This window comes from Pogoniulus pusillus, chromosome 17, assembly GCF_015220805.1.
Source record: "Pogoniulus pusillus isolate bPogPus1 chromosome 17, bPogPus1.pri, whole genome shotgun sequence".
Classification (NCBI taxonomy): domain Eukaryota; kingdom Metazoa; phylum Chordata; class Aves; order Piciformes; family Lybiidae; genus Pogoniulus; species Pogoniulus pusillus.
In genome coordinates this window covers 5,002,843-5,143,492 of record NC_087280.1, presented here as the reverse complement: position 1 = coordinate 5,143,492, position 140,650 = coordinate 5,002,843, and the positions used below count along the sequence as shown (strand labels likewise).

Sequence of the window (140,650 nt, the reverse complement as noted above, 5' to 3'; positions counted from 1 at the left end):
ATTTAGCTTCCTCTGGATGATATGCTAGAATCAAACCATGTTAAGTTTGCTAAATCTTTGTGTCCATTGCTGCCTGTGAAAGCCTGTGCTGCAGTGGTGGTTCAACAAACCGTCCGATGGACTTTGCTAAGTCCTGAGCACATGTTCAAGTGTCTACTGAATTGTTTCCATAAATACCTCATAGAACAGGCTGGACACTTTCCCTGCTATTGTGAGTTCCCAGCGTTAAGTACTTCATTCACATTTGACACTGCCCCAATGATGGGTATTTCATGTAATGGAAACATTCCTGGCTTCTAATGAGATGATTGTTTGACTGTTTTGGTCTGCCTGTGTTTAGTGATGTGTTACTGACATGAGCAGAAGCATGACATGAGCAAATAATAGATTTAGTTTGTCACCATCTAGGGCTCAGGCTTGTTAAGATAGACAACAAAACAGGGAGGGGTGGGGGTAAGAAAGAGAAAATAAGAGGAAAAACTACTCCAAATTTCAGTGAATTTCAGATGTGTTGCTGTGACTGGAGATTGTTCCAAAGAGCACAGAACACTGTATGGGAATTTGGACACTGTGATCCCAAGCCACAGGGATAAATTTTCATGCTAGAAACAGAATCTTAGCAGCTATAATATTCTTTTCTCAGTCTTGATGATTTGAATTGCTCTATCCAGAATAATTTTGCTATAACCCTTCTGACTGACCTGTGCAGACTCATTTGTTCTTGTATCTTTACCACTCTTAAGTATAAGGTCCTTGTCTGCACTCTCAGGCCAATTCATAGCTACAAACTCTGTCTTTTTTGTTCTCTGTCACTCAGTGTAATAGGTTCTGCACAGTAATGACCGTTGTGGGCAGGAGCCTTCCTCTCTTTGTTTTGTATGCAACAGTATATTACTCCTGGAGTAGCCTCTGTCAATGGGCATACTTGAGAGATTGCATACAAGCCATTCTGAGTAGGGGTAGGAAAATCTGCTCTGAATTATTATTGTATAATAAATAATCTCCAGATGAAATCTGTATCCTTTGAGATTGTGAAGTAACAAGAATGGATATATCATCATGTTAACATGCATTACAAATTAAGTAAATAGATGCCAATGCATGAGTGCCCTGGTTGCTCTAACATCCATCAGCTCATGTATACCTATGGTGAGAAAACTGTGAGCTGCTAGCATCATGAGCAATGTAACAGTGGACCATTAGTCTAGAGACTGATAAAGCTAGATTGAAAATTGCATCGTGGAACCAGTAAGCTGATTTCTTAATCTTTGATCCTTGTCCTTGGGGCTACCTTCTTTGCAGTTTGTAGTTGTCATTCTTGGTAATGATTAAACTGTTTAAAAATTAACGTTAATGGAGATTTAATTAAGTATCACTAAATAAACTAGAAGCTGATTTTGCAGCCACGGAGTATCATGCAATCATTGAGAGATGTTTGCACTTAATGGTTTCACTGAATAAAACAGCTCCTTTCAAGTCCAAGATGTAGACTTTCCTAGAACAGCAGTTGAAATTCATTGTCATGGTGAAGAATAGTACAACTCTGTTATTTGGACAGTGGGAAAAGATCTGTTTCTGTATCTATTGCCCTTTATCAGAAAGTTACCAGTAACTATTTTGCAGTAGATAATAACTGAAACATTGATAATTATCAAAGTTTATATTTTAAGTGGTGTAGGGTGGTTTATGTAGACTCCAAGATGTAAAAAAACACATCTGCAAGTGACACAAATAAGCAATTAACTGCATTTCCCTATCTTGTCTGTTTCAGTACAACCTCCATTTCCAATTGCAATAAGAGTTCATTCACTGAAGACTTCTTTTCAAAGTTGATAGGAAAATATTATTTGGGTATGAATGTGACATTCATGTAATGAAAGTGACAGCAAATTGCTCAGTTTTCACAGTGGTCCAGATAAAACACTGCCTTTTCAGAAAAGCTTTCTTAACAGGAAATCAGTCTCATAGATAAAGTATCATTATTGTAGCCCTAGGATTGTACCACTCTGTGTATTAAGGAAAGATGGTGAGTAGATGCTGAGTATGAAAGAGTATCTATGTGAAAAACATCAGTCTAGGGGTTTGGCAGGTAATGTTCTTAGATAGCAGTACAGTGACATCTGTTCTGGTAGGAGTTAATTTTTCCAGAACTGATCCAAGTGACAGAGAACTAATGATTTTCTCAAGCAGCAGACCACATTAGCATCTGCACTGGAAGTTTGTGTTTCTGCCACATCACCCCTGCAGTGCTTTGTGCCACAGAGGTTTCTCTAGAAGCATACAAGTGCAATAGACTCTTCTTTATTTTCTGTTCTTGTCTGACCCAGAGGCTTATTCTGTCAAAGTGCTTTCCTCTGAGGATGGGAATATACAAGGGATTTTTAAAATTTTATTATTTCAATTTTTCCCCTCTTCCTAAATTCCAGTTCTTGCATCTCACTTCAAAGTGTGAGTTTGCTTTCATGCTGTTGCTGTCAATATGCACCCTGGTGAGATACAGCTGGCAGAAAACCAAATAAATTTAAAGCAGTGCATTGAAAATTGAAGTAGGTGTTGCAGAGTCCTCCTGCAAGTCTGTGGCTTTGCTACCACTTTGGGGGGTTTTGCTTGGTTGTTTGGCGTGGGTGTTTGGTTGGGTTTTGGTTGGGGTAGTTTTGAGTTTTTGTTTGATTGGTTGCTCATGTTTTTTTAGCATGCTTTGCTTGATACTATTTCATTGTTGAAGATATAGAAGGGGATTTGGAACAACTAAATGCCATGACCCTGACCCTCAGGGATGTCCTGGTTAAGATTCACCGAATTTCCACACCCCCCTCCATCTCCAAACTGAAACTAATCCCTTAAGGCAGAGCTGACTTGGAAGAGAATTTGAAGAAAAAAACAGAATTTACTGAACCCTACATTTTACAGAGTAAAGACATTGAAATGGCTATCAAAAAAAAAAATAAAACTCTTCAGTTCTTTACAGGAGTTTGTAGGGAAATCACAGACGTATATACATTTTTCTAAATCTTATCAGTATTATGTAAACATAGTATTCAGGTAGCTAGTATTAAACCGTCAGATTCCTGTAGTACTGTTCCTTTTCAGCTGCAAGCTAAGGGAAGTGATTTTTCTTAATATGCTTCTGATAAAATTCCAAATACCAATTATTTCTTTTTGTCCCACAAGTGAAACAGTTAGCCCCGGGGGAGATGCCAGGCTCTTAAAAACTGTTCCAGTGTGTTGGCTTGTACGCCTGGTGATTTTGTAAAGAAAATGTTTCTAATACTCCTGTCGTCTTTCTACACATTGCACACAGTTCTATCCTAATATTCTCATCTGCTCATTGGTGTCTAGAGATCACAAAGAGGCAGTCAAGCAGAGCTACTCCAGAACATGCAGTGATATCATGAGTAAATGACCTCTTGTTTTCTATTGCTGTCAGTGCCTAAGGCCAGGAAATGAAGAGTTTTAATCTATTCTGAAAAGAGAGTGCTGATGTGCTGCTGTTGGGTTGTGAGAAGCAGCATATAGCACTTAATTAGTGCTAGATGAGCTCTATCTGGCCTTACATACTATTTACACTGCACTGTAGTATACATTTAGAAGTGGGACATCGTAGTGCAGATCTCTTTTTCCAGCTTTCCAGTGGGTTTATTGGGAAGAGCTGAGTCTGTGCCAAACCCCCTCAGGTCACAGGAAGCATACCACTGGTACTTTGGTTGAAGCCCCAGACAGGTAGGCAGCTGTCTGTCGTTTCAGTCTGTCAGTACTTCTATTTTGCTGTTCATTGCCATTGTGAGTCTGTTTCATATTTAGCATGGTGACTCACCTGCTTTTCTTGTCAGATGTAATTAATGTCACACCATCCATAGGAAGAAATAACATTTGATAGGTGACTGCACACACTGGTTCCTTCAGCAGGATCATACAGTGTGACAAGTCAAACACTTCACCTATTTTTTTGCCTAGCCTCTTCCAAAGTTGGGAACTCTATCTGAAGTGAGTGCCAGCTGAACTGGCTGTGTGACTCATTTCAGATGTGATTGGTAATGGCCTAAGCCAGTAATACATTACATATATTTATGGAATTTCTTCCTACCAAAATGACTGGTGGTGTGGCACACTCTGTATAGTCCATGTCATGCCACTCACTGTATGATACAACTAAGCCTTTAGGACTGTCTGATGAAACAGAATTTGAAGCTTCTAGCCAGGAGCAAACTGCACTGTCACAGTCATTAGACTGAAAAACATGGGAAATGCATTAGACCCTGTTGTGCAAGTATATCCTGGCTGCTCATAGCTACAGGCTGTGTGTTTCTGAAGCAAGAAAAAAGTCATCAGAATGACGGTCTGATTTAATAATACAAAGTCAGGAGGAGTTTATATGTTGTTTACCTGAAAAGACATGGTGGATTTTGGGGTTTGTGTCTGTAATTGTTCTAATGAGTTGATGTAAATGTTTCCCTTTTAAGTCTGTAATACTTAGCCCATTTCCAAAAGGTAAATACTGTTTCTAGAACTAGGGTATCTCAAAATCATAAATAGCAAAGTGGTGGGTTTGGGGTTTTTTGGTTTTTTTTTTTTTTTTTTTTTTTTTTTTTTTTTTTTTTTTTTGCAGAGCTTTGCTTGTGTTACTTGAGAAGATTAGCAAACACTCATGGAAGTAACAGTGGACAAAGATCCTTGCAGCTCATGTTATGGTCTGTCCTGGTGCACCTTGCCAGGAGAGCACTGATTCTAGTGACTGAAACAAAGTGCTGAATCCTGTCCAGTCCTTAGTTCCTTCCACTGATCAGTGCTCCTACCCCTCAGCTTCTCACTTCTCAGATCCCGTATCTGGCACCTGGATTGGCAGACAGCCACACCTGTGCTACACCTATACCATAGTCTACTGAAATCCATAGTGTATCAAATCCTTAATAGACAGTGAGCTGAGATTCCTGTATTACAACAAGCTTCTGAATACAGTTTAGTTGCCTTTCTGTTTTGTTTTAGATCATAGACAATTCTCCCAGTACTCTTGCTTCTGGTAGTGGCACATCTCTGTGTTCCAAAAAGCTGCCTCCACTAGTGAACTCTCTTTAAGTTGCTCAGTCTAAGTTCTTTCTTTTTGTTACTAATACTCTGGCAGTAGATCAGGGAGCTTCAGAAACAAAACATGCATCACAAAGAGTCCATACAAAGTCAGTGGTATTATGGGCAGAACCCCTCTGGTTCCAGAAAGGAAGATGCACCCAACTTAGTGGCTTTCTGTCATAGCTCATTAAGCAAAAACAAAATTAATCAATATACTTTAACTTCTTAGTTTCCAGATGGGAGAATCTGAAGTTGTGCCTTTGACATGTGGGCTCCATTTCTGTTCAGGCTTGTAGCCTTCGTTTTAGCACAGATTCAACAGCTGGGTCCTAGATACATACAATGAATTGTTTGTGCCAAGAAAATATAATTCACAGTTATTCATGAATTAAAAAATACAGAGACTTTTATCTTGGGAGGGCCTTCTTAATGTAATGCTAAAAACCATTGCATAGCTGGAAGAGACCCATGCTGCCTGTGTTCATAGGCCCTTTCATGCATGAGATCTGGCTGTTTACGTGGAACTATTAGATTTTTCTTTTGGGTGTAGACTTAGTGTTGCTTTTAAAGTGTTCACATAATGGCATTTCAGCTTTTATAAACTCTCTGCCCAGACACAAACACTCTAAATGCTAGAACAAACAATTCCATTCTTTTTCCTTTTCTCTTATAAAGAGAGAATTTATTGTATGGGTGGGAAAGAAATAGCTGTCTGACACTCTGGTAAAGAAATTGAGTTCAGATGGAAAGAGTGCTCTTTATTTAGTGATTCACACTAATCACTGGTAAATAGGAATTGTTTAGCTTCTTGCTCTAAACTCTGTGGTTTGGGATTGCTGTTTAGGTCTCTGAAATGGAAAGATGTTGGTGCTCTTCCCAAAATAAACCACTATCACATAAAAGAAACATTTAAATATCCCTTCAGCTCCACTGTGGCCTCTTTTTGTGATCTAAAAAGAAGAGACATTACATCAGCACAACCCAGTTTTAAACAATTCCCCTTTAATAGTGTGCCTATATAATAAACATTCTATTGTTTGTATGTCAGTACATAGCCTCCTGAAATTCAGTTGTAGTATTTGATGTAGCTTTACTTTGAGAGTTGATATCTTGAAATGACTTGACATTATATCCTGTCCTTCTCCCATGTTTTTCCTGTTAACATTATTGATGGAAGATGTTAGTAAGAAACTGCTCAAGGCTGAATGCATCTGGGATACAGATGGAAGAGCTACGTGTGGGTGCAGTGACATGAAGCATGCTCTGCACTAGGTGGTGCTGATGGGAGAAACTACAGCCTCAGTGCTACAGTAAATTTACTGCTATTATCTTTAAATGGAGAGATCAAAGATATTTTGAGACCTACAGGACGGATTCCTTAGATTCTTGCATTTGGATTGGGCCCTTTTGGGAAAGAGGCTCTTGATAAAAATGACACAAATTTTGTAGAAAATTACTTACTTGTAGTAATGAGTTGCTTGAATGTAGAAATATGTGTGTTGTTCCTAAGGGGCTGAAACCCCTAGCAGTATGCCCCTGTAGCTTGGCCCAAAATCCTGCTTTTCTAGGGCATATTATACAAAGATCCCTCAACCTCTACAGTCGTTCAGAATCTCAGACTTTTTGTCTTACCTAAAGAAAAGGGAAATATTTTTTTTAAAAGTAGGTACTTCTTTCATAAGCACTTTTAAAAACCCTGTGGATCCTAAACTGTAAATTTAGAAGCTTAAGTACAGCATCTACTTTTGAGCATTTTCTTCACACTTTCTACATTTGGTTGCTATTCATCTAAGTCCATAGTGAGGTACATAAGTAAAATTATTGCACTTCATAGAGTGCTAAGTACCCTATCCTTGATCTACTGACATCACTGGGAGTTCAAGTTATTATTAATTCTGAGGGCTGAGGTTCTTTTCTTTAGAAACCTCATCAAATAGTTTGCTATGAACTTAGGCATCCAAGATTGAACACTGTGGTCACAATCACTTAGATCTCTAGAGATGACCCCTCTGATCTTAATTGACAAGGAAGTGGCTTGAGTTATGTTGATGCTTTCCAGGTAATGCTTAGACAAAGAATGTCTGCATTATTCTTTTCAGTCTGAAATTTGCAGATCTAGTACTAGGGAGGAAGCCTGGAAAACAATGACCTCCTTGTCAGAGACTCTGGTTTCAGTTGGGAACGGTCACTTGGCCTGTTTAGTTAATAAGCCCCAGAAACCTTCTGAATTAGAAAGAGCAAAGGATGTTAGTTTAGAAGGTCAGAGGGTTAAGAGTGGAAGGAGCAGTTGTACTCAAGGTCATTTTCTGAGCAAAGTTTAGCAGAACCAAATCAAGGTAGGAAGTAGACTGAGAGGAGTTAAACATCTATGGCTTATGTATTTCTAGACCTCACCTTTTCACAGTATAAATTGTCACACAACTAATAGAAATATAGTTGTTTATGTTGGTAAGGACTAACTCAAAACCCTTAGATGACCTTTGAAATCTGCTTATGAAGAATCTTTCAAAACATTTTCAATTTTAAATTGAATTAATGGATGAGATTCTTATTTCCTGTTTCTAATTTATGTGGAATGCTAAATACTCTGTTTAGCTAGGGAAGGAAAAATGAATTTTCTTCATCTTCTTTTTGCATTCCAGATGTAGTGGAAAGCTTTTGAATTTAGTATATATACACAAAGGTCAGGGCACCAGAATAAAACGTTAAGATTGTGCCAATGACATGGCCTCTATAGCTTCAGGACATGGCTCTGTTGGGGGTTCAGTTCAAACCTAAATGAGAATATATTCTTTTGAATTCACTAATTCTTCTTCTGGACATTTGGGGAACTCTGTCCCCAGAGACGAAGATCCTTTAAGTCTTCAATGACCATGCATCAGCTTGGTCCATCTGCCTAAGTACATCAGTCTTAATGGGCCTATGTTGTCTTCAGAGAAGAGCTGACACACTTTGATTGCTTTTATATCGACAGCTCCAGCTTCATTAATGCCTTTTGTTCAAGCAAATGAGAACTGCACAGTTCCTGAAAGTCTTTATGGAAACCACTGATTTCTAATGTCATGATAACCCCTTCATGAAAAAAACAAACAACAACCAACTTTTCTGCATTAGTGCTTATGCAGGGTGTTTCTAATTCCACAACCAAACCTCATCAGTGTCTCAGCCTGACAGATCAAATCGAGGCTGCATATCACACAGAGCACTGCTAACCTCTCTCTAGTGTTGTTCAGTTATTTATTGTGACCACACAGGAAAACTGCCAGGCATAGCTCAGTGGAACTGTTGGGGTTTAAGAGCTGCTTTATCAACATCTCTGCTCCTTGCCTGCTCAAGTGCACACTTGGAGACATCAATTAATACATCCTATCAAGTATTTATTTGAAAGTCTCTGCTTGGGGAACAATAACTTCCTTCCTGACTCTTGGTCTGTGAAAGAAATGCTATGATAGCCTATTTGTTTTGGAGATGACTTGATTTTATTTCCTAGAGATATATGAAGACCAGTGTGTCCCAACTCCTGCCTCAGACCTTCTACTCTCCTGACTTACATTGGCATGAGCAATTATAGGTGACTTCACTGTGTAAAGAGATGTTCATTATCTTGCTTGAAATGAAGATACTGGGATGAAGGGAAACATCCCCAAAATTAGCTGAACCAATCTGAATAGAGCATTTTGTTTACCTTCCTTCAGTAAAGGATAAGCTGGGGAACAAGAAAACAAAGCTAGAATTTTATTTGCCAATTTGCCAAAAATTTATTTGGATTCTCCAGGATCTTCTTGGTTCAGAAGCTCAGTTTTGATTGACAAATGCACAAAATACCAGTTAAAACACATAAGGTTTCTCATAGAGGATGACTTTTCTCCAAGGCCATTCTCAACTGTCACAGATGTTGAAATTCAATGAACTCACTCTTTCTGAAGTACATTATTTTACTTAGTAAAATATAAAGCTCTGTTCAATTGTATGAACAGATCTTTTTCCTATTCATACAGGACTGTATTTTCAACTTGACAAATTATTAATGTTGCTTCAAAACTGTTAGTTTCTGCCATGTTGCTTTATCTAAAGCAAAGGGACTTGGAGACTGAGAACTCTGTTTCAGCTGCCAAGCCACATAGAGAATCTGACTTTTGGGACACTGGAACTGTTCAAGGCAGCTGGTGATAGCTGGATAGTTTGGACAGAAGGCAATGTCACTTATGTTCCTGACACTCTCAGTCAATGCTCAAATTCTGTGCATGTGGATTCAAAGGTCCAGCCTCTAAAAATCTCTATGGGGTGTTGGTTAGGAGTGATCTAAACTAATTTATATTACAGACAGAATATTAGTATGAAACCAAGTGATCTTAATTTTCCTCTCCACTGGTGTTTGTGGGTTTAATCTGGTACCAGCCCAAGAAAATACACTCAAGAGCACCCTTCAAAACAGGGTTCACAGTTATTATGTTACTAGCATTGCTACTACACATTGCTGGATCAGGATCAAATTGCTCAGCAGTCTGCAGAATTAATGCCCTAGTGAAAAGGCTCAAGCTCCCTTTGTTTTCAGAGTAAGAGCAGCACATTTTATTTTGATTAAGAAAACTATTCTCAATGTTATTGTATTCTTGTAGCAACTAAGAAAAGGTGATAGAAAGAGCAGGTGTCCGGCTATAAGCCTGACTGTGGGGGAAATATGTCCAATTCATTCCCCTTGGAATGGAATATTATAGGGAAGGAGCTGCAATGATAACATTTATTTTTCTTAATGAGCATGAAACTGGCAAACACATTATTATCCACCTTGAACAATGCAAGGATTCATTTGCTTTCCTAAGGATAGCTTGGGACTGGAAATCCCTCTAGCATTTTAGTGTGAGAAGAATGGGGATTTTTTTCAGCTTAATGAAAGTCCAGTAGCAGATACAAGGCAACACAACAGAAATGCTCTTTACTCTTTGCATACATTCATATTACATTTCACTTATTGTCATGCTGGAGGCCCAGGGTAAATTAATTTGGCAGATGAATTCACAATGGCAGTTTGCCTTCCAGTTGTATAATTTATTCATCTCGGAAATAAGTTATTATATTCTCTCTTAAACTTCTTTTTTCTTTCTTTCTTTTCTTCTTTTTTTTTTTTTTTTTCCCTGGGATACTACCTCAGTAAATAAAATTTATTGTTTATGCTGAGCTTGTGTGACTTCAAAGTGGTCAGTCAATAACCTCAAGGGGATAGTTTTGGTCATATTACTGGTCACTTATTTGGGTGGATGATGGAGTGCCCTAGTCCCATCTGTACATTTATTACTTTCTTTTGTCTTAAGGGCACTGTTGGAAAGATTAATTAGGTCCATCTGCAGGGAAGGATCAACCCTAGGGGATTCAGGTAAATAAAATAAATGCCAAGGGGAAAAAGTGCTGAGGGGAATGTTTTGAAAATCAGACTGTTTTTCATAACATTAATCGGGAAATTACATACAGAAGGAGATTGAAAGAAAAGTAAAACTCCCTTTTAGTCTGGGTTATTTCAGAAGGACCTGATAAACATCTTCCATCACTGCTGTGCTAGGATAAGAATCTGTAAAGATGTTTAAAGTCCATGGGCAACATTCTCAGCTAATATAAATCAGTGTAGCTTTATGATCTCAGTGCAGCTACCTTCACTTTTTAACAGCATAGATTTGAGTTATATCTGCTCTGGTGGTACTGTTTCTGTCATTCATCTGAGTGACCTAAGACATGCAGGAAACTAATGCTAATTCACATTCTTTTTTAAATATTATTTTTATTTGTAATACAGTGCTGTATTCTTTATAGGTTTTACTTTCTTTCCTTTAAACTTCTTCCTGTATTTTCTTCCTTATCTTTTCCTTCCCATTCCTCCAAAAGGTTCACTATGCAAATGAATCTAGTAGCATTGAGCTCATTGCTATGATCACAGCTTGTAAAATAGAAATTACTGACTTATACATCATTGGTGTACACAAGTCAGGTGAAATCTTTTGCCATTTAAATTAAATCCCACTCTGTTGCCTTATTAGTGTAAGTGGGGATTTGTATTTCACAATGCAATGGGATTACAATTCACAGTATTGTCAAAATGGAACACCAAATAGACTGTTTTTCTCAACGAACATTAGGTGTCTTAAGGGACTGGAATATAAGAGTTGTTTTGCTTTTAAACTTTTGATGGAGTGGTTAGGTTCCTTGTGAGTTTGGAGTTCAACTCCTGCTGACTTTTAAATTAATTAATAAACCCAGAGAAATATGAAGGCATGCTTTTGAGATAAAAAGGGAGAACATGAATGATTTAAAAGGAAAGGGAAGAAGCAAGACTATAAAGAAAAATGTAATTCAAGTGGCAAGGGAGAGGAATAGTTTTTGGCAATTGGTTCAGCCAGTGTCTATACTTGAAGAGCTACTGGTGAAAGTGAAGATGTTGGTTCTGGAAATGCTGATGCCTGTTCCCAGCCACTGCTGGCAGCAGTGGCCCTCAGCCTCAAAGAGGGACAATTCCTTTTGTAGTCAAACCTTGAGGTCTAATTGTAAACAGTTAGTGAGCCCACAGTATGCCATGCTTGAAGGAAACTGCCTGTATAACATATGTGTAAGGTGTGAACACATATGCACTGCCAGACAGAGCTAGTTAGACATTCTAGAGTGTACCACTGATTTTGCTTTAAAAACTGTACTGTGCAGCTGGATTGGAATCTCACCATCTTTAGATAAGATTGTCATGTAAACAAAAAATTATCTTGATATCTATGTATTTAGGATCAATAGCTCAATGTACTGCCATTGTGGGGCACAGCCTTTCTTGCCTGAAGGCACTTGCTCCTTCTAACTTGGTCACATTTTCTAGGTGAAGGGTATTCTGAAGGCTCTCTCCTGGTCATCATGAAATAGGTCAATGGGCACAGTCCAGCACCTAGAAAACAAACCCTCTCTGGTTTGTCCTGCACATACCTATAACATGAGAGTTAAGGACTTTGTCCTGCAAAGAGTGAGCTGTATCACTTCCATTGGGCTCCATGTATCCATATTCTGCAGGGTTCTGGAAGCAACCTGGATCGTGGTAGGATGTCTTTGGTTGTGCAGTTGGAAGTTGAAACTGAGAAACTGAGCAAAGGTTTACTTCACTCTTTCATGGCAATAGATAAACCTGGTATGGGTTCCTTGGGCCTGCAGCCTTTTATTTTTAAGACTTGAAGATATTTGCAAGAAAGAAATTATTTGTGTATCTTTTTGGTTTTCCCCTGGTGGCTTGTTTATTTCTTTTGAAAGTTTGTTTGTTTGTTTGTTTTAAAGTGATTGGAAATCTTTAAACAAAGTATTTGCAATGGAGATTAATTCTTTTGTCATTTACTGGAAACTGAAAAATGTTTCATACTCTGTGATTTTGTTTGGGGTTTGTTTGGTTTGATTTTTTTTTTTAGTTAAATATTCTTATTGAAAACAGCTATTCCTGACTGAAATTTTCATTTCCTGAGAAAAATCACATTTTCCATCAAAATACTTGAATGAAAGAACTATGCCAGGTCTCCAGGGTGTCCTTCTGAAAAGACAGAGGCAAAAAATCAATAGAAAAAGAATGACTATCAACAGACTAGTATTTGGTTCTGTTCTGCATTTCTTAGGTAAATTTCTTCCTAGGGTAAAAAAAATGAAAACAAATTTCAGAATATAGGAAGTAAAGAATCTTGGCTAGCATATAGCTAAAGTAATTCCCAGATATATATGTTTTATACATACCTCAGGTAACCAGCCTGTCTGTTTTACAAAGTGAGTCTAACAAGTGAAGTATGGTTGTGAATGTACCATGAAGCTGGCTCAGCAAAGGGCTTTCTACAATTAAAATACATCTGGCTCTGTTTGGATTGTGAAATCACAGACTCTGAATGTTCAGAGTATTTCCTTATGCACAACAGCAGCAGAAAAACTCCATATGCCTTAACCCGTCAAATTCTGTTCCCCGTAATCTTGTGGATAAACCATCTGCAACAAAGAACCTGAATCCAGCACCTTTGAACTGAAAGTGGGATATTCAAAGCAAAGACAGTGGAATTTGTCATGGCAGGTCTGAGCAGTGTGAAATAACTTCATGTGAATCTCCATAAGAGTTTGTGACCACCATGAGTCACAATCCTCTGGTTCTGCAGCTATGTCCTTCAAATGCCAAAAGCATCACAGAGCAGGGAGGGGGTGTGTGGCTGTGTCTAGGAAATGGTGTAGACATTCTGTATGGCTTTGTCCTTCATCCTTCTCAAAGGGGCAGCTTCTGATCGGGGAGCAGTGGCATATTCCTTAAAATACTCTTGCCCTGGAAGGGGCTGCACTCCCTGGCATCTCTTTGGCCTGGTGGTTACCCAGATCAGCGGTGCTGGGGATAAGTTCGTTGGTGTGCAGGCTGCCAGTTAGGGATACCTGTGTGTGGGGAGCTTGGGGTGAGGGGTATGATGTCTTACTATGCCTTGGCATGGGAGGGCTGGTCTGATTTGGATCACCCTCTTCCTTCCCTGCCTACTTCGAGGCCCTTTCAGTAAGTCCTTAAGGTCCACCTCATCTATGGGACAAGTGACAGTCGGGCTGTCCTTGCTGGGAAGCCCGAGGAGGCAGCTGGCGGGCTGCAAGGCAGGCAGGGAGTGATGGATGGAAGGATGCATGGATGGATGGGGGGTGGCCTCCTGTTTGGCGGCATAGTGCTAGCCCCGGGCAAAGGGGTGGGGGGCCGGGTGGGTGTGACCCGCTCTCCCAGCCGCCGCCGCGGTCCGCCCCGCTCACAAGGTGCCTGAGCTGGAGACAGAGCAGCAGCGCCGCGTCCCCGTCGCCGTCCGCCGCGTCTGCCCCGCCATGCCCAACTTCGCCGGCACTTGGAAGATGAGGAGCAGCGAGAATTTCGACGAGCTCCTCAAGGCGCTGGGTGAGGGCCGGAGAACCCGGCTGCAGGCAGCCCGAGGCTGTATTCTGCGGGAAGGGGACAAGGGGATGGGGCTGCAGCCGGAGCCACGCTGTGGTGCCCGGGGCCTCCGAGGCCAGGCACCCGGGATGGCTCCGTCCGCGGGCGGGAGAGCCTCCTGCTGGGGTAGGGGCAAGCTGTGAGCCGTGCCCGCGGCGCTGCCAGCACCTCACCTGCGAGCGCCCGGTAGCCCTGCCACTGGAGTATCCGGGCTGCCGCTATCCCGGCGGCTCCTGCCGCGCTCTGCCACGGCAATCCTGGCAGCAGCCGCAGCTGCCGCCCGCGCAGAGCCCGCCGGGGCCGCAGCTCCCTTACGGCTGCCCCGAGCTCTGTCAGTGAGCCACTCACGGTGCCCCGAGCTCTGTCAGTGAGCTACTCACGGTGCCCCGGTTCACGCCGCCGCTGCCGTCGCCGCCGGCCCCTCGCCCCGCCGCGATCTGCGCGGTGCTGGGAGAGCTCAGCCCGGAGGCAGGGCTGGCGACCTTAGGCTCTGCTTTCCCCCCGACTTTGCACAGGTGTCAATGCCATGCTCAGGAAGGTGGCTGTAGCTGCCGCCTCCAAACCCCACGTGGAGATCCGCCAGGACGGGGACCAGTTCTACATCAAAACTTCCACCACTGTCCGCACCACTGAGATCAACTTCAAAATCGGAGAGAGCTTTGAGGAGGAGACTGTGGATGGACGAAAGTGCAGGGTAGGATGAGAGATGGGGGTGTATGTGGTACCAAGCTTTTTTTACACTGGAGAAATACATCTGCTGCTGCTGTGTCCAGTTAGTGCCCTTACTGCCCTTCACCCTCATCCTTCTGGACACACTCTTTGAGGGGATATTAGTGGCAGACACTTGTCCTTCACTTGTCGTTATCTCCCCTGCAGGGTAAAACTGAAATCTGAAGGCAACAGAGCATAGCAGGTCCAAAAAGGCAGAGTTCAAGTACCTGCCTGCCAGCTCCTTGGCTGGCAAGGATTTGCCCAGTGCTTTTTTCTTCCCTCTTGTCTGGAGACCTCTGCTCCAGTGAAAGCTCTCCCCAGCCTCTGTCTCTCATGGAGAATGGTGGAGCAAGGGAGACCTCAAGAGTTAGGATTTAGTGCACAAACCTGACATAACTTTTGTTCTTAACTGAATCAGCTGAGTTCTCAAGCAGGACCTCAGACTGTTGGTAGTAGTCTGGGGATGAAATCCTCTTTCATTTCCTTGCAGGTGAATGTCTCCAGTTTGCTGATCTTGAGTCTTTAACAGCCTAAATTAAATGTTCGTCTAGTCTAACAGCCGTAATTACACCATTTCCTTGTGCTGAAGTGCATCAGAGAATGTTTGCTGAAGTGCTAGGGGCTTGATTCCATGTGTGAGCCCCTGCTCCTCTGCCTTTTTTACCACTTAGTTGGCCATTGAAATTGGCAACGTCTGATGCCAGCTTCTTGCAGGTGTAGATACTTCTGTAGGTACTGCAGAACTGGGCTGTGATCACAGCTGTCTTTTGATAAAAATCATCAAAAGCTTTTCCTCTGACACTTCACTCTTCCACTTACAAGAGAACTATGTATAAAGAGTATCAGAATATAGTCCCAAATGAGGATACAGTTTTAAAAGTACACTATGATGGTGAAATAAATTACTTGCCAAAATGTAATCTCTGCCAGTTCTTGGGCCAGCTTCTGAGATCATTTGCATGGCTACAGATTCAGAACTTATGATCTCGTGTGCAACTGCTCTGAATTTAAATTTGTGAAAAGAGGAAGCAGATTCTGGGAGCCAGTGACCATTTAGAACACCCACTTGTTCTGTTGGATGAGTTATCGTGCATTTAATACTTTGTTGAGGAAATATTGCTGGCTTTGTTAATTTATCTTGTTTGGCAAAAGTAGTAATTTAGTGTCTTCATGCATAATGCATACACAATAAATGTGACCCACTTTCTAGAGAAGGATTTATTGCTGCAGATGGAAAAACAATAATTACAGCTGTGAGCTATGAAAGTTGGAAAAATCTGAAAGAAATGTGTTTTGTGAAGTAGTAAATTTTTTCCATGTGCTGTGAAATTATTTATAGTCCACTCTCAGGAATAAGTTGTACTGCTGTGTGTACATAAGCAAGATGTGGCCACAGAGCAGAAACTGACAGATAATAAAAATAATACTTCAGAATGTAATTTGAAATACCTGGCAAAATTGCTGACTGGTGATAGATTTTGATACACTTTATGGAGTGCAGGTTTTCTTTCTGCCAAATAACTTGATCCATTGTTCATACAGACAAAGAGCGGGTTGTGTAGTTGTAGTGCAAGCTTCTGTAACTGCCTTTTGAGATGGCTTCTTGGCTTCAAAACCTGTTGTTTAGGAAAATACATATAAGATAAACAGTTCATTTAAAATCCAAGTAAAGTTGTTTTTTTTTGCTGTGGAAAGTCCGGCAAGTGTTGACTTTCTGTGTTTATGCACATGTGTATGTGTATATGTATTTGTATATGTATATGATCACAGACTAATGAATGTCTCCCATGATCTAGTTATAAAGCCATTACTTGCACATTCATCACAGGGCATCCTTCTGCACAGCCATTCCACTGCAATGTAGAATAGGAGTTCAGTGCTAGAATGAAAAGCAGCAGAGCCAGGGCTTGCCTGTTTGTGAAAACCTAATACAATCCTATGGGATTTTATTTTATTTTATGATGCTTTTATAGTGATTACTGAAATGCTTTGAAAAATGCCCAAGGGTATTTCAATCTCCAGACCACAACCCTGAAAAAGCAGTGTTGCAAATACTAGAACTCTAACAAAGTTTCTTTAATTTAGTTGTGATTGATTGTAGTTTGTTAGTGCAATAAGTGTTGAACAGACAGTTAACTTGGCACAGTGCCATGTAGCATGAAAGGCTGTAAGTGAGAAATACTGCATTATTTATGACCACAACATGATACATAGCATTCTTGGTGATTTTACACTGAGAGGACTCTAGTGATAAATAGCATGTCAGGCCAAACCACATGCTTAGAAAGATGCTTGTGAAAGTAGACACTATATTAGCACATTTCTAAATTATAGTTTTCAACATCAAACATTTTATGAAAACTGGGAGGCTTTTTAATTTGGAACCAGATGTGGATTTACACTGGAAAGACACTTCTACACTTAGCTTGTTGTTAGTATATATCTATTTCTAAAATGCACTCTCACACTTTAATCTTGATCCCACCACTTCTACACTGATGTCTTTTTCCCTTTGCCTTTATCAGTCTGTGTGTTGCTCCTTTACTGCAGCAATCATTCTCACTACTGCTCATTGCTGTCTCTCTGTCTCATGCTATTGGGGAATATAATTAATGTTATTCCTAATGATTTTCTTGCCTGCAGAGTTTGGCCACTTGGGAGAACGAAAACAAAATCTATTGCAAACAAACTCTTGTTGAGGGAGATGGCCCCAAAACATACTGGACTCGAGAATTAGCTAATGATGAGCTGATCTTGGTAAGAACCTTGAACCTACTCAATACATGGCGTATTTACAGGTCTTTGTTACCAAGTAGTATGACTTACTGTTTTCCTTTACTTAAATCCATGTGCAAAACTTTCAAAATCCTCTACAGTATAATTCATACATCACACTTCCCCCTTCCTTTTTAAATGTCCTTGTTTGTTTGTTTGTTTTTTAAGAACAAGTGAAGATGTATGCAGGTTCTCATTTGCATTGTGATGCTATAACTTCTGCTGTACTTTTCCTGGTAGAATAATCACCAATGGGCCCTTTCTGCTGTGTAAGTTCATATCACCACCAAAGAACTTGCAGATTTTCTCTGGAGAAAGTTGGATGAAGGCATTTGACCTAATTTCTGGAGAACCTTCTTTTTTTAGACATGTGCATAATATGTTGCTTCTTATCCACAATCACATGGCGTATAGCAGGAAAAATGTGGCATGTTGTTAGTATGCTCTAATTTAATTTTATGGAGAACACACAATTCCTCCCCCAACTCTACCACCTTCCCCAATTCCTTGATCATTTCTGAACCCATTTCAGAATTGCCTTCATGTGTTTCTCAGAAACACATGGATTTGCACATTTGCTGTCAGCCAATATCCCCCTACTCTGTGCTGTGTGACTTTCCATATGGCAGTAGGGTTACTGCAGACATTCCTAGCAGCACCTCTGTGACTGCCTCACCATTTACACCATGAATCATGTGCAGTTTATTTATTTATATTGTACTTAGTTCTGTTAGGGTTGAGTTCTATTCACAGGGTCTTTCCTCAGCAGTCCCTCTACATTAATGAAACAATATCCAGAACTGGATAGACATAGTTCCTCTGAGTTACAAGCAGCACGGTTCAACTTGAGTTCAGAGTCATTTTATTGCACATGTTCTTACTAGTGAATTCCAGATAAATAGTTGATTAGACTGTTACGCCTCATCAGTTTGGGCATGGAAGACAGACTGCTGGAGTGATGGGTAAGAAAACTTCAAAGCAAGGAGGTTTTATTTCAAACTATCACACTAGCTAAACCTCTGCACTTTAAAAAACAAATAGGCTCCAGTGTTTCTCTAAAGCAGTTGGAGCTCTGTTATTAAGATTGCAACTGAAACAAAACTAGAGCCCAAATCTAACCAAGTATAAACAAAAAGCTTTTAAGGTGTTAATATTAGTCCAGACATCCTGGAACAGTTCACCTACCTGTTACAAGGAGCTGTATGCTCTTAGTGAAATCACACTGTTTTTTGTAGGATGAATACTCCAGGTCTGGATAATTTCTTTTGACTCAGTCACTGGAATTCTTTATATTACTCAAAAACTTTAGGAGGCAAAGTGCTTTGATCTTAGCTTCACATTTACATGTAATGCAGTAGGCAGATACATATTCTCAACTATAATTTTCCCAGCTTTCTAACAATACATTTTTGTAGGGTTTTATTATTTAAGCAACAAACTAGTGAGGCAGCTTTTAGGTAAACAAAGCAAACTGCTCCAAGCAAAGCAAGAAAGGTAGTCATAACACAATTGCCTCCTGCAATCAGCAATGTGAACTTACCCTGCTGAGGAAGAACAATGAGTTAAGAAACCAAAGTGATTCAAACATTACAAAGACATCTAACTTTTTTTTTTCTTGTGTAATGAAGTCTGTTGAATTTTTCTGAATTAATTACCTTTCAAATTAGGATCTAAATTAGAAAAACCTCCTTCCTATTAAAGTATTTCCAATTACAGGAACTCAATCACAGCTTTTGGTAAGCTGTTTTACTGGTTAATTTCCTTGCCATTAAAATACACACATTATTTCTAATCTGTACATGCCTAGACTAAACTTCCAATCATGTGGTATTGTGTATGAAAGAACCTAAATAATATACCTAAATATTGCAAATACTCCTCTTAACAGCATTGCTTATGCCTCCTATTGGAACAACCTTCCTGTTAAGCTAAACCATTGGCAGATCTTGAGCTCTTCAGTATAAAGCAAGCTTTGTTTGAATCATTCTTTCAGTGTTGCAAACCCCCTCCAGTTTGTCAGTTTCTTTCTCAACTGTCTTTTCCTTTCCTCTAAACCTCAGAACCATACACACTCTTCTGCTAGCAATTACACTAGCACCTGGTGTATTGGTGACTTCATCTCTCTACTCTTATCTGAAACTATTTTAAAAAGACTTTGTTAACTCTTTTTTGTCAACTCATGCTCAGCTGATAATGATCCCAAGTAATCTTCCTGGTTTCTGATTCCCCAGGCTGATTCTCTTCCCTTCACCTCCAGTATTCATTGGTTGTAATGTATGATTTTACTGTGGCTATTATGAAGACATATGATGATCCAGAATTATTCTCTCTTCTGCTATTTAATTTGATATGCAGTTCCATTCTCCCAACTCTTTTCTGGACCATAATAGCCTCTTTGGCTTTATTAAGACAATACTTGGTCCTCAGGACAAAGATTTTCAAGCCCCTCATGACATCTGATGTCAGTGAATGCACACATGTTTTAAATACAGAGGTCAATCTTCTGACACTCTAAAGCTCAGCAGTTGGATGTAATGATGGTGAATGTGATGTCTCTGGTCCTTTGGAGAAGTTAAGATGGCCAAAATTAACCCTTCTGGAAGGCTGCAAAGAGTTCTACTGTTTGGAGGAAGACAGAAAAGGGAAAGGGAAGATAAATTTTCTATATGGTGGCCTTTAATTTTAGAACCCCAGAGTATTCCCTCCAGATCATTACCAGAGCTTTAAAAACTACACTACCTGGAGAGACTGGCTGAGGTTTATTCCTCAGCTGTTAACAGAAAACAAAGTAGGAACAGTAGCTCCCAGTGAGAAGACCCTGTGGTCCCTTTTGATCTCTTGCCTCTCAACTGTGTTTGGGTTTTTCACCACTCCCATGAAGAAAGATTCATCTTAGATTATTTAATTTTATGCCTGGAAGTTTTCACTGGATCTGAGTCTGCAAAACCCCACCTAAGTCTCACTTCTTCAAAACTAAGATCACAGTCAGAAGAAGAGATCTTTCTTTTCTCCTTTCTTCTCTCAACTTCTTTCATCTTTGTTAGTTTTTTTTTTTGGACCTGAAATTGCTTCTCATTCAGTTTTGCTGCCCATATGTCCTCAAACATTTAATAATTTCCGTCTTTAGATTTCCCAAGCTTCCCTACTTACCCAAGAAATATTGCTTTACTCTTTCTGATGTCCTTTGGTAAGCTTTCCCTATTTCCATTCTGGCAGAAAGCCTTAAATAAGCAGAAGGAAGCCACATTCTTGTCAACTTTGAGATGTCTGCAGCAGCTCATGAGGTCTGCAAGGCTGGTACTTACAGTATCTGCTCCTGTTTCTTTATCCAAAGAAATTTAACAAGAATTCATGAGTCTCCTTCCTAGCTATTTCATGCATTTGCAGAAGAAATGAAGAAAACTCCTACTCTGTTTGGAAAAAGTTCCAAGAAGGAGTCTAAACTGTGTCACACAGAGGCATGAACAGAAAAAAAAATGCTTGGGGCAACAGGCAGGGGGTGAGGAATGAGTTTTACTCCGTTAATAGTGGGTGAATAAATGTTGGAGCTTTGCTACATAATTTTGATCTAATATGCTGTATTGCTCAGGGACTCCATTTGATAATGACATTTTCCTAGTAGAAGGATATAATTTTCTTCTCAACACAGCATGCTAAATAAAATGCATTTATTATCACACGTAATGAAAAAAAAATCATCAGTGTTGACTTGTCATGAATACCACAGAGCTAACCCAGAAATCATATTACTGTATAATTACCAATATTTCTTGCATTGTGGCAGAAGAATTCTATATGTTCTTCAAAGTTATTCCCTTGAAACAATACAATGGTCTTCCATGTCACATCATGTCCTCTGGTACACAGATGCTAGGAACAAACTAGTGGGTTATCAAAGGTTTTCTTTATCTTCAAGTGCCAGTTGAGTTTGGTTTTAGTTCTCAGCTATGTGCAGCATGGAGAAGATTACTCTTATTAGTAACAGAAATAATATTTGGTTGATGCAATGGCAGATGTAGGTCTGAAGTCCTGCTAGAAAAGCTAAGAGATGAAGGATCAAGCTCTGTGCTGTAGAAAAGATACAATGAATCTTTTAAAACATTGCATCTACTTCCATCAGTGCTGTTTATTCTAATCTCATGTGATGCTCTTGCTGGGATTCCAGTGATGCATTTCTGAAAGTACTGAACAATGCAGATAAGAAATGACAGGGAATATGCAAGCAAGGGAGGGTGAAAAGGGTAGATCCCCATCGAAGTCCACATTTGTTTGTCTTGACTGTGTCTTTATATTGTACTTTAAGACTGTTATGCACACAGTCAGAATAGCTGTATTTACAGCTCCACATTCATGAACTGTACTTGGATTAGGACTTGAGCAATACAGATCAGAATATAACACAAAAATAAATATTTCCTTTGCTTGTCAAAATTAAGACCTGAGATTAAAAGCATTCTAATATGCTTTTTCTTTCTTTTTCTTTTATACGCTACAATGTTTTTGCTGTTGCTGCCTGGTTTTGTTGGGGACATTAATGAGCTATCAATCACTTGTGTAAGTCAGAAGAACAAAAGGTCTGCTCTTTACAAAGCTGAAGGATGCTGTTTCCAAATGTGAGCTATTCAAATCAGAAACATTTATATTCAGACTTGGTCTGCATTGCTGCTTTCATGGCAGCTCATGTCTCTATAGATTTTAGTTTAATCTGTAACACACAAACATTTTCAAGTGGATGATTACTGAAGAGAGGCTTTACAAACAGCCTCAGACCACATTTTACACAGTTCACCTATCACACAGGGGTTCTCAGAATCAATTATAGCAAGGGTCAAAGATCAGAACATTAGGGGGGTTTCAAGCATGGTTTCTATTCCACATTACCTCCCCAGAAAAATCATGCTGTGGTTGATTAAAGCTGGTGAACTGTGGAGCCTAGATGAATGAGTGAACGAGTGAACATTTTTTAAATTATATGGCTGGCCTTTAAAATTAAACATAGTAGGTGAGAAAGGTCACTGCAGGTTTAGAGAGATACTTTACAGGCAATTGCTGAGATTCTGAGGTGCCTAGGCTTTGTATCAAGCACAAGTGTTTAACTTTTCTATGTTTTTTGGGAGCTTATCAGTTATCAAAAGAAGAGTCTGCTCACACTGAGGTCAGTGGGGGGTTTTGCTGCTGACCTTGTTAAAGCAGTCTTGATGAAAGTCCAGAAGCCTGTAATAATGCATGGACCTAATGTGCTGCGTGGACCTCATGCTTTAATTTACTATTTCCTGTGAGCAGATTTACAAGGGGGCTTAGGGGTCTGCTGCCCCTGGTAGTATAGCCTGGTCTAGGTCACACATCCCAAACCTGTGAGCAGAGAAAGAAGTTGAAGCCTTTTTTCATCTTTGAAGCATCAGATCCTGTACACAGCCTCTCAGAATAGCAGATGTAGCTTGAATGTTTCCTGGGTCCTGGCTTCCCAGGCTAATACTGGAAGGTACCATTTGCTCATGTTCTTACCTCTGTCATTCATTTGCTGCTTGGCTCTGAAGATGGCAGTTCTCAAACACAAACACTAACATTTAGGTACCTTGATAAATTAGTTGACTTCACATGGTCCTGTTGACTGGTATCCTGCAGAGAGTGATTCTGTAGTGGGTGATTTGCTATTAATATCCAACTTTGAAAGGTGGGACCTGCACCTTGTGTGACTACAACCCCATAGTGATCAAATTCTTTCATAAAACATGAAGAGATTCAGAAGGAGAAAGGAAGTAATGCAATTTACCTTTATTCTGAAGTCTTATATCTTTATTCTGAACAGTGTGGAAGTTTGCATGTGAACAAAGCCTTTTCTGAGGAATCTTTTAAGTAATATTTTCTCTTCTCCATTTGTCTGCTGATGTACTTTGCCTTCCTTTTGTGAGGAACTTCTGCAGGTTGGTCTGAGCAGATAATGGGGTTTTTGCCTACACCGGCAGAAGTAATCTTCCCCAAGTGATTGTTTCAGTGACTGTCTTCCTAATTATACAGTGTGCTCCACTTAAAAGCAAATATTTATAAAGAAGGCCTCTAAAAAGAAGATTTACTCATACAGTAATGTATTACTGTAATTCTCCTTTAATCTCTAATGATGTCAGTGGTCATCAGATTTTGAGTGAACTGGGAAAGGTCAATTTATTGGATTATCCGCCTGTGCAGGGCTTTGTTCACAGTGTGCTACTGGACTCTTAGCTACAGATTACAACAAGCCAAGTGAAGAAAACAGTTCTGTAATTTGCAGTCATTGCACATTTAAAATCCTATTTTAGATTTAGATAGAAGCCCTGCCCCGTAGCATTTTGTAAGGTAAGTCAGACTTTCACAAGCCAGTGAGAAGGCAGTGCTTGAAAATCCTGCATCTTCTCATTATATTTGAATTGCAGGTTGATAGCGTTGCACATTTTTTTGTTGTTGTTGTTGCTCTGCTGAAACTTTGCCACCAAATAGCCAGGGTTTCTTGGTCTTTTGTCTTTTTATTAAGACATTCTTCTCCTTTAGGTCATGGAAATCTTTAAAGTCTGCTTGTTCTGACAGGAACTATCACTTCTTCCCAATGTAGAATTAGAACCATAGACACTAAACTGCTTCATCCAACCCTGAATGCAAGGATTTCAGTGTGAAGGATAGGCAAGTAACAGCCTTTTGATTTGGGCTCAGCTGTGAGTAACCACAAGAGAAAGAATGTAGCAAGTTTGGACACCTTCCTCTTTGCTTTGTTTGGCAACATTTAGCAGAGTTTTATCAACAATGCTAATAAGGTAGGGAAATGCCTTTTCCATAAGTCCATGTTTAAACCATGTACATAGCCCTGACAATCAAAGGCATTTATGTTTCAGCATGGAATTAGGTTGCTAGCCATTTGAATGGCTATGAGGTATAAAATCTAAGTGGTAAAAAAATGCAGCTTATTCCTGAAACAGGTCAGAGGCCACATAGCAGAAGCTAAGTGTTCAAGGAAAGGATGTTTGAGAAGATTTCAGTGGCTACATGGTACTCCAGAGTAATTCTAATTGGGCTTTGAATGCATTTTATCTCATTATGATCTAGATCAAAAGACATAATTGTGTTAAACTGTAGTGATTTTCCAGACTGTGAGACTGGTGCATTACAGAGAATGACGATCTTTGTGTACAGCAACTCATCAGGAGTACTGTGTATTGGGGTATGTCCATGTTTTCTGCACTTAGTTTTTATCCTAACAAAGCAGTTCGAATGCAATCCTTTGCTTGAGATTTTCAGGAGGCCAGAAGTCCATCTGGATGTTGGAAGTACAAAACAGCCATTGCACTTTGTCCCAAGTGTCCCAAGCTGTGACTCTGAGTGCACAACTTTCAGTCCTGCTGCCTCTGCAGCAGGATATGGGTTCGGGAGGCACCCATACAACTGAGCTTTCCCAGAAAGCTGATATTTCTTTTTGATTCCTCCAAAAATGTGTATCTACTTTCACACTCTCTCCTGTGGCTCTCGCCAGGAAGCAGACGGTCAGACTGTGCTGATGTCTTAGGAGCAAGCTCTGCTCAGTTTCAGAACTGGACGCTTAGAATTTCAAACACTTAGACCTACAGTGGCACTCTGGGACAGACCTGCAGTATGGAGCACATCTATTTCAATCTGTTCTTTCTTGCAGTGTTCTCTCTCAGTACAACTGTTGACCAGTTGTGAGAGTAACTGCTGTTGCACAGGATTAGGAAACAAGGTCGTTGTCAGTTTCCCCAGAAGAATAGACATCATTTTCCTAGGGAGGTTAGGAGAGTTTTGTCAATCTGCTGCTGCAGCCTTTCTCATTAGAGCTGGCTGATGTGGCATACGCACATCGCAAGAGGTGTCTGCATAGGTGTGCAGCTCCAACAGTCAGGCTATGGCCATGCCAGCTCTTGAAGAACACTACACAGAGACTGGTTTACTGTTATTTATTATTTATGTTGAGGCAGCAGCAGAGGTTCCAAACATCACTGTGCTTTGCAGTGCCTGAATGTACAGTGGAAAGACAATCACTGTCACAATGACTTTCCAGTCTCCACAGACAGCCTCAAGCTCCGAATGGTCTTGGCTTTGACTTGCTTACTCTGGCAAAGTTCCTGCCAAAATAGTTTCACCTTTGTGTAAAATTGTGGAAATGTTAAAGGAAGCCATAGTAAAGGTATTTGCAGCTGATGATGGGGGCAGAAGTAAACTATCTGCATCCTTCAATGTTAATTCTCAGACATTTTCATGTATAACCTAAAAATGTTTGTAAAGATTGACATGATGATCTTTTTATGTGCATAAACCCAAAGCCTATATTTCCAAAACACTAACAGAACTTTCTCCTTATAAAGTGAACAAAATATAAGCCAGAGCCAGTATTAAAGCCAAGTCCTTTCAAAGAGGTGCTAGCCAAAACAGGTGTAGGAAGCATTAAGCCAAATTAAGTCCAGATGAATGTTCATAACACACCAGGGTAGTTCTTAATTGTATTTTTCAGTGAGATCTTGGCATTTCTTAGAGCCAAACATCCCACCTCACACAACTCATTAGTGGCAAGCTCAAGACTGTCAGTGGACCTGAACACAAAGTTTTCTGCAGTCTATTTCCTCACTCTTGCACCTATTACTTCTTTCATGTTTAATTGCTTGCTTAGATTTTAGCCTGGCAGATTCGAACCTGCCTACAAACACTTGGGGGTTCAGGAGGCTTTGTCAGCTGCCACAACCACTGTCTTGCCTGAATGTCCTGATCAGGATTTTTGTGGTAGAGTTGCTTTTTAACTGAACTACAGAGCCATCTATAATGGCCATCTGCTACTCTGTTCCAGTCAGTGGTATGACATCAGCTCTAAGTATCTGGAACAATCCAGGTATTCTGAAAAGCTGAATTTGGTATAAGAAACAGGATGATTACAGGACACGCTCTGCAGTAAGTCAGTGACTCTTGGATGTGTAGTGGTGAAATGTTTGCCAGATCTCATAGATGTTTAGCAATATGGAATGACCCACTAGATTTTTCTCCATTATGTGCCCTCATTTCACTCCCTTATCACAGTTAACAAATTCATTGGCTAAGGTCACAGTATCCAGAGAGAACAGTGATTGACACTGTTCACATCACAGCTTGGAAGAGAGGTTTTTGGTATTCTAGCATGATGTCTCAACAGCAGCATTATGTTTTCAGGTTATATGTATACATTCTCCTGGTCTTCAGCATTGCTGCACTGACTTCATTTGAACTACAGTCATTTATGCCTGCCGATATCAAAGAACACCTTTCACACATACCATCTGAATTCCACCCTCAGCGCTTCCAGTTCAAAGTGCTGCAACTGTTTCTAAATATAACAACAGTACATTCCAAATTCTCTTTCTTTTCTTATGCTTATTTATAAATGCATGTCAAGAAACTATAGACAAAGGAATTTCTGCATCATTTATCATTCTGAGAAAACTCATCATGCATTGGGAAAAAAGTTTCCTACATTGCGTTCCTCTTTCAAAATGACTTCTTTCTTTACTCTCATCTGTCAAAAGACAGAGGGAAATGCATTTTTGCTGTCGAGCTAGCTACTAGAGTAAAAATAACATTTAAAAGTGCTGTTAAATATTTGCTGGTTCCATCTCTTCTGATTGATTTCTATTTCTTTTCCAGACCTTTGGTGCTGATGATGTTGTGTGCACAAGAATTTATGTAAGAGAGTAAAAGCATCAATTTACTTGTCATCTGGGATGAAGTGGAGAACTGTGAAAATCCTCAGTATAATGAGTATCTGTGTGTGCTGTTACTAATGCAGTGTTGTATGTGACTATGTGTGTTATATCTGAACCCAGACCCTCTGTTAAGTGTATTTTGTTTCATTTTCCATCGCAGACATTATTCCTTCCCACTTCTACACCACCATTTTCTGTGTCTGCTTTGTATTTCCTAGTTGTCACTTGCTATGGTTTCATCAATTATTAAACTTATTGGGCCTAACTTGCAGCTGGTTTGGGGTGTTTTTAAAATAAAACCCAGCAGTGCTTTGGTTAGGACTGAAACACTTTTTACCCTCTGTTCAAGTCAATGTGGATTTTCACTGCTCTTGGCAAGCTCTGTGCTGTCAAGGAACACCTCCTGGGGCAACACAAAGCACAGGAGAGCAAGTGAATTGCAAGGCCTCTTGCAGAGCTGCAGTCTGCTCCCTCAAAACTGGAACTGAACTTCTTTCCTTCTTCCTGATCTTTCTCCTTGGGAGACTTGTTGAGGAACAATTCCTGTATCCTGTGATTTAGCAGAACCAGACAAGACAAGGAGAGATCTTTAGCCTCTTCCTGCTGCACCTCTGAAGAACGCCCAAACTTTCCCTGTTGAGACACTCATTACCCGAGTTCAAAACCCAGCTCTATCTACAGGACAAACAGCACTGTCACCACACCCCAGCACCTCAGGCCTAATCAGAGAGCCAGCAGAATTGGACAGATATGACTTGTTTGGGCTATAGAAAGAGGAAGATGAGGAAAGCTGCTTCTCTCCTACTTGCATCAGAGGGAACTTCCAGTGTCTTCACTGCCCCTTAGTGTTAGAGCTCTCTCACTTTTGATGACTCAATATTCCATTCTTTGAACCAATAAATATTTCACAAACCAGGGTCATAGTTCAAGAAGGAAAGAAACACCAAATTGAATGTATTTATTCTGGCTCAGAGTTCTGGCCACAGCACTATCATGTATTAGATTCAAGCTGAACAGACATTCCTCTAATGAACCAGAAACTCTCTTTTCCTCTCTCTTGGAGATACCTGGAGGTTGAGACTAGGAACACTACTTATTTCAGTGCAATATCCAAACTTATCCGACCAACTTTTGGCTTTGCAAGACTAATTACCTGCTTCATGTCACCCAGTAATAGAGAATTTTTAATAGGTTCAGTGTTAGCAGAATACATGTCCTGTTCACTGGACTGCGCTCAATATTCAGAATGAGAAAATAAGTTAAAATATTGATATTCTTGGGATGATCCATAGAAAACAAGTTACTTTGTCTCTTCATCACTTGCCTAGCTATGCAGTGGAATCTCCTTTGATGAGGTTGTCAGGCTCCTATGGAGAAATCAGCCAGCTCTTCTATATATTGCAGGATGAGCCACAGCAGCATATCAGGAGAAAAACCTTTGCTCTAAAAGCTCGCACTTTCTTTCCCTGCTGTCAGCATTCGAGTATTTCAGTTGAAAAGAAGATCTTTTCATTGCACACTTTATCCTTAGTCCAAGCCTGTTTCCAAGACCTTGGTTCAGTTGTAACAATTAAATACACTGCAAGTTATCTCACACTGAAGCATGGGCTGAAATTAGTTCATTGCGGTTTCGATGCAGCTGAAGCTACTCCTTGTTAAGAATTAAACCTTAAAGGAGAATGTCAGTGATCCATCTTTATTTTCTATCTTCTTTTAAGATTCATATTTAAATAATTGGATGTTTTATTTCCAAACAAATTCCAGGAGTATCTGGCCCTGCCGCACTATCGTGCCAGGCTGAGCTAGCTCAAAGCTTTTCAGTGATGCAGACAAAAATGTGTCTTGGCCACATGAAGGCTGAGAAGTAAATAGTGCTGTGTTGCAGGACATGCTGGCACATGCCATATCTTACAGCAATAGCAGCCCACCAACATCGTTGAGTGCTTTGGCTCCACCTCCCAGAAGGTGGAGGGCTCTGGGGATGTTTGGGCTGATATCAGGTGATGAGGCAAGCAGTAGAGCCAAAGCCAGTAGGTAGCAGAGCTCTTTTGCCATTCCAGAAAAATGCTACTCTTAGCAATTAACCTTTGCTACCTGTGTCAAAACAGCCCTGATGCACCATTTGTGAGTGTTCCGCAAGGTACTGGTATGAACCTCACACTGCCTAGAGCAAAGGCATGCACTAAAGAAAGCTGTGATTTCTGTTTCATTTCTAGGAAAGCTCATGCTGAGCTATTGTGCTGCTCAGGCAAATATCCTTCAGAAAGCTTTCCCATCACCTGGGAAAGACCAAGGCAAGTTTCCATCCAGTTGGCAACTACTATCCAAGTAGTAAAGCATGAGCTATGTAACTGGATTGTAGAGGTTATGATTAAAACCAGGCTCTTGAGATATGACCTACCCTGCATAACTTTCTTCTTCCAGGATGGAAATTGTTCCCCTAAGCTTCATCTGCAGTCTGGCATGATAAAAGTTCCTTTCTTCAGTAATTTCATTGTGGAAGCCTCACCATTTGATTGACTTTCATGGAGACACATTAGTTACTGGCACATGGGTCAACTCATATGAACAGAGACTAGGATTGGTCCAGGGTATTAGTTTTATAGCTCACTGTTGAAAGAGTGCATAGGCCAAACAACATTTTGTGATTCCTCCTGGATTTCAAACTCTTCAAGTTGAGACAGACAAGGATCTGGAATGATTTTACTGGCCAAAAGTCTTGCAGTTTTCTCCTGCTTTTCTTTTTGTTGCTGAGATTAAGCTCCTTTGGGAACACGGATGTTGAATAATGCCAGACTGGCCAATAGTGACAGTTTTATCCACTTTTTGTGTAAAAAATCCTAGATGAGGTGATGGAAGTAGAGTAGAGTTACTGTAGCTGGCATCCACAAAAACTTAACCCTAGTAATGTCTGAGTGTGAAACATTTGCTTAGAGGACAGGATCCTGGAAGCTTCAGGCAGCTACACTCTGCATATAGGAGAGAGTGACTTTTATAGGCAAAGGTGTCAGGACAACAGAGCACTTCAGAGTTACACAAATGCTTTGCTGGTTGCTTGGGAGCATGTGGATATCTGAAAAGGGCTTCAGGGATTTTATGGATATTGTCTTGAGATTCAAATGAAAGACATCTTCTCTGAATCACTAAATCTTTTTATCCAGACCTGTGATGGAACAAGCATTGAAACTAGGGCCAGAGCCCAGCTCACAGGTGTGTGTATCAGTGAGCAAGCAGAAACTTCCTTTCCCTCGTGTTCCTGTGTTCTAATCAACAGTTTCTCACTTGACCTGGAAGTACTCAGCAGTTGCAAGCATAGAATGGTGACAAATAAAGCTCACTTCTGTCTGGATGGCAGCTGATTGACCGCTCTATGCTTAACTACTCACTGCATGTCTCTGCTCTGAGAAGACAGACCTTTGGAGTCTGCCAGTGTTCATTGGTGAGGACCAAATGACTTTGAGGCTTTGCTGTTAAGAACTTTCTGCCCATGTAAGTGAATGCATTAGGGAACCCTTCCCTGAGAGCTTGTTACATACTACTACTTATGTTTGAGAGTATTTTTCCCCACAAGGCCAGCAAGATAAAGATAGCTCAGAAGGTGAGGAGACTTCCTCCTCAGAATCTAAAAGCTTTGTCTTGCAGTTGTCTGAACAGTCCTGCTGGTTGAATGGACAGTACAAGTCAGTGTTCAGTTGCCTAAGCATAGGTGTCTACACATATGTCCAAAACATCTGCAAAGCCTAGCATATGACACAGACTCTGCTTGAGATCTCTGCCTGTCTTTGGAAAGGCAACAGCACACCAGAGACAAAACATGGGGGCAACACCGATAGATGTGTTTAGGCAACTAACTCCCAACCTATGTGCCTGCAGGCTTAGGACCATGCTGTGCATTGCATTGGCCACAGGTGACTAACTGCTACATCAAGACAAAGAAAGGGCTGTACAGATAGCTGCAGCAACTTGGCACACATTTAACATTTTACAGAAAGAAAATTTCCCCACATGAGCTGAACACTAAGATACAGCAGCCATATTCTTTGCCCTAGGGCAAGAAGAGTTCATCTTAGGATTTTTCTTTGATTTCTCTGTACTTTGTTCTGATGTTACTTTCATAAAACATTTATTGTTTTTCTTTTCTCCACAAAAAGTAAACATTCCAACCAGTAAACAGATCAGGCAGTGAAGCTGGACTCAAAATAATCCACTGTAGGAAACCCACAATTTGAAAAGAGAATGCCTGATCCAGAAATATGATGTTGCATTGCATTGTTGAGTTCAGATGTGTCTGTGCCACCAGGCACTAGTGTGCAGGAACAGAGCTGTGCCATGGCACGTTGGATGCCCTGGGAAGCCAGTACTGCTTTAGCCCCAGTGATCACTTTTTGCACTCCGAGTGCAAAGAGACAGAGTTCTGTCGACAGGAAGCTTTAAATCCCACATGGCTGCGGAAGCCATAGCCTTTGAATCCTGTTAAAATATGTGCTGTCTGCATACTGCCATGTCAGAAGTGGAAAAGCCTAAGGTGTTGTCTTTGATACTACAGATGGCTGTCTGGCTAAGGAGGGCAGGGAAAAAAAAGCTGTTCTTAATCATGGAGGAATAGGAGGGAATAGATGCCACAGTGCTTTCTAATAGTGTCTTCATTTTCAGACTTCACCACATTGCCTCTCAGAACATGAAGCCAGTTACAATCAGAAAAACAAACAAACAAACAAACAAACCCAACAACAATAAAACCCCACACCATGCTCCTTGACATTTTAATTCACTCTTGCTTTGCTCTTGCTATACTCTGCTAAATCAGTGAAGTTCTGAAACCAGGGATTTTGTCTTTTATCTCTCATTCTGCTTCCATGTGAAGGCCTGCCAGTGATGTCCTGCTGACATGATCTATGGCAGGCACTTAAGACTTTTACCATGTTCTCAAAACAAAGAGGAATCTGGCAGCTAATCTGCTTTACAACCTTGAGTATGATTCGCCATTAGAATGTGCTGCATGGTCAGACACTGCAGCTGGAGAGGAAGGTGGTGAGAACTGAAATGGTTTCTGCAGCAAGCAATACCACAATCCTCTGCTAGATACTGCTATCTCTCCTGTCTTTCTGAGAGAGGCAGTTCAGTTGCTCAAGCAGAAAGGAGGTGACAGTCTAGGCAGCTGACTGAACTGCAAATTTTTTTAAAGCCCTCTAGTTACCTATCTCAATGTTAAGATGTTCCTGTGGGGCTGGAGGACTGATTTCATCATAGTTCTGATGAGTTCACAGAAAGTTTTCAAAGGGCTGAAGCTTTCATCTCTAAGTGGCTGCCACTGCTGAGAGATAAAGGTGCAATTGGAAATCAAGTGATCTCATGAAACCTGCAGATAGGAGCTGCTACAGTGCAAAGGTCCTCTCTCCTCCAGTATCCAGTGCCTAAGATTCTTCCTTGAGCCCCCTGTGAGATTGCATGTGCCTTCAGCAAGCTGAAAGACATACACCCTCCAAGCCATGCCTTAGAAATACCTCAATATACTTGTGTCACATCACTCCAATTTCTTCACTCTTGTATTCCAAACACACCAAATAGAATTCCAAATACACATCAAAAAGTGTTAGGACTTTTTTACCCCATCAATGAGACCAAGACACCTGTCATCTTTTTAAATGAAGTGAGAATTTTTGGCACCTTGGGTTGGGCTGAGACAGCATCACTAAAATATACAGCAGTTCAGTGAGCAAGGATTTAGGGATTCTGTAAGTAAACTTAGAAGTTTACTATCCTTTTTTGTTTAGCTTTAATTCTACCCTGTGACACAAAGCCAGGAAATACACCCACAAAATGACAAACCCAGAAAACACACCCACATCTCTGGAGAAAGATTGTTGATGTAAAACAATCTTGATGGTAAGCAGTTATCAGTGTGACTCAGAGAGACCTTCTCAGCACACCTCTATTGTCTATGGCAATGTCGAGATTCTGATGCTATGAAGAGGCTGCTGACTGATGAAGCTATTTCTTCCCATTGCTCTTGCTGTGGTTGGGAGATTTTTAAAACATTCCATATGTGGAAGCTCATGTAAAATTGACACTGTGCCATAATGATGCACAGCCTGTCTGGAACATCTAAATAATTACACTGATTTGCATATGGCCCTCCATAGGGTGTGCCAGGACAACAGCAATGGCTGCAGTGAGAAGTCAGTGTCTGAAGTTACCACCCAGTAACTCTTTTTGCAAGAGTTTCTTAACACTGAGTTTATGCAGTCTGTGGTAGGGCTAGAGACTGAGAACACATTGCAGCTATTAGAGAGCTGGAAGTCCAAGTTCCTTTTAAGACACGTCACCAGCAATGTGTTTTAATCGAGAGTATTTCAGTGAAGTAAACTGAAATCATCTGAACCTGGCTGGCATCGAATTCTCTCATCTCTTAGTTTCCTTAATGAAGGTGACATCAAGACTTTGTGGTGAACAGTAAGGACCTGCAGTACTTTCCATTAGCGCAGATTATACCAAAATGGTGCAGTGATTTGCTTTATTGCAGCAGTGAAGAGAATCTTCAAAAGAGGCCATAGAGCAGCCGTGGGAGTGGTTTTACCAGCATTTTGGCTTTTTTTTTACCATGTAGAGTGACACTGTGGCACACAAGATTTTCCATACCCCGCTCACCATAGATAGCAGATTCTGCATGCTATCACCATGAGGCAAACACTGAACTGTAGATGAACACTTTTAAAATCTAAGGTATAATACTTGAAACCACAGAACGATCTCAGAATAAAGCTCTGAAGCTATTCCAAGGCAGTGGGGAGAAGAGAGAGGGAATTTGCAACTTTTTCTACTCTCTTTTTTCCCCCTTAATTTTGGCTAAGAAACAGAATTTAAGGAAGAGTTTGAATACATGGCTGTAATTAAAAGCCTGGTAAGAGCTTCTTTGTATGCATTTCACTTACATGCATTTCAACAAACTGCTGTGTAGCTCCCTAAACTGTTTGACATTTGCTCTTGTTAGGGCAAATTGGGGTTACATCTACTTTTGATCCTGACATCTTGTGAAAGAGTAATTTGCTCTGTACTAAGTTTAAACAAGGGCATGTGCTAAATGCTTGTAATAAGTGCAGTGGCCTGTTAAATTAACTTTGGATTTATTCAGGATATGTTAATGTTATGAATACTTTTGAATAAGTAATTATCATTTTGCCTGAAGCCTGTCATTTGGATGCTGCAATAATTAGGGTGCCCGTTAGCCAGGTTTTATCATCTAGTAACACAAAGCAAATGCAGAAGGAAATTGCTGGGTGAGTAGAAAAAGTTTTGTTTCTTGAAGATACTGGGATAAGAATTTAAAAGACATATCTCTATAAACAAGACAAGAGATAAATAAGCTTTTGGAGCTGGTTCAACAGTGACAGAGTTCCTCTCACTGATAGCAGCCGTCACAGCTGGGTGATTTGAGGCAGAAGGGGGAGATGGCTGGGGGTAGCCACTCTTTGTATTGAGTAGAGCATAAGAATCTGATGGCAGCCCATTAATGTGCATCTGGTAAAGAGAACAGTTCACATAACTGGTCATAAACAGATGAGATCAGCCTCATTGAAATGATGAGAACCTACAAACATCCTGATGTTCACTAGCTGGGAACTGGCCTCAATCTCCCTCTTAGTTACCCAGCCCTGGGAGGTGTATAATCATTCTGATACTCTGTGATCTGGGCAGCAACTGATAGTTCAGATCTAGAAAACTGCATTATTGTCTTGCAAGGATTCTGCTACCATAGTTACCCACTTACATGTAAAGGTGTTTTTGAAAAGAAACTCTTCTCACTGTAGTTTGAACATATGTTCCCAGAGGAGCCTGCTGAGTCTCTGTGCTGCCCAGAGTTTACTACTGAGGCACAGGAAGTGGAAGGAACTAGCTGGCTTTGGAGGCATATCCATAGAAATAAAAATAAGAAGATCTATGCCTCGCACAAATGTGAGGCATCACAAAGCAGTGGGGTGGAGAATGCTATACACAGAGCCATTGCCAATCAGCAGACTAAATCAACTTGCATTTGGTCAAGGAAGCAGCTCTTGTTCCTCCTCTTCCCCTACTCAGTAAGAGTCAGGCTGTGCCTTTCTAGGCAAGTCTAGGAATAAGGCACAGGAGTGTATGAAGCAACAGGAAGGTGGATGGTCAGGGACTGCAGCCACCATTTACTAAAATGGAAGGTGTTTGCGTGGGACATACTTCTATGTGTTGAAAATAGGTGCAAGCAAGACTGTCCTTACACTGAAATACCTCTTTTGCAGCTCTTCGACTCCACCTAGTTAAGGCCTCAGTCCTGCAATCACATGTTGAAGGCTTTTCACTTTAAAGCAGTATGGTTACTTGCTCAAAGGCTGCTTAGCATGTGTTGGCCAGGCACACATACTCTTCTGTACTGGGAGATCTTGGTGCAAGGCTGTTGAGGGCAGCTGCTGGTGTGGGCATAAGAACTTTCTTTCAGAGTTCATCTGTAGAGCACCAGCTGCATTTCAGACTATAAAAATAACAACAGTTCCCTTTGTATATCTGACTTTAAGGGCATAATTTGTCTAATAATGGTATAATAACTACTGCTTGCTCTTGTTTAGTGTTGTAAGAATAGCCAGGAGGCCTTCAGCCTGCATCAGAGATGTTGTTTGCTCCATAACACATGGCCAAGTCCTCTATTGTTTCTGGAAATCTTTGTAGTCTGAATGCACTGTTTGGCCATCTCATCATCTGTGTGCATGATAAACTGGGTACTTTGGACTATTGTTTTATAAAACTCTGGCTGTGAAAATGAAATGCTCTTTTATTTCACTTGGACAACCAAGTGATTTATGAAAAGCCACATCCATTTTCCTGATGGGAAGTTCACATATGCTTTAATCCTCTGAGCTGTCTGTGAGCAGAGACTGCCTTTGCCAGAGTTCTTCATCATTTATATTATTGCAGTGCCAGTGAGGACTGAGCTCCCCTTACAGTCCAGGGCTCCCCTTGTGCTAGGTGCTGAGACAGTGTATGAACCTCCCAAGCTTCTATTTCTGTAAATATTTGGGGGTAGAAGTCCTGAGGACAGAAAGTCACACTCCTCTTCCCCACAGGGTTCAAGTGGTCACACACAGGTTGCCATCTCTTGTATTTCAGCAATGAGTTTGAGGGAGAGGAGGAAGATCAGAGCAGCATAGAAAATAAATCATTTACACAGCCTTGCTTCAGTGCCTCCCTTCTCAGCTCTCTCCACAGCAAGGCCTTCCTCCAGAGCCACACCACTTTCACATCACTGGGTTCTTGGCTCAACCTAGGCCTCAGAAACACGGCCCCATGTGCTGGATGGGGTGGGGGCAGTGGTATATCTCTCAGGACAAGCCTCACTTGTGTGAAATGAAGCTGTGCTTAGCTTTAATCTGAGTGCTTCCAGATTGGTCTGAGCAGCCATGATAGCTGGCTGAGGCTGCTTGGCTTCATCTGGCAAAGGGTAAATGACTGAAAGGATGAAAACAGGGCTTTTTAATTGCTAAGCCACTTGAATCAATAGGGAAGTCTGCAGGCTACTACGTGTGGTCTCCATGGACCCCATATGAAAGATGAAGGCAGCTGTGACCTCGCTTCACCACCCTTGCCTCAATCAATAGCTACCAGCTTTTAAAGTCCCAAAAGGTGTGATTAAAGCCTGTGCTGCACAAAGTTAGCATTTCCTAGCACACAGCCCATTGTCCTAACTGAAAGGCCCTAGAAGCCCTTATTCTGTGAGGGTTAATGACCAGATGTCCCTGGAAGGAAGCCCGAGCCCTGGCCCTCAGTGCCAAGAATTACTGTAGCTGATTTCATTCCCCTTTGCATCCGTGTCTTAGCTTCAGTGGACAGCATGGAGAACTACACTTGAGTGAGAATACATGTGCAGGAGCAATCCCAGTGATGTCCTGGGAGGGGACTGGAAAAGGTGTTGTGTAATTGAGTACCGTTGCGTGGAAACTCTCTTAGCTGGTGAGAGGAAGCATCAGAGGGATGCAAACTCAAAGCCTTTTCATACATGGGAGGACGACAGCACATGTTTCAGTTATATGTATCCAGCAGTGTCTCTGGAGCAGTCACTCTTACGGAGTAAGTGCTTGTGTAAATGTGATAGTGCCAGCAAGGCTTCAATCAGACTGTCCCCTGTAACAGCCAGGCTTTCATAAAGTGTGAAGCGGACAACTGCACTGCAAGGACAGGTTTGTGTGTAGCAAAAGCAGATGCTTCACCTTTAATGCAAGAGAGTGGGAAGTTTGGAAAAAGGAACAAAGCAGAAGTTGTCTAATCTGCACATTTTGCAGTGCTCACGTTGATGCATCATTCTCTGTGGGCCACTTGAGTGTCACCATTTTCATGCAGACTCCCAACAGTACATACATCAACATAAAAGGGTTCTGGGAGCAGCTGGCTTTCTTACTTGCCATTTTTCTTTTGCTCTGTCTCATTATTGATTCCAGAGCTCAAGAGGCTGTGAGGATGTGTCCCTCCAAGGAAAACACTAATACTGGTATCTTGCTCTCCACATGGTGTATTATTGACTGTATGTTACTTCACTCAACAGCACAGTTGGATATGGAATTTGGTTAGCACAGTGTAAGGAGGCTGCGAGGTAATTGCTGGAGCATCGTTACCAGTCTTATGATGTGTTTTTGCAGTTGTTAGTTCAGGCTTTTATTTTTCTTTGTATATTAACATCTTGAGAAACTTGGATCAGTATATTTAGTTCTCTGCTCCTTGTAGCCAGCAACAAGTTTGCTTTTGGAGGAAAAGGAAAAAAAAAAGCCCTGTAGGTCACCTTTCCATAGGTTGTGCCTTGCAGGGCACTCTGTGTGTAAGAACAGGTCATTAAGGATTGGAGGCAGAAATAAGGGTACGCATACGTGGAGTACAGAGCACAGATGAATCCAGTCATGATTCAGTTTGAACACAAGATTAGTTTCCTTTGAAATGCCATCAGAAAGCATTTGCTCACAATCTAGGTCACAGCACCAAAGGCTATGGGAGAGATGGACTGAAGGCAAAAGGAGTGAGGCTGAAATCACCTATGTGCAACAGCTGTCTGAGTCTAAGCCAGATGTTGGCAATGTTAAGTAGTCTGTGGGAACAGAGGGCTGTACCCCTGTAAACCCATAGTGGGAAGAGATTGAATTGTACATTTATGTAAGTCCACACAATGACCTCATAACTGTCTTACCTGTGCTAGTGCTAAAAACCTCTGCTTCTCTTCATGCTAAATGTAGGCTGAACACTCATTTTCACAGCTAGCTCATACTACATTTTTTTCCTACTGTTTCACTTCCTTCCCTGAATAAAATAATTGTTCTTTGAACTCAGCACCATGAACTAAACATTGATACAGATTAAGATGACCAGCAGATGATGTGAAACAGAAAATTCAGCTAGACTCATTCAGCACAAATTAATATTTTGAGGTGCATTGCTCAGGCAATGATTAGTTTGCCAGCTGTAAGCTGAGGAAATTAAAATGATGGAGTATGCTGAAAAGTGCAGAAGGAAAGAAACTACACCAGGGTACAGTGATTCATAATGCAGCAGGGAATGAGTGGGGTTTAGACTAGGATCTGCTGGATTTTAAGGTTCTTGCCTCTTTGAGAGTCAATCCATCTGTGATATGCTTTCTATACTGTTATGACAGCAGTAAAGCAGAAAGTTTGGGTTTTCTTAACAGGCAGGAGGAGGGGGGAAAGCCTTGCATAAACCCCAAGCTCTCACAAGACAAAATATTGCATGTACCTTTTCAAAATCCTTTAGGATGCAGCTGCAGATAATGAAGACAAATGATGCCTTCAAAATGTCAGTAAAGATAATAATGGAAACAAACTATGCCTAGAATTCGCCTCTGCTTTAGATTCTGATGGCAACAAAGATAATAGCATAATGGAGCCTATTAATGCAGAAGGAGGCAGAAACAGGCAAAAGCCAGAAGGATGAAGAGTTATTTAAAACTCAAAGTGATGTGTACAAAAGAGCCTGAGGCAGGAAATCATCGCTGAGATCATGAAAACATGAACAGTACATGCTGAGTACTGGATGCACATTATGGCTTCGCTACCTTCACCTGCAGACAGTGTTGGCAGCATCTCTAGTGTCCTCTCCAAAAAGAGGTATCTTGCCAAACAGCACTGAGAGTCAAATAGTCAGAATGTTTCCAGAAATACAGTTCCTCTTGTCAAGAAACATCAAACAGTTGGGCCCCAAACCTTTCCTGCCCATAATGCAACATTAACAAGGAAAATTCAGTAGGTTTATGGCAAGAAAGCAGCCAGTTAGGGAAAATGTCCCAGTAATTCTGGCATTCCATGGTATTGCAAGACACATGGCACAGAGAGTTCCAAGTTCCTCCTCGTTTTAGATGATGTCACTAACATCAGTCTGAAGATATGGAAAATGCCTGCTTATGCTAAGAGTTTTTTGGTATCCTGGAGATTCTCATAATCCCTGCAAGTTATGAAACGATCTGAGAGAAGGAAATCTAATCTATGTGCACCTCTAAAGAAGAATATTAGTCACCTCATCCCTTCACACCTAATGCTATCTGGTAATGCAGCAAGGCTAGAGTGTCCTTTTGTGTCACTTCCTCTGATTTATAAGAAAATTTGGGACAAATTGAACGAAATGGAATATAAAAAACATATTTCGAGCTGGAAGTTCTGAAGAGAGAACTGAGAAGATCCAAGGATAGGACTTAACAGATGGGGAAGCAGAAAGCACGGTTCATTTCTGTCAAACTCATCACAGGATTCCTGGAGGATAATGTGGGTGCTGCTGGAGCCCTCATGAATGCTGCACAGCAGGGGAGGCCTGTTCTATGCACAACAAAATACAGAGTTGTCACTGAGGTCTGTAGAGAACAAGGCTGGAGGTGTAAGGGGCACGCACAACATCGAAATAGCTGCACTTACAGATCAGTGCTGAAAGTACAGCTGGCTGCCTGTATTAGTAAAGCTTGATTTTTTGCCATGGAGACCATACATGTATCATGGGAGCATCACTACTAACTTCACAAGAATGGTTTAGAAACAATCTTGTCACACTTCAAGGTCTCTCCTCCACTGGTTTATCATCTCTATGCTTTTGAGAGTCTCTCTCACACCTGCCCTTGAAACCTCAGCCTATTCCTTTTTAATCTTGCCCTGGAAGCTCTCTAGACTTTCATACATCTCCAGAGCCTCAGTATCATCCCTCCCCAGAAAACTGGCCTGTGTCAAGGAGTGTCTGACACACAGGACAGTGGGGTGGTAGCAGGAGGCTATGCCACTGCTCCTGATGATCACTGTTACTGTGGGCTTCCCCAGGCACCTGCCACCTCTCAGATGTTGTGGCTATTGCAACAGGAGCAGTCCCTGTTACAGATACATGGTCCATATTTCAGTGGGCCCTGTGATTTGAGGCAGCAGTACAGTAACTCTAAATAAAAAATTACTGCTACTAAAACGCTTTCAACTGAGGTTAACATTCAGTTGCCTGGGTGGCATGTATGGAAGGGCCTTCTGGAGGCACTTCAGTCCAGTTGGATTCAAATCAGCACAGCTGTTCCCCAACTGGTTTAAAAGTGCTTCCAGAGAATGCCACTTCCCACTATCACTGCTCTTCTGGAAGATGCACCAACCCTTTCAGCTTAGCTCAGACTTGCTCTTCCAATTCCTCCTCTTCCTCCTCCTCTGTGTGTTTGCTTCAGGCCTCGCAGCCTCACTCCTGCATCCTCTCTGTACTTTCCTGCAACAACCTTCAGCACAAAACTGCTAAGGAGAGCATGGTGGGGTGATACCAGTAAGTACATGAAAAAGCACACACAAAGTGAAGCTGTTAGTACGTCAGCATCATCTTGCTCTACTTTCCCCTCTAACACCAGGCCTGAGGACCCAGAAGGTATACTTCTGACTGGCTCCTCCTCTACCGATGGGGCAAGGTGAGCTCTGCTGTAGCCAGCCAAGTACTCACCTGCCCTGGGGCTGCTCAGTAGAGGCAGTACATGCTGGTGGAAAGCTGAACAGCAGAGAAGTAAGTTTCACCGTTCGTTTAAGCTTCTTTGATTGCTCTGCATTGCAAAGAGTAAGACTCTTGCTGTGCTCTAGCCTAGATTTCACTCCATCCCTAGGATGCAGATGCCATCTGCAGGACCAGCTCGATCCAGCCTCCTACAGTAGCTGTGTAGGGAAGATTTAATTCTAATAGGTGCTATCAGAAGTGAGTCTGCCTGTGGCCTTCCTTCACCCCAAGAAGGAATAGCAACCCTTTTCTTGTGGCAAGAAACACCACCAAAAATGGCAGCAAAACTACCTCTTTCAGCTATGGTCCAGGGGTGTGAGACTGTTTGGCTCAGGCACCCCCCCTATTTTAGCCCGTAGATTCGAGATTTCTCCCTGCAGACTGGGGACTTCCCACTTCCAGCAAAAATATGTTTCTGCTCTCACAACTGACTTCTTCCCCAGCATGGTTCCTGAGTTTTCTTAAATGTACACATTCGTGGGATGCTTATCTAGTCCTGGTGTGAGGACCATTTTTAAGATGAGATGGTGCTTTTATCTCAAACTTTTACTGGTTTCTAAGAAGGATGGGTATAGTTTTGGAAGGTTAATGAGTTTGGGTTTATCTTGCTAAAAGCCTCATGCAGTACAATATACTAAGAATTCCTAAGCACATCACCAGCATCTCTCTGTCCTTTGGGTCACAGTGCAGGCAATGAAATATAAAGACTGAGCTAAAACCAGAACTTGCTGTGAGCCAGGTCCTAGATCACCAGAAAACAAACCACAGAAAACAGTTTATCCAGTTGTGGAAGTTGCCACAGATGACCGAAGACTGTCAGATGCAGATAAGCTGTCATCAAATTAGAAGCATTTAATAGCAATCAGCAGTTAAAAAGAGTTTTAATACCATCCATGCTTCCCTTGTGCATTAGGGAATTGCAGTGGCTGGTGCTGAAAGGTGTAACTTTAGGGTCATGCTTAACAACTGTTTCATTAAATTCCCCAAATTTCTTTCTTGTGGATGTTTGGAATGTCTTCTCTGCTGCCATCCCTCTCTGAAGGGATGGAACTCTGGTCAATCTGCAGCTGGGACATGCCCAGTGCTCAGCCCTCCTGGCTCTCTTCCCTCTAGATGTGAGAAATGCATAGTGGTACTTGCCAAATCAGGCATTCTCCTGCAGTGAATGAAAAGACCAGGCAATTTAGGTCTCCAAAGCATGTGTGAGCAGATGGCAGATGAGCTCTACCTTCCTGAGAGGGAAAACACTTGTTCCTGGAGGTTTAGAGGTGAAAGCTCAGCCAGCAATGCTTGGGCTTGGAGAAAATCCTGAGATAAGAAAGCTGAAATGTGGCTCCTTCCTCAGTTTCCAGCAGTGTTTAGGAAAGAAGGTGACAAATGCCATCCATTGAAAACAAGCATGTCAGCCATGACCAGTCTGAACCAAACCAGATGTCATCTCTGTGGCTGCTACGTCTGATATTTCACAGACTGCCACAAGTGCTGGACAGTGTAGCTAGAGGCTCCCCAGTCGCTTGTTGTACTTCCTGAAATGAAGAGCTCAGGCTCACAACTCAGATTGCAGTTAATCTGTCATCAGCACAAAATAGTCCTGCTTCATGACATCTCTCAGAAGAGATTTTGTGTACACTTAAACTCTACTGAGGCAATTTTTCAAGCTCCCAAACAACAAAGGACCAATGGTATTGTAAGCTGAAAATAGGTGTCTGGCTTAAGAATACTATAAATTCACCATAGTACTCTCTGATCTGTTGGGAAGTAAGCTTCCCTACTCTACTGAACTTCTGGAACTAATAAACTCCTCACGGCAAGGCTCTTCTCCCAGAAAGAATTCCTGCAGGATCCCACATACTAGCATGTCTCTCACAAGTAAGAATCATCTTAAAAGACCAATTTTCTTCATCTGGAGAAGTCAAATGTACTGAGCTCTGAAATAATTTTTGAAAAGTAGCTTCCATGATACTTGAGCCTTTCCTTATACCCAACCTAAACTTTAGAGCAGTTCATGTGCTGTTTCTAGATATTTACAAGACAGTATTATCATCTCATTTGACAAGGGCCTGCTGAATACTTGGGACATTTGGAGAGGTTAAGAGCTGTGTATATTTGTCCACATGGCAGCTCTTGTAAGAGATTAAAAGAAATTTTCTGACTTCCTGAGAGCCATCATTTTTGAGTTAAATTTAGCACAGCAACTTGACTTCCTGTCAGTGAATCAAGTACTAAACTAAGGTAATTAGTATCCCAGAGATGAGAAATCTAGGGAGTGCTATTTCTCAACGAAGCTCTAGCACAGGTAAAGAATTTGACTTTCAGTGTCTTTTGTGACACTGGCTTACACAGCACAGACTTGTTGCCATGCAGCCATCACTAGGAATAAAGTTTTTCTTCTCCAGCAGTTATTGATCTGCTTATTTTGAGATCAGAATTCCTGTGTAGTGATTATAAGCGATACACAATCAAAAGAGAAGCTAAATTCATCTTCATAGAATCACAGAATCAACCAGGTTGGAAGAGACCTCCAAGATCATCCAGTTCAACCTAACACCCAGCCCTGTTCAATCAACTAGACCATAGCACTAAGTACCTCATACAGTTGCCTCCAGGGATGGCAACTCCATCACCTCCCTGGGCAGCCCACTCCAATGCCAATCACTCTCTCTGTGCAGAACTTCCTCCTAACATCCAGCCTATACCTCCCCTGACACAACTTGAGACTGTGTCCCCTTGTTCGCTTGCTGGTTGCCTGACAGAAGAGACCAACCCCCACCTGGCTATAACCTCCCTTCAGGTAGTTGTAGACAGCAATGAGGTCTGCCCTGAGCCTCCTCTTCTCCAGGTTGCACACCCCCAGCTCCTTCAGCCTCTCCTCATACGGCTGTGCTCCAGGCCTCTCACCAGCTATGTCACCCTTCTCTGGACACCTTCCAGGATCTCATCATCTCTCTCAAAGATAGAATATCTTGATATCTTCTTGCAGACTACAAAATTACAAGGAAAGATTGTATCTCAAGCAATGTGGAGTTGCACCCAAACATTTAGTCATTGAACTATCCAGCCTGCCATGTTTGTCTTCCATCCACCTTTGGAGAAGAGAAGAGAAGAGAAGAGAAGAGAAGAGAAGAGAAGAGAAGAGAAGAGAAGAGAAGAGAAGAGAAGAGAAGAGAAGAGAAGAGAAGAGAAGAGAAGAGAAGAGAAGAGAAGAGAAGAGAAGAGAAGAGAAGAGAAGAGAAGAGAAGAGAAGAGAAGAGAAGAGAAGAGAAGAGAAGAGAAGAGAAGAGGAGGCACAACTAGAAAAGTACCTTGCATTTCATTGTGTTCTCTCTTTCTATCTTGGTGTGGTCTTTCTGTATATGATACTGCTCTGGAACACAGATCTGAGAACATTATTTAGCTCAGCTTTTTCCACAACATTGTTTTATTTGAAGGCTGAAATACTTCAGGTGAACAACAATACTGCAATTCTCTCTATGGAGTGACTGTCTTTTGCAGAAGTAGTACAAACTATTCCTTCTATTCACATTCTCTTCTTAACTAAGACACTCCTATTTAACCTGCTTCTGTCAGCTCTAATTATGAACCAGCAGTACCCACACACATTTTTCTTTTGGATAAGGTCTCAGTTGAATCTGACTTATTCCAGGATGTTTGTTGCCAATTGGGAAATGGAGAAAACCTTCCAGAAACTGCAAAAATAGCTTTCTTACTAGAGTGCTACACAACACCTTAAAGCACTCCATGACTCCAAAAGAATCACAAACACACAGAACCAGCAATCAGAACAGTGGAATAGCCCAGGTGCTAATAAGCAAGAACAAATAAAAATTTCAGTATAAATTAGTATTAAATGCCAAACATCAAGTGGGTCAAATACTTTATTAAATCCAAATATATATGGGATTTGCTTAGCAAAAAGTGTCTGATGTGTAGAAAGGGCACAAGATGCAAAGCATTTGCATGTGAGTAATGCATGCATGTAGCATGTGAGTAAGAAATACTCCATACTCCTTAAAGTTCTTTTTCCTAGATGTACCTGACCCACAAGAGTCGGTCTCAGCCAACAGTGGAAGAGAGACAGCAAACACTGGCATCCTGTGGATTCAGCCGTGTGAGACTAGAGCCGTCTTTCACAATGAAAAACAAATGGGTCAGTGATGGTGCAGAACTTCCCTGGAGATGCATCTTATCTGAATTTGTCAAGAGACAAAGCTGCCATCATTGGTCTGTCAACACTTCAACTGTTTGTCACTGCACCTCCCAGCACTGACCCCAGAAACTCCTCCAAAGTCCTCTGGTAGCCCACGTGTGCCCAGCACATGTGAGGCAACACATACAGGGGAGCAGAGAGTAGAAACGCACTTTGCACTAAGGCATTAGGCTGCAGTCCCTGCTATTTGAGCTTTGTAATGTAAAGTTACTGCACTGATACAACAAGGATAGGAACAAGATGTCACACTTAAATAGCCTGTTCAAAAAAACAGACAGCTTCTGGCATCCTGAACATGCTTCAGCTGAACACCTGGATTAGAGGAACTCCTCTATACACATCTCGACCACATCCTCTTCCTTCCCACTGATCTAGTTCCTTCTTCCTGCCATCTCTCAAAGAGATGCCAGGTATCACTGCAATCTAGAACAGAAGATGCCAGATTTATGCTTGTGCAGTTTTGAGTGTAACTTTTGCAATCAGTGTCTTGAGTTATTCTGTCACAGTTCAGCAATGCAATGGTACTTTAGGGCAAAATAGATGCAGGCAAAAGGGAGAATGGATCAATTAGAGGTCCAGCCATAGGCATCTTTCAAGTAATCCTCTTTGCTGCTTGAGCCTGGTGATGAGTTCTGGATGTGTTAGTGTCTAAACCCTAGACACTATCTATGACTTAGAGCCTGGAGAATCTAGTATTGCTTCTCTTAGTCACCACTGTGTGTGACCTCATGTGCTGCCACTGCTGAAGATGAAGACAAAAATAAAATTTCACCATCCAGCCAAGAACAACAACAACAAAAATATTTAAAAGAAAAAAACAGAACTATTGAAAACATGTGCAAATGAAATCTACCATCAGAGACTAGGAACTGGAGAAGGGCAAGCCTAGCTGTGTGACAAAATGCCAGCCATCCACTCTTTCCAATGTGAGGTGTAGCACTATTAATGCTCTGCATCAGAAATGAGCTCATGGGAGCCTTCAATGCACTGCCACGGTAAACGCTTCTTAGTATTTCCCTAAAGGCTACTCCGTACCGTATTGGCAGTGGAAGGCAAAACCATGACACTGCCACGAGCGTAATGCCAGCAGGTCCTGTGCTAACGCCGCTCAGGGAAACACGCACCCTCAGTGCCACTGCACCCCAGGGGCGTTACCCTTCTGAAAAGAGTGGGAGCCTTGCTGGAGCGTTTTGCTTCCATGCACTGCGAGCCCCGAACGCCTGCCGAAGGGCTTGCAGCACACCAGGCCTGCTGCCTGCTCCAGGCGAACGGCAGAGACGTTTGCACCAGGGCAGGCGGATCTGCGGTCGGGAGACCCTCGGCCACTGGCCCTGTGCTGCGAGGCTGAGCTCGGGAGCCGCAGCACCATCAGCCCGCGAGAGGTCAGCCACGGCCACGCCACGCGGGCCGGCACGCAGCCGGGTCAGCGGCCAACAGGCGGCACCCGCGGCCGCGTTCGCGTAGCGACGGGCAGGCGGCCTCGCCTGACAGCGCCGCCCCAGCAGGCGGCTCCGGGCGCGCCGCGCCGCCAGCGGCCGCGCAAGCACCGCGAGAGCCAGCGGCGCTCCCGCCCTGCCACCGAGTCTCGCGAGACCTCTGCGGCGCCTCCGCCACGCCGCGGCGGCCGCCGAGGCGCCAGCTCTCGCGAGACTACAGCCCGCCCCCGCGAGCGTTGGGCTCGACATCGCGAGAGCTGGGACGGCCCCGCCCGGGCCAGCTCCCCCAGCCCCCGTTCCTGTCCCCGCGGAGCTAATATGGTAGCCAGCGATGGACCCTCTCCAGCCAGGTCAGTGGGGCTGAGTCTGCTGCCGCTCGCCGAGCTATCCCCAGCTACGGTCCGTCGCTACGCCATCTGGCGGGACCCCTGCGGTCTGAGCTATCGCCGCCTTCTCTCCGCGCCGGGCGACAGCGAAGCGGGGCCCTCGGTGGTGCGAGCCGGTTCGAGTCTCTTGCCCTGCTCTTCCCTCCTTCCCAGCTCTGTTGCGCGGCTGCCGGCCAGCCTTTGTGTGGGAGCGTTGTCCTAGGACCGCGGCGGGCGGGAGAGGGCGGCAGCCCTTCCCCCACTGGTCTTGGGGCACTGGCCGCCCCTTGCCCGGGCCCGCTACCGCCCCCGACGGAGGTTGCCCCTGCCGCGGTAGGAGCTTTGTTCTCGGTGGCCCTGGGCTTGGCTTTGGGGCCTGCTCGCTAACGGCCTGCGGTCTGCGGCTGAATCCCGGCCGAACAAGCTTGCCGTTATTCCTTACGACCATTTTGCTCCTCTTTCCCTGCTCTCTGCCTCAAACGCTACGGTGGACGGGGTATGTCATACCCGTAAAAGCGCCTGCTGGAAGGGCTGAGGCCTAAATGGTACTTGCCTTAATGTGAGGGGCATGTTAATGGTCTCGATGTTTAAGTGACACAGTTTTCGTTAGCTGTTGATGATGTAGTACGTATTCTGCAGTGAGTGTGTTAGTGTAGTAAGACCAAGCCAAACAGCAAACAAAGGCCGAACGTTCTGCTGCAGATCCAGCGTCTGGGGCTTGTGCTCACTGAGGCAGCTCCATGTCAGAACCAGCACCGTTTCTCCTGCTGTTTGTGGTCTAGATTGTATTTCCTTAAACTTCTGCTGTATGAAGCTCTGTTTGCCTCAGGGAATATATCCTTGGCCCTGTCCTTTTAGTTTGCTGGCACCGAGTTAAACTGTTCTTGTTGTGAACCTCTGCTTTCCTTAAGCTGTTCATTGCCTCCACCTCATAACTGTTATGTGGTTTGTATGTGTCTCTTGTTTGCGTTTCATTAGCCTGGCACTTTGTGCATTGTGTTTTCTACTGTAATAAAACCTGTATCTCTTATCTGAATTAGTGAGGTGCATTTATGCTCTTTTGTAGATGGTAAACGGAGACAATAAAGGTCAAGTGTGTTCAGGCGTGTGACTGTGGAATTACTTGCATGACCTGTATGCACCTAGCATTGCAGACACTTCTAGAATTAATCGGAGTAGCACATCTACATCATTAGGTGTCTTAATCCATTCAGAAACTTCTCCATACCATGATATCCTTACAGTCTTAGAGGAGCATTGTTTTGTCAGAAATAAAAAGCTGCCCTTGTGGGTCCCATATAAATGTACATACCTTTCATTATTTTACAGCTGTTACTTTTCTTTTCTTTCTTCCTCAGGAAGCCCTTACCAGCCCGTAATTGAAACATTAGGAAACTATCCTCAAAAGAAGTTCTACAATGTCTCAAAGCTTGGAGGCACCAAGTATGGTAATGATACTTTTGGGTTGTTTGTCAATAGGATGGTGCCAGCAGTAAACATGCATCACTTACTGCTGTGAAATGTTAGGAGATGTAATCCTGAACAGATGCATTTGAAAACGTATGATTTCCCAATCTGTTACTGCTTTGTGGAGTTGGTGTGGGGGCCTAATACTTGATGTAGCTTTTATTCAGTAGGGAAGAAGCTACAGATATTACTGGAGTTCTCAGCAGTACTCCAAATCAGAATAATTCATGATCTGGAAAAAAATGGAGTGGACGAAAACTCCCGAGTAGTACTTCTGAAATAATGACAGTGATTATTACAATTTTGTATTGCTTCTTAAGGTTCTGGTTTCCCCTTACCAGGATCTTCAGATAGTGGGTTCAGCCTGCTTACCCAACCATAGCTTCTACTGCAGTGGCTGCAGGAAGATGAGGTTTTGTGGTGTTCATACAGTTACTTAATCTGGGCACATTGGTAGTATGTAATACAGCATTAAGCGATATGCACCAGAAAGACTTTTTTGGGGTCTCTGTTTTGGATGCCTTGAGAAAGAAAAGCATGTGCCCATGTGATGAGAGGGAAATATATGCAGATGGACAGAGCTACAGATCAGTGTAAGATGGAATAGACTTTACTATTGCAGATAATCAAAGCATACTTTCATTATTCTCTCACCTTATTTTCTTGTTAAACTTGTGAAATTCTTGAGGTACATGTTAAAGGGTAATTTTTTTTCAGTTTTGCAATGGCTGGATTACTTCTGTGTATTCACAGAATTTGTGATGTGTTTCTTAAGTTAAAAATTGCTAGTGGATATTTCACTTGAAACCCATATTTAACACCAGTAATGATTCCTGTGTTGTCTGAAGAGAAGAGAGGAGCTAGTGCACAGTGGCTGCTGAGTCTTTTCTGTGGCAGCTGTGTGCTCTTGAAAATTTCTGCTGTTTGTAATAAAGAAGTTTATCTTTCAGGTAAGCACATGAGAAAGAGAGAGTGCTGCTGTTTGTGGCATTGTCCAGGAAGAAGCAGTAGTATGATAGTAACAAAACCAGTCAGTTCTACAGCAGTTTTTTGAAATGCTTGATGACAGGGATGGAAATGCAAAGAGAAGACACTGCTGTCTTCTAAGATGTGCCACAAAGCTTGGAGCAGCAGCAGGTGTTCTAGAAGATATTTGGAGGAGTCTCAATAGACTAGATTGAGAGCATCATTGCCTTCCAATAGAAATGTCAGTGCAGAAGTTGAAAGCCTCATACTAACTATTTCTTGGCCAAGTACTAAAGAAAATGTAGACCTCGTGTGGGACAGAGCTGATGGCAGATCCAGCACCTGGAATTGCTCATTGCATTTCCTGCTGCAATATTAATGTTGGCTTCTACCTGTGTACTCTCTGCCTTGGGACTCCTGACTGGTGTGACAATAAGTGGCTGTGTAAATTGATCAGATGACTGCTGTAAATATTAATCGATTTAACAAATTTTTAGGGAGATTTGGTTTCCTAGTGTTTAAAATGATACTCAGTTATGGGGAAAATGATCACTAGACAGAGCTGAGAATGGTTTGAGGCAGAGGGAGCATCCAGCAGTTTGGGTTATCCTAGTTCTAGCAAAAATCTGGGTTTTCCCAATTGAGCTATGCAATTAGTGAGGATGGAGATTCCAGTACCTCTCTTGACTGTGTGGCTAACTACCGTCCTTGTGATCTTCTTTTTCCCTGTATCCAGTAATAGTGTCCCTTCCTGCACCTTGCAACTTTTGTCTTCACTGTGCATTTCTTTAAGTCAGACCTCACTTTCTCTGCAGTCCGTATTAGGTTGTGTATGGCTACAGTTAGCTGAAGTAGCTTCTCTTCTCAAGAAGTCTTCCAACTGCTCCTGTGTGTCAAGTACAGCAGACTCATAACCACCTTAGAAGGCTACTGCTGGATGCTCAGTGGATAGTATATGAGAAACACAATGAGAACAGTCAGCAAGTCCTGTGCTGTTTATGGACAAGGCTGAGAATGTCAAATTAACTTTACTATTAAAGCCTGAGCTTAATTGTTCCACCTCTTCTTCCAACTAACTTTTTTCTTTTTTTACTGTTCTCAAAGTTATTTGCTTCCTTGAATGTGTTGGAAACAATGAGACCTGGGGAGAAAGGGGATTTTTTTTTGTGTGTGTGTGTGTGTGTTTTGGGGTTTTTTTTGTTTGTTTTATCTTGTTTGCAATGAATAGTGACATCTGCTGCTTCTTTCTTCTCCTACTTTTTCATTCTCATTTCCAGTTCCTTATTTCTCTTGTGTCAGAAAGCTGCTCCTTCTCAATACTTTAATCTAGATCAGTAACAAACTTAACTAATGTATTTGGTGATATGTCATTCTTAATTGCCTGTGTTTTATTTTCGGGCACATGGCAGAATAGTTTCTGGTCTTCATATTGGTGTTTATTAAAAAAAGATAATATTCTAGCATTGGATGCTTTTGGCTTGTTGGCTTAGGTAATGAAATGGTGAATTTCTGGTTAAAAAATAGTTTTTGAATATTTCAATTGTTACTGCTTTTTATCCAGCCCTAGATTCCTTGCATCTCTGCTGCCAGCACAGCATACCTTCTTAAATGTCACTGTCTTAACACAGTGCAGTCAAAGCATTGGTATCTTTCATTCCAATCCCATATGTTAACTCATCTTTGGCAATGTAGACGTTATGCAACTCACTGTTCCATATTGTGTCACAAAGATAAACCCCAAAGGCAACTGGAAAAGCAGGGTCCTGTAGCTCCTGTCCTTCCAGTCCCTAGCAGAGTGGAGTTCTTCAGGAACAGAAGATTGTAGTTTTTAAGAACTTAGTAAAAAAAGCTCTGCTGGTGGAAGGTGTTGCACTAAGTGTTACTTTGCTCTACCCTAGATACTCTGCCTTATTCCATACGAGTGCTGTTTGAATCCAGTGTCCGTAACTGTGATGGCTTCTTAGTGAAAGAAACGGATGCTATGAACATCTTGGACTGGAAAACAAAACAGAATAATGTTGAAGTGCCCTTCTGTCCTGCCAGAGTTGTTCTTCAAGACTTTACGTAAGTGTGTGCCAGAAACACTGAAAGAACCTGTGTAAGCTCACTGAGCTGTATGTACAATTTTTTGGCTCTAAAATAAATAGCACTCAGCTTTTTGATACTGAAGTAGAAACCTGTGCACTGCTGCTATCTGGTAGATTACTCACGATGCAGGGATAGGAGTTGTTCCATAGGGATACCCTGGCTTTAGTGCAGGTTGGAGAGGCCAAAGCTGTTGCCCTGTAAGAACACTTCACAGGATAAGAGCCAAAAACACAAATGGAAGTGGTGAGATTTTGGCTATAGCCAGATGCCTAATGGTTCATTAAAATATATAGATTTCTTTCTTGAAATAATTGAGGATTAAATATTACTTACTCCATGACTGTGTAATCCCATTGAGTCTATGATGAGGACCTGTATTTAAAAAGAAGTCTCTTAGGATATTAACTTCTTGTGATTTGAGTGTGGCATAGCTAAAAGGGCAGGCCTTCAGCAATTACAAGTATTCAGTTCTGCTGACTCATTAGCTATTTATCAAGAAGTGAGGCAATTAAAGGAATTGTGATGCTAATAATAAAAATGAGGTAACTTCTGCTTGGCAAGCAAAGTGAGGAAGGTTTATATAATGCTGTGTTATGTAAACATTATCCTCTTCTCAGTTCTGTGCTTCAGGTACACTTCTGTGTGTGACAGCAAGAAGAATGTTTTTGTGGAATGATGTGAGCTTCAGAAATGGCTGGCTCTGCAAGAGTAGTAGTAAGACTTGTTAGGGTGTTCTGATGAATAATGTGAGCCTTGCTCATATAGCAAAGTTCTGTCATGAAGGTAATAAGTATGGAAAAGCTGTTTTTGCAGTGAAGTACTGTCACACTCCAGAAGACAAGAGGGAAATGTAAATATTTTCTTGGAGGTGTTCCTGTGTTGTTGTTTGGTGTCTTATCACCAAACTTGCTGTTGTTTGTTGTGAATGAGTACCAATTCCACAAACTTGTGGCAGTGTTTCAAGCTCTATGAAAATTCAGAGTAGAATGCTAAAGTTTTATTATCTGAGGTAGAGCTTAGGCAGATGTAGACTTCAGTTAAAAAGCTGGTGTATTTTAGTGACTTAATGTCTCTTGTAATTATACTACCTTGTTTTTTGTCTGTTAGTGGAATCCCAGCAATGGTGGATTTTGCTGCCATGAGGGAAGCTGTGAGAAATGGTGGAGGAGATCCTATGAAAGTCAATCCTGCCTGCCCAACTGATCTCACTGTTGACCATTCTCTGCAGATTGATTATAGCAAATGGTAATGTATCTTGTTTTGAGGACATTTTTGTCCGATACTGAAATATGGATTCACTCTAGTCTTGATTCTCTCCCATCAAATTATTTGTCCTGTGTGAATGCCTGAAACGGGAATGATGTTATCTGAAAGAGAGCTGGGTACAAACGGATAGAACAGCAGTGCTGAAGAAGGACAAGGATGAATGTGAGGGATTATGGATGAAGCTGACTGACAACCAAATTCTGGGCGAGACATTGCTGGAATAACTTGATCTGTCAGGGTTTGCAGGAAATAATGTCTTGACAGAATGGAACAGAAGGAGTTGGGTATTTGGCTTTGTTCTTACTGTTAAAACAGAGCTTATAGAAACTTGACTGCTTTGTCATAGCTCCAGAGAAATGTCTTGCAGTCTTATGGGGCGGATTGAAAATAAAGGCTATGTATATTTGCAGAGAGAAGAGTGTATTTGTAGGAGCCTGGAAGAGTGCTGAGTTTGGAAGATTAGCAACCTAACTTTCCTTTTCTGTCAGGCAGTAATGTGATGAAAACAGCTTTTTAGAAACTATTGCAGAACAGGAAAAAACTTGTGTGTAATTCTGTGTTTGTGAACACTACTTAAATAACACTATGTAAAACACTTTGTGCCCTGCCCCTCTATCTTGGAGGCTTTTGACTCAGAGAATTTTGTCAACTGCTCAAGCTTTTTGGGAATTTTAAAAACTGATAGAGAAAGCCTATGGACAAATGGTCACAGGTGGGTGAGTCATTTTCGTAGACCTTCTGCACACATACAGTATTTCAGTTCAGTTAGTATTAAGAGTGAAGAGTTAAAACTCAAATAATTCATTACATGTGTGTTGTTTCAGTTGTGTAGTGTGTCCACTCTGGAGGGACAGCTGATTGGATTGCAATTAGGCTAGCTTAAAATTATCAGAACAACCAAGCGTTGGCAAGAGGTCTCAGCATGCTGCTTTGTGATGATAAATCCAGCTTCTCTCACTTTTGGAAAGCTGACAGGGTCTCAGCAGCTGCTGGCCTGTGATAAGAAACCCTTCACCACAGCATGGGTTGTGCTGCTGTTAGAGAGCTTTCATCTCATACTGATGGGAGGCTGGTGGGCTAAGTTGGGATTTAAGCAAGGGATCCTCCAAGGCCGTATTATGCCCTGCAATTCACTAACCAAGTAACTTTCTGTGTTACTAAAGCAGAATAAAGCAGTATCTTTAGCTAGGAATCCATGATTTAGTAAATACTGAGCAGTTGGAAGTCATTCATTTTGCACAGCAAGCTGTCTTTGCTCTCATGCAGAGACTGTGCAGATAGAGGGGGTGTGATGCAATGGACTTTACTTTTGTGTCTTCTGACTCATGGTACTAACATTAATCTGAGCCTTTGAGAATTTGTCTGAAAAGCCTCATGTAGTAAAGATGCATTTCTTTCCTTGGCAAAGGAAGAATGGAGTTTTTGATTCTCGGAGAACGAAGAGATGCATTGGCAGAATGGCTGCCTTGGACTTCTGCAGGGCAGATTCTGGCCTGTTCAGGAGATTGATTGACAGTCCTTTGGAAGGCCAACTTGCAAGGCACAGGAGCTGAGGATGGGGCCTCTTTCAGAAGAAGGTCTTGAAGGCGCAAGAACAGGCCTTCCCCATGTCTGTGAAGATGAGCAATTGAGGAGGGAGACCTGCATGGCTAGAACTTTGGCTGGAGCTCAGGAGCAAGAGAGTGCATTGCCTTTGGAAGAGAGGGCAGGCCTCTCAAATAGACTGTAAAGACGTGTTGAGGCACTGTAGGGAGAAAATTAGAAGGGCCAAATCCTAGTTTGAACTTAATCTGGCTACTACTGTGAAAGGAAATAAAAAAATGTATCTACAAATAAATAAACAGTAGGAGAGCAAAGGGGAAACTCCATTCTTTAATGGCCACAGGAGGAAACAGTAGCAAAGGATGAGGAAAAGACTGAGGGCCTCCATGTCTTCTTTGCCTCAGTCTTGAGTAGCAAAATAGTTTTTTTCTGAGTACCCACCCCCTCAACTGGTCTGCAGGGAAGAGAATGAGGAGGCCCCAATGCTCCAAGGAGAAATGGTTTGCAACCTGTAATTCCATTTACACACAAGGCTATGGGACCATGATCTCTGGAGGTATTTAAAAGATGTGTGCATGTGGTGCTAGAGGACACAGTGCAGTGATAGCTTTAGCAGTAGTGGTGGGATTGTGAGCTCTGAGTGAGCACTTGGACTTGATCTCGAAAGTCTCTTCCAACCTTGAGAGTTACTCTATGATTCAATGGCTTCATCTGAAATCATTCCTCTGTGAATGTGCTTAGTGGAACATGTTCAACATGTCTTCAAAGAAGAACCATGTTCAGCAGATCCACCACTTGGATGAGGCTCTACCCACACCTTCAAAGTTTAACACCTTGAGTTTAGCCTTTGCAGCCTGGTTTGTAGAGATTTCTGGTCCATTGTGAAGAGACTTGAGGAGCTTGATATCTGGCATTAATCTTTCAGACAATGCAGTTCTGTTCGCTTATCACCGCTCTACATGACATCACTAAGCTCATCCACTGGTAGTTTACTTAACAATTGTTGTCAAGTAACTTTTCTCCCCCAGATAATATTTTATAATCTGTTGAATGCATGGCAAAAAAACCCACCCAACAACCAAAAACCGACAGAAGGGATTAAAAAAAAGGCAACTCCAGAAAAACCAACAAAAAACAGAGCAAATTTCCTGATGTCTAAATTGTGTTTGCTGTTGCAGTGCAATACAGAATGCTCCAAACCCTGGAGGTGGTGATTCCCAGAAGCCGATGGCAAAGCTTTCTCCACTGAGGGCGCAGCCTCGGAAGCTGCCTTGCAGGGGCCAGACCAGTTGCAAGGGTCCGTGTGGCGCCGGAGATGGGAGTCGCAACGCGGGGCAGTTTGCAGCGCAGATCGAGAACACGCCCATCCTCTGTCCTTTCCACCTGCAGCCCCTGCCTGAGTATGAGAGCTTCCTTTTCTGTAGAGCTTGTGAGAGTTGATAGAGATGTGGTGTTACTTCTTTTTTTCCCCTAAAATCCCTCTGTACTCTCTTTTTTTAACGTGCCATGAACGGATTTCAGCATCTGTAAGATATGGTGTAGTAGATTTGAACTAGTCTGCAGTAAATTAGTACGTTATTTACAAGAAGGGTTTTACTAAGTGCAGATGGCCAAGTGTGCAACTCATGGCTTGGCTTTTTTAAGTTAAATTTTGAGACTTCCCTTGTTTGTTTACAAGGCACCAAAGCACGTAATCCTCACCAAGTGTAATCCTCAGTTTGTTATAAACTGAAGTTCTATAACTAAATCAATGAAGCATTGACTTATTGCTAAAAGTAAATCTTATTTTTTCCATGAGAACTTTTCAAAATGTTTCTGGCTCTTACAGAAGAGCAAAGAGCTAACTTGTTCATCATCCCCCAGCTTCTGTGGAATCTCACAGTCTGTTATGGAGTTGAAATTCATTGAATATCCTGCCTGTATGTAATGGCCCAGGGGAACCTCATTTCTCTGCCTCTTCCAGATTTTTGGTGTTACTAACAGGTCATTGTGGACCATTAGTTACATGTCACCATCCTTCTCTTTGGCTGATAGACTTCAGATCCCTATCTTCCTGTGCTAGACAGACATGGAATTTAAAAGCTGACCAGATCTGTATCCTACGGTGCTATGATGCTAATTGTGTTGATTGTGTTATAGCTATGAAAATATTCCTATTCTGTGCAGGCATCAGAATGCAGAATCTTCTTTACAGTGAGGGTGATGGAGCACTGGAACACGCTGCCTAGAGAGGTTGTGCTCAGAGTCTCCTTCTCTGGAGACTTTCAAAGTCTGCTTGGATGCGTTCCTGTGTGGACTATCCTAGGTGATCCTGCCTTAGCAGGAAAGTTGGACTTGATCTCTGGAGGTCCTCTCCAACCTCTAAAGTTCTGTGATTCTGTAGTTAGGGATGTGCTAGCTGTGTTAAAGTACCTGTCAGCAAAACATCAGTAGCATTTATTAAGCTGATGAGTATCTCTGGAGGCCTTGCAAAGCAGAACATCCACCAACTTTCTTGACACTGCAGGGAAGAGTCAGGAAGTAAATTACACCTCTAGAAAAGTGAGAACTCCCTTTCTCCCTGGTACAAAGCATGTGTGTTCACTTCCTTACCCACCTTCTCAGAGCTGAGACTATTCTTAAATTGTGGATTACTCCTTTATGATGAGTATCAGTATCTTAAATACTCCTGGTAAGAAAAGGTGGTTCATTATGTGACACCGTATTGATGAGTCCTTGTGAACTGTGGCTTAGAGGCAAAAAATACATAAATAGAGGGCAGTTACAATTGCCCTGATGTTCAACTCAGTACCTAGAGAGTACTTTAAGGTGTATAACCTGTACCACTACTGAAAAAGTCCCTGTGTATTGTAGTCCATTCTAGGAATACATTTCTTAAAATGACTGTTTGTTGGAAGCATTTGGTCTCAAACAAAACTATACCTAAATTTAATGTGCTCAAGGACAGCACAGATGAAATTGGTTATTTTTCACTGTTCACCAAAAGCTTGCTGCAAGGAAAGAATTACCTCTGTTCTTCATCAAGCAAACAAAAATGACTTGTTGTATAATTTGAAATTAATTACAACAATGCTTTTAAACTTGCTGTCTTCCTAGGCCTGAGACAGTACTGAAAAATCAAGAGATGGAATTTGGCAGAAATAGAGAGAGGCTTCAGTTTTTTAAGGTATGCAAGTATACCTGTGGGCTTTGTGTGCTTTGGCTATCTTAAGAGCTTGCACTATTTGTGTACCAGTGTTTAGGTTGGGGGTGATAAATTAAATGAAATAATTCAGAAATTACTCTCAATATGAATTTATTACAGGAACAGAAATTTGCTGATAACATGGTTTGTGACTTCGAATCTAAAAACTTAGGTGGCAGAGGTTCTGAATTGAGCTGTCACTAAAAGGGGAGCTAATTTTTTGTATTGTAACTTGAAAACGTTTACACTGATTTGGTTCACTACTTTGAAGGTAGGACAAAGTAGGTATTTATAAAGCATTAGGTTTTTTTTATGAGCTGAGTGCCTGAGGTGATGGTGAGTTTCTGGTCATGGGTTCATTTATCTACACAAACTTTACTCAAGTTGGATGTGTTGGACAGCGGTCAGAGTTGAGGCATTGCAGCTGCCAAACTAGCAGCAGTGCTGGTAAACTTGTTTCTAATGGAAGCCTGGTATTGCTAGCCAGGGATCCACAACATTGATACTTGGCTTTCATCCACTGATTTAGTGTGGTTTATGAATCCAGTGCGGTGAGCTAAAAATCTTGTGTAGGCAGATGAGGAGATTTCTTTCTGAAAGTTGCAAATGAGCTTTTACATGATTAAGAAGGGAACTGCTGAGCTGAGTCTTGTTACAAGTTTCTATGTCAGCTTTTGCAATTCTATCATCTGGAGTTTGCATGCAGTAAGGCACTTACTAAATTGCATTTTCAGTCTCACCCAGGAGTGTAAAACCTAAACTAACTTGTGCTGTAAATACAAGTGCTTAGGTTCTAGAGCCTAAATACTAGTCTTAGCTGTGCTTGAAATCAGTTGTGTGAACTGGAAGATAGATTATGCAGCTCAACTTCTGTAATGGAGGTGTGAATTATTGATTTGTCCTGAAGCAGGAATGGAATAGTATTGTTGATTGAGAATGTTCAGAATCCAGGGGGATCACCTGCCTCTGTTTGACAAATAAGCAAAAGCCTCTTTTATAAATAGCAGGTACTGATTTATTGTGTATTAGTTCTGCCTTTGTTTTCAGAATGGATTATACCTTTTCAAAAATGCATCTCTTTTTTTCTTGTTTTGGGAAAATTACAGTGGAGTTCAAAGGTTTTCAAGAATGTTTCCGTAATTCCACCAGAGACTGGAATGGCACACCAAGTTAATTTGGAATATTTGTCAAGAGTTGTTTTTGAAGTTAAAGATTTCCTATATCCAGATAGTGTGGTTGGCACAGATTCTCATACAACCATGGTAAATGGCCTGGGTATCTTGGGCTGGGGTAAGTATGTTGAGAATAACTTGCTAGCACTTTGAAAGGCGTGCTGGTGCCCTACTGAGGAATCTCTTCTTCCCACTGCACATTTCTTAAGCATAACAAACGCTGTCATGGATTATTCTTCAGAATGCTTTTTGTGTAAAAGTAATCTTAGACTAACAGTCTTTGCTTTGAGAAACTGATTTTTGTAATTGGAAGAGAAAAGAGCCAAAAATCAATTGATACTCAAGTATGTCGTTTATGTATATGCAGTGTAGACTAAGTATCAAGGTTTCTTGTCTGGTGGAAAGCTAATTTTAGACACAAAGTTACTGTCTGGTTGACTGAAGTCTAACTTCAGCAGTAGTCTTGATTTCATTTTCTTGTGCAACTGTTTTAAGAGAAGTTTCAAGTTTCTCACTGTAGCCTTAAACTGGAAGTGTTTTATTAGTTTTTTAGGACATGAAAATATTTATTATAGATGACTTAGGCTGATGACAGACAACTTCATTCTCCTTCCAGGTGTTGGGGGGATTGAAACGGAAGCAGTGATGCTAGGGATGCCAGTTACTCTCACTTTGCCTGAGGTTGTTGGGTGTGAACTGACAGGCACAGCCAGCTCCCTTGCTACATCCATAGATATTGTTCTAAGCATCATAAAGGTAAGAGTTTGATGCCTCTGCACAGGGAAGCACAGGAGTTCTACCCGTGGGGTTTGAAAATGGAATTAGGTGTCAGAAGCACTTTTGGGTTTCTTTAATTGTGGTAGTTAGGAAGATACAAGTAATCACTAACTGTTGTTTTTCAGTAGTCCTCCAAAGTACTCTTTTCTTGTCTTTTCCTGCTATAGTAGTTTATATACAGGTCCTCCATCACTGAAAAATAGAGTTCAGGACAGGAGAGAGAAGTCCTTTTTTCTGTCTTTCTTTTGATAACAGCATGTAGATTTCTTCTCTATCTCAGCAAGTTTTTCTAGATGCCCTCTTTGCATCTTTACCTCTCTTGTAAGACACAAGGCCTTTTAATGGCTGTGAGCTGGTACTACACAGGAATATGTTTTCTGCAGACAGAGTTTTGCCACGATGGTGCAAGCTGTCACTGCTGTGATAGGTGAAACCAGCATCACAGCATTGAAGAGCTGTGGCTGCTTTGAAATCAAGTTACTTTTTCTGGCATGTGCCTTAAGAGGCATCTATCTGTTCTTGTCTAGTAATTGCAAAGGAGTCAGCTGCAGATGGAGATGTGGTTTACTTTGTTAACTTTCAGTGCAGATTTTTAGAATCCAGTTGATGATGTAGCTTGGGGTTTTTTGCAGATGTGAGCTTTAGGGGTTTAGCTTTTGGGTTTAAGTGTTGATGGCTTGCGTACTGTGCATTGTGGAAAGAAACATTGCTTGTGCTGTATTGCTTCACATTACAAATATTGTGTTCTTTTGAACAGCAACTTAGGCAAGCTGATGTTGCTGGAAAATTTGTGGAGTTTTTTGGGAGTGGAGTTTCCCAGTTGTCTGTAGCGGACCGAACCACAATAGCAAATATGTGTCCTGAATATGGTGCTATTCTGAGCTTTTTCCCTGTTGATAATGTGACACTGAAGCACTTAAAGCATACAGGTAAAGTAGTGATTTGTTGTTGTAATGGTTTAGCTGTATGTGGGCTTTCTGCTTAAAACCTCATTGTCCTTAAACAATGACGTTCTACAGAGTTCTGGTAGCCAATTTGATGTCTAAAATTCTGCTCTACACCTACCACAAAAATTGTGTCATACAGATGTATTGCTGCCTGTTTTCAGGGGACACTTGGTACGTGGCATATTGGTAGAGGTTATTTACCTTTTTTTGGTGTGAGTTTTCTTGTGGCCTGTTTTGTACCAAGTGAGGCTGTAGTCCTTGTCTGCCCAACATCAACGTGTGGGTAGTTGACTTGCATATGAGGTTTGTGTGCAGTTTGGCTTTGTCTAATACTCGATTCACTAGCGCCATGTTATATTTCAACATTTGCAGTCCTTGCTTTTGAAAGCTTATGTCAATATTAAAAATAGGAAGAAAATAAGCACATTTTGAACATTTAAGGAATTAAGTCGTCTTCATCCTGTCACATCTGTAAGTTCCCTACAAAATCTAAAAGAATTACTAGAAATAAGTGATGCTGCAAAGCAAGTCTGACTCATTTCTGACATGTCTTTTCTTTATGTATTTTTCCCTAATGAGGTGGCTTTTATTTTGGAGAAAGCCACAGGGAAAATGAAAACCAAAACCAAGCAACCCAAGGCCACAAAAGCCAAAGCTCTGCATGTTAGTAGACCTTTCTGAAATTGAACTCTCACATAAATACAAGTTAAATATGTTTAAGGGAAGAGCAAACAAGTTTTGTTTGGTCAGTGCAGAGCAAATGAAACATGTTCTAGCAATAGCCAGCAATACTGGTTATTATCAACTAAGTAAATGATCTGTGTTAAACAAGTAAATCTTAATAGAGAAAAGCTTTATGAACAGATCTGAGAATTTTAGGGTTTCAACAGCTTATTTTGTTCTTTGATGCAAGAAGGAAAGTGAAACTTAGTAGAAATGAAAACTTTTAATAGCTCCCAGATGTTGGGTGCAGAAGTGGTGTGCATTGAAAATGTTTTGGATGATAGGCTTTAAAGAGTCTTAATTTCTGAGACTGATGTGTTTTGGTTGCCTTGTTTTTTATGTGACTTTTCTTGTCTTTGAAATAATCTTCCTAAGGTTTTGACAAGGCCAAGCTTGAGGTCATGGAAGCATATCTTAAAGCTGTGAAGTTATTTAGAAATTATGAGAGTTCTTCCAGAGAACCTGAATATTCCCAGGTATGCCTTAAACAACCTCTTCCTGTCCGATTGATTCCTGTAAAAAATAACCACTGCTGAGTTAACAATTCTTGCTCTTGCTGCAGTTTCCATTGATTTAATAAGCCTTGCATGTATTAACTCAAAGTTTGAGAAGCAGAGCATGTTTGCAGAACACAGAGGGAGCGGGGGAAAGGGGAAGTACAGTAATGTTTGTGTCAGCTTATAGATGCAGAATTCTTGCCACTCCTGAGTGGGTAAGTCTTAGGGGTGGTGGAAAGTCAGGGGGAGTGTTAAAGCACTTCCAATTAGATGAATAGCTTCTAAGAGGGGTCAGTCATGAAAATGGGAGCCCAAAGCTTTAATGTCTCAGAACGTTCGTACTTTAAACAAAAGAGGTCATGTCTGTCTCAAGTGTATTTGATGCAATGAGGGGCTAGGATTGAGAAGCCTTGCCTTTGCTCTGATTTGATTTTGTTTGTTTGTTTTAGGTAGTACAAATTAATTTAAGTTCCATAGTTTCATATGTCAGTGGTCCCAAGAGGTCCCAAGATAGAGTGGCTGTTACTAACATGAAGAGTGACTTCCAAGCCTGCTTAAATGAAAAGGTTTGTACAACTGATGTACTCTTCAAAAGGTTTTGCTAAAATCTATATGGAAAAAATTTGTTAGGATTCCTCTTTATTCCTACATAAACAGCTTATTCAATGACACTCTTTTTTTGCTTGACAAGCGTCCTGAAAGAAGTAGCTGGTCAGTCATAGGTGTGTTTGTCAGGTACATGAACTTCCAAAAAACATTAATTTCCAGTTTAGGTTGCATGCAGGGAAGAAAAACTTAATAGCATAAGTTAGAGAACATTTTCTCATTTTCAGAGGTTATCAGCTGTAATTTACTTCATTTTCCAGACCAGAATTACTGTAAGAGAAGAAAACGTGCCTCTTAAAGGCGATGCTGAAAGGCCTCCACGATTTATAGATAACCATGTTTTGTGTACTTAACTTGGTAAATTATTTTTGCCTGTATCTTAGTTGGACTTCACAGAGGGAAATACTTGTACTCTGAAGGTGACACTTGTGGTTAGGAATATGTGCAAGTCTCTAAGAGTGCCGCTAATGTGGGAACACATCTTCACTGTTAATGTCTGTCCTTAAAGCTGGAGACTGGGAGCAGTATTGCAAATGCATACAGTGGGAAACTCTGTAAAAATAGTTTCTGTTGGTTTTAGCATTTCCAGCTTGTAGTGAGGTGAATAATACAGAATGATCAGTTGTAGCCGGATAGAGAAATCGTAACTGATGGCCCATCACAAAGTACCTGAGGTTGAAAGGCAGCTTTGGAGGATGACTGAGTACTTAAGAGCTAGCTGGAGCATGTGAAATGTTAAGTGATCCAGTCTCCTTTTAGCTGCCATCCTCTTCTACTTAAGCTCTTGGAATGTTTTTAATTCAAGAAACAAGTATTGTGTAGGAGTAGATGTGTACTCTGAAGGGATTATTCTTGCATGTGTAGCAGGAAATGAGAGTGGAGTCAGTTGTGCTTTGACTGGCATTTGTGCACCATTTTTGCAAAGTTAAATCCATTAGGAAGAAAGAAGGATGACACCACTGTGTATATGGAGAGAGGCATGTAGTGAGGGCTGCTCTTAATTTTGTTCAAGTTTCCTAATGGAACAGCTGAGTATTTTAGAGTGAGGGTTTGCTTGGTGTTACTGTAATGTCTTACCTTCTGTACTAAAATAACTGCTAATATATGTTTTTCTTATCTAGTTTGGTGTTAAAGGATTTCAGATTGCAACTGAAAAGCAGAATGACATTGTACCTGTTCAGTATGAAGGAAATGAATACAATCTGTCTCATGGCTGTGTTGTCATTGCTGCAGTCATCAGCTGCACAAACAATTGTAACCCATCCGTCATGCTTGCTGCAGGTATAGTGTAACCAGTGAGAACTGAGTCTTGATGCTGCTCCCATATTTACAATTTACACATGCTTTACCTTCAATTTGTAACTCACTCTAATGGCTTGACTTAGGGGTTGAAATTGTATATTTTTATCCCTGAATCTGTTGTATATTCTGGAGGTTATATAGCGACAGTGATTTTCCAATAATCCAATCTCAGAATTTGTGCTTTAAAGCAGTACTGCTGATACTAATTAGCACTTAGTTACATTTACTAGTATTTCAGCAGGTAACCAGTTTCAGGGCTCTCATCAGATGGATGCACGGAGTGAGGCAGGGAGTGGGCTTTAGCTTTCCCTCCGTCCTGCGTGATGGTCACTTGAGCTATAGTTAGCTGCCGAGTCTGAAAGGAAAATCCGTACTGCTGACTGGGTGTTCTGTGCTGTAGTTGCTGTGTGACCTACCTTCGCAAGGTGCATGCAACTATATCAGAGGAGCTAATCCAGTCAGACCTTGCCTTTTTCTTTCAAGGTCAGCTGTGGTCAAGGCAAGCTTATCTTATAAATGTGTGGCCTTTATTAGAGGAGAACATGAGAAAGAGATTGTTCTAACAGAAAGTAAAATGGGCATCTGTGTAATAGGAATGGAAGCAAAAACCTGAATGGTATTGTAAGAAGTTCAGAAACTTTATTCAAGCAAGTAGTTGTAATAAAAAAATGAGGGTCTACTAATCCTCTGGGGGTTTTATGCTTAAAGTAGTATCATGTAGGTGTTGTCTTAAGGAATATGCAAAACATAAGTTGTATCTTGGTGGTTGGTTTGTTTTTTTCATAGGACTCCTGGCCAAAAAAGCTGTTGAAGCTGGCCTAGCGGTTAAGCCCTACATCAGAACAAGTTTATCACCAGGCAGTGGAATGGTTACACATTACCTCAGTTCCAGTGGAGTACTGCCATACTTCAGCAAGCTTGGGTGAGTTGTGATGACCCTTCATTTCTCAGGAAAGTAGTACACAAGGCTTTTCTGCAGGCTGATAAATATGGTTGCTGTTCATTTTGGTTGGCTAATGCTTCACTAGGTTGTTATTTTAACTACTTGTTGACATCCAGTTGTTTTGTTCCATTTTATTCCCTCCTTAAAATTTCCAATGTGAAGATCTCTGCCTCATCTGAGCACTGTTTGTTCAGTAACTATGTACTTAACTTGTATCTTAAAGGACAAGATAGGAAACTGGGTGTAAATTTATCAGAAGAGTCTGTCAGTCTTGATGTTGCTGTTGTTGTGGTTTTCCTGAGATAGTTTTGGTTGCTCTGCAGCAATAACTATTAGATTGTTTATAGTTTTGTGAGTGCCTAGCTGTGCCCTGTGTGAAATGTTATTGTCTTCACTTTGTCATAACCTGTGGAACTAAAAGCATCTTGCAGCATTAGTTTCTTTTAATCAGTTACAAAAAAGTTACCTTGTATCTTCTTGCTAGTATCATTGAGGTGTGTTATCTGCTGTTTGCTTTCTAAAAAGTCTGTCCCAGGAGAGAAAAAATACTCTTCCATTAGCCATCACTAAGAAAATGTTGGTTTGCTAAAAAGTTGCTTGTAATCACTCGGTGTGTTCTCAGTGGGTTTTGTTCCCAACGTAGGTTTGAGGTTGTTGGTTACGGGTGTTCAACCTGCGTTGGAAACACTGCCCCCTTGCCAGAAGCCATCAGGAGTGCAATAAAGCAGGTAAAGCTCTAAGGCTGGTTGAACACAGAGATACAGTTCACACTTCATTGCTGGTTTGGACTGTACATTACGTTTTTAAAGCACGTAGGAGACCTTGGTCAGGGAGACTATGGTTGCTCATTTCTGTGTGAATTAAATGTAATAAATGGTATTTGTAGCAGAGAGGTGTAAATAGCAAGATAAATGTATAGGATGAAATCTTATGGAGGATGCTGTGTGTGGATTTCGTTTTAAATGAAGAGGAGACCATTAAAGAGCTGTGTGCTTGAGTGAAGTAGCAATGTCAGAACAGCTGCAGAAGAAAAAGACAAGAAATAAGGCAGGAGTTCACTGAAATGGCTGGAGAACACATCTGAGGAAGGGTAGTGGGAGAGAGCAAAATGCCTTTAAATTGAAGTGTTAGCATGAATATTTGAAGTAGAATGCTAAAAGCACATCTAATTCACTCAAATAATAGTATGAGCTGTCAAAATAGTGCAAAATCCTAGTAAAATATATATGTCTGCCCTTCAGGGTGATATAATTGCCTGTGGAGTGCTGTCTGGAACAAAGAACTTTGAAGGACGTCTCTGTGACTGTGTCCGCGCCAACTACCTTGCTTCTCCACCACTAGTGGTGGCTTATGCCATTGCGGGCACTGTTAAAATAGACTTTGAAACGGAGCCTTTGGGTAAGTGCTTCCCTGTATCTTCTATCTTTGCATCATCTAATGCATGTCTACTAACATACATTTCAGCATCCAGAAGCAGTGTACTTGGAGAGAAAGTTCAGTCATGTTTGGTGTTGCTCGTAGCTAAAGCAGAGCAGCCATTTAGCCAATTCAATTTCTCACATACTGGTACCAACTCTGAAGACCTGAATACATCAGTACTCATATTCTAACACAAATAAATAAAGTCTGATATTTTATTCTTCAAAATAACTATTCTCTTTAAAATCTCACTCAGGGACTGGCTTCAATGGCAAAAGTATTTACCTGCGAGATATTTGGCCCACCCGAAGTGAGCTCCACGCAGTGGAGGAAGAGTGTGTGATATCATCCATGTTTAAGGAATTGAGAGAAAAAATGGAGGTGAGGATGGACTTCTGCTCTATATAACTTCAAGAGAGCATTTCACTATAGCTTTATAATACCTTCCAGTTGGACATAATAGGTTTGTCAGTTACTTCCATTACTGTAAAGGGAGTGTTAACTGAGATGGGTACCTCTGTTAAACAGTGATTTTTAAGCAATACTCAGCAAGATAACTTTCAGTATATAATAGAAAAGGGAAATCAGCAGTAAGTCTTTGGTTTCAGAATGTGAAAAGATTATAAATCAATTTCTTTGTCCTTTCTGATTAATTTTCTTTTGTGTAGAAAGGAAACAAACGATGGAATTTACTGGAAGCACCTGAGTCAACATTATTTCCCTGGGATTTAAAATCTACTTATATCAGATGTCCTTCCTTCTTTGATAAACTTGTAAGTACCTGGGTCCATCCACTAGATGATATGCTTTACCTTCAAAAAAAAGAAATAGCTAATCCAGTAGAGCTTTGACGTTCAAGTAACACTTTTGATCATGAAAAACATTTCTCAGTTGTTTAAATACTGTTTGTTACCTCTGGAATGAGTGAAGCCTGTACCTCAATGTGTCTTCATATAGTGCAGAGATGTTTTATGTTTTGAAGAAACTGGGAAGAAAAACGTGGTTTTGTTGTTGTTCTCTGTCTGCCCCTTCTCTTATAGGCCAAAGAACCAGTTGCACCACGGCCAATTGACAATGCACATGTCCTGCTCTATTTGGGCGATTCTGTAACCACAGATCACATATCCCCTGCTGGGAGCATTGCAAGGAGTAGTGCTGCTGCTAGGTATCTGACCAACAAAGGGTAAGGACTTGCACGATCAGGAGTGCTAATTGTATTGGAGTGCTGCCTCACTAAATCATTCATCAGCACTGATGCTTTGTCTGTGAATGCCTGTCTGTGTGAAGTGGAGATAATACGTAGATACACCCAGTAGTAACTGCTGCTAGGATTTTTGAGTAAGCACCTGTCTTGCAGTCCCAGTAATCACTGTTCATGTAGTCTTTAGGGCTACAACAAACAGCTGAGATATACTCTTAAATACCCGGTGTCTGCCGAACACATGCTGAAGCAAAACTCATGTACTAACTTAAAAATCAGGTGACTGATCTGTTAATGTGAGGTTAGTCACTGTGCTGGCCCTGGCTTCAGGAACAGGTGAGTGCACAGAACAGTTCAGGAGCTCTGGAAACATACAGCTTTATAAACGAATGTGCAAGGTGCTGTAACACACATCTGTAGCAGTGAGCATCCTGCAGCAGCAGTAGGGGCCTTTCACTTCTGCTGAAATCCTGAAGAGACATAGGACACAACGCAGTGAGTGCTGGGCTGCTCAGAGCCACATCTCTTGTGAGTGTTTGGGAACTAACATTGTTGTGCTGTATTATTGTTACAGTGTCAGCGAGGCATGGCCTGTGGTGTGAACTCTTGTTTTAACAGTCGATCTAAGTTTGAATGAGAGTGTTAGGAGGAAAAAAGAATTAATGGTCCTTTTAATCCCAGGATAGTCATTTGATTTGAGAAAATCTTTTATTTTGATAAAGCTGAATAAATATGCTGATAGAGACAAAAGGATTAATAAATAGCCTTGTTTCCTACAGAAGTCTCCCTATAATTCTTGAAGTGCTATACTGCTCGTAGCACTTGATAATGAGGTCACAGGAAATCATCAATAATCTAGCAGTGATTTACCTATTTTGGTCATGATTTTTAATGGTTATCTTTGTTGGATAAGTAGGCCTTTACATCTTGCACTGAAAACTGGAAAGCTGTTGTCATAATGACAAAAAAAAAATCATGATACACTTTTAAACCAGGTGTCCCTTCTAAATATTCCTTTTATTGTAGACTCACACCTCGTGAATTCAACTCATATGGAGCTCGAAGAGGTAACGATGCTGTGATGACAAGAGGTACATTTGCAAATATCAAGCTTCTGAATAAGTTCATAGGAAAACCAGCTCCTAAAACAATTCACTTTCCGTCAGGACAAACGGTAAAAATGTAGTTGCTTGCATAGCTACCCTGAAATGTTGCTGCAGAGTTAAACCTCACTCAGACTATTTCATTGTATTGTTCCACAGCTAGATGTGTTTGACGCAGCAGAGTTGTACCAGAAGGAAGGCATCCCTGTCATTATTCTAGCAGGAAAGAAGTATGGACTGGGTGGCTCAAGAGACTGGACTGCAAAAGGGCCTTATTTACTGGTACTGCTGGATTGCATCATTTAGGGGTGTGCTTGAGTGTTTTCTGGAGTACCTAAAACCACATTGTTTAGTTTTGGTCATGAATGTGTTCAGAAACTTTCTTCAGTCTTTGAATGTGGTACCATGTTGTGTTTCTAAAGATGTCTCAGTAATTTCTTTGCTGCAGTCTTTCTAGAGGAGAATCTTTAGTATAAATCTGAATTCCCTAATTAGGCAGCTTGCCATCTCAAACTCTAGACCTGCAGATAAATCAGACATTTATTTAGTGCTGACCTCTGTCTGGTCTCTGAGGGACACTGAGTATCTAGCCATCAGAGACTAATTTTCACTAATAGAATATATTTTGAGTCAGCCATTCACTCATGTGGAGTACTGGAAGCTACTGCATTCAGTATCAGTGTTTCTGCCTGCAGACTACACATGGTCACTGGTGTAAAGCTCCAGTTTGTGCTGTATGGGCCTGCTCAGGCTTATTTACTTTCATCTAGCTGTAAAGCTCAAAGATGTTAACTGTTTGCAGGACTCTACAAAGCAGTCCTTACTCTTCAGTTTGACTTCCAAGATTTTAGACATAACCTGTATTTGAAGCTTTGTTTTGCCTTTCACTCTGAACTCTTTGCTGAAATACAACATCTCTTGCATTTTTGCAGGGTGTTAAAGCTGTCCTAGCAGAGAGCTATGAGAAGGTTCATAAAAGTCAGTTGGTTGGAATTGGCATAGCTCCACTTCAGTTTCTTCCTGGGGAAAATCCAAGTACTTTGGGTCTCACTGGCAGAGAGCAATTTTCTATATTGTTCCCTCCAGACCTGTCACCTGGAATGACTTTGGATATTAAGGTATCTTTGCAATATTGTTTTCATGTCTCTGTTGACTATACTGACAACTGAAAGCACAGAAAGAAAGGTTCATCTTCCTGATGGAAAGCAGGAAGAAGCAAAAAATAATTCTCTTTGAAAATGAAGTTCTAGTCCTGCCTCTGCAGTTTGTTATGGCTTTTGAAGTTTTTCCAAGTACCTGTACATATGTTTATTGTGCACAAATTCTATGCAATCTGAAATTATTTTCTCCTTGAGGTTGTTTCCTTCCCTATGGGCACTGTGTTAGAGTTGAATCAAGTCTTGCCTGTCATTCAGGCGCTTTTAAGTGTGACATAAGAGTGTGAGTATTTGAGAGAGATTTAAGCTTTCCAATCTGTGAAAAAGGACCTGTGTGCCTGTCATGACACTTCTTGTGCTGTCTTAAGGAAATGGCTTCTTTGTTATCACTGGGTTTGGAGCGTGCTCCCAGCTGCATCTAAACTGTGCAGTAAACTAAGCCCTGATTCTGTTCCCAGTAATGCTGCAGATCTGCAGTGGCAGATCAGCAAGCTGAATTTGCTCATCTTCAACAAAACTCTGAATTGTCTCTCTCTTTGCTTTTGTTTTGAAGACAAGCACTGGAAAAGTATTCAGCGTGATTGCTTTGTTTGAAAATGACGTGGAGATAACATTATACAGATGTGGCGGAAGTCTAAACTTTGTGGCTCGAAGATTCTTATAGTAGCTACTGACTCTGTGGGTACCCTGCATTAACTGGTAATTCTGAAAATGCCTTGTGTGAACCCAGGAATCTGTACTGTGGAACTGCAAACAGTCCTAGTGTGCTCAAAGTTACTTCGTCCATGGATGTAGAAGATTGTGAATTATTGTAACTGCAACAAGATCCTTCCCAATTTTAAATAATATTCTAATGGTGCTACTAAACATTGCTAGAATCAACAGGTGTATTGTGGCAGAGAGCTGTAAGTATGGAGGGGATGTATATCAGACCATTTTGTAAATAAACTATGCGAAATCTGAAACTGATTGTGCTGAAGATTATTATGGAAGAAGATTTTCTGCAGTTGTTTCCACTCAGTTTTTGCACCTGTCAGTCTGTGTACTGCTGTTTTTTGGTTTAAGGGTAACAGCTGGTGTTATGGAATGTTTACACCCAAACTGTTTGTTTTTCTCTTTTTATTTGCATCCAGATCTTAAAACAGACACTCAGTTGCCAATGTCTTGCTCCTTAGGTTATGGGCAGGACAAAAAGCAGTCTAGATGAGGCCCTTGGTATCCTGTGTCACAGATGATGACTTCCTTACATTCATTGTGGGATAATGGTTCATCTGGATCCAGATTTAAAACCACTCACTCCATGAAATAGTGTGCTTAGAAGTATGGGACACACGCCTCCATTTCAAAGTGTTGCTCACCCTTACTGTTCATGCACAGTAAGGGGAACACCTCAGCTTTTTGGCAAGCTGCAGTGTCCTTCAGTTGGAGTTTGTCATACCTGCTTCAAGGGAAGAAGTTAGTCATTTATGACATGAGTTTTTACCGTACTGTCTGCGATATCATTAGACCAAGTACCTCTCCTTAGTGTTGTAACCTTCAAAAATCTGTCAAAATATTTATATACTAGGGTTGTTTAAATTCCTCTGCTTTAAATATGACCTATGGCTAATGAGTTATATCCCCTTGTCAGATGTTAACTATCTGAGGTGACCATACTGCCTTTTAATGCTGTCTGCTGCACTGTTAGTTCACAGCTCTTCCTAACATGCATCACCTTCCCATGCTGAAGATCACTGGATACTGAATGAACCTGGCTCTTACACCATTGCAACTTCTGTACATGTGCCAGTGCACTCACTGATGGTGACAGCCCTGGTCTGTATTGAACATGGACAGAAGAGGCAGTTTCTGCAGAAGTGTTGGTTTGACCACTTAACTACACAGTGACAGCTGCTAACCTGTGCAAGTGAGTCTTTAAGGTGCTGTTTCTGGGCTTCTCTACCTAGAAAGGCTTCATAACACCACTTAAGGTTTATTTGAAGATGGATTTCTTTTGGAAAACAAAACTGCAATGACCTGCCTTGTGAGATTTTGCATTGTTTTTATTATTGCTTTTCTTGTCCTTCATAACCACTGTCTTAAATATCAAAACTTCCAAGAGGATTATATTTGCTTTAATACATCTGCTTTCAATTTATAACCAGGCACTAAGCTGGTTGACTCGCAAACTAAAAGATATGCACCATGTTAATCTTTAAATAGTGTTTCTGACATTCCTTTAAAACAGAAAAAACCTTGGCATAATTCTGTCCTTACAATATTTCTTCCTTTTTATCAAGTTAATTTGATTTCCCTGCTGTGACTCCAATACACCAGTTTATTGGAAAAAACTTTATGAAGTTTGAAATTCTGTATAATCACTGGTTTTGTTGTGGTTTTCTTCTTAGTCAAGGTAAAAAAATGTGCTGGTGACTCCTTCCACTGGTAGGGGTGATAAAGTAGTTCTGAATCCTGTACTCAACTGAATGCTAAATGAATGACTGTTCTGTGGTACACCTTTGCTAACTTAATCCAGAGTTGCTGAGCAGATGTTATTTCTTGTACAATAGTATCTATTTTTTCCCCAGCTCAAAGGTATGTTTCTTGATTTATTTTTTTTTTAATTCAAGAAAATGAATGTTCATTGTTGGAGAGCAAATATAAATGTAGTGCTGGCACATAATGATGCCTTGTGCAGATGATAAACCTCCAACTCCCAGCCTATTTATACCTTCTGTAACTGCTGATGGTTGGCCAGAACACAGCCTCTCTCTCTCTTTACTGTGGCAATATTTGTTGCTTCAGGAGATAATGACCCAAGCCATGTCTAGGTAAATCAGTATTGTGAAGTTAAGTGCAATTTCCAGAGATGCAACTTATCTGCAGGTTGTCACCAATAAAGCCAGTCATCTCTTGTGAGACATGATGGGTTTCATTAACGTAGCAACTACAGTTCTGAAGCAGTCTGATGTTGTTAAAGCCATGAAAGACAGTGTTGGAGCTGTGTTTTGGCCGTAGGCTCCTGCCGTTGTTACAGTGAGTTCAGCCCTTAATATGCCGGAGTCAGCAGTGTCCTTGTGAGCACTGCAGGCCCTGCATTGTAATGGGTGCCGCAAGGAGCAGCACTGCTCACCCTGCTTTTGCAGCTCACAGGGCAGTGACCTGCCAGTCAAGGTAGTGCTTGCCTGGCTGTCCATTCGTGGTCACCCAGTCATGTGCCTGTCCCTTCCCTCCTGCTGCAGTGAACATGGTGAAGTGCAGGTCCACAGCCCAGCAGCTACGGAAGATGAGTAACTTTGGACACCACTAGGAGATTTGGGGCTTTAATGGGGGCAAGAGTGACATCTGCTTTCTGGCAATGGCAGGATACGGTACAGCCAGAGGATTGCTGTGATCATATACAACATTGCTCACTTAGACTTCTTCACAATATCATAAAGCATAGGAGGAAATGGACCATTCTAAAGAAGTGACTCAATGTTAGATGTACTTAACCCAGACCTCCCTCTCCACTTCAATTTTGGAGAAAAATCTGTTCCAGTTTTCCCAAACATTTTCTCTCCTTGCACCCTCCTCCTCCTCCCAAACTACATGTTGCTATTTATACATTTTACACCTAAGTATAAGGACATGAAGCTATGTATATTAACCATATTTAAGCAACTGCACACCAATGTCTGCTGTTCAAAGCCAACAGACTAGTGTAAGTTTTAAGTTCAGTAAGTATTGTATAGATCTAGAGCTACCTGAAGTTCAGTGATGACAATTGCTCAGAAAATGTTACCAATGCTGTAAATTATTTTTAATAAAGAAAACTGTATCATGGTTCTTGAATGGTACTGTTTTGCATATGGAATATGGGATACACTTACACTGGTACTGTGTGTACAAAAGGGGGGGTGAATAAGGATAAGAGTATAATTCAGCATATTTAATTTTTGCACTAGGAGTGTTTCACACACAGGCTTCCAAAGCATGTTTAGTTTATGTAGAAGGAGGTTTTTTTGTGTTAGCTGAGCTCCAGATACTAATCTGGGTGTTAGAACTAAATTAAATGCTTTTTTATAATCCTGTTTCTTTTTTTCTTTAGGAAAATGTCTAATTTAGATTCAAGAGCAAATCTTGTCCTAAAGCAAGCTGCTGCCTAAGCTTATGGCCACAGCACATGGAACTTACAGCTAAGACAAGATCTTCAAAAGTGATTTGGAGATGTCTTAACACTGACCCACATCTGAAAACTCGCTTTCAGAAGAGGGACTAAACTTACATCCACTATAGAGATGCTAAATTATTCAAGTCTTACCTTTCTTACAGATCATGATAAGAAAGGCTGAAGTACAACTTCAGTTCTGTGCATTGCGTCACACCCACGGTGTGCTCCCAACCAAACACCAGGCAAGCAGAAGAAGCACGGAGGTCTCTAAGTCTTAAGTGTTGGCACTGCTGTCTGAAAACTAAGGCAAAGCTAATAAGGTACAGATCTGCAGAATGTGTTCTGATTCTGTTCACAGAGGGAGCGAGTGTATTCTGATTGTTCTTGTAACCTGCCATGCCTCTTAAAGTCACCAGCATAGCAGGAATGTTTTCCTGTACCTCAGTTTTGTTCAGTGAACTAAACGTTTAGCCTTAGAATCTGGGAGAGGGAAGTACAGAAATAGATTTATTAGTCGGTTGATCACTTTGTTTAGTAAGATCTATTTTCAAATTGGAGGGGGGGAATCCAAAGGACTTGTTTCTTGCAGAAATTGGTTCCCTCTCCTACATTTCCTGTTGGATTAAAATGATGTTTTGCATTTATCCTTAACATTATGAACAACACTGAAGTATTGGGAAAGAGGATTCTTAGTAACTGTCTTAAAAATATGAGTGGCTGGGGTGTGGGTGGTTTTTTTGGCTGTTGTTGCAGTTGGTAGTTTTTTTAACTACAGTAAGCCTTTCCTACATAATTTCTGCAGTATTTCAGGGGAGAAAACGAATACCTCAGTTTCAATTGGGAATTTGAGAAGAGATGTGCATGTTGAGAGTTAGGTTTCTGGTTAAGTCTCTATGACTGGGCAAGTGTTCCACCCTGGTGTGCAGTCCGAAGGCCATCCTGAGAAAAATGCCTCAGGTGCCAGCGGAATGATCTTCAGTCAAAACCGTGTGGTAAGTTTTGGTCTTGCGTGCTGATAAAACGAAACCCTCACCTGTGGCTCTCGGCTTTCCTGAGAGCAACAATTCAAGAGCTGGACAGCGCTGAATTGCTCCGCTATGCAGCCGCCCGGCGAGCGGCTTGCCTCGGCTGACCGCAGCGCCGTTTGCAGAGGCCCAGGACGGGCTGCCCGCTGCGGAGGGAGCTCCTGCGCTATGCGGAGCTGAGCGGAGCTGCGCGGAGCTGCGCGGAGCTGCTGCCGGCGGCCCCGGCGCGGTTCGGCGAGCAGCCGCCGCTGGGAGGGCCGGGAGCGGGGCGGTGGTGGGACAAAGGGCGGCACGGCTCCAGCAGGGTCCGAGGGTCGGTTGTTTGCGCAGCGGCAAGGCGGAGCCCTGGGCTTCCAGCAGCCTGGAGCGGGCGAGCGGCAGCAGGTTTGTGCCCATTTCCGGACGCGGGAAGCCTGCAGGCCGTGAGCAGGCACACAGATTGCACTGCTTCAACGCTAAGCTCTGCCATGAGGGGTTTTTGTCTGTTGCTGACGTGAATTTAGTGTTTCCTGGCTGGGACTCGGCAGCAACGTTCCGTAGAGAATCGTTCCTTGTTAACTATGTTTGTGGTTAGGTGGCTGTAAGAAATTAGCTATTAAACCCAATCGGAGTTAATAAACTTTTCGTGCCTGCTCTGGCTGAACAGACTGACTGCAGTCTGGAAGATGTCTTGCCTGTGGGGGTGCTACAGACTAAGCAGTTGATAAGCAGCCATGATGTAAGAAACCTGGGCTGGCTTGGTGGGATTTTTTTGCTTGTTTAATGAAGATTTGACACTCCCCTCCAATATATGAGTGCATTTTGTTGCAGTAATTTACTGCTTGTGCCAGAATACAGATAAAGTCGTCGAGCTTCTCTTTTTCTTTTAGAAACGTGATGTCTTCTGGAATTAACTGTCAGTCCCAGGCCTTAACCAAACCTGCATTTGGTGAAAAAGAAGTGACTGAACTGATTGACAGGGTGTTTGGATTAAAAGTGTCTTGGATCAGGCCACTTCCCAGCTACGATGATCAGAACTTCCACGTGGGTGTCTCAGGAAACCAAAGTGTGTCTGAAGGTGCTGATGAGTATGTCCTCAAAATCACCAATTCAGAAGACAGCCAGGAGCCTGACCTCATTGAAGTGCAGACCCAGGCCATGATGTTTCTCAAGGCTGAGGGCTTTCCTTCAGCTAGTCCTTATCTTACAAAAGATGGAAAAATAATGTCTCTGGAATGCGGAGGTGAGTACCCTCACTGCTCTAGTGTCAGCCTTTGGTTGGCAGTAGCTTGCTATATGGCACCTCATACACCTACTGAAGTAAAGCTCTAAGCTTAATTTTAAGTAATGGAGGATATGTAATAGATGACCTCTATATCTATCTGTAAGAGTTCAGACTGAAATAGTTGAAGCCAAGCAAGGCAAAATTAGTCATAATTAACTATGAAAACACTGAGGAAGTAACTGCAGTGTAATTAGTTGTAGAAAACATTCATCTGATTTATCCATGCACAATAAAAGGCAAAAGTTTCATTTATTAAAGGGCAATAGAAATTATATGCCTAGGGAATCGTGTGAAGTACAGTTCTAACCCATCTCTGATAATAGAACAAAATTTGCTTGTATTCTCCCTGTTAGTTCCATACAAAAGCTGGAATTTCCTGCTGCAGAACTGTGTAAGTGGGTGCTGGAAGAAGGCTGCTGTAGCAGAGGTGATGCCAAGCACGAGGACTAGAAGTCCAGCATAGGTTGGAAGTGTGTTAAGGTGTGATATACAATTGCTGTACAACATCCTGGCAAATCATATCTTGGAATGAAATCTGTTTTGCCATCTGCATCTGGTGACATTGTGCACTGGGATAAACCTTTCTCCTTTGCATTAACTAGTTATAGCAGGTATTGACTGGCTGCATCTCTCTTTGTTCGTTAGGTACTGGACCTGAGAAGAAAAAGTACATGGTCCGACTGCTGACTTACCTGCCAGGTACACCTGTAGCAAAGATTGCTACAAATGCTCAGATCTTCTATGAGATTGGTCAGATGGCTGCTAGGTTGGATAAAGCACTCTCAGAGGTCAGTTACCCTAGCTCTGGCCTCATAGACTTCTCAATTGATTCATCTTCTGTAATTCTTCTTGCGCTCCTCGATCTGCAGAATTCAGTTTGGTGAACACAGATGTCAGTGTCACTCCTTTTTCAGATACCAGGCTTCAAGCTGGCTGTTCCTAAAGCACTTCCCTAGGTAACATGGCCAGTAGGTGCTTGTGACATGGTAGGACAAGGGAGGTTATTCTTCCCCTGTACTCAGCACTGGTCAGGCCACACCTCGAGTATTGTGTCCAGTTCTGGGCCCCTCAATTCAAGAAAGACGTTGAGGTGCTGGAACATGTCCAGAGAAGGGCAACAGAGCTGGTGAGGGGCCTGGAGCACAAATCCTATGAGGAGAGGTTGAGGGAGCTGGGGGTGTGCAGCCTGGAGAAGAGGAGGCTCAGGGGTGATCTTATTACTGTCTACAACTACCTGAAGGGGCATTGTAGCCAGGTGGGGGGTGGCCTCTTCTCCCAGGCAACCAGCAATAGAACAAGGGGACACAGTCTCAAGTTGTGCCAGGGTAGGTATAGGCTGGATATTAGGAAGAAGTTCTTCACAGAGAGAGTGATTTCCCATTGGAATGGGCTGCCCAGGGAGGTGGTGGAGGCACCGTCCCTGGGGGTCTTCAAGAAAAGACTGGATGAGGCACTTAGTGCCATGATCTAGTTGACTGGATAGGGCTGGGTGATAGGTTGGACTGGATGATCTTGGAGGTCTCTTCCAACCTGGTTGATTCTATGTGGATTCTATGTGGATTTTCTGTGTATTTTTGTATCACAAACAGGGAGGTAATGGTTTCTTTTTACTCTTGCAAAACTCTTGTTTCAAGTAAAGAGAAAGAGCCCTAGGGTGCTCAAATTAGAAGCATGTAAAGCTTGTTTTAAGGTGGTGGTGTTTAGTGCCCATCAGATGCAGCTGGTGGATGTCATATTTTGAATTTGTTCTGACTTGCTGTTTTGCCTCCTGGTCATTATAGCTGTGACCCTTTAATGTTGGTGGTAGTTGACACTTTGTCTGCAACACCAGCTGTGCCAATGAGCAGAGATTTGTGACTCCTCTTTTAGGTTCCCCTTTCAGTCAAATAATCTTAATGCAGATTAAGGTTTTTCTGTTCTCTGTAATTATACAGAGCAAAGCTGATGAGTTAGCCAGTAACGAAGTTCATCGCATAAAAGAATTCTTGTATTTTTGCCTTTCATTAACCTTTCCTTTTCATGTTCTGGCTATCAATTTTGGACAGTTATGAGATGTGGTTACTAAAGCTGGCAATTCACATTGTTCATTTACAGATCTGTTTTTCAATGGGGAAAGATAATTTAATGTTGCCTTCTGACAGTGGTCATGCTCTTGTAATGCAATTGAAATAGCTTATATAGATGAGCTAGTCTCAAAATATGCCTGTGACTTGTTCTGCCAAGGAGGGAATAGCTGATGAAAAAGCAGATGTTGATGGAAAAATGTCTTTATGCCCTTAACATATGGTTTATCATTTACTAAGTTTGGCCTTTTAAAAGGAAGACAATTACAGTCATTACTGTCAAAACTACAGAATATCACACTGGAAATTAATGCTGAAGGTATTAAGTTTTCTGATGGCAGATCAGAAAATACAGCTTTTCTGTTCTACTCAATTAATTTACTTGGTCAGCTTGACAGCAATGTGCCATGCTCAATTTTGTGCGCAAAACAGTATCCCACCACAGCTTCTATTGCTGCATCCTTCCACTTGGATGTGCCACATCCTCTTCGTGGAAATAAATTCACGGCTGTAAGGTGACTCTCTGAGACTTGACAGTAACAAGGGCTCTTGACTTTTTATTGCCCTTCACACAGCTGATAACCCATTTAAAGTAGGATGGAACACTTACTTTGTACTGGGAAGGTTGCAGTGGTTGCTTACAGGTGGCATCCTGCCTACCAACATCATGCATTAATATTGGCAGTTTTGGTTTAGGCTTGACCTTATTCCTTCTTTTTTCATACATGGGTCAAATTTTGGCTATCATTTAGGTATCTCTGAGAATCTCAATTACAAGCATAGTTTTTTTTTCTGAGGAAGCCATCTAGTCTTGTAGGAAGTTGTTTGTTTTGGTTTGCCTTGTATGCTGGTAGAATGTGGCCCACAAGCCACAGTAATAAGCATTAAAGAATTAAAGTCCGTTATGCAGTGAGAGAGATGCTTTTCTTCTTTGAATGTCACTTTTCCAACCACCTTTTTTACTTGCTAGTGAGAGAGGTAAAGACCTTGCTTCTTGAAAATGTTTAGTCTACCTGGTTGTACAAAGGTTGTTCATATGAATGAAGCACTGTGCAGTATCTCCACAAAGTATGTCTGCCGTAAGGATTTTTCATGTATCAGCCGATCCCAAGGCTTGCCCTTACAAGCTACCCCCTTTAAGAGCACAGTGTGCCAGTTCAGAGCGTGGTGGCAGGTTTTGTCTCTTCTGCTCCCACAGCTTTCTGTAGCACAGGCTGTGCAATCTAGGCTGTGTGACAGTGTGTGTGGGACTCTGGCCTTGGCAAGGCCTCAGAGTTGCTACATAAGGTCACCTTGCAGAAAGTCTGTATCAGTGATAAATTAAGTGAGGAATGACTCAAGCTTATCTTTGTACCTAAAGAATGCTAAGAACTCCATTTGGGTTGTGTGTAGATACTGAGGTACTCGCCTTAATCATTCTTGTTTTTCTGGTTTAGTATAAAGCAACAGTCAAAGCTTTGGTGCTTTTTGGTGAGTCTCATTAGGAACCTGTTCAAGCTTATAGGGGCTTTGAATCAAGCCTTTTAATCTTAAAACTAGGACTTTTACTTAGAGCCTCTTTTGTCTTGTGTTGTTTCCACAGAAATTCTGTCATCCATCAGTAAAAAGCCTGCATCGAGGTCAGTTCATTTGGAACCTGGCAAATGTTCCTCTTTTAGATCAGTATGCTTATGCCTTGGGCCAGAACAAACACCGTGAAGTTGTGGAACAAGTTATCGAGCAGTTTAAAGGGAGAGTAATACCCAAGCTAAGCAGTTTTCGACCCTGTGAGTATTTTATTCTCACTGTAATATTTTGAACTGAGACATTGAATTTTGTTATAGGAGTTTGGGTCTGTGGGGAAGGGGAAAAAGCTCAAGTTACCTTTTAGCCTAGCTAGACATGTGCTAGGCACAGCACTAAATCACAAATGTGCTGTCCAGTCAGCTTCAGTTCTTCATCTTTCTGATGTGTTTGCTTCCAGCTAAGGTGATGATTTTTTCATGCTGTTTAACAACAATATATGGAGTACTCGTTCTCATAAAGGCACAAATGACTATTTAACCCTGTCTTTATAACTCAGCTCAAATTAATGTTGGTGATAAATTGACAATCAGATTTGAGCAGTGCCATTCAGTGTTTGGAAAACATGGGGCATATCCCAGGTAGTTCCAGAACAAATGCAAGTCTCGTAACACTCCCGTATCAGCTGCTGTCTGGTCACCTGCTAGTGTAACAACGTTTCCTAGGCAGATGTAAGCCTGTGAGAGGTCACACCTGATGCTGAGGGACACTGCTATGATTTTGCTGTTGTGTTAGTTCGAGCTTCTATGCATCTTTTTAAACCTGTTTCACTGAGAAATGGCATTTTTTGTATTTAAAAAATACTAAAAACTGTTTCTGTTCCTTATGTGTTTAGGTATCAATCATGGAGACCTTAATGACCACAACATTCTAGTAGATTCAAATTCTGCTTCTCCGGAGAGTCTTCAGTACAGAGTGTCGGGCATCCTGGATTTTAGCGACATGAGTTACGGCTACTATGTATTTGAAGTGGCAATAGCGATCATGTACATGATGATCGAGAGCTCAGACCCTCTGCGTGTGGGGGGGCACGTTCTGGCAGGGTTCGAAAGCGTCCTGCCGCTCACAGAAGAGGAGAGAGGTGCCCTCTTCTTCCTGGTGTGCGGGAGGTTTTCGCAGTCCCTGGTCCTTGCAGCCCACACAGCTCTGCTGTACCCAGAGAATAAGGAATACCTGTCGATCACGGCCAGAACCGGGTGGAAACACCTCCTGAGAATGTTTGAGGTGGGCCGAGGAGCGGTGGAGCGCGCGTGGTTCCAGACCGCCGGAAGATACGCGAGTGGCGCGGCTGCCGAGTAGCCGCGGGCTGCCTGACCGCCGACGGGCAATAAAGGCTGCGCTGGCTGCGCTGGAGCGGCTCCCACTCTCTTGCGCCGCGGCGGGGTGAGAGGGAGGGCGCACCTGCGGGCAGCGCCGCCTGGCGGCGGTGTGAGGGAAGGAGGAGGCCGCTCGGTCCTGATCCGGCGCACGGCAGCGCGCAGGCGCGGCGGCCATTTCCGGCGCTGCAGAGAAGCTCTGGACGCAGCTGTCGCGCCCGGTTCTTTGCCGAACAGGACTCGCACTCGTTCCGCGGCCTCTCGGTCAGTTCCGGCCTGACGTGGGTGAGGACGGGTGGCCGGGATGGGCACGCCAGGCCGAGCCGAGCCGGTGCGGGGGGAGGCGAGGCCCTTGCGGTGCGCCGCGGGGAGGATGACTCTGCAGGGCGGCCGTTGTGGGGGCACTGAGCCGGCTCGGCTGCAGCGCCCTCTGCGGCTCTGCCCGGGGCCGGGGTCTGTGTGCACCGAGTCGGGCGGGCTCGGCGCGGCGCTCGGTGCCGGTTAACGCGCGCTTGCCGTGTCTTGCAGGCTCGAGTTCCGACTGCCCCCAGCGCGTCCCCGGCACGATGGTGAGTGGCAGTGGTGGGTCGAGCCCGCCTTCCTGGGAGCTTCGTGTCGAGTCGCGGCCCGGCTGGGCCCGGCCGTGGCTCCTGCAGCTCGGCTGCAGTGTCTGGCGAATGCGGAGGGTGGTCAGGCCGCGGGGGGGTGTTTGGGCCAGGCCCACGCGTGTAGGAATAGGGGCGTTCCTTTGTTGCCGTGGGTACCAAAAGGCGGTCACCAAACGCTGGGGGTTTTATATGGGGCGCAGAGCTGGTTTTAGGGTGTTGCTTTCTGTCAAGTAGAACGATGATACATGATGACCTGTTGCTTTTTACAGTCTCGAAGATACGACTCCAGAACTACCATATTTTCTCCAGAAGGTATTTTTTAACCCCACACTTAAAAGTAACTTCTTGTCTGTTCAGCTTCTCAAAACTAAGTGAGGAGCTACTTGTACAGAGATTGTTTAGAGCATGTTTCACATGAGTTGGGTATATCATTTCACTGCTAGGAGCAGTGCCTAGTTCTGTTATGGGCACCAGAGGTCCCAAGTGGCGACTTAGAAAGTTGTTGTAGGCAAAAGAATGAGACCATCAGTGAGTTATGCTGCTTGCTACTTGAGTATATCACCACCGTTCATCTGTTGTGTCAGTACAGATGGATTTTATTACCATTTTTCTATCCTTCTGGGAGTGTGTAATATCCTGCTGCTGCAATCACACCTCTCCTTGTTATTCTTGTACAAGTATGTACAAACCATGATTTGGTATTTCTTAAATGGGATGAATTAAAAGCATCGAGTATCAAGTAGATAGTTTTTTTTTTTACATTGAAAATCCATTTGGGCTCATTCTGTTACAGCAGAGAGTACTGCCAATTTATTCTTCCATGAAAAAAGAAAGGAATTGCTTTGCACGTTGGCAGTGCTCTGCATTACCTTATCAGATGTGTGGATTTTCCTTCTCTGACTCCTCCTTCCTTTCCAATTAATTAATTTGCTGTTAACTGAGAACAGACTGCAAAAGTAAGGCTGGATTGTGTGATGGGCACCTGTCAGATTTATTGTGGCCGTTTGAGCTGATCCTCTAGCTCAGACATAGGGGAGAGATGAACATTCCAGGGATAGGCCACATAAATGGCAACAATAGATAAATTAATATCATTTCATTGGAGCATCAAGAACTTAATGTCTAGAAGCACAGTTTGTTCTGCCCCTTCTCCCACTGGCTTCTGCTGCTGCAGCTTCACCTATCTTCCCCGGCTGCTGTTTTGGCTACTGCTGCTTCTGCTGCTTCGCCGCCGCTTGACCCCTCCCCCATCTCCCTTAAGGTTATTGTATTGTTTTTTTTTCCCTTCCTTCCTTCTCTAGTTATTATTTCTCTTTACATTGTTATACTTATACTATAAGAAAATACAATTTCATCTTTCCCTGACTTTCAAAAAAGGAGGGGGGTTTGTGTTGTGAATTTTCTTCCCAGGGGAGGGATCAGCCCAAACCCGGGACATTTTTGCAAATTCAAGTCCCCTTTCATCCGTGGTCTTGTTCAGCATTACTTGTTTGATGTTGCTGACCTAAAATTCTGTCCTAGGCCGCCTGTACCAGGTGGAGTATGCAATGGAAGCAATTGGACACGCAGGTACTTGCTTGGGAATTCTAGCCAATGATGGTGTTCTGCTAGCGGCAGAGAGACGCAACATTCACAAGCTGCTGGATGAAGTGTTTTTCTCAGAGAAAATATACAAACTGAACGAGTAAGTAGAAATGATAATCAGGTGTCCACTAATGTCATCAGTAACAAAACATGGCTGCTATTCAGACATTCTGGCACTGAACTTGGTGTTACGGTATCTGAAGCTGTAGTACTCTGGCTCAGCATTTTAGTCAGGTGTGACTATTTTGTTGCTCTTTGCTTCAGTAGTTCTCTTGAAATGGAAGCATCTTTGGTTTTGAATCGCCAGGACAGTTTTTTAGGTGGAATTGCCTGTTTGTTGGTCTTTCCACACACAGGGCCATGTGCTTGCAGCAATGAAGCAAATTGGGAACTCTCCGTTTTACAGAGTACCATTTGGGAGGGTAGAAAAAAGAATGCACACAAAAGTCACCATGAGATTGCAGCTCAGTGGTGTCTTAGTAGTCTTTGGAGTTTTTGTGATACCAAATAATCTTGTTTTCTTAGCATAACATGATGTAGGTTTATTTGTCAGAGCTTACCAGAGATGATGCATTTCACTATTATGATTTCCTTTTTAGCTTTCTGGAAGTTAAATTTGTGATGTCAGTCACGAGTGTTCCAAATTATGCTCTCTTGCCCACAAGAGAGGTGGAGTTTTATTCTTGCCAGAGGGTGCCCAAATATCATCTCATCCTGTCAAGCCTCTTATTCTGTGCTGATCTTGAAAGCATCTAGTGCTGCAAAAAGTATTTGCAAGGAGGCAGGGCAGCATTGCAGCACCTAGATGAGTCCTTCCATCTTCTGAATAATTTCTGAATTCACTTGGGGAAAATCACCTGGATTATTTTTTCTTTAATTCTTCCTGTGTAGTGAAAACTTTGTAGTAATATCAAGTTAAACAAAATGGACCCTAAGTTAAGAGCTAACAAAACGATCAAGGAGGTGAAGTGTTTGTTTTTCTTATGATCAAATCAAGATCAGCAGGTTGCAGCCATACAAATGCAGTGTGTCAGCCAGCAACTTTCACTGAAGACCTGTCACATCATTGTGGTGGCCTCCAGACTGACACTCATATGTTACTAATGGCTCCTATGAAGATATCTGGGATTTTACCATCTTTAATGTGATCCTTTTTCTCAGAACTGCACATGTGACTACTGTACTGACTGGCTTCTTGCTGTCCACCTCTGCACTTACAAAATGGTTATGTAGTAGTTCTGGTGTATCCTAAAGACAGGAGCCTATGAACCTGTTTCATCATGCACCTAGATAGTTTTGATCAGAAAAGTAGATGTTCTGCTTGAGCTGCTGTATGAAGACATGATTGCTTGTACGTTTTTGTTGCAGGGATATGGCTTGCAGTGTGGCAGGAATAACCTCAGATGCCAATGTTCTAACAAACGAGCTGAGACTGATCGCGCAGAGGTGGGTCTGTGGAGACTTTACATGGTTTTGCTTGCCTATGCTGTCAGATTCAGTTCAGCTGGGGTATTAAAGCAAATGTGCACTTAGAGCAGAAGTGGATGTTGTAAAATAAAACAGATCAAAGTGGCTCTCGGGAATGTCCTTCTTTTTAACTGTGGCACAGAATACTGTCAACAAAACAAGTTCTGAAACCTTTTTTCTTTTCTCTTTCCTGTTAGGTATTTGTTACAATATCAAGAGCCCATTCCCTGTGAGCAGCTGGTGACAGCGCTCTGTGATATCAAACAGGCTTATACACAGTTTGGAGGTAACAGACTGTCATGGACCGTTGTGCTTTCAAATGTCCACAGAATCATTCTGCTATGTAATTTGAGGCATCCAAGTCTCTGGACAGTTTTACCCAGCTCTTCTGTAACACAAGGAAACCTTTCAGAAGGGAATGGGTTACTGCTTTGCCACTTTTTAGTGCCACTTTTAAGTGCCACTTTTTAGTGATTACAGTATCACAGTATCACCAAGGTTGGAAGAGACCTCACAGATCATCAAGTCCAACCCTTTACCACAGTGCCCAAGGCTAGACCATGGCACCAAGTGCCATGTCCAACCTTGCCTTGAACTGCCCCAGGGACGACGACTCCACCACCTCCCCAGGCAGCCCATTCCAGTGTCCAATGACTCTCTCAGTGAAGAACTTTCTCCTCACCTCGAGCCGAAATTTCCCCTGGTGCAGCCTGAGGCTGTGTCCTCTTGTTCTGGTGCTGGCCACCTGAGAGAAGAGAGCAACCTCCCCCTGGCCACAACCACCCTTCAGGTAGTTGTAGACAGCAATAAGGTCACCCCTGAGCCTCCTCTTCTCCAGGCTAACCAATCCCAGCTCCCTCAGCCTCTCCTCATAGGGCTGTGCTCAAGGCCTCTCCCCAGCCTCGTCGCCCTTCCTGGACACACTCAAGCATCTCAGTGTCCTTCCTAAACTGGGGGGCCCAGAACTGAACGCAGTACTCGAGGTGTGGTCTGACCAGTGCAGAGTACAGGGGCAGAATGACCTCCCTGCTCCTGCTGGCCACACCATTCCTGATGCAGGCCAGGATGCCACTGGCTCTCTTGGCCACCTGGGCACACTGCTGGCTCATGTTCAGGCGGGTATCAATCAGTACCCCCAGATCCCTCTCTGTCTGGCTGCTCTCCAGCCACTCCGACCCCAGCCTGTATCTCTGCATGGGGTTGTTGTGGCCAAAGTGCAGCACCCTGCACTTGGAGCAATTGAACCCCATCCCATTGGCCTCTGCCCATCTGTCCAGGCGGTCAAGGTCCCGCTGCAGAGCTCAGCCCCTTTGAATAGAATGGTTTGAGTGCCCTTGGATTTAGTGAATTCCTTCAAAAGACCAGCAGAGAAGTGATATGTGACCTTTCAACATAATGGGTCCATCCAGCCTAACAGCACAGTACATCACAAAAAGGACCATATGGAGGAATGTTGTGATTGTAACACTTGAAAAAATATTGTTTCTGTGAATCAAGCACCATGTTAGAAAGCGTGAACTGATAATTTTGGTGTGTTGCATATATATAATGTCAAAGAGCAACTTTTAATGTCCTTGACTTTTAACACTGACATTACACACTTTTAACAGCTAGGCTACATTCTTTAAAGACTGAGTTTTGATTTAAAATCCTGAGATGTGGTGTTAGAAATTGAGTGCTGTTAGGGCTAAATGAAATGCATCTCTGCTGCCTCTCAACCCTGATCTAGGACTTAGAAGGACATGCTGGCACACTTATCTCAAGCAACAGAAGCGCAGAGCACTCTGTTAAATCCTAGTTCACAGAAAGAGATTTGAAAAAAGAAATCAAAGAAAATTGTCAGTCGTGACCAATTTTGTAACTAAATTTAGATTTCTAATAATCTTTTCAACAGGAAAGCGTCCTTTTGGTGTTTCACTGCTGTATATTGGCTGGGATAAGCATTATGGATTTCAGCTATATCAAAGTGATCCTAGTGGAAATTATGGAGGATGGAAAGCTACGTGCATTGGGAATAATAGTGCTGTAAGTTATGCTTGTTTTCCTCTTGAGACATCAGGCAAAACCCAAGTGTAAGTTGCACTTGCATGGGTTGGTGATGACTAATGCAAAGCAGAAATAGATAAGTGAAGAAACACTGCTGTTATGTATTGATACTATCTGATAAAAAGTGACTGTTTGGTTATTTCCTTAAGATACCATTTTAATTTTGGTGACACTTACAGGCAGCTGTCTCAATGCTAAAGCAAGACTACAAAGAAGGAGAAATGACCTTAAAGACTGCACTTGCATTAGCCATTAAAGTTCTAAACAAAACCATGGATGTTAGCAAGCTCTCTGCAGAGAAAGGTAAGCAGTTAACCAGCATGGGAGAAGGCCCTTTGCTTAAAGGAAGTGCGGTGCTGCACTCTAGTTGGGGCTTGTTGGGCTCTTAGTTGTCATGTGAAACATGTTCTCAGATGATGCAGCAGCTCTATCCTTCCTAAGAGGCATGCAGGTAGCTTAGTTGAGAATGGTCAGCCATGGGGGTTAGACCCCAGCCTGGGGACTGCCAGCCACTTCAGTGCAGTAGCAGGAGTGGCTGCATCTGGTGGAAGAATCACTGGAGGGGTGTTGACAGGCCTGCGCAGGATGCTGCAGATGAGTGCTGCTGCCTAGCCTGCAAGTCAGGCTGCTGTGTAGCAGGCAGGACAAGAGCTGCCTTCGTTACTGTCAGTTGTATCCTGCCCTCTTGCCCTTCTAATGATTGCGCTGTCTGAAGCACAAAGTGTAACACTGTCTGTTCCCATATGTTTCAGTTGAAATTGCAACGCTGACAAGAGAGAATGGAAAGACAGTAATAAGGGTTCTGAAACAAAAGGAGGTGGAACAGTTGATAAAACAACATGAGGAGGAGGAAGCAAAAGCTGAACGTGAAAAGAAGGAAAAAGAACAAAAAGAAAAGGATAAATAGAATATGAAATCAAGTGTTCTGTAGGTAATATAGGACCTGCTTCAGTAAAAGATCATCTGGATTTCTGTTTTGTAGAAGCTTGCAAATATGTCATGGAGGACCCAGAATTACTTTTGATGGATCAGGTCCTTAATCATCATTCACATAATTAGTTTACTGCTCCTTATATTGACCAGTAATTGTTTTAATTATTGAAAACTGTTTCTTTCATCTTCTATTTTTTATTATGGAATAAAATTTAAGAATAATAGTGATGAGTGTCTGTATTTCCTCAGTAATGCCTGGGTATGCATGATCTTGAGGGATTTAATGGGTTTAAATCATTAAAACAAGGTGTATGCTAGTTGGTAAAGAAAAATGGTGCTAGAATTGCTAGACTTTCGTGTGTGAGTGAGTTCGTAAGTAGTGACAAGGGCTCCTATGTTAGAAAATAATTTCACAAATACAGAATTAACCTGTACTGGCATGCCAGTTGTTGGGTTTTTTTCCCAATTTGTTCTACAACAGGTCTTGCAAACAGTAGTACTTTAAATGTGGCTTGTAGCAAATGTGTTCTTTTTATCATGGCCTCTTCCAAGTGCGTGTGTTTTCTAAGAAATTCATCCCAGACCAGTACTTACATTCACACGACCTAGAAAGAGGCATGAACATCTGAAGCTATCTTGTCAGTAAGTGAAAAACATAGTGTGTGATTTTAGGCCATACTAGGTATTGTACTTTTTGTCTTGGAAGGGAACTCAGATGTTTTATTTTCAATGTTACTGATGATAACTTACCAGAGAATTTGGGTCCCTTCCTAACAGGCAACAATCTGGAAAAATAAACAGTTAACCACTTCAGAAACCTCACTATGTGTGCATGAATTAGAAATGACAAGCGTTCGGATTGCACTGAAGGTAAAACTGTGGTTTTCAGATGACCAAAAATTTCTTCTAGTTCTGAACAACAATTAGCTGGACTTAGAGCAGAGGAGGTGAAAACAAGATACTGAAAATAATTTTACACCCATTTAGGCATCAAAACCAAATGGAAAAGCTCACCTGAGTGACATCCTCAAATGAGAACCATGAGACTGAGGGCCAGCCCCTTTGTGCCAACCCTGGATGGTATCTACCTTTCCACCTTGTAGCTTGCTGGGTTTGTGTTTGCGTTTTTTTGGTTGGGTGGCTGGGTTTTTTTGAGGGGTGTGTATTTTCCTGTTTTTGTTTTCACTATAAAGTAAATCCTGGCTTTTGCAGGATTTAATATGTGCACTTAAAGAAATGGGGTGAATCCATGCAGTCCTAAGCTATTTTTGATCTCAGACATTTTTGAATGGTAAAATGTGTATGGTCAGAAATCACCTGCAGTCTCTGTAAACCATGTTTTGGAAATCATTGCTGTAGGACTCGCTATTGAGCACTGAAGGAGAGAATCTGACTTGAGGTGTGTGCTGCAGGTTGTGTGTATATATTGCATTTGGTCTGTCAGCCTCTGTCCAGTGGTGAGTGGCTTGGGTCCTGTGCAGGCTGCAGGACCTGAGTATCTTGTAAGTCTTTGTGTCGGCCAATTGCTTTAGTGTGTTGTACTGAACTTAGAACTTCGGTAGTAGTCAAATTTTATAGCTAAAAAAAAGGAGACTGGGTTTTATTTGCATCTTGCTCAACAGTTCATCTTCCAAATGCTGACAGGAATTGTGTCTCATGGAACAAATCCTGAAGAGTTGCAGAGAACATGCAGCAGGTAAGATTTAATCTCCTGTAGAAAGAGTTGTATAAATATCTCAAGTTCCATTTTTAAGCAGAAAATTCAGTGATCACCCTTAGTTCTTGATCCCACAAATGAAATATCTCGGCATCTTTTGCACATTTCCAGATGACTAACAACGGTTGTATAAGCACTTGGAATATTCCCTAAAGCCAAAATCATTTTTTCCTGCTTTCTCAAAGATTGGTGAACTCCAATAATGCTTTCTAGGAAACCATTAGAGCATCTTAGACTGGGTTCATCAATGTGTATAAAGCATGCAAGGCAATTTGTTTGGTGTACTAGTACAGAAGTATTATTAGGTAACTTAGAACATGGATTTATTAAAATATTTTCTTCATAAATACTTCAGTACCTAACAAAAAGGCAATAACAAATATACCTGGATCTTTACTCAAAGAATTACCAGTAGCATTTCTTTGCCAAGCTACATCCTGTGTTGGTAAAACAGAACTTTTGAGATACAGTAATAATGAAGTGGAAGTGATTTAATTTTCTGATCTGTACTCCATTTTGTATTGAAGTTTTGTGGTCGGTTGTGTCATTACACTTAATTTTAAATCATTATTTAAGGGTTTAATTTGCCCAAAGTATTGTCAAATAGTTTATTAGCATAATCTTTGAATAGTAATTACCAATTTAACTTAAAAACCACCATCTCTTACTGAGTGCCATTAACAGCTCATTGTGAGATGAGCATCATTGCTGCCTTGGAATAGCCAAGGAACTCTGGCATGCATGTTCCAGATGGACAGTGAAGTTCTGCTAAGCTAACTTAAGGTTCTGACTCTGGCCTGCATTTCGACCTAAGGCAGTAATCGTCTGTTGTTAGAGATGTGTTGTTGGTTATAATCTTCCTGGGATATCTTTCCACTAGTGCAAGTTCTTTACCTATCTTTTCTAGGAATAGACTAGAATTTGCATGCAAGGGCCTGTTGTGTGGATTCTGGATTTGCATTTGAAAAGCACAATTTAATACTCTTTTTCTCTGTAATCACTACTATCTGACTTCTCTGGGAGTGGTTTGGGGACGAGTAGTAAGAACAGAAGAGAGATTTTGGCAACATATTTGAGCAGTCTTTGCTAATCACCGTGATCTTTCTGCTCTGTGTGTGGGTTTACTTTAGCTAGTGTTCACACAGTGTTTACAGTGTATTACCTAAGTATGTCACATAGTTAGCTGTTGCTGTGGATTAAATGTGATTTTAACAGCAGAACTTCATATGGTGCTCTAGAAGGTAGAAGTATTTACTTGAAACTTCTGCATAATATGATCTAAATAAAGTTAAGGAGTGGAGAGTTTATCTCTCACTTGACTTATTGGGGCAAGTATTTGCTACTATATTGCCCTAATAAATTGTGGTGTGTTTTGCTCTTCTAAGTGGTTTAAGAGATAATGAAATCACTGCTTCTCCAGTAATACCTGTGCTGTCTGTTGTATCTGTTAGTGGTTAAAAAAAAACAAACAAAGAGCTAGCTTGTTTCTTGATGCCTGTAATTCTGTTCAAATGAAATCAAATTGACTTCTCAGGCTGCTGCCTGTGTGACTTGCTGTCTTGTGCACTGAGACACAGAAGATTCCTTTAGGCATTCATCCAAATAATTTCTGCTTGTCAGAGCTGTAAAAGCACTGAAATGAAGATAATGGACAACGAACTTATAAAGTTCAATTTGACTCCTGCTTTGTTATGGATTCCCCCGGTAATTAGTTATTCTTTCTTGTCATCATCTTTAAAATTAGGGACAGAACCTCTCCACTGCGTTGTGAGAACAAATATAATAATGATTTTAAGGTGTTCAAATGGATGGTTTTAGGGGCCACAGGTCTTTGTGATACATAGGTAACAGCATAGCTAAATCATCCATCCTAAAACATCCAAGGCCAAGAAGTTAATGCACTCTTGTATTTCATGCATGAGAGAAATGATGTAGCTTCAGACTACAAAAGATTTTAGGGTCTACTTAGAAGTCTTTCATTTTCTTTAAGAATACTTTCTATTACAGTTTTTCCGTAGTTCAAGTTGCCTTTCAAATTTCAAATGCAGATCTTTCTATTGCAATATGAAAACCTGCTAAAATATTTTGATATAAGAGTATCTTTGGCTGGTTGTATAGCTCTTGGCTTTATTCTGGAGAAAATTCAACTTCACAAAAAATGATTCAAAATATTTGTGAATTTACAAAGAGAACTTGAGCAGCTTGCTATTTTTATCTGTGCTTCATTTGGCTTTTCCAGTTCAAGTACCCTTCAGTGCATAGTAGAAGCTGCTATCAGCCAGTTTATTCAAGATTCTCAGAACATACTTCAGTGGGCACCTTCAGATGTCAACTCCTGTAAAGAAAGACCTCTCAAAAGATAGCAGACAATATGTGTAATCGCTCTAGGCTTTCCCTTAATGATGAATATTAAACTTAATGTGCTGCTGTTATTATTAATATTTTGCTCCAGGTTCCAAGTAGCAGGAAGAAATATCTTGTTATTTATAACTACTATTTTCTAAGTAGCAATAATACAACATAATTGATGTGTGCCAGATGATGCTATATAAAGTATTTAGCAAAAGGCTGGGCATGCAACCTAGACAGTTTAATCCTTTTACATCTTACAAGCATCTGTTTGCCTAGCTAGCACCCAGCTGCAAACAAATTCTTAGTTATGTAATGAAACCAGCTTGCTGTGTCCTGCAGATTGGAGTGATCTGACGCTGTTAACTAGACCTCGCCTCTCTAAAATGCTCTAACTGCAATGCACATATGCAGTGAACAGACACAGGGATTTTGTGTGACAGCCATATGCCGGGAACACCAGGTGCAGTGCAGTGGTGGACCAGCTCTCAGCAAAAACTACAGATCTGCATTTTCAGTAGAAACATTGCCTAGTGATTTTTGGAGTGCTCAGAAACTACGAGAACTCCAATGTCTCACAAAAGAATAAAAGAGGGGAGGCTGTAGCACATGTTTGGGCAAAACCTGATTTTATTTACTTAAAAATCTTGAGTTGACCACTCCATGCACACTGAGCATTTCAAAATAAGAGTCACACTGCATCCTTTGGCTTGCATACATTATGACTGTGGAGGACATGCAGTATACAAATGGATTCTCCATGTGTAGCATGCCCATATTTATTGCAGAGCATTTAGATCAATATAGCATGTCACTAGAAGAGAGCTGGGAGAAACTCCTGTGTAAGCAGCCTTTTGTCAGAGGGCTTGTGCAGGCTGTATTATGCCTCGCACAGTACATGCACAACATTAACATGGCTGCAGAATATGATAGCAGAAAAAAGCACCAGCTTAAGAATTAAGGAAGAAATAGAAATGCTGAAGGACTCTCTTTTGATTATGGGTAAGATTAATGATTTACACAAGGAGATGCAATATTTCTCTGTAAAATGACCACTTGATAGGGGAAAAAAAAAGATAATTGATAATATGCCTACTGAAATTGCTGCTTTGGGTAGTTCTCATTTTAGGAAGGTACAAAGTGGCTAGAGTTGTTTGAGCTGAATCAAGTCTGCTTTCCTGAGGAGGCTGGTGTCTAGCTCTTTTCACACAGCGGCTGATATACACCGTAAAGCTATTTAGTCAGTTTTGCCCCATCTGTGCTCTCTGAAAAAACTTAACCAGTAGCTTACACATAAAAAATGTATTAATGCCAGCTGCTTCTTTACCGTGGCAATGTGAATGCTGCACAGTGCCACTGAGATCTAGGAAGAATCACTCAATTTTCCGCTGGTGCATTTAAAGCTGTCTTCTGTAACAGCTTTCTGTGTGTTTGATACAGGGGAAAGAAGTTTTGTGTTTGGTTTGTCACTTCAGGGGATTCATGATGTGTTGGATATTCATAGTAATGATGGGAATATTCCAGCTTCGTTTACTTTTGATTAAAAGTTCCCAAGCATCCTGATTGGGAAACTTAAACAAAACAAAACAAAAAGGCAGAATCCTGAATGTTTCAAATGGAAGTTAAAAATTACTTGGACTGTTTTTCTTTTTTGCTAGTAAGCACACTTCTTCCCTCTCAAGACTGGGTCGAAAAGAAGCACGGTTGGGCGGCTACAGCCGCCTCTGGCCGGCGCGGGCGGTAGGTGGGAGGCAGGAGCCGCGGACCTGCTCCCGCCTCCCTCAGCAGCACCTGCTGCACCCCTGCGGGAGCCTCGTCTCTGGGTGTGGAAGCGGCGGGACGGTGCTCACGGGGTCCACTACCGCTCTCCCGTCCAGCTCCTTCCTAGCAGGCTCTATCCCACGGCACTCTCCTCCCTCACGAAGCTCTTTGCATCGCAGCCCGAGGGAAAGGCTCTGCCCGTCCCCCGCCCAGAGCGGGGCCTTGAGGCGCGCAGCCGAATCCCTCAGCCTCACAGGGTCTGGGTCACAGCGTGGGGCCACGCGCGGGTGTCTCGGGCGCGGGACGCCGCCTCGCTGCTGGCGCTCACGCCGCCGCCCCCCGCCAAGCGCCAACGGCGGTAGCGCTCCCCGCGCCAGCTCCGCGGCCCCCTCGCCCCGCCTCATCCCCCTGCTCGGGCTCCCGGCGGGGCGTGGTTAGCGCCGCCCGGCACCACCGGCGCCCCGCCGCTGCGCCCCGTCCGCGCCGCGGGGCTCTGAGGGGATCTTCCCCCAGCCATGGCCGAGGTCGGACTGTGGTTGGGCTGCGGCGTCCGCCCGCTGCTCCTCCTCACCTGCCTCTTCGCGCCCTTTCTTGGCAAGCCCGGAGGCGGCCCCGCCGCCCGCGCCCCTTACACGGGTAAGGCGACTTGGGGCGGCCCTGCAAGGGTGAGGGTCGATAGGACGGGAGCGAACGGTCAGCGGGATATTACGAGCCCTCGGAAGCTTCGGCTTTCGTGTAAACCGCTGTTGTGCGTGGGGAGAAGGGGAGTTTCCTCCGGAGCCGGGGGGTCAGCCGGGCCGCCCTTGTCTCCCTTCCCTGGCTGCTCCGGCCTCCAGGCGCGCAGCTGGGAGCGCGGGCAGGAGGCAAGCGAGGGTCGTGCGGGCAAAGGAGGCAGGTTTCGCGTGTGCGGCTCGGGCGGCCACGCACCGCGCGGCGATTCTCACGCTTCAACTTTTGCCAAGAGGAGACCAAAACGAAGCTGGTTTGGAGACCAAGAGAGATTCTGCTGGTGCTGAGGTAGGGATTGCGGGACTTCTGCTAGCCTGTGACAACGTGAATGTGACCTGCAGAGATCCTGGTCACCGGCTCACTAGGGCTGCCCCTTGTACAGGAGAGAGGAAAATGTCTTCGCCAAACTACGGCTGTTGTGGTGCGTGCCAGCTGTGAGCGCTGGACATGTAATCACCCAGGTTTTAGGCTTGTAAAATTCATGTGTAACGCTCTGAAGATCTGGAGTGTCTTGACTCTCGTGGTGAGTGCTGCTCTCTTAGGTGAGGTGCAGTTGCAGATTTGCGGCACTTGCGTCTGGTGTGGAGGCAGTTTTACAGAGGGTATTGCCGTAATGGCACTGTCAGGTAGGTAGAAACTCTTACGAACTTACGGCAGAATTATTCTTAGATCGATCATGCTTTACTTCTTTGACTTCAAAAGAGCCAGTCTCATCATTAAATCAGGATGTAACTTTCAGAGCTGGAGGGTGTAAAAAGCGTGTAAAGCTTGTTACTAATTGTTTTTTAACTTACAGGAAGCCTAGTGAAGGTGATTTTGATATTTTAGAAGTGCTTAATGCTGACTGAATCCTTAAAGGAGGAAAAGCACTGCAGCATAAGTTGCTTTGTAGGAAAGCTGAAAGGACTTTTTTTTTACCCCCTCTCAAAGTGACGACTGAACAATTCCTGTAGCGAGTTTTAAACAGTTGCCATTGCACTTCGTAAATGTCAAGGAGCTTCCTTTGTCACACATTATGTTAAATTCTTTTAAACAAAGCATCACAGTGTCATCGTAGCTATGCTAAGATGTACACCTGTACAAATACAGGTGTACTGGATGTATTTATTCACCTTTCTGATTTGTAGGCAAACTGTTAGTTGTAGTTTGCAGTAGTTAGGTTTGTGGATAACAGTCTATATGTTGTGACAAGATGCTGTTAAGGAATCTAGTGTTAACTACCAAGTATGGATATTTCCCCATATTTACTGTGCTTAGTAATGTTTTTGCTTATTGTAGTGGTATATGAGCACAATTCCATGACAAGGCTGCGTTAGTAATATCTATTGCTTTGGAATCAACATCTTAACATTAGGCTTCTAATAAGTGACCTTTTCTCTTCTCCTGGGACTCTTACTGAAAATGAACCAAGTAGGGATCCAAAGAAAACCTGAAATCATTAACACTTAGTTATATTAATTAGACCATGCTTTGAACTGCGCTGTTTAAAGTATAAGGACCAGTGTTATACCTGCAATCCAGTATGGTTCTTAGTCCCTTTAAGGAAGTGTGGAAGAACATAGAGTTCAAAGAAAGTTTATTCTCTGGAGAAACATGGACTGCAGTGTTCTTCTGTTTAAAAATAGTTTATGAAAATGTATGAGGTATTATGGCTGTAACGCTTGAAGTATTTCACTGGTAATTCCTATAAAAAGAATACTGCTGCAAAATCGTATTAAGATGCTAAGAAATTTCATCCCATAATGCTACAGTAAGAAACAAAGTGGCAATACAGATTTTACAAATGAAAAACATTTCTCTAATTTATCTGAGGCATTTGAAACGTCTGCCTTGAGCAGCACTAGTGAAATCTTGACTTGAGAATGTTAACAAAACGAATAGACACGTACATGTTTTCTCATGCCGTCTGAGACCCATGTAATGCTGCTTCTAAATACCTTCTCCAAAGCACTTTCATTACAGAAGGTAAATGTTCGAGGAGGAAATGGTAGAACTGAGTTTTGTGTCTGAGGTCAAGTGTTTAAATAGCATTTCTGCTTGAAGAAAGTGTACTCTGATTAATTCAGAGTCTTGAAAAAAAATGAGTCATTAGTCTGCTTTGTGCATAAATATTTGCCTCCTTTCTGCAGTTCTCATTTTGCCCATCCAGCCTTTTCTCATGTGATTTAGTGTGGTGTGGTTTTTTTTTTCCCTTGACTGTGGAATCATACTGAGCTGGAATAGAGTTTTAGGTGTAAATTATGAAGTAAACATTGTCATGGGGATTTGTCACTGAACCATATAGAGAACTGCCTTTGATTTAGACGACAGAAGTTGCCTAGCCTGAACAAAAATTAAGCTTCACAGATACAGGCATGCTTAAATTTGCCCTTCAAAGGTAACAGATCTTTTATTTTTTTTTCTTAGTACAGTTAGCTAGTAGCAAGGGTGAGTGTTTTGCTCTTTAATTTGGAATGAGATTTGTACTCTGGGATAATTGTCTACTAATCTTTGTAGCCATAGGTCTTACCCCTTTTCTGTTCTTCTCCATCCAGCATAGCCATTCTGTTGCCTTAAGCCAGTATCTCTTTTCCTCTTATTTTGATGCTTCCCACTAGTTCTTAATTTCTTTTATTAGCACTAATTGCAATAAGTAACTAAGGATTGCCCTATTACAACCTTAACACTGTACAGACATATGGCAAAGAGAAATTAAACACATGCAGTCTGTGTAAAGTGTGCCCATTAAATAAAATATGGAAAAATGAGGGTGATAATTTATTATATGTTTGCTGACTCTTAATATACTGCTCCCATCTCCATCTCTCCTTCGTGTAAGCTGCCTTTTGTTAGACCAGTATGCCCCAGTTTATTAATAAATAGAATGAATGAGAAATGTGAAAAGCTGTGGATATTTCTATGATAGCATACGCATAGATATTCCTTTCTCTATATAGCTAGAAACACTAACTACATTGTTAATAAACCAGTGAGTAGGTCTATGTTAGATGATTGAAAACAATTTTCTAAGCATGTAGAAGTGATCAAGGAACATGTCTCCATGTAGCATAAAAGAGGAGATGCTATGTTTCAAGAGAAGCTTAGTCTGGAAACAGTGTGTGCTCTGCAGATGCTGTATTGCTGTACAGGAGGTCATCTTACAGGAACTCAGAAATGGTGAAAGTGCAACTTTGCCTCTGCATTGCTTCAAGGTCAATTAATAGAGAGAGAATACCCAGCTGCACTGTCATTCTCAAATTGTACCCAAAATTCATCTGAGAATTTTAACTGCAAAAGGGAAATGTAATTAATACTAATATGAAAGTCAAGCATTTATGGAATGTTAGGCTGAAATGTACACAAACGCGTTCATAATTCAGGAAATATGGATATAGAAACAAAAAAATTAAGTTGTCTTCAGGAAGTATTCTTCTGGATACTTACAAAAAGCAGGACTCACCAAATCTCTATATAGTAAGAAAAATTCCTTGACTTCTGAGGGATGCAGTGAACCTGAGGTGTCAGTAAAAACAAATACAGTTTACCCTAATAGCTGTGAAGGTAACTTCCATGCATGTACTGTTCTGTTGCTGGATCCCTTTTTGGCAGGAATTCTGTCCTGTATGTTTTCATGTACTTACCTGAGGGTACAACAAAAGTTTATCATTTCTTTGCTATTACACAAGCCACAGGCCAATCTTGAAATGTAAAGATGTTAAATTATAGAGCATGTACAAATAATACATCAGGAAGCACAATAGGTTTTCAAATGAGGGAAATAGGCTATAAACAGGTATTTTGAAATGAAATTGATCTCTTACAAGCTTTAGTTCTGGTCTAGAGGATCAGGGGCCATTCAGCAGCAGGTTAACCATAAGATCTGGGGGTAAGAGGAATCCTGACTTGGTTTTGACCCTGTCCTTTAAGCTAGACTCTGCTTTTATTCCTACTATTAAGTGTCAGAGAAAATCCAGCCAGTATTTATAATAATAGTTCTACTGGACTGTTCCAGACCTACAGTGCAGAAGGCAGGGAATGCTCTTGTGGCTGGGCTCTGTGGCGATCCAGGTGTTTTATCCAAAGGATCTTGAAGTGCAGCCCTTCAGAGCACAGCACAAAGCCATTGCTGTTAAGAGAGCCCTTTGATAAATGAGAGGCAACTTAAAAACTTTGCCTGTCTTGGTTGTCTAGGCTGCAGTGGTTGCAGTCACACAGAATTAGCTTACATCCATCTAAATTAATGGCTTAAATGATGTTAGTCAAGTCTCTGCTGAAAATGCAAGCCAAACTGTTGGTCAAATCTGAAGCAGATTTTGCAAGTCGTGTTGAAATGAGAGCTGGTACTCTGTGTGAATATGATACTACCTGACATAGCTGACAGTTTAGCCATCCCAGGCAATTCTAAAATTCTGGTTCTTTTCAGTGCCTAAAAATCTGATTTTCTGAATGCTGGTAGTCAATTTCACACAGAAATTGTTTCTACTGCCTTTAATGCTTTTCTTGCCTTGACCTTGTTTTATGAGAAAGGTTAAATCTGTCACAGTGGGTTTTTTGCATGTATTCCTTCACCACTTTACTTCTGTTATGCCCACTAAATTCACCTCCTCTCCAAACAAAATTATGTTAATCTTTTAAATCTCTCCTTGTACGGATGACTGTCTGTGGCTTTAATCTGTTTATGACATTCTCTAGTGCTTTTCTGTTTCTGAATTATCTTTTTTTAGATGGGTGCTGTTAGTGAGCACATCGTTTCTAGAGAGGTCAGGCCATACATTTATGTAATGGTACCATATTTTAAATCTGCATTAGAAGAAGAGGGTTGTGAACAGTTTCTTTGCTTTAATCTGTCCCTTAAATTGACTATAATAATATTTTTTTCCTGACAGTAGTTTCAGTCAGTTTGAGTCTCCTCAGTGAGTAGTAAAAGGCTTTGTCTAGAGCATATGTTCATGTCATCTCCTGGTTGCTGTGACTTTTCTCTGGGAGGAGTTGGAGACCCTTTTGGAGTTGTTCTTTTCAGGGTAATTGATGTATGTAGCTTGTGCTGCCTCTTGAGACAATGGCCTTCTTCAGGTCTTTCATACTGTCTTTGGAAGTGCTTTATACTCCAGTTACTTAGACACTAATCTTGCCTTTTTTTCCTTCTCTCTCTCCGTATCTTCCCCAAGTTTATCCTTCTCTTGTAGACATATAGTGTTTTGCATGAGTTCTCATAATGTAGAAACTTTAAACTTTGGGGTTTTTTTTGGAATAGCAGGGTTTTTAATGCTACACTCCCATGGGACTGCTTTGGTTAAATATCTCAGGTTTTGTAGATTCCCGAAGATAAAGGACACCAGTTGCCTGATGAGGTGGCTTAGGACAACAAATATATCTATTTTAAACTCTGGGCTGCTCTCTGACTGAAATGTCTGGATCTGCAGTATGGTTTTGGTTGTGGTGTGAGATTTTTCTTGTGTTTTTGTTCTCCCCCAATGGTCTGCCATGTATTCCATTCACTTGGGAGACAAAAGAAGATGTTTATTTCCACTTCTTTGTAAGATAGATTAAGATTTTGGCTCTTCCAAGCCATCAGTTTCCAGGTATTGAAATGACTTCTTCAGAACTATGAACAAGAAATAGCTGAATGTGTACTATTTTTGCCACTCTCTATCACTTGTCAACAGTCCTGGCTCACTGGAGAGGTCCCCAAAGACTGGAGTCTGGCCACTGTGATTCCCACCCACAAGGAGGGCTGCAAGGAGGAACCAGAAAAAACTACAGACCTGTTAGCCTGACCTCAGTGCCAGGCAAGGTCACCTATAGGATGGCCAAGGGATCAGCCAGCCAGCATGGGTTTAGGAAGGGCAGGTCCTGCCTGACCAACCTGATCTCCTTTTATGATCAGACTACCCGCCTGGTGAATGTGGGGAAGGCTGTGGATGTAGTCTACCTGGACTTAAGCAAAGCCTTTGACAAAGTCTGCCACAACCAGCTCCTGGCAAAGCTGACAGCTTGTGGCTTGGACAGATTCACTCTGGTATGGGTCAAGAACTGGCTGGAAGGCCGGGCCCGGAGAGAGGTGGTGAATGGTGCCACATCCAGTTGGCAGCTGTCACTAGTGGTGTGCCCCAGGAATCAGTGCTGGACACAGTCCTGTTCAATATCTTTATTGATGATCTGGACGAGGGGATTGAGTCCAGCATCAGTAAGTTTGCAGGTGACACCAAGGTAGGAGCAGGTGTGGATCTGTTGGAGGGTAGGAGAGCCCTGCAGAGGGACCTCAAGAGGCTGGATGGGTGAGGGGCCTGGAGCACAAACCCTATGAGGAGAGGCTGAGGGAGCTGGGGTTGTTTAGCCTGGAGAAGAGGAGGCTCTGGGCTGACCTCATTGCTGTCTACAACTAACTACCTGAAGGGAGGCTGTAGCCGGATGGGGGTTGGTCTCTTCTCCCAGGCAACCAGCAACAGAATGAGGGGACACAGTTGAAAGTTGTGATGAGGGAGGTATAGCTGGATGTTAGGAGGAAGTTGTTGCCAGAGAGAGTGATTGGCATTGAAATGGGCGGCCCATGAGGGTGGTGGAGTCACCCTCCCTGGAGGTGTCCAGGAAAAGCCTGGATGAGGCACTTAGTGCCATGGTCTTGTTGACTGGACAGGGCTGGGTGCTAGGTTGGACTGGATGATCTTGGAGGTCTCTTCCAACCTGGTTGATTCTATGATTACTTAATTAGATAGGTGCCTTCCAGTCACTATAACATTAGAATAGTCAGGGGAAAGACTGGTAAGTAGATTGACACATGTTCAAGATACAAAACAGTATGGGGAAGAAGTGTTCTACAAGTACTGGAGAAGTTTATATATCATATACGTCACACTTCATACAGTTTTCCTTCCAGGACTTCATCTGTACTTGCAGAGAAAAGGGATTGAGAAACTTAACTCTACACAAACTTAGCTGCAGCTCTTAGGGCAGTGGAATGTGGATGTGCAATGCTCATGCAAAGCAGTGCTAATAAATTACTTTTTAATGTAGGTGTGTCTGAACCTTCCTTCATTGCTAAAAGTGAAGATCGTTTGTTTAAGCATCTCTTTGAAGACTACCAGCGATGGGTTCGGCCAGTGGAGCGCCTGAATGACACCATCAAAATAAAGTTTGGCCTTGCAATCTCTCAGCTAGTAGATGTGGTATGTGTAGTAAATTACCTTGTTTATTTTTAACACACCCCCCCCCATTCATTACAACTGTGGAATGTAATGCCATATTTAATAATTGTGCATGGTTAACCTCAAATGCAGCAGATTATACCTCAAAAATATTAACTGCATAATAACAGGTGCATTTTTAGATGAGGGTGTGAAGATGTGATTGCAAAGAGCTAGGGAAGACAACAAATTTGGTGTTTAGTGGTATTTTCAGGGGAAAAAACAACAAGGATGAGTGAAATTCTTAAACCCTGGAAATTAGGTTTATTTACTCAACAGGAAACTTAATTATTTTTAAACTTAATTGAATTTCTCTAAAATTCAGGAGCAAATATTGCTTTCATAAACAGCAAAATATTTCTATAAGTCTTCAAAGAATTCACTTCCATAGTGATGAAGATTATCTCTTGGAATTACCTGTGATGTAACAGAGATCAGCCTAATAATTTTCTCCCCAATACTTACTTCAGAATATCCTTTTTCACACTGAATTCACTGTTTATAGCTGTAAGGTGCTTTCCTTCCACTTGCTGGCTGTTTGTTTCCACAGAAAAAAACAGTGAAGGCTGTGTAGAATATAGTCAAATAGTAAAATGACAAGGAGGAAAGAGACAGAGGGGAAAAATGTAACTTAACAATTAAGTGATCCCAGCATACCATTATGCTTTTAAAAAGTTCTTATTGAAACACACTTAGCAGTGGCTGCAATGCTTTCAGAATTGTGTTTTATGTTTTAAACTGTGAACTAAACCAGCTAACTACTGTGAAGGTACTGTGCTGTGTGGATTTTTTCTTTGCTTTGTTTTTCATAAAACATGCTTTGTTTTCATAGGATGAGAAAAATCAACTGATGACAACAAATGTCTGGTTGAAACAGGTATGTGTGAAATTGTGATGGTTTGGGTGTTACCCACCCCCACACACTTTGTAAACCACCCAGACTAAGTGGCTCTGGAAATTGAATGAAGCTTTGTATTTACAGCTTAGCACAAGATACAAGCAGATATTTACAGTACATTCACTTATATACAGAAATATACAAGTTAAACGGTAATGCAGAAATACAACAGCCCTGCCAGAAACTTGAGTCCCCAGGAGGGGCTCCCAGCTGCCCTTCCACCTTCTCCCAGCTCTCTCTACCTTCCCTGGACGTTGCCTTGTGCCCAAGAACAATTGGAGGGTTGGCCAGGGGAGTTAGGAAGCAGGTGGATTAATCAGAGAGACAGCAGGTTAGGTTAGAGGGAGAAATGCAGCCTGCAGCCTGGACAGAGAGCATCCCTCTTATCTATGTTCTTGTTCTTATGTATCTCAGTAAGCCTAAGAATGAAGTAGACATCACCATTGTTTCTCTTTTACAACCTGTAATTTAATTCTTCTCACCAAAACACTGTAGCTGGCTGTAAACTAGGACAGAAATATTGATGGAAAATTTTAAAGTTTCATAGGTGCAAGTTAGAAGTTGGAAGAAGTTTTTCTAGGTAATTGTGTATTCCACAAACCTTAGTTGTTGCATCAGTGTTTGTTACATAGTATCCTTAAATACATTCACTGAAAATGCTTTAAAGGATCTGAAACTCTTAAAAACCTAAATCAACCAAACAAGAAAGGTAAATTAATAAAGCAAACAAGCAAAATAACCTAATTAAAAGTAATTGGATATGGAATTGCTTCGCCGTTTGATGATCTGGACAGGAGTCCATCATCAGTAAGTTTGCAGATGACACCAAGCTAGGAGGAGGTGTTGATCTGTTGGAGGGTAGGAGAGCCCTGCAGAGGGACCTTGACAGGCTGGATGGGTGGGCAGAGGTCAATGGGAAGAGATTTAACAAGGCCAAGTTCTACACTTTGGCCACAACAACCCCAAGCAGCACTACAAGCTGGGGACAGAGTGGCTGGAGAGCAGCCAGGAAGCAAGGGACCTGGTGGTACTGGTAGATACTATCTGTACATGAGCCAGCAGTGTGCCCAGGGAGTCAGGAGGGCCAATGGCATCCTGGCTTGTACCAGGAACAGTGTGGCCAGTAGGACAAGGGAGGTTATTCTTCCCCTGTACTCAATGCTGGTCAGGCCACACCTTGAGTGCTGTGTCCAGTTCTGGTCTCCTCAATTCAAGAGAAATGTTGAGGTACTGGAATGTGTCCAGAGAAGAGCAACGAAGTTTGTGAAGTGCCTGGAGCATAGCCCTGAGAGGAGAGGCTGAGGGAGCTGGGGGTGTGCAGCCTGGAAAAGAGGAGGCTCAGGGGTGACCTCATTGCTATCTACAACTACCTGAAGTGAGGCTGTAGCCAAATGGGGGTTGGTCTCTCCTCCCAGGCAACCACCAACATAATGAGAGGCTGCAGTCTCAAGTTGTACTGGGTATAGCTGGATCTTAGAAGGAAGTTGTTGCCAGAGGGAGTGATTGGCATTGGAATGGGCTGCCCAGGGAGGTGGTGGAGTTGCTGTCCCTGGAGGTGTTCAAGAAAAGCCTGAATGAGGCACTTAGTGCCATGGTGTAGTTGATTGTCTAGAGCTGGGTGCTAGGTTGGACTGGATGATCTTGGAGGTCTCCTCCAGCCTGATTGATTCTATGATTCTGTATGTGTCCAGCCATAACAGTTACCACTTTGGTGTGTAAGTTTTCTTTCCAAAACTATAGTGAGGAAAGTATGGGTTGGTGTAGTCTTTTATATGATAGTTTCAAGATTATTCTCTGGTAGAGTGTTTCAGATTATCAGACAACTGAAGAATTTCAGTTTCAAAGCTGTATATGCTTGTGAAAAGAGCTACTTTTCCCATTTGAAGAATATTTGTTCATGGGCAGGAAGAAGTCTCAAGGTTTATAATAATCAGAGTCCAGTGCTAAACACAATGGCCACTATTAACTTGGGAAATGATGGCTGTAGATAATTGTTGATTTAACTTAGAAGACTGCAGATCCTGGGTAGCTTACTAAATTGTTTTTTTAGGGCTGTTGCTATTCCTCCCTCCCTCTCCCCCCAGGTAATTGTTATTTCAAGGAAAGCTTGGGGTTTTTTTTCTGGAACATTTTCATCTAATTGAGAAAGTGTGAGATGGCAATATGTGGAATGAACACTCTGTGCCCTCTGAATAGCTTCTGTAGAACTTGTTACACTTGAACCACTTCAAATAAAATAAGAACTGTCCTGAACACACATGTGAAATCCTCTGTGATGGTCAATTCTTAAAAACTTGAGTTTTCTTCTTGAGCTTTTATATATAAAAGTGTAAAATTCCCAAGGTACTACTGTGCTTTTAACAATGCTGTGTTAGTGCTGCTGATAGAAACAAGAGCGAATGCCTTGATAGGTCTGTACTTTTTTGGCAATGAAAATGTTTTAGTTGTTTCTGATCAGCTTCCAGAATCATTGATAGTCATTCTGAACAAGCTCTTATCAAACTGAATTGCCCTTGTGTTATAATTGTTCTTATTGATGTATGCATGCTCTGGCAAAGGACTTTGATATCTTAATTTCTGTACAGTCAAGTGGCTCTTATAACCAAAAACAAATAGTAGATGAGGTAAATAGATGTCAGTTGAGCAAATTCAGTGCAGTCTGAAAGTTTTAGAGGCTAGCTTGATGATTTTTTTTAATTGCCACAGGAGTGGATAGATGTGAAATTAAGGTGGAATCCTGAAGACTATGCTGGAATAACATCGATTCGTGTCCCATCAGATTCTATTTGGATTCCAGATATCGTGCTGTATGACAAGTAAGATTTTAATCTCTTAGTGTAAATACACTTACCTGCTACCTTAACCATCCAAGCTGCTTCTAGGAGGCTCTTTGCATAGATATGTATGTGTAGTAGAGCTAAAAATGCATGGAAGACTTAGAGTTCAGATGGACTTCATTGCCTTGTTATATGCTTAGTTGTTTTGCCTTGCTTCTGTATGGAATTTCAAGTCTATTTGTAAAGTTTATTTCCAGTTCTTCATGTAATCTTTTATTTAAGTCAGGAAACAGTGCTGGATACAAAATAACAGTAGAAAGCGATGTGAAAGAAATAACGAATTCATGCTGTCATAAGTCACCATGTTCAGCATGGATTTAAAATGAAGGGAGGGATTGTTGGTTTTAGGGTTGGTTTGTTCTTTTGGGGTCTTTTTAATGGGATTAACAGAGCTCAGAAGTAGTAACTTTTGAATGAACTTTTTTGCTTAACTCAGGCATGTATACAATGCTGACTTAAGCCAGGGAAAAAAGACTGTTGCAGTGATGATAAATTCAAGGTTGGAGGTGGCACACAGGTATTATTTCACCTGTTTCATAATTTATCCATTCTTTTCATCAGTAGTTATGATTTGGCCACACTGCCAAGTGTTTATGTTTATGCTGTACTATCAATAGGAAAGACAGAGTTGCTCATGCTCTTACAATCATTTGAAAAGACATTGGGGCTGCAAAAAGTTGCACAGAACTTTTAATGCCTTGAAAAGGTTCTTTACCCTTCCAAAGCTGTTTTACCTGTGTAATCTTCAGATTTTAAAACAAAATTAAGAGACTGACTATGAACACCGTACAGAATTTTGGTTGTGAAGGAGCAGGAAGGCTAAAGAGCTGAGATGATGGCAACAACAAAGCTTATTTTCTTATTTCAGAGTACACCCCAATGGTAACTGCATGCTTGTATCTCTCTTCTTTCAGTGCAGATGGACGTTTTGAGGGAACGTCTACCAAAACTGTGGTAAAATATGATGGCACCATTGCTTGGACTCCACCAGCAAACTACAAAAGTTCTTGTACCATTGATGTAACCTTCTTCCCCTTTGACCTCCAGAACTGCTCTATGAAATTTGGTTCCTGGACTTATGATGGCTCACAGGTTGATTTAATTCTTGAAGACTACGATGTTGACAAAAGAGACTTTTTTGATAATGGAGAATGGGAGATAGTGACTGCAACAGGAAGCAAAGGAAATAGGACTGATGGCTGCTGCTGGTATCCTTTTGTTACATATTCCTTTATAATTAGACGTTTGCCACTGTTTTACACATTGTTTCTCATTATCCCTTGCATTGGGCTTTCATTTCTAACTGTTCTTGTCTTCTATCTTCCTTCAAATGAAGGTGAAAAAATTTCACTTTGCACTTCAGTACTGGTATCTTTGACCGTTTTTCTTCTTGTTATAGAAGAGATCATTCCATCCTCTTCTAAAGTTATCCCACTTATAGGAGAGTACCTGGTGTTTACTATGATATTTGTGACATTGTCCATCGTAATAACTGTCTTTGCTATCAATATTCATCATCGCTCTTCATCTACACACAATGCTATGGCACCTTGGGTTCGCAAGATATTTCTTCACAAACTGCCCAAGCTGCTTTGCATGAGGAGTCATGTAGATAGATACTTTGCTCAGAAGGAGGAAACAGGAAGTATGAATGGACCAGAATCGTCAAGGAACACCTTGAAAGCAGCTCTGGATTCTATTCGCTATATTACAAGACATGTTATGAAGGAGAATGAAGTTCGTGAGGTGGGTGTGTTTGTCATTTTACACTGATCTTGTGAAGCTGGAAATTAGAAAAACAAGTACTGGTTTACTCAGCGTTTGCACATTACATATGTGCTATGGGATTTCTGGCTTCACTGGAAGCCTCGAATTATTTCCACTGGTAAGAATTACATACTTGGTACAATACTGAGAATTCTTACCCTTAGCTGATGCAATGCAGTAGTTGTGCTCTTTCAATTACTTAGGTTTACTTTAGAAGTAATTTTATGTTATTAATGACTAATTTTGCAGCTTTCAATTCCAAATTAAAAGTTTTTAATGTCCTAAGCTACAGGAATTTAAATACAAGCTATGTAGCTGTATATTGGTCATTTTATGCTAAGATCAAAGATGCACCAGATGACTTCTCAAGTTCTCTTCCATCCTTATTATTATTTGTCTCTTAAGTTTATGTCAAAAGATATCAAAGCCTTTTCTTGAGTCTATACATTTGCACTGTGAAATCCCCATAATGGATGTTTACACCATTTAGGTAAAGGCATTGTAAATCTGTTTCCTTTCCATGCTTTTTAAACTAGCAGCATTTGCCCATCAGGGACTTAAATGCTATTTTCAGACTAGCATAGAAATGCAGAAACTTGTTATGTGGTCTCATGATACTGCTATCTTTTGTGATCACAAGGACTGAGATTCTTTCAATATATACAGAAATTACTGTTTCAGAAGCTGCTGCTCCCTAAGAGCATGTTCTTGCATGCTAGCTTGGGAGTAAGTTAGCTCCTCTAATGCACCTTCTCAGGACTCTGTTCTGACATCATCACAAGGAATCCAGCCTATGTTTTAAATAAATATATCTACTGTGATTTTAAAAGAGCATCTAATGCTCCTTCATTGTATCAACAACACAAATAGAATAGTGTGATATTGAATACATAATTTCCTGTAAATTGAGGGCTGGTTCTTTCTCTTGTTGACTATGACTGTGAGTGACAAGAGAGGTGGTATTTTGATTTTTAAGTGCAATATTGGTGTGACTTCAGACCTCAGAAATTATTATACAGCTGACTGGGGATTCACTTGTATTTTTATCATTTGGCCTCCAGAAAATGTGAGCTTTAATTGCAGAAGTTGTTAATAAAACCACCACCACTAGTGCTGTTACAGCCTTACCTTTCAGGAAGCAGTTTGTTTGGGAGTGGTGAACAGTTCCAGTTCAAATCAAAAGATGGTTATTTGACAAGGATTTAATTTGCTTTCACAATTATATCTGCTATATTTGCAAAACTATGTATAGATGTTAATAACTCCATCAAATAGGAAAATAGTCCTGAATATACTGTTTGTTGCTTTGTGGGTTTTTTTGTTTGTCTGGGGGTTCTGGTATATATTTTTTTTAAGTTTGATTTGAGTGGTTTGTTGGTTTTGGGTTCTCTTTGTTTGTTTTCCACTTTAGGATTCATGCCACAGCCTTGTCATAAATCCAGCAGTATGTTAGAAAATTGCATGCTGATTTAATCTTTCTGTTGCTGAGGATATTTAGTGCTTTTCAGGGTCACTTTCTGCATTGCAATTTGGTATTTGTCTCTATAGCTTTCCAGTCTTTGAAGAGGGAAGTTTGTTCCTCTTCTATCTCATACTGTAGTTCTGAAAAGGTATTGAAGAGGGTTATCATTTATACCTGATTTGGGAATAAAATGTTCTATCTCATACTGTAGTTCTGAAAAGGTATTAAAGAGGGTTATCATTTATACCTGATTTGGGAATAAAATGTACTGTAAAGTGATTAAAAATGGCAGGAATTTGAAGTGTATTTTAACCTGTTTTCACACATACCACGTCTTATGCTCTTTGTTTTCTAGGTGGTTGAAGATTGGAAATTTATTGCTCAGGTGCTTGATCGAATGTTCTTATGGGCTTTTCTTCTGGTTTCAGTAATTGGATCACTTCTGTTATTTATTCCTGTTATTCATAAATGGGCAAGTATAATAGTACCTACACATATAGGCAGTACAAATGCATAAAGGACTTGTAGGTCTGTCTTCTGCTAATGTAGCTTTAGAGAGTTGTGCAGTAGCTCTGTTTCCACACACGTTCTTAGCAGGCATGTTTCTGATAGAGTACAAAAACACCCAAACCCAGAAATTTATATTAGAGCATGGCATCCCTAGGATATGCAGAAGTCAGTTTGCTTGTTGCCAGTCTACTGAGCTTTTTCTAAATTAGGTCACAATTAAAAGGACCTTCTAAACACTTGCATATGCTTTTTGGACACATCACACGCACTGACACCTACTGTGAAATAGAAGGATACACTTTTTTTTGACAGTGATCACCGTAGTCCAAATATAAATTATTATATAAATTAACTGAGTATTAAATATTTGCAGATATTTACACAGCAGAGATGCTTGTTTCAATTTACTATAGTCTGCAAAGGAGATTTTTTATCATTTCTTCAAAATATGTTGGGAAAATATAAAGTTTCTAAAGAATAAATACAAAAGAGTAAAAAAATTACCACTTAAACTTACTGTACATTCAACATAGAAGTGAAGAAAGCAGTTTTGCTATGGTTTCTCCTTATAAATTTCGGTGGAATTTGCTGCTAAATTTAAACCCTTGTTAATTTTATCATACTGATGTGAACATTTAATGCAGAAGGATTAAAATGCCTGTAGGGTGCATAAATATTGGTATCTCTGTCATCTAGGGAAAGAAAGGCAAAGACAAATGAGTTCCCAAGCTGCACAAGTATTCTAATGGACCAGAACATTCAGATTTCTTTATTCTTGATGAAGGATTTGATACATACTGGTAGTGGTGAAAGTGTTAATAGTATCCTGCCTTTGTGTGTTTCTCAGAAATAAGATTTTAAGCACAGGTAGAAGGAATTTAGGGAATGGTTTTCTGAAGGAAAGGGATTGAAAATTACTATTCTATGTAACCATATACAGATGATTAAGTTTTCACACATTTGTTAAACCAAGCTTAGAAAGCTACCTTTAATAGATTCTCCTCCTTACAGAACTATATGTAACTCTTAATCAGTGCAGACTGACAGCTTTCTATACTTTTTTTCCTGAGAATACTGAAAAATAACTTGCAGTTTAAAAACTATTGCATTAAAATATTCTTGCAATAGATTATTTTACTTTCATTCCCATACCACCTTTCCTAAAAGTTTCTAGAAAGACTCTAAACCAAAAGTTTCCTTACATCAAAGCTTTGTCACTGTATTTCATAATCCAGTTGCATCCTGCAGGGCTAATAAAACAATGCCAAGCTAGAGCAAGTCTTTGTCAAATTACTGCTTTAATAGTAACGTGTTTAGGTGAGAAGTTTAATACAGATTGTAGTGACTTTGGTAATGTAGTGATGGCAAATTTAGAAAACAGATATTCCTGTCTCTCCTTCAGGAGAGCAGTTTGGCACCATCCTGATTATAATACTGATTGCTTATGTCATAAGTTACTTATCACTGAATGCTTACTTTAAATTGCTTTCACTTGTAGGAGCTACTTTGTTTAGTGTAACTTTTCAAGGCTCACTGGTGGGGCAATGATGCCAGACAAACCTCTTTTTGCTTTCTTTTTAATACTATCTGGCAGTGGATATCTTTTCTTTCCTCCAGTCCCATCATAATTAAAGGTGAATTTGCAAACATAATCTGATTTAATCCATTAATATAATAATAGAATCAGCCAGGATGGAAGGGACCTCCAAGATCATCCAGTCCAACCTATCCCCCAGCCCTATCCAGTCAACTAGACCATGGCACCAAGTGCCTCATCCAGTCTCTTCTTAATCATTTTTACTTTCTTGGTACTACTGAAATTAATGCATTGTTGGCTTTGTGTGGAAATTGCAGGAATACTTCAGGTATCTTATTTCCTCAAGAATACAGAATTTCATTTTATAGTCCTCTCTGGGATTTAATCACTGAAGTTTAGCTTGTCTATATATATTATTATGTTAAATCCCCACCTCATCTCTTTCTCCTTATCACATGGTGTCTGTAGACTGCCCAACTTTATTACAAGGTGATTGGTAGCACATTGGCCAATAGAGTCTGCATCTTAATACTACTAACACAGCTTTTTGCAACTGAGTGAGTTTCTCTTAGTCATTTCTGGATTCTCATCCTGATAGATACAGATAAGATAGCTGACACTAGAATCATTGGGCTCTTTTGCTTATCAGGTATGTCTGAAACAAAATTTTTTAATAGTCGTGGAAGCTTGGACCTTATGTATCTTGTTTCTGAATGTGTTGAACTGTAGCCAATGCTACCTTATGTAGGTTCTTGTCATTTGGTCAAAATAAAAAAAAAGAAAAGGCACAATTTTCATCAGCTTGATTCTCTTTATTTTCACAAATGTTATATCACTTGATACACTGTATTAAAAAACAAACAAAAACAACAGAGTGGTACAGAGAGAACAGTTTGTATTTTTACAAAGTATTTTGTTATGACATTCTTGTGTTGCATTATTCATGCAAGCCCAAGCAGCAATTTTAGCATACTTTACAGGACTGTTTTGTATCTACTTGCCTCCTCTCCTTGTCAAAAAACACTTTGCTATAGCAGAATGCTTCTGTATCCAAACTTTCTTATCAAATTGTTTTGATCCTTCTCATAATTTGCAGACTGCATCTTAGTGTTTTACTTCTGCACAGTTTTAAACAGTGTTAGGTTTGAAAAGCTTGCTTTTTTTCTGACAGTCTCTTCATACATAGAAAAATGGGGATGCACAGGGTTTAAGTTATGTCTATTACTTATTTGTTCTTGCTTTTTAATAGACTTGCCCATAGTCCTTTCCTCCCACTATTTGAGTTAATTTTTACACCAGGTGGCAATGTCTACATTCTAACGACTTGGTGTGTGTGCTTCTTGATCCTTAAAACACATTCATGAAACTCAGTATAAACTTCCTTGCCTGTCATGGTCTGAAGAGACTTGGCACCAGACATGAGGAAGCAAATCCACTAGCCCACAGTATTCAGTCTGTCTTGATGTTCTCCACATTCATGTAATTTTCAGTTTCTTTATCAACCCCTTCTTAAACCATTCCTGTAGAGTTTAATTCCATTGCAAAAAGTGGCTGTCAAGCATAGCTCAAATTACTTCAAGATTAGCTGTCATAATGGTTCAAAATATTTTTTCCCAAGTTTTCACACTCTTAACAAAGCCTTTGGTTAGGCAAAGTTGAGGCCAAGAGAGATCCTTGTTCTACTAGACATAGAAGAGACACCAGATGTTAGGGTAGGGGTGTAGAGTTGGTTGGCAAAAGTTTTATTGGATTTCACAACGTACCATTTCATTGTTACATTTCATCTCCGGCCATCAAAGGCTGTAAAAACAATCCTGCAGTTCCTAGAATGCATACCAGGATGAAAACCCATAGGAAAATACGATCAATTACCATGGCAACGTATTTCCAGTCATCCTGAATCTGAAAAACAAATTGAATAGCATGTTTATTAGATAACTTCCATTAGCAATTAGTACCATTTTCTACAGAAAGCACATCTGTTTTCCATCTGGAGATGTCTTTCATGTGTGCACAATGTACTTCTGTTGTCATTAACAAATTCACCTTGAAGCTTTATTTGAATATGTTACTTGTGGCAAAGGCAAAAGCTACTCTTTCAAATACCAAAGGTTGATCACTGAGACGCTGGACTTCACGAGGTAGAGCTTCTGTTCTTTTTGCCAAAAATGAAAGTGAAAAGTTTTACACTCTTAGGTGATCAGGTTTGTCCAGAAAACTTTATTGAACCAGAGTGCTCCTAACAGGTCTTTAGGCAGTATGTATAATGACAAGGTTTAATTGGTATGTAATTATTGGTATGTTTCTTACGTGGTACTGAAATCTGATTGTTCTCATGCATAATATAAAATTAATCTGATTACCTCCCATGTAGAGAGGGAACCCTGTTTCCAAAAACCAGGTTTTAGTAATGGTTGGGGGTTTTGTGTGTGTTTGTTTTTTACAGTAGGCATTACAAGAGCGATACTGAGGTATTCTATGTCATACATAGTCATAGTAAGTGCATTAGGTGCTCATTCTAGTTACTCTTGCAATCACAATTTTTATTTATTGCTTTTTCTTCAGGAAGGCTAGTACTTGAATAATGCATTTGTTGGCTTGGAAATGTTGCACTTTTTAACTTGTTTGTTGAGGCAGACTGAAAAAAACCCAACCCTGAACAACCCTGTATCTTCTGTACCAACTAATGCTAACAAAAGTTCTGATTTCAGCATAAACAAATTAACTTCATTCTAACTTTAAGTGCCATACTGCAGAGGATTTATATTCTGCATCTGTGGTGGTGTAGCTACTACTCTTAGTATTTTTAAGGAGCATGATATAAAGAAAACTTTGGGTTTATTGCATTAAGTTGCAGTGTTATGAAAGATGAGGGTCCACATCTTGCAGGAGCTATCTTGTTTAGTTGCAGCACTTCACTCTGCAGCAGCAGAACAAGCAGCATCATTGCTGTGAAGGACGTTCCTTCTTAATGTTCTTTGTTATTGATGATAAGCTCTTGGAGGGAGAATGTACCTTTGTGAAGGCCATAGAATCCAGTATTAAGATTATGTTGTAGGATGGGTACTCCACTATCTTTCCCTAGCAGACATTACTTTAACATCCTTCACTTAGGGTATGTGCTGTCAATTAAGAGACTGCTGTGCAACAGAGCTGCACCTCAAAATTATCTACAGCCAAAGTTGCATGTACTTATAATACAGCTTGGGTAACCTTGTTGCATAAAATAATGTTATGTGATAATAAAATTGCTTCTTTCTTGTCCTTTTTTCTTTACTCTTTTTAGTCTTTGTATGTTTGCTTTTTTTGAGATCTGTTCGAGATCATCCTAATGGCAAATGTCTGCAGTTTAAGTAATAGTAAAATATATTCTTACCTCTTTTGCTTCATTCTGCATTTTCATGTTTTCTGCAATGTATTTAACACTTTCAATAGCATCTCTCATTTCTGGTGACAGAACTGAAAATGTAAACAGAGGATCTACAGACTCAGAGCTTGAACTTCTTGTAAGATTGCCACTGACATTGGGGAACTTCATTCTCTGATACTGACAGCAGCTGCACGCCGAATCTTGACACACAAAGCCTTCTTTGCAGCATTTGGTTTCAGAGCTGTTGAGGCAATTTACATTTGAAAACTCGGAAGTGAAAATCGGTTTTGGTTTCTCATTATTCTCTTCATCACTGGCAGGCCTTGTCATAAACATGATCCTGGGAAGTAAGTTCAAGAAAATGGTTCTGACCCACACAGGCATTGTGTGAGTCTTGGGTGTTCTGTAGTGCACATTAAGCACAAATACTGTAATGACAATAGAAAGAGTTACAAATATCATGGTGAAAAGCAGGTATTCCCCAATAAGTGGAATTACCAGGGAAGTAGAAGGTATAGTTTCTGTGATAACAAGAAGGAACACTGTTAAGGATAGAAGGACTGATATGCAGAGTGTCACCTTCTCACCACAGTCTGAAGGCAAATAGAAAACCAGCACAGTCAGGAAAGAAATCAGCAGACATGGAATAATCATATTGATAGTGTAAAACAAAGGTAAACGCCTAATGTAAAGGGAATATGTGATGTCTGGATAGATCTCTTCACAGCAGTTGTATTTGATATCATGTTTGTATCCAGGAGCTTTAATAATAGCCCATTCTCCACTCTCCCAGTAATCTTTCAGGTTCATTGTAGAGCCAATTAAAACTAAGTCAATTTTGGCTTTATCATAAGACCAGGAACCAAACTTCATGGTGCAGTTCTGATAGTCAAAGGGGAAGTAGGTTACATCTATTTTACATGAGCTCTTAAATATAGCTGGAGGTATCCAAGTTACATCACCCGTGTATTTAACGAGGGCCTTTGTCTTGTCATCAACCTGGAAATCCCCAACTGCACTGCAAAGCAAATAAACATAGTAAAAATTAGAATGCAACTACTCCAGGTAGTTTCAGCCATTCAGGTCATATACATTAATGTTTTAGTCTGTTCTGGGAAAGTCAGGTATTACATGTTGACATGGAGCTGAATTGCATGCACAGGACCGTGTCACTGGCTGTCATAAATAGGCATAGTTAAAACTGGAATAAATAGCTGTTTAAATTTATCAGGGAGGATTAAAAGGAAATACCCTCCCTTATGACAGCATGGATCAGTGCAAGCAGTGTTCAAAGCAGCAGATAGGAGATTGCAAATGGCAGTCCAACTGGGTGATTGTTGTAGGTCCCTTCCAACTGAACTGTTTTGTTCTGTTCTAGATCACATCAGAACTCAAGGGCTGATAAGAGGATACTGGCAGTACTGCTATTTCCACCTCTTCTTTGGACAGTGCAGGTAGTAACCGTGGAAAGAGGGATTAGGGTTGAGGTGCATCTTTGCATAAGTCAATTGGGTGAGAGTTTTTCTAAGTCTTATGTGGCTATCTGGATCACACAGATCTCCTAAGATTGATGTGATAATTTCAGTTGGTTTAATATGAAAAAGCAAATCTAAAAAGGTAATTGAAAGTTTTAAGGCTGGAGTTAGAAAAGGAATATCCATAGTGCTGTTCCATAGACCTAAGTCCTTAGATCTGTGTAGCAAAGCTTACTGAGAACTGTTGTCCTACACATTGGAGGAGGCACATTTAGTTACAATTTGGCTCTTTGCGTTCTCAGAAACTGGCATCAACAGTTTCTGTGAATTTTATGCCAACTGAAATTGACACCTTTACAGCAAGAGTGAGTTTAACTGCTAAAAAGCTAGAATGTGAAGGTTTTTTTCAGTTAAAGGCCTGACTTAGACAAAAATTGTCCTGTTTTAACAGAATTTCTTGTGACCTGTTTTGTAGACAGGGATATAATAGCCAAAGTCAGAGCTTGTGAGGGGAAAAGCAAACTTCGCTCTGGCCTCCCCAAGTGAAGCTGATAGAGACAGCACAGTGGTGCCTACAGCATAGAGATGAAACAGCTGTGCTGAAAAGCAGGTGTTGTCAGTTAATTCATTGAGCCTGCTTCTTTAAACCAAACTAACAAAACTCTAGCTAGTAGCATCACTCTCCTTCTTCCTGAATTAAGAAGATAAATATGCAAGAGCCTTACTTGTTATATAAAACAATATCTGGCTTCCAGATCTGGCCAGATGGTACTCGAATGAATTCAGCTCCTCCATAGTCCACTGGATTCCACCGAAGCTTGTAATCGTTCCATATCTAATTATGGGAGAAATCAGTCCATATTAGGTTTGTGAGGAAAGTGAAATTCCGTAGACTGGACTCAAGTGCTAGCATATCACGTTTGGGGGTAGTTTTATTTTGGATATTACAAGGATTAGATGTTTATTTAATGAATGTGTGGTGTTTATTCATATGGGGATTGTGGATATGGCTTCAATGTGTGTGGCTTAATTTCCCTGGAATAAGACATCTACTTGTCAGAGTGTGTAAGACTTAAGTAATTTAGGTATCAAAAAGCCAGGGATCTGTGAGATGGCAAAAGCAATTCTTAGGCTTATGTAATAGATGTGCTGGGTGAGTTAAGGACCTTGGGTGAAGGGATATAAAGAGCTGCAGGGTGTCCTCACTCGGTTAAGTGACAGTCTTGCTCAGTAAGGCTTGTTGAACCTCACTTGAACAAAGTTTAATACTAAGCCGAAACGGGAAATTAAGTTGGTTATGAAGCTCACTGCAGGGCGAGGAATCGCATTTTTAACCCATGAAGACCCTTCTCTTTAAGAGAAGTCAGCATCTGGGGTTTGTTCTGATGTTCGCAGCACTGACCAGCACTAGGTGCTGCGTTGCGACAGCTCCTGCCGAGGTGCTTCGTCTGAAACACGGCGCCTAGCGCCTGTGCTAGGTTTAGGGGGGATTAGAGCAGCAGCTGACGATTCGCAGTTTAAGGGATGCATCCCCAGCAGCGCCCGTATTTAAACGCTGCAGCACTCCGAGTCGGTGAAACAGCGCGGCAGAGAGGGGTCAGGTGGCGACGTTTCTAGTCGTAACTGACCAGCTAAAGCACCCCTTAGCTCGGGGCTGGGCCGGAGCTGCTCCCGCGGGCGGGCGGGCGGTCGGTGGGGCAGGCGGGCGCGCTCTGCCGCGCCGTTCCAGTGCGGCCGGCGGCGTCCGCAGCGGCAGAGCTTCCTCAGCGCGCCGCTGGGGGGCAGCAGCGCGCCGGGCAGGGCGCCACGGCGGCGCTTCCGCCGGAAAGGTGCTGTGGGGAGCAGCCGCGGGGGGCTGCCGGCGGCGGTTCGCCTGGGTCGGTGGTGGCTCCCTGGGCTGCGGCTTTGCCTCAGGGGAGCGGGAACTGGCGCGGGCCGGACGAACCCCCAGACGCCTTCACTGGGCGGACGGTTCTTCCCGCTGCTGGTGCAGCCCCTGAGGGTAGGGGTCTGGCAGCCCGGGTTGCGGGCAACATCTGCTGCCTTGGGGTGGTGGTGAACTGGTGGCATCTGGGCCACCAGTGAGTTCTACTTACGTGCTTCAGCCACAAGTTGGTTTCCATGATCTGGTTGACTTCATCCTGGAAAAGAGAGAGGTGTTAGGAGAGGCGCCGGCCCTCCTGCCTCTCCGGGGCGCCCTGACGCGGTGGGTACTCACCACCTTCACCAGCTGGGACATGGACACTTCGAACTGAATGATGACAGGATCCGAGACGTTCTTGACGGGACGGACGAACCGGTTGTAGCTCTGGAAGAGGGCCTCGTAGAGCCGGTGCTCAGCCTCGGAGCCGCCGCAGCCTGCAAGGGGCACGGCGGGGTGAGCGGTGGCAGGGGCAGACGCAGCCTCCCAGGCAGCCCCCCGGTTTGGGCAGCTTGGCCGAGGTGAGGGCACTGCCGCTCTTGGTTCCTGTCTTGCTGTGCATTGGCTGTTGGCATTAGTGTGATGCCTGGGGAAGGGCCACCCAAGCGGTCTCGTCTAAGTGGATGGTAGTGTGTCACGACTGCCTTCGAGTGGGAGAAGGAAAACACTAAAAAACAGGGGGCTTATGACAATTTTTCTCACATCTTTTCAAAGGGGTTCGAGAAATAATTTTAGGGAGTTACTGAAAAACTGGAGGTGCAAAAGCAGTTTCACTGGCGTTAACCCCTAGAGCTGCTGAAGCGGCAGGAGTGTGTAGAGCAGAGGAAGGGAGAAGTGTGACCCGTCGGAACGGACAGTTGTAAGCTCTCACGGTGCTTTACAGGAGAAAGATTCGCAGAAAAGAGGAGCTCTGCTTCCTAGTCTGAGTGACGATTGCATGATTATAGTGATGATTACAGCCTGCTTGTTAAAATAGGGCAAAATAAAGAATTAAAGCGGAATTAACCATTCTTTTCAAAGGCATTCAAAGAAAGGTGTTAATTACCCATCTACTAAACTAAGCAATTATTATTTATAATACGTTCCTACTCTGTTTTGCCACTGGTGACTGTTGTTCTTCATGCCCTGTGGCCAAAAGAGAAGCTGCAAACTAAAATTCTTAAACATCAAGGTGTGGTAGCTGTTTCAGGATGGAGTGAGAGCCTGTATTTCACACTGCCTTTTTAGTCTCAGTGCCAGCTAGGCAGTAACTGTCCTGAGAGCTGGACGTTAAAAGACAATAGCCTTTTGCTTTCAGGAACTATTATAACCTCTGTGTTCACACGTCCTTAAGCACTAACTGGAAAACAGAAAAAGACTTGAGGTGTCATTTATGGATGACCTTATGTGAACCCTGTGTGAGTTTGGCAAAGGCACAGAAGCGAAGTGTATTGAATGTACAGTTCCTTTCAAATGCAGATGTGAACCTACAGGTATTTGCAAGGAGATGTTTTGGGTTTTGTCAGACAGTTTTTTAGTGGAAAAAAAGGATGGAAGGCAGGAATCTCTGCAGGTGACTGATCTGTAGTGTTTCATAAAGCAGGTTTTACTTTTTGATCTTTGGAAGACCTCTCCCTAAGAAAAGAGTGTCCCTCTCATGTGAAACTGTTGATATAAAAGCTCTTTTGTGTGTGTGTGTGTGTTTTCCCATTTTGTTGTCTTGGTTGGACAGTTTTGTTTCCATTTTAATGAAATAATTCAAGCCAACTTCTTAGCTAAAACCTGAACATGTTTCTTTCACACTTTTTACTTGCTCACCTTGACCTTATTATGTATTGATAATTCATATCTCTCAAATCAAGATTTCCTGGAATAAATACTCCTAAGTCTTTTAGGTAAATGATTTTAAAGTGAGATTGCAACAACTTTCTGTTCTATCAGTCACAAATTGCCAGCCTTTTTACATCACCAGTAGTTAAATCTAGCATGCAGTGTATCCAGAGAAGTGCATTATTATTTTGCATTATTATTTGTTTACATTTTTCTGTACTTTCCATGTTTGCAGAGAGAAGATGAACAGTTTTCAGCGTATGTTTAGAGCTCTTTAATATTGTTACTTTCTTGTGTTCCTTTCTGCAACATGTAAAACCAGACCTTTGCACACAAGGTATTTTAACTTCTTAATGTTAAAATAACTGTGTGTCCTGTTTGGTATCTCGAATCAGGACTACTTCTCTACTTTACAAGAAGAAATGTTTTAAAATACCCAAATCCCAGCAAACTATGTAACAAACAGAGCTGTAGCAGGATTCTGAGCATTTATCTGTTAATTTGGAGTGAGCTTCAGCACTTAGAAGTAATTTGCACCAAAGCCGTCTGCTGTTCTCCTTTTCATCCCCCCCTTCACCAACAAAGAATAAACAAATTAAAGATCACTCACCTTGACAGAGAAAGCAAACAGCAGCAGCCAGAAGGAGAGAGTGCGTGCTCTCCATGGTGTTATGAATTACTGTCTGTCGACAGAGGCTGTTGGAGATGAGCCTAGCTGCCAGGATTGTGCGAGCATGGGAAGTGCAGAGAGCTCCGCTCCTGTGATGCGTGAAACGCCTGGAAGCAGCAGACAGCAGGACCCTGAACACAGTTCTGCGCAGTGAGCTCCCATTAGGTTTGCTGTGCTGCCCCCTTTCCAGCTGCCCAGGCTGTCACAGCACTGGAAACAGCAAATAAATTGCAGGCAAAACAGATGTTGTAGGTAAGGAGCAGCCTTCTGGCAAGGATAATAGTCAAGAGTCCTTTACGCTGGTGCATAAATGAACCTGGTAATCTGACAGTGCTAAAGATTGTTCCAATCAGCTGCTATGCAGGTTCCTTCTCTATCAGAAGCTCATGCCTATCTCCTAGGAGATGTTTAATTAATAAAAATCTTATAATTGAGTTGTGCTGAAATAGCTGCTGGCATTAGGGATGCCTGATTTAGCAGTGAACTGACATCATGGAACCTGAATTTTCAATTATGCTGTTAATGGTTTTTTTGCCTGTTTCTGTTTCATCTTGCAAGCACATGTGCTGGGTACTTGATCAAGGTTGTGCTGTTCCCAGGAGTTATTAAAGGCATGTACAACTGTTATCAGTATCTTAGCCCGTAAAGATATGTATCTTCTCTGGGATTTAGCAGCTGGAGACCAAACTTGACTGAACATTTGAAAGTTTGTCTGCCTTTCCTGCTTTCATAGTTTAGGAAGGTGAAATTTGGGAAGGAGAGTAAGAGCATAGGATCCTAGCTTGACCCCACCAGCCCTTATTGTTCAGGGGTAAGGCGATGGAGAAGAATATGCAGTTGTGTTTGAAACTGAGTCATAAAGTGAGTATTTGCAAAACGACTCCTCCCCTGGGTGTCCATCCAGTTCCTAGTTAACTTATATGTCACTTTTTGACTGCCTTGAATGATCAGGTGATTCAAGGCTCAGGCAAGCAATGGTTGTTGCATACATCTGGGCAGTCTGTGCAGAGGGAGAAGGCACACAGATAAAAAATGCAGGATTTCACCCTCATTTTTAGAAGTTATGAGGGGGAAGCTCTGTGGGATAGGAGGCTGCACCGAATGGGTGCCTCTCCCTGTAGTTAGGGCAGGATAGACTAGATGACCTCATGTGTCGTGTTAAGAGGTAGCACTGGGAGGAAGAGCACCAGACTGGCACAGAGCTTGTTTATTCTGTTTGCCCTGTCTCTCAGAGCATCAGTCACTCTGTCCCCAGACACATGCTCTTAAGATAATTTCTGCAATTTTATTAACTTGGAGGAAATAGGCTTTACCATCCATTTGATCTTATCTATCTTATTCCAGAGAACTTGGCTGCTTGGTCTTTTAGCTTAACCCTTTGTAGATACTAGGTTTTTTGCCTTTTCCAGTGCCTTGAGACTGGATGTATTCCCTTTCTGCCCTCTTGGCTTGCATAAATAGATGGCATTATAACTGAAATTTTTGTTTGTTTCTTTTTAGTCCCAACTAGAAATGAGCAAAAGCTTCAAAGATCAGCTCATAGCCCATGTTCCCCAGAAGTCTGTGCTTAAACTTGAATGATTTGGAAACATTGGATCTGCAGAGACAGCAAAGAGCCATTGTATCAAGAGATACAGGTATTTTAACTTGATCTGCCAGGTTACTGAACTTTTCAGTGCTGTTTGTATGTGCAGATACTTGGTTTCTAACATCCATGTTGGAGCTCCTGCTGAAGTCAGCCCAGGTTTGTGATAGGATTATTTTTATGGCTAGGGAGAGTGTTGTGATAAGAGCGCGTCACCATGACTGCATTGCAGAACTACATGGGAGAGAACTTTGTATGGTGAGAGGCAAGCTGATCTGCCCAAGATCTGCAGTAGCAAACCATGTAGCCTTTGCTTTTTCCAAAATGTACCACTTTTGGAGGTGTTTCACTTTGTTAAAATCGAAGCAATCAACTCTGGTTCCAAGGAAAAAAATTTTTTCCCTGCCTTGGTGTAGGGTAGCAATGCTCACTCTATAAAAAAACAACATTACTGATCTTTCTAGTTTTCTAGTGGCTGCATTAAGTGCAGAGACAGTCCTAGGTAAAGTCACCTCAATGCAGGTGTGTGTGGTGGTGGTGGTGGTGCTTCTGCATGTCCTGATGGGAGACAGGCTTGGTCATGGTTAAAGAGTTTTGTAATGGTAGGAAATGGGAAGGGAGCCAAGAGAGGCTTTTCTTCACTAGCAGGGAAGCAAAGAGTGGTTGCACACTGAAGAACAGTTTTAGTGAAAAATGCATTTTGAATGACCACTTAGTGAAAAGTGTTGCTGTGAGACCCCTGAAAAGTGGAGATGTTGATGTTTATCTTGTCTGATGAACTGACACCTTATTATGTTTGTATTAGCCTGCAAGGTGACATTTTTAATGCTTCTTTCTCTCCAGAAATCTTTTCTGTTTGAAATTTTGTCCAGAAATCAAAGTAGAAACCCCTGTGATTCTTTGACAGTTTAGACTGGGAACAGTTCTATGTATTATGTAGGTGGAGCTGCTGAGGCATAGGCAAAAATAGCATTTCCCGTTTTGAAAGCACAGTCTTAGGAGGTCAGATTTTTTCAAAATTTTAGGACTTTGAGCAAAATTTTCCGTTCTGAAATTTGCTGTGGATTGGATTATTTCTGGAAATGTTAGAAAAAATACAGTGTAAGCTTCCAGGAATGTAACTGGAGCAGATTATATTTCTTCACTCATGATTAAAAAAGGAATAAAGTGGCCAGAGTGTAAGGCAAGCATCAGAGCCTACCATTCTCTGGATGAGGAGCTCTAGTTCTGCAAGGATCTCCCTGGGGTCAGTGATGTGTCTTCTGAAAGCTTTTTCTGGGTTTGTCAAGGCTGAGGCCTCCATCTGCCTTGTACTCTGTGTTAGCTGCTAGTTGAGCTGCCAAATCCTTTCTAAAACTTTTGTCTGTGCTGGGGAGAATTCAACTGAAGGCTGCAGTTATGGAGCCAAGCATTCCTGCTCATAAAGATAAGGCCAAGTATGAGATGGGAGTGCTGAAAGCCTCATTTCATCTATATTCAGGCAGTGACAGGAAGGATAAGAAAGGACCAGGGAGAGGAGAGAATAAGAGAGGGCCAGAGCCAGGAGAGCTCTTAGTGGTGGGTGAACAGAGCAGAGAGAGGGGTCCAGTGCTAGTTGGGCAAACTGACAGTCTGTGGCTGACTTGCTGCATCCTTGGATGCTTGCCTAGGTGAGTGCATCTCCCTTCTGCCCTGTGCTGAGGTCTGCACTGTCTCTTTGAGATTCTAGGTTATTGTGGGATTTAAAGGGGCATCACCTTTACACTGTGCAGTGCTGGCAGCTGCTTTGGCTTCTCCGTAAGCAGAAAAAGCTGCTTAGCAGCTGGGACAGTGTGTGCACATGTGTGCTTGTGATGTTCTGTGCTACAGTCTTTCCCAGCACATAACATAGAGGAGCATCTCCTTGCGTGGGTGAAGCCTCCTTGCTGCTCCCAAGGGGCTGTGTGTGCTCTGTCTCATTTTGCAGCTGTTGTTTCAGTTGCCTGCAGAGCCAGAGCTCTGCTTTCTAGGTCTGAGAAGGAGAAGGCAGTCTATGAGATGGAGAAAGCAGGTTTGACCCATTTAAACTTTGCACCGCCCAGCAGTGACCATGGGAACTGTCCAGTATGCTTAATGTTGGGGGATCAGACCAGGGCATTGCCACCCTCTGCTAGAGGAGAATGTGACAGCTTCTGTGGTCACAGGACACACCTACATTAGGTGACTGTCCTGCAGTCATCCTTCACCTTGCCTTGTCTTCAGTCATGTTATTTCAGTTACTGTGCACAGTGGAAAGACGAAGGAAGATGACAGTGTTAAAATTCTCCTAAGGGAGATGCTGCTGCTCACAGATCCTCACCTACCCCACCTCTGATGCTCTGTCGCTGTATCGTTGCAGCCATACTGTGATGCTCAGGTCCCTGGAAGAGCCCTTCCAGTGTCCAGGAGTGGGAGGAGGGTGACAGCAGTGTTGGCATGTCTAAATCTGTGTAGTTATCTGTAGCTGCCTATAAATGCTGACCTAGGTTGGGGTGTAGTTGAGTTTTGATGAGGGCAAATAGAGTTGTGGCTTGCTGATGAACATGAAAACCTGTGTCAGCTAATCCTGCCCTCGGACAAGTGACCCTCAAATCCCCTTTACAGGGCGCAGTAGATTTTAACAGTCTGTTCACCAGTCATTAGTTGTACCTGTCAATTTTGGTAAAATTGTTATGTGTTCTGACAACACCTTAAGCTTGGAAAATGTCAGGAGCCCACTTTACTTTTTGCAGGTTACAAGCTACCTGTAACAAAATATGGTGGGATTGTCCTGTGATGGGAGTTTGTGGCCTTTGGTTTGTCCTTTGCCGAAGACTGCACATGAGTTATTTGCTTTCCTAGATAATTTGTTGAGAATTATACTTAAGTCTACACTAGAGTATCACCAGCAAAACATGCAGGTCTGTTTGTTCTCAGGTGCCTTTCACAGTTACTTTCTCAGGAAATGTGTATGAACCCCCATTATATTCACTGTTAAAGTTGCAAGAACAAGACTAAATCTATATAAAGGAAAATGTTACATTTTATTTATATTTCATCACTGAACAGAGTATATACATGTTTGTTTCTCATATATTAACTTGGCCTTTGTTGATCAATCAGCTATCAGAGATGGCAAGGTGAGAAACCTGTTTGTGGTTACCTTAGAAGTAGGTCTCCATTTCTCAGTTCAGTTTTAAATGTCATATTCGAACAGCTAAACAGTTGAGTCCACCTGTAAAGCTCTTTGTAAATCAGACACAAATAGGTTTGATGCATTTGAAGGAAATGAACATCATAGCAATTCCTTCTTTGTAATAGGAAATGTCAATATTCTAAGGACAGAAAATGTCTTTCATTGGACAATGTATGTAAAATGCTTTAAAAATAAGCCTAGTGAGCCAGGATGGCATATTGTGCAGTAAATACCTGTCTCTGTAGTCTTCAGGCTTCAAATAATTGAAAAAGGGGCCAGAATATCACCTGAAGTACCAAGCTCATTGAGAAAACTTCATTTGTTTTGTTTTTGTTTTTCTCCTCTAGAACAGTAAGTCAAATTCTACTTCTCATTTTCCTACTCTAAATGCGATGTGACATAACTCAGTCGGACTCCAGTCTGTGGATTGAAGAGAGAGGAACTGAGAGCAGAACGAGACTCAACGTCTGTGTAAGTATTGACAGTTTTAAAGGACAGTTAGGGGTTCGTGGCAGCAGTGTGATTTTGAAAAAGTGGCTGCAGAAATAATCCAACAGTCCCCAAGACACAAACAAGGACGAATATCCAGAGAAACAGCCTGTCCACTACCATGGCAACATACTTCCAATCTTCAATGACCTGGAAGGAAAAGCCAATTAAAGATATTAGCAATTTGTCATATTCTTTTGCTTTTTCCCTTGCCAATGCCAAGGTTTACTTTATAAAAATAAAAGGAAGCAAGTCTTAAGGTTCAAGGAATAAACTGGCTTTAGGCTTGGAAGGGATTTTTCTCCTACAACCATTCTTGGGGTAAAATACTGTAAATATTTCTTATCTGACTTGGATACATCAGGTACTGAACGTGGCTGCCTGGTGAAAGCCAGTCCGGAAGGACCCACAGCATAATCCAATCAAGGAATTTTTTCCTTCATTTCAGTTTGCAGATGCTGTTAATCTCAGTGGACAAAAATAGATGTTGTTTACTGCTGTTAAACAAGGTTAGCTTCAGCATTCTTAGCAGCAGTCATCTTAATCAAGGGGTTTAATGCATATTAATACTGTTGCTTTTATTAAAGTCTCTTTTTGCCTTGCATGTGTTGTCTGGCTTGTCTTAGACTTTGTTCTCCAACTGAAATGACTATAAGGCTGTTATTTGAAAGAGGGAATATATCAATCTTAATTTGCATGTTGGGAATTACTCTTTTTTTTGCTATCTTACTGATTTTAGTTACACATGGGACATCCTAGAATCACAGAATCAGTTAGGGTTGGAAGGGACCACAAGGATCATCTGGTTCTAATGCCCCTGCAGTGGGCAGGGACACTCTACCCTAGATCACCCTCACTTCCATGACTTGACCATGCTTGTCAATTACTTCTTGCCTTACAGTAAAACATTACATTGTTTTTCATTCAGTGCACGCTGTTAATTGCTACTGCTACTAATGAGAATTGTGTGCTTCTGAAGTCAGACTATGGTAAAAATGCCCATGAGCAGTTTTTATCAGACTATGATAATGAAGGAAGAAGGCAGAGATTAAAATTATCAATCTAGAGAAGTGATATGTGATATTAGAGAATCCCTTGTGAAAAGCATTCCCTTAATTGAAAATTACTCTTAGTATCACATGGAAACTGAGCAGATCATTTGGAGCATGACATTCTTGCAGGAATTTCTGAGCTATTAGAAAACGTTTGTTTCTGCTTCTGTTCAGTCCATTTCAGTGCTTACAAGCTCATGTCCAATGTTAATAGCTGATCTTCTTTATTTGTATTGACAGTAATTTCAGTTAATAGAAAACATGAACTACTCATCAGCGTGCTCCTCGGGGGACTTCCGCAAGACCAGAAACCACACTTACTTAATCTGCTTGGCTGAGAGAGGGAGAGCACAATAGGAACAGAGAACCTAGAGTCTGAGTGGGATATGGATTGGAGAAAAGACACTGGTAGGTATCAGAATGGTTTTTATTCTGACCATGGGTGCTTGTCTAAATGAAACTCTGAAGCATCAGTTTCTCCAAGCGTTGTTCACTGTGCATTTATATCAGCTTTTAGTGTGCTAGCTAGTAGGGCAAGTGGATAGGCAGCAGCAGTGCTCAGATGTGTTCTGAGTAAAGTACTTGTAGCCAAGAATGAGTCTGATTTAACTCATTGGAAGTGTCAGCTCTGCTGGCATTAGGATTTCAATCCTCTCCATTCTATTTGCCATATAGATACAGCTATCTTAGCCCGGAGAGGGTGTTTGCAAAGGCATTTTACCCGTTTTACTAAGTTTTCCTTCTGTACCCGATTAAGTTATTACATGACTGACCCACAGAGGGACTGTTTCTGGTTAACATGGCCTGGCTGTGGATTGAATCAGTCTTACTGAATACAGTGGGGAAAAATACTCTTTTTCTGACCTGGAACTAGATATTACTTCTTTCCCTTGCCAAACACTACTTGGATATGACAACACAGCTTTTCCAAAGAATATTTCATGAATTTCTGTGCAATTGATATTCTGTCTTTGTGGAAATAGCTGTGTTTATTTCCAAGAGAGTAATTGCATTCACCAAACTGCTGTTCATTAAGTTCTTTTAACTGCAGAAATTATTTTCTCTTATAAACTGTAGCTGGACTATTGCTTAGAATAGTTAGGGAGCTCAAACATGCTTGCTGAAGAATCACATTTTGTGGAGGAGGACAGGAGATAAAGTTTGGAAGGATTGAGGTCATGTCTCATTTTTACTTACACTCTGGTCATTGTCATCACTTTTCATGTGCTCTGCTATAAAACTGACTCCATCAATTGCTTCTTGAACTTCAGGAGAAAATTTCGTGCCTGTTCGTAACCTCCAATCTCGATGGCTGCTGGCATCAAGAGTGTCGGTGATTTTCATATCGTATTTTTTGGCAGAGGTTGTATTCAAAAAATAGGTGGAGTTCTTGTAGAAGTCAGCTGGATCCATACAAGGGTGCTCTGCTTTAATCTTTTTGCAGTTGCATGGCTTTTGCCGTGGAGAATTGTTTTCTGGGCGCTTCATAAAGAGGTAGGCTGGGAGTCTTTCAAGGAAAACCAGCTTTACCCAGGGAGGCATAGTGTGGGTGCTTGGAGATCTGTGGTGAACATTGAGTACACAGACACTGGTAACTATTGAGAAGGTCACTAGTACCATTGTAAACATGAGATACTTCCCAATCAGTGGCACGTCTAGAGATGTTGGAGGGACAATTTTGGAAATCAGCAGCAAGAACACAGTCAAGGCAAGCAACACAGATATGCATAAGGTCATTTTTTCTCCACAGTCTGAAGGCAAGTAGAACACCAGGATGGCTAAGGATGTAATTAGCACACAGGGAATGATAAGATTGATGGTATAAAAAAGAGGTTTCCTTTTGATGATGAAGTCATATGTCACATCAACATAATTTGGGTCCAAAGGGTTTACAGTCCTTCTTCCTGGGAGTGCTACAATGTCCCACTCACCACTTGGTGTAAAGTCATCCATGCTTGCCATGGAAGTTTTAAGCACCATGTCAATTTCTGTGTGATCATATGTCCAAGACCGGAACTTTAAGGTGCAGTTTTGTTGATCAAATGGGAAATGCTTCACTTCAATCTTGCAGGCACTCTTGTAAATGGCAGGGGGCAGCCAGCGAATGCTGCCGTTGTTCTTCACGATTGCGTTCGTGTAGAGCGACACTTCGTATGTGCCATCCGCACTGACGGAACCAGAGGAGAGAACGGGGAGAAAAGGTAACACAGCATTAAGAGCACAAACATAGTTTGAAACAGAAAAACCCTGACATTCTTGGTCTTGTAGAATCAAAGTTATACAATCTGTCTTGTAGGAAGTTAGAACTTGCTAGCGAGGTCAATACATGCATCAGAGAATACATAGTTGGTCCAATACTTAGTAAATCACTTTATGAAACTATCATTAACTAATAAATATACGTCTTTGTTTCATCTAAAGTCTTTGTAAATGTTTGATAAAGTAATTAAGGCCTATGGCATCTCTGAAGGCTGCGTAAAAAAGCGATCATTCAGCATGGAAATGGAGGTACTGGAACACAGCCACTGCTATGAGCACACAGCAGCACTCCTAAATTACTTGGACAAGGAAATAAGGATGAGCAATGCTAGTTAGAACTGCAGAGAGATTGTAAGGCAGAGGAAATGTAATTATATGGTTTAGAATTTCTTGCGTCACTCTAGTTGATGTTTACTTATTACAGAACCAGAAGAGAGAAGCCACAGTGTTCTTAGTGCCCACAAATCAAGATGATCTTGGCTTTGTATTTCCTCCAACTGCTGAAGTTCCACCGGGAGAATGTTCTATGTTAAGATGGGCCCTTTCAGTCAAAGAGAAGACCATTATCAGTCAGTATCTCCTCCTGCTCAGTGTTTCTGGGCAAACCACTTAGGTCTCTTTAACGAATGAAGTATCCTGAGATAGAAACATAAAGTGGTCAACTGCTGACAAAATGTGGTGTTTCTGAGTGTGTTTACAGCAACTTATCAAATGTGCTATGCAACACCTTTCAAACACAGCCAGTCAAGCTACCAAAGGAAAGTATAACAGTGGGATGGAAAAACTGCTAGTGACAGTCTTTCCTGAAATAAGGCAGCTCAGAAGTTTGTTCCTGTGCTGATCAACTGCTTTTACTAAAAGCTGGGTTGGCCTCTTTGTTAGATGTCAAAGAAGTGTCTGCACTGGACACATCCCACATGCACATAATGTAAAAACAATTTGCTATCTGTAAAAATGTGACCAAACTCACTGGAAGTGCCCTGCTTTTGTCTGGCTAAATTTTCTGTTTAGTAGCTGGTTCAGTGTTGTGTTTTGGATTCACCTTTAGAGTAACAGTAACATTTTTCTGAGCAGGGAAATGGTACAAGTATCCAGGGCTTGGCACACGGGTAACTCTTCTCCAGATGGACTTATATGTGGCTCTGGAAAGGACTCATGTTGCAAACCCTGGTGCCTGGCACTGAGCTGAGACCCTTGCAGCTAATTCCTGTAGGCAGTTAAAGAACCAGATGCAGAAATGCTACAGTGTATGAGAGTCATTAACTGTTTGTTTGTTTGTTTTTTTAGTAAAGAAATTGTTGGTTTCTTTCTCACATCTCTGTCTTCCTGAGTTAGATTTATCTATGCCATACAATGCACTATATTTTCTTTCACATCTCCTTGAGCTGGCCGATGTCTGTGGAACAGACTTTCTTCAGCAGCAGGACGTTACAGAGGTTGTCCTTTATCTACAGTTGTAAGGTCTGTAGTAATATAAAAAATCCAGTGTGAAGAGGTTAAAATCTTCTGCCTGGATGCTTAGGAAACCTTTTGAAATAGCTTCTTTCCAGTCTTACAAGCCATTAAATGCTGTCATTGGAGGAGTAAGGAAGAAATAAGCAGATGGCAGGCACACAATTTACTGGACAGTTTGACCAGGCAGAGTACCGCCTAATCCACTGGCTGAATTATTTTGTGACTAATACAATAGTTTTAAGTATTTCTCAAATCTGATTTCCAGTAGGAGGATTCTGGGGACTTAACTCAGTTATATATAAACTTCCTAGGTTTCTCATCTGTAAACCTTCATAAACTATCATGTGTTCATGAATTTATTGGTTTCCAAATTTTCATGAAAGTATCAGTTCTAATTTATTTCCTTTTTCCCTGACAACTTTATAATGTTTGCCTCAGGGCTTTGCTAGAGACTTAAAAACAGCAAAACAAAATTGGCAATTAGCTGTTTGTTTCAAAGACTAGCATCAAGCTTTTCTTTTTCTCAGTACTGTAAAGCAGCAGGGCTGAATGTTGACAGATTTATTATCTGTAATTGAGTTTTGAATGTTTTATGAAAGTAGAATATATTTTTTGTAAATTAATATTAGCTTGTGAAGTTCTGGTGTGTGTGAGCTTTTTAGCAGCTTTATGTCCTGGACTCTGTGGTGGAAAGAAGTGGGAAACAAAAATGAAGCTCAGAACCTAGGATGTCTTTTAGAATTCCAGATGTCTTGTCTTCTTGCACCATGACCAGTGTACAGCTGTGTTTGTACTTCGTGTTTGTAATTGCTGTTTCTATATAAACTAGTTTGCTACAGATCCATGTCTCAGTGGATCCTCTTGTGTCACAACAGCTCACACTGCAGACATGCACCATGTCTGCTGGAATTTCTTTAACCAGAGCCCTGATTTTAGTGAAGTTGTCTCTGAGGCCATTACCTCAGTCAGATACACTCGATACTGGCTAGAAGTTACAAAATTCAGGTTTAGAATTTTATCAGACTTGCTTCTTTGGTTCCAGTGCCTATCTCTTGGCACACAGTTAAGATTTTGTTCACTGTCTGCTTAAACTACAGAAGTTTTACTTACTTATTGTAAAGCACGATGTCTGGCAACCAGATGTGCTTTGCAGGTATTCTCAGTTTATTTATTCCTTCATAGTCAGAGGGCTTCCAAGCCAAGCGATAATCAATCCACTCCTAAGAGAAGAATTGTATGGTAGTGAGGGGAGTATCCAGACCAGCACTAGCAAAACAAGCAGTGTGATGCAGTAAAAGCAGTTGCATTTGTGGTTTGCAAGAGCATGCCCCTGTGGGTTTAGTTACCTGGTTCAGCCAGACATTTGTAGTCATAATCTGCTCTCTCTCGTTCTGCAGGGAAAAACAGAGAGAAAAGTTCTCCTCTAAAATGTTTCACTTTATGGCAGTAAAAAGATCTCTTCAATGGGCTTTAGAGGGTATTTCCTACTGCACAGCATGATTTCATCTAATGTATTTCAAGACAAGCATTTCTCTGCTGGTGTGATGGCCAGCATTGTGCACACTGCTCATAAGTAGTAACCCCGTGAGTTTAGAGCTCTAAGTGGCTTTTAACAAGGGCAGTTGTGACAGAAGTGAGTGTGGCTATTTGGGAACAATTGCCACCACCCTGCAGAGCTGATTCTCCCCCCACTTCCTTATGGATTTGATTTGAAACAGAAGACATATTTGACCTGCACAAGGGCCTAGATTAACTTTCGTGGGGTTTATGCAAAGCTTGCCATGTAAGCCCTCAGCTGGCAGCCTCTGCTTTGTGGAACTGCTGTCTCTTTGGACAGCAGTTCAGAAGAGACATCTTTCTGCAGCAGAGCTATGTGGCTGGGCCTCTACTGAAGAGACAAGGTAGGAGGTCAAATAAGCAGGAGGGTTTTTACAAGAAAGGAAGTTAATCCTCCAATTCTGAAGATCTTTGAGATTGTTAGAGCCTGTAAGATGCCTAATACTGCTTTCTGTGTGAAGAGCGTGGATACACAGTGATAGCAACTGAGCTACTGACACTTGTCCATTCATCCTTGTTTAGGCTGTTAATTGCTGGGGGATGAGGGGGCAAGACACTTCTTTTTATGCCTAGAATTTGCATTCTTGGAGGAAACTCTGCTAGTGGTAGCAATGCACTGCGTGAAGAGGCATGTCTGTGTCCAGGTGGAATTCTTCAGAAGGGAGGGAGCTCTTGTCCCAGAGTCATCTGGTGTGTATGACAGTATATCCTGTATAAATCAGCCGGAAGGTGCTGCAAACTCATCTGTTTGTACAATTGCCTTTATGTTCCATCAGCACCTCTCCGTTTTCCTCTTCAGTTCCAAAATAGAAATTATACAGATTTTCTCTTAAAGTTTGCAACAGGCCAGTCACTGCCCCCTCCCCCCCCCAAATTCTAGTAGAGAGGCAGTCATCTGGATCCTCTCTTTCATCCGCAGAGAGAGCAGCAGAGTTGAAAGCTGCGATTCAGGAGATTTTTCCTACTTACGTGCTGGATCATGTTCCCACTGCAGTTAGTGCTAAACCTCTCTTGGCACTGAGGTGCGTGCTTGTACCTCGAAAGAACTGTTAAACACATGCTAACCTTGTGAGTGAAGATGTCTTTCAGACCGATTGAAGTCATTTTTATTGAATATGAGAAGCTGCTTATATGAGGATTGTTTTAACCATGTTAGGCTATTTCAGCTGGGACTCATGTATCTTTTTCTTTGCAGCATTTCACTGTTCTTTGCTGATGTGCCTGATATGCTATGAGATTTGGGGCTGGTTTCATAGCTTGTTTTCAGGCCATTCAATTACATTTCCTTGATGTAAGCAGCAGAAGGCGGTTTTGCATTGTGTACACAGTCCAGGATAGATCAAGACTTGGTGTAATTTGCTCTAGCTGCATTGAAATCAGTGGGATGGCTAAATTTCTTTGATCCATGAAATCTTACTGAATGAAGATCTGGCCACTGTCTTCTACTGCTTAGCCATAGATTGATCTCCCTTTTGTAGCTACATTCTGGAGTATAAATCCAGTAAATCGTATATATGGGCCTTGCATACTAAGTATTATTATGTAAACTAGGAAATAGTAGAGGCATTGCAATGCCAGTGCAACTTAGAGCACATGCAAGTAGTAAGGAATTAAAAGACATAGCTTAATGTGAGCTTACCACACTGATGAGCTGTGCCAGGGACACCTGCAGCTCTATAGATACCAGCTGGGATGAGTTGACAGCCGGCCGAATTAACTTATTGTACCTGTCAGGACTCAGGAGGTGGTTCATTAGCTTCTCTTCAGCATCTGCTGCAGTGCTTCCTGTGAAACAGTACATAACAGGATTAGAGAAGTGACATGATGTAGGGATCACAGAATTTCTGTGCATCAGTTCATCTTTATGAGATAATGAGGGCTTTTGATTTTCTGAAGACTGTAGGCTTGTGTGAACAGAAGGATATGGTGCTTGCACCAGTATCTTTTGCTGAAATTGACTGGTTTTCACAGGCTGTAGATCAAAGCAGATAAATGAGCACCCTTTGGGGATTTTTCACAGTAAAATGAGAAACTCAAGTTGATAGATTCTTGTAGGAGTACATTCAGACTGGGAGCAAACCACCCTCTTGATAATAGAGGAAGAACATTTCAATGATCCAAATGCAAGGAGCCCAGCCTTTACTTTTCTTTGGGCACTACTGCAGGCACACAAACAAATTGAAAAACTCTGATCTGTGTAGGGCAAGTCAGGGGATGAACTGCAGGAGTTAGAAGGGTTTTTTAGTGATTGGGAGCTCTTGCGTAGCTCATGGTGCTTCTGTTGCAGAATGTTTTTGTTTGAAAATGTGAGGCCTTCTTTTATGTGGAAGCAAAACAGCAAAACCTGTTTTATGAACTGTCATAAATGCTGTAAATCTTAGGTGGCCAAAGCTGTAGTTCAGTGACTGCAAAATATAGTATCTGCAAGATACTATCAAACAAGTCTGAACATACTCCGTGGGGCAGAACACTGGGGGTAACTGCATCTACTCTCTTTATCTTGCATGTGTTTTTAAAAGCCATTGTAGTGGACTCTTCAGACCAATACTGACTGCATGATACTACTCATGACTAAGGTTGTGGTAACATTTTGCCAAAGACTGACCCAGAGAAATTCTGCTACGTGTCAAGTAATTCTGTGTTGTGTTGTACAGCTGACAGCAAGGGATGCAGGTGTTAATGCAAACAGATTCTAATTCAATTGCTAGAATGATCCTTCCATAGGAAAGGGTACCTAACTCAACCACGGCTGTTGCAGATGTGAGGATAGCATTCCTACAGCATGCTTGTTTCATTATTGGCCAGACCAGTTTCACACAGGAAAAAACACTGGCATGTGGCTGGTTTTAAGTTTATGGTGCAAATTAGTATTTGTTCTGGCTTTTTTTTATGTTGTATCATATCCATGATATGCAGAGACAGGCAGACATTGAAAGGCTGAGGCCACATAAGCAGTCACATAAGCAGTTTCTAGAAGGTGCCTAGGTCCCATGTGAACTGGACTGGAAGGTGCCAGGGGGAACAAGTCCATGCTGAAACTTGGTATGTAGGATTTGCACTCAGATTACAAAGCTGCTATAAGAACTTCTTGTTTCTCAGCCAGTAAGAAAGTGGAGACAGGTAGAAGGAAACATCATCAAATTGTATTTGCACATCTAGGAACAGCTTTTACTCAAGCTCTGGAGAAAGCCTGAGCTAAACACGAGGCTTCTTTTGATTCTTTTAGGGTCAGCATATGCTGTGGCATTGGTAGCACAAAGCGTGTCACATGTGCTTAACATGATATTGTTCTCCATAACAGGCTTCTCAGATACTTCCCAAGCTGTTTGGGAAAACAAATTTGGGTGAATCCATCATATTCTTGGGGGCCTATACCTCGTGGGATTTCCACAAGTTCAGTACTGGGACCAGTACTATTCAATGTATTTGTCCACAACCTGGATGAGGGAACAGAGTGTACTGTCAACAAGTTTGCTGAAGACACCAAAAGGGGAGGAGTGACTGACACACCTGAAGGCTGTGCTGCCATTCAGCAGGACCTAGACAGGCTTGAGGGTTGGGCAGGGAGAAATATAATGAAATTCAGCAAGGAAAAATATAGTCTTGTATCTGGGAAAGAACAAGCCTGTGGACCTGTTGGGAGAGCAGTACAGAGGAGAGGGACCTGGGAGTCCTGGTAGATGGAAGGATGACCATGCAATATGGCTTTGTGGCCAAGAAGGCTGATGACATGCAGGGGTGTATTGGAAAGGATGTGGTTAGTAGGTCAAGAGACCTTCTCCTCTGCTCTCCTTGATGAGACTGCATGTAGAATATTATGTCTGGTTCTGCGCACCTCAGTTCAAGAAGGACCTCAGGGAACTGCTTCTAAGAGTCCAGTGCAAAGCCACAAAGATGATGAAGGGGATGGAACATCTCCCTTATGAGGAAAGGTTGAGGGAGCTAAATTTCTTTAACTTGGAGAAGAGGAGACTGAGGGGTGACCACATTAACGTTTATGAAGATGTGAAAGTTGAGTGTCAGGAGGATGAAGCCAGGCTCTTCTCACTAATGTCCAGTGGTAGGACAAGGGGCAGTGGGTGCAAGCTGGAGAATACCAGGTCTGCCTAAACATAAAGAGAAGCTTTTTCACTGAGAGGGTGGCAGGATGCTGGAACAGGCTGCCCAGAGAGGTTGTGGAGTCTTCTTCTTTTGAGATACTCAAAACCCACCTGGACTCATTCCTGTGTGACCCTGCTCTGGCAGAGGGTTTGAACCAGATGATCTTTCAAGGTCCTTTCCAACACCTGATGTTCTGTGATTCTTTGGGTCAGTTTGGTTTTTTGATTTATACTTGCTTTGTAGCCCCCCTGCAAGTCTTTATAGGAGCCCTAATACTGTGTGTTACTTTAATGTTAACATTCACTCTCAGTATAAGCCTGCCTAATCAAAGGCATATCAAGCTAGAACTATGTTGGTCCTTGCTAAGCTCCAGATCCTGTTTTTCTGTGTGTATTGCAATTGAGATAGAGGTAAACTTGATAGTGTGAAGAAAATGGGACTGCACTCTAGGAATGAACCATTCTGTTTATAAGGATAGGTGAGAAAGTACCTGGTAGCTAAAGAGAGAATCTCAGTTGAAGTTATTGTATCGTGTTTTGGTGTATTTTACCAAACGTTCCTGCTCTTGTGTGTGTGACAAAGAGGTGACTGTAATTCAAATATAAATCAGTTGTCATGGGGTTTGTTTCATTCAGTGGTTGCTGAATTCTGCTAACAAAGACAGTAAATTCTTGTTTGGGTTGCTAAATAGGTTTTCAGTGTTGCCATCTTCTGTGAGTATTCTAACACTCAGAGTATTTGCTAAATAACAAGAAAGAAGTAGAAACTGCAGAATAGTTGCAGAAAGCTGATTTATGAATTTGTAATAATCCTGTTCTCTACAACCTAGTTTTAGCAGCCGTAGTCGTCTGGTCTTCAAATCCCAGCATACTGTCTGATGAGAACAGCTCAGACCTGAAGTACTTGGTGCTGTCAGTAAACTTTATGCAGACGAATCACAAGCCACAATGTAATTGTGTGTGTGTATACGTATATATGAAGTTAAATAACGCATCCCTTTAGGCAGTTGTTATCTGTTCTTAGGGAAGGGGTTCCTGTAATGACTAATTCTCTGTAGAATTGCTGTTCCATCCCAACCTTTAAATCCCTGAATCATGAGAAATGAAGAGGGGAGGGGCCGCTCTCCTCTCAGCCCAAGGCGTGTTCGAGTCGCCACTAGATGTCAGCAGTGCACCAACTGAAAGCTTGCCAAAGCCGCTCTAAATAACCGGTAAAAACAAGCGATTCTTGTAATCATTTTTGTAACCCCATTTCCATTACCAACCTACACATTAACTAGGTGGCACCTGATGAGAACATCAGGTTCAAGTTCGCCTTTATTTGCACTTCATTAAGTTAGTAGCCATGTGCTTGAAACTCCTCTGTAGCCTCTCAGAGGAAGAAATGAAAGCACAGTGTCCCTCACAAATGGATTTTTCCCGAATAGCAGTAATCGCCAGAAATGTTGGAAAGGATGGACTGATGCCGTTAGACAAATGATCGGAAGAAGAATGATGAGGCAGTTCTGATTTGAGAGCAGAGTATTTCTGTGTGCTAAAAGCGTTGTTTTACCTTCGCTGAGCACGCTACGCATCTGCTCCACGACAAGGAGAGCAAATGGCCACTTAACTTGCCGTACACATTCTGCAGTAAGTTTGTTTTCTCTGTGGGAGTATGACCATTAAAAAACAATTGCAAAGGGATGCTTCCAGTTTCACAGCAGAGGAAACAAACCTGGTTCACTCCCCAGTGCAAACTTTCCCTTTCACATGCTCTGCTTTAAATGTACACCATGAAATAACTAGTTGCCCCGTGTTGTGTTCTGTATTTTCAGTGCAATCACAAATACATTGGGGTGATTTCCACAGAATAAGGAGCAATGTTGACAAGATATGACAAGATACAGGCAAGTGCACTCTCACCACTATCTATGTTGCAACACTTGAGGCATTTTTCTGTCGATTCCCTGACAGCAGTTATTTTAGTAAATATTGAAGTGTCATTTGTTTAGAAAGACTACATTGTAGCATTTTGTCATTTTTGACTTTTTTTTCCGCTCTCACAAATAACTTTTGGACAGTGGCGACATACAAAATTCCCATCTGTAATTAGCAAAGAGCAAGCTAGCATCTGCAATGAACCAGTCCTGTTATCTTGGAAATCACTCTGTGCTGATGTTACTTCTCAGCCTACTCTTGAGTAAAAAGATTTCTATAAGCTCCTAGAATACCACATACCAGTTTGGAATGTTTATTGTTCAACTAGGAGTTGGATTGGATTGAATGTATTTAAAAGACTATTTCAATTTCTGTGCTGCAATTAATGCAAATAAAAAGACTCTACTAATGGGGTCTTAAAAGTGTGTGCTCTAAGGATCTGAAGTAGGCCCTTGCACTTTGTTCATTACAAAGCAGATATTTTCTGAAGTAGCCTTTCAGTGCTTAAAGAAACAAAACAGCTCCTGGATGAAGAGGTAACTATGGGACAGGTGTGATTTCTGTTTAGATTTTCGGCCAGTTTCTTTCCAAAGACTTCAGCAGAGTCTCTCCATGAGACTGGAGTCCCATGGTAAATGCATTGTTTCCAGCTGCTGTCAAGCTGTATGTGTTGGTTAAAACACATCCAGGAAATCCTGGCAGACTAAAGTGGATGTTCTTCATGCGTTGATTGCTTTTCTTCTAGCATATTTTTACATATTTCAACTTAAGCTATTTACACAGTAATCAAACAATTAGGAAGCATGAACTTTGCCAAATATATGAACTTGAGCCAGCCCTTGTAGAGGAGGGAGGTCTGTCTTCTTTATGGTTTGTGTCATGATTAATTTTTTTGCTTCACTCTCAGCACAATACCTGCTTTTCCCATCACAGACAATCCTGGGAGCATCTAAAGATGTATGATTTAGTGATTAGCATTGTCACCTCCTACCACTCTGTCAATTTATGTCCAAGTTACTGCCTGTCCTTATCCATTGTCATGAAATTTGCTGATACCAAACAAGCCAGAAATTTGCTGATACCAAACAATACCAACAAATCAATTTCATGCATCCTTTTAAAGGCTGTTGTCTACTGTGGTGATAGTTAGAAACTGTCTGAGAGCTTGTATAACAGTCCTGCCCCCCAGCCCTGAGAGCTATCGCTGTTCTGCAAACTGTATCTGAAAGAAAAGATCACTTACCGTTCAAATAAAAGGAGCCCACTACAAAGAGAAGGAGGATGTGTGTATTCCTCATGGCAGTCACAGGAAGAGGTGGGTTACTGTTCTTCAATTAAGACAGCTGGTAATAGGCTCTGTTGTCAGGGATGCACAAGGAAGAGATGTAAAAGCAAACCTGAATCTTGGAGATATTAAATGCCTGGAAAGAGACAGACAGTAGGACCTGGCAGAAGCATTCTGGAAAGTGGAGTTTTCGTGAGCATCGTGGTCCCTCCCCCTTTGCAGCTGTTTAAAGAGCTTTGTGAAGGGGAAAGGCACATGAGGAGAGGGAACATAATGTGATAATATTGAGTAAGAGAAAATGAAAGCGCAAACTCAGGACCACGATCTGCGCAACTCAACTGCTTAATTCTTGCTACTAGGTAACATTTAGAAGGCTTTCTGGTTAATGAGTGCAGTGAGTGGGAATAGCTGTGTAGGAAGAGCTGGGTGTAACTTTGTGTCATGAGACCCGTTAGACAGAAATGTGTAAATGTATTACAGACCTAGCAGAGGGTAATTCTCTGTGTCAAGACAAAAAGTTGGTTGCCCACTGCCAGCCTGTTTCCACTCAAAGGCCCACATGTAATCTCTCTTAACTAGAACTCCAAAAAGATTTTTGGGAGGGCAGGAAAGGAGCAGAGAACTTTTCATCATTAGCACTTGACAGGATTTTCGGAAGAGTGCTAAAGCAGCTTGTCGAGAAATAGCACTATCTGTAAAGACACTCCAGAGGAGCAGAGGAGAAATTCTGTGGAGGTAATCTTTTACAGCTGAATCATTCAGCACAGTATAGGACTGTTGTGAGTTTGGGGAATTGATATGGGAAGACTTGTGTAGAAGGAAGGGGAGAGACCTCAGATGGCTTTTGCAAGCACAGTCTGTGTCCAAGAAAAAATGTGCTGATCTTCCAGATAGTGTTTTATCTTCATATTGAGGTTCCACTCGGATGCAGCTGGCCACAGGATGCAGTTCTGCTCTTGTCTCATCTCCCAGCAGTCTAATGCCGTTGACTGTGATGGAAGCATTCCTTATTTACCAGCATAACATACCAGACTTCTCCATCTAGCACAGTTGCTGTTTGTCTGGAGTTATTTGGAGAAGGTCACCTGCTGCTGGTTTTAGGCAGACTATCAGTGTAGTGTGGAACAGCTCACTGCCTTCTCCCTAAATGTTTTAGCCACCCCCCACCCCCCCCCCCCCCACCCCCTTTTCACTATACAGGCAAGTATGTTGCAAGTTGGTTGTCTGTAAAGGAGCTGCCATCAGAGGTGGCCCAATATGTAAAGAGACTGCTAAAATTTTTGGTAATTGTACTGTCTGCAGTCTATGTGGCTCCTCTAAATAGTCTATTTATTATTTTTGGCTCATTTCCTTAGGCTAAGAGGATGGATTCAGTGAGACAAAATGGAAAAGCACTCAGTGCGCTGTCTTCTGGGTAAAACAAGCTGTTACAAGTGGGCTCTGATGAAGTGGTTTGTGCTGTTGCCTTCCCTTACTCTGAAAACTCGAGGTTATGTAAGGTTCAGCAGATCTCAGAGCAACCTGATGTACTTGAAGATGTCTCTGCTGGACTGCAGGAGTACTGAACTTGTAAGAGGTTAAAGCGCTGTGATCAAGTTAGCTTGCCTGTTTCCCCACAACACAGAAGTGAGGGAAAGTAACACACATGCACAAAACCCTCTGGGTTGAGATAAAAAGAGTTGAGATAGAAAGTTCTACTTGGCCTTAGCTAATAATACATTGCACAATTACCTTAGCTTAGCCTATTTGGAGGAAAAAAAAATGCACAGCATAATGGAGAAACAGAGAGCTACCCAACTCCCACTGATCTTGCTGCCATCCCCAGAGAAAAGAGCCAACACCCAAAAGCCAGAACTCACAAGCAGCAACTGGAACAGGAAACCTCTTGTGTTACAGTCTGAACTTCAAGCCCCATAATACTTTGCTCCAGCCAGCACTTTGATTTTGAAGCTGGTATGAGGCAGCGTGGTTTTGAATAACAGCAGCAAATACTGTTTAACCCATGATAGAACTAGATGACTCTTAAAGGTCTCTCCTAACCCAGCCCCTTCTATGATTCTGAATGGGCACTAGAACTACCTAAAGCTAGTGTGGGAGCTGAGAGGGAGGAGAATGTTTTCAGTGAGACAAACAGGAGAAGAGTCATTGTGGAGACATCACTTGGATGAAAAAAAAGCACTGCAATCCTAGTGAGTGCATGCAAACAAACTAATCACATTACAGT

At 41.7% G+C, this 140,650-nt stretch overlaps 7 protein-coding genes and 1 long non-coding RNA gene across 14 annotated transcripts; 6 read left to right on the top strand and 2 right to left on the bottom strand.

Annotated features, from left to right (window-relative positions):
• The first annotated feature begins 13,813 nt into the window (after window positions 1–13,813).
• CRABP1 (cellular retinoic acid binding protein 1) lies at window positions 13,814–27,466 on the top strand. Its single transcript, XM_064157100.1, has 4 exons — window positions 13,814–13,972; window positions 14,524–14,702; window positions 17,363–17,476; window positions 27,143–27,466. Exons 1-4 carry the CDS (start codon window positions 13,903–13,905, stop codon window positions 27,191–27,193), a joined length of 414 nt encoding a protein of 137 aa, XP_064013170.1. The 5' UTR covers window positions 13,814–13,902; the 3' UTR covers window positions 27,194–27,466.
• A 19,643-nt stretch (window positions 27,467–47,109) lies between these two features.
• IREB2 (iron responsive element binding protein 2) lies at window positions 47,110–73,386 on the top strand. Of its 2 annotated transcripts, none has more exons than XM_064157352.1 (22): window positions 47,110–47,356; window positions 48,578–48,667; window positions 51,551–51,716; window positions 52,848–52,985; window positions 55,727–55,948; window positions 57,645–57,714; window positions 58,839–59,022; window positions 59,521–59,660; window positions 60,439–60,610; window positions 61,727–61,827; window positions 62,298–62,414; window positions 63,576–63,735; window positions 64,543–64,678; window positions 65,343–65,427; window positions 65,941–66,097; window positions 66,375–66,499; window positions 66,787–66,891; window positions 67,159–67,301; window positions 68,346–68,493; window positions 68,582–68,704; window positions 69,355–69,540; window positions 70,133–73,386. In XM_064157352.1, the coding sequence occupies exons 1-22, from the start codon at window positions 47,173–47,175 to the stop codon at window positions 70,241–70,243; spliced, it is 3,063 nt and encodes a 1,020-aa protein (XP_064013422.1). In that variant the 5' UTR covers window positions 47,110–47,172; the 3' UTR covers window positions 70,244–73,386. The 2 variants fall into 2 exon arrangements, with proteins under 2 accessions (XP_064013422.1, XP_064013423.1); XM_064157353.1 differs by having other exon boundaries at window positions 47,120–47,204.
• Window positions 73,387–73,874: 488 nt separating this feature from the next.
• Window positions 73,875–80,979, top strand: HYKK (hydroxylysine kinase). 2 transcript variants are annotated; one of them, XM_064157349.1, is made up of 6 exons: window positions 73,875–74,031; window positions 74,514–74,703; window positions 75,606–75,958; window positions 76,646–76,788; window positions 79,646–79,829; window positions 80,462–80,979. In XM_064157349.1, exons 3-6 carry the CDS (start codon window positions 75,613–75,615, stop codon window positions 80,923–80,925), a joined length of 1,137 nt encoding a protein of 378 aa, XP_064013419.1. In that variant the 5' UTR covers window positions 73,875–74,031; window positions 74,514–74,703; window positions 75,606–75,612; the 3' UTR covers window positions 80,926–80,979. The 2 variants fall into 2 exon arrangements, with proteins under 2 accessions (XP_064013419.1, XP_064013418.1); XM_064157348.1 differs by lacking the exons at window positions 73,875–74,031; window positions 74,514–74,703 and adding an exon at window positions 74,817–75,120.
• Window positions 80,980–81,091: 112 nt separating this feature from the next.
• Window positions 81,092–87,804, top strand: PSMA4 (proteasome 20S subunit alpha 4). Of its 2 annotated transcripts, none has more exons than XM_064157350.1 (9): window positions 81,092–81,206; window positions 81,471–81,511; window positions 81,820–81,862; window positions 83,072–83,234; window positions 84,503–84,580; window positions 84,799–84,887; window positions 86,496–86,626; window positions 86,827–86,950; window positions 87,400–87,804. In XM_064157350.1, the coding sequence occupies exons 2-9, from the start codon at window positions 81,509–81,511 to the stop codon at window positions 87,552–87,554; spliced, it is 786 nt and encodes a 261-aa protein (XP_064013420.1). In that variant the 5' UTR covers window positions 81,092–81,206; window positions 81,471–81,508; the 3' UTR covers window positions 87,555–87,804. The 2 variants fall into 2 exon arrangements, with proteins under 2 accessions (XP_064013420.1, XP_064013421.1); XM_064157351.1 differs by having other exon boundaries at window positions 81,092–81,227.
• A 91-nt stretch (window positions 87,805–87,895) lies between these two features.
• Window positions 87,896–109,010, top strand: CHRNA5 (cholinergic receptor nicotinic alpha 5 subunit). Of its 4 annotated transcripts, XM_064157344.1 has the most exons (8): window positions 87,896–88,450; window positions 88,568–88,660; window positions 89,225–89,276; window positions 101,130–101,281; window positions 102,132–102,176; window positions 104,904–105,013; window positions 105,949–106,780; window positions 108,619–109,010. In XM_064157344.1, exons 2-8 carry the CDS (start codon window positions 88,658–88,660, stop codon window positions 108,778–108,780), a joined length of 1,356 nt encoding a protein of 451 aa, XP_064013414.1. In that variant the 5' UTR covers window positions 87,896–88,450; window positions 88,568–88,657; the 3' UTR covers window positions 108,781–109,010. The 4 variants fall into 4 exon arrangements, with proteins under 4 accessions (XP_064013414.1, XP_064013416.1, XP_064013417.1 ...); XM_064157347.1 differs by lacking the exons at window positions 87,896–88,450; window positions 88,568–88,660; window positions 89,225–89,276 and adding an exon at window positions 93,861–94,043 and having other exon boundaries at window positions 105,949–105,988; window positions 106,082–106,780; XM_064157346.1 differs by lacking the exons at window positions 87,896–88,450; window positions 88,568–88,660 and having other exon boundaries at window positions 89,180–89,276.
• A 2,091-nt stretch (window positions 109,011–111,101) lies between these two features.
• CHRNA3 (cholinergic receptor nicotinic alpha 3 subunit) lies at window positions 111,102–119,638 on the bottom strand. The gene is made up of 6 exons (XM_064157341.1): window positions 119,496–119,638; window positions 117,374–117,513; window positions 117,252–117,296; window positions 115,881–115,990; window positions 113,687–114,698; window positions 111,102–112,212 (listed from the first exon to the last, which is right to left on the bottom strand). The coding sequence occupies exons 1-6, from the start codon at window positions 119,548–119,550 to the stop codon at window positions 112,084–112,086; spliced, it is 1,491 nt and encodes a 496-aa protein (XP_064013411.1). The 5' UTR covers window positions 119,551–119,638; the 3' UTR covers window positions 111,102–112,083.
• Window positions 116,998–126,255, top strand: LOC135182846 (uncharacterized). Its single transcript, XR_010305322.1, has 4 exons — window positions 116,998–117,597; window positions 121,056–121,192; window positions 124,660–124,783; window positions 126,094–126,255. It is a non-coding gene; the product is annotated as an uncharacterized LOC135182846 (long non-coding RNA).
• On the bottom strand, window positions 124,142–138,623 carry CHRNB4 (cholinergic receptor nicotinic beta 4 subunit). The gene is made up of 6 exons (XM_064157342.1): window positions 138,385–138,623; window positions 132,764–132,909; window positions 130,914–130,958; window positions 130,678–130,787; window positions 127,051–128,020; window positions 124,142–124,951 (listed from the first exon to the last, which is right to left on the bottom strand). Exons 1-6 carry the CDS (start codon window positions 138,437–138,439, stop codon window positions 124,811–124,813), a joined length of 1,467 nt encoding a protein of 488 aa, XP_064013412.1. The 5' UTR covers window positions 138,440–138,623; the 3' UTR covers window positions 124,142–124,810.
• Between the last annotated feature and the right edge of the window lie 2,027 nt (window positions 138,624–140,650).

Coding starts and splice junctions, on each gene's coding strand:
- CRABP1 (XM_064157100.1), top strand. CDS start 13,903: ATGCCCAACTTCGCCGGCACTTGGAAGATGAGGAGCAGCGAGAATTTC. Junction 13,973..14,523: donor CGAGCTCCTCAAGGCGCTGG/GTGAGGGCCGGA, acceptor GACTTTGCACAG/GTGTCAATGCCATGCTCAGG. Junction 17,477..27,142: donor CTAATGATGAGCTGATCTTG/GTAAGAACCTTG, acceptor TTTCTTTTCCAG/ACCTTTGGTGCTGATGATGT.
- IREB2 (XM_064157352.1), top strand. CDS start 47,173: ATGGTAGCCAGCGATGGACCCTCTCCAGCCAGGTCAGTGGGGCTGAGT. Junction 62,415..63,575: donor AAGCCTGCTTAAATGAAAAG/GTTTGTACAACT, acceptor TTTCTTATCTAG/TTTGGTGTTAAAGGATTTCA. Junction 68,494..68,581: donor ACTTTCCGTCAGGACAAACG/GTAAAAATGTAG, acceptor ATTGTTCCACAG/CTAGATGTGTTTGACGCAGC.
- HYKK (XM_064157349.1), top strand. CDS start 75,613: ATGTCTTCTGGAATTAACTGTCAGTCCCAGGCCTTAACCAAACCTGCA. Junction 75,959..76,645: donor AATGTCTCTGGAATGCGGAG/GTGAGTACCCTC, acceptor TTTGTTCGTTAG/GTACTGGACCTGAGAAGAAA. Junction 79,830..80,461: donor GCTAAGCAGTTTTCGACCCT/GTGAGTATTTTA, acceptor TTATGTGTTTAG/GTATCAATCATGGAGACCTT.
- PSMA4 (XM_064157350.1), top strand. Junction 84,888..86,495: donor GGCTTATACACAGTTTGGAG/GTAACAGACTGT, acceptor TCTTTTCAACAG/GAAAGCGTCCTTTTGGTGTT. Junction 86,951..87,399: donor CAAGCTCTCTGCAGAGAAAG/GTAAGCAGTTAA, acceptor CATATGTTTCAG/TTGAAATTGCAACGCTGACA.
- CHRNA5 (XM_064157343.1), top strand. CDS start 93,923: ATGGCCGAGGTCGGACTGTGGTTGGGCTGCGGCGTCCGCCCGCTGCTC. Junction 102,177..104,903: donor CAAATGTCTGGTTGAAACAG/GTATGTGTGAAA, acceptor TAATTGCCACAG/GAGTGGATAGATGTGAAATT. Junction 105,014..105,948: donor GATATCGTGCTGTATGACAA/GTAAGATTTTAA, acceptor CTCTTCTTTCAG/TGCAGATGGACGTTTTGAGG.
- CHRNA3 (XM_064157341.1), bottom strand. CDS start 119,550: ATGGAGAGCACGCACTCTCTCCTTCTGGCTGCTGCTGTTTGCTTTCTC. Junction 115,991..117,251: donor CCAACTTGTGGCTGAAGCAC/GTAAGTAGAACT, acceptor TCCCATAATTAG/ATATGGAACGATTACAAGCT. Junction 114,699..115,880: donor GATATTGTTTTATATAACAA/GTAAGGCTCTTG, acceptor TTTGCTTTGCAG/TGCAGTTGGGGATTTCCAGG.
- CHRNB4 (XM_064157342.1), bottom strand. CDS start 138,439: ATGAGGAATACACACATCCTCCTTCTCTTTGTAGTGGGCTCCTTTTAT. Junction 132,910..138,384: donor GGGCTCCTTTTATTTGAACG/GTAAGTGATCTT, acceptor ACTGTTTCACAG/GAAGCACTGCAGCAGATGCT. Junction 128,021..130,677: donor GACATCGTGCTTTACAATAA/GTAAGTAAAACT, acceptor TGGTTCCGTCAG/TGCGGATGGCACATACGAAG.